Below are 144179 nucleotides of genomic sequence, written 5' to 3' on the forward strand. Positions count from 1 at the left end.
GGTGGTTTTCTTTCACTATTCTCTGGAGATTCATCCAGGTTATTGTATATATCAGTAGTTTCTTTTCATTGTTGAGTCAAATGTGTTCAAATCTTTTGGACATTTTCTAATTGGATTGCTTGGAGTTTTTTTTGTTTGTTTTTGTTTTTGTTTTTTTACTGCTGAATTTTGAGAATGTCTTATGTACCTAGATACTAGTCTTTATTGGATCTGTGGTTTGCAAATATTTTTCTCCCAGTCTGTAGCTTGTCTTTTCATTCTTATAACTGGGTCTTATGCAGAGCAGAAGTTTTAAATTTTGATGAACTACAATCTATCCATTTTCCTCTTATGCTGTTTGTATCAAGGCTGAGAACTCTTTGCCTAGCTCTGTATCCTAAGATTGTATCTTATTTTTTATTTTTACTTTTATTTTGAGAGAGAGAGAGCACAAGTGGGGTAGAGGGGCAGAGGGAGAGAGAGAATCCCAATTGGACTCCACGCTCAGCACAGAGCCTGATGTAGGGCTCGATCCCACAACCCTGGGATCATGAACTGATTCAAAATAAGAAGTTGGACACTCAACGAACTTAGCTACCCAGGTGCCCCATCTCTTATTTAAAAATACATACATGTATTTATTTTTATGTTTTATGTTTAAGTCCATGATCGTTTTGAGTTAATTTTTTTTTAAGGTGTGAGACTTAGGTCAAGGTTAACTTTTTTGCCTATGGATGTCCAAATGTTCCAGCACCATTTATTGAAAAGGCTCTATTCCCTCCATTGAATTACTTTTTTAAATTGTGAAAAATCAGGTGTGCATATTACTATGGGTTTATTGAAATTGTTATACAATTATTTTACATTTATTTTAAAAGCATTTAGCAAGTCAACTTACAGGAATGCAAAAAAAAATGTTAGATCAACATATCTGCCTTTCTTCAATTTATTCTTAGTTAAGATATTTATCAGTTCACACTCTGATTATTTCCATGACTAAAGAAGGCATGTAGGTTTTGGCTGACCAAATATTTTCTATAGTGATTAAATTCTATGCTTTGAAGCAAATATTCAGTATTTCATAACCTAATGGTTTTCTGGCTAGGAATGTGATAAGCAGTATATAATTGCATAGAGATATTTTTATATTTATCTGTAACTCTATCCTGGAATAACCATCTTCTTTGGCATGATTCGAAACAGTATAGTCTTACTATAAGGTATTCCCACTATAAGACAAAATTCATTATGCCATGCGGCCCTATGCTGGACCCCTTCCAGGTTGATTGATTTCCTTGGAAGGTCCAGATTGAATACATGTAATTATAATGATTCCAGATCATAGACTTCCCTTCCCCTAATATCATTAAAAAACTGTGCTAAAAGGAAATAGCTTTTCTCCCATATCCTTGCTTAGCTGACTACTAATGCCCATCAGGAAAGGAAGCTAAGCAGCACCAAGAAAGTCAATTCAATCTAAGAGCTAGAGCAGTGGTTCTAGACCTCAGATGCACATTAGCATCACCTAGGGAGCTTTTTACAACACCAATACCCAAGTTGCACCCTAGACCAATTAAATCAGAATCTCTGAGGTTGGGATGCAGGTATCAGTATTTGTTAAAATTCCTGGGTTATTCCAGTATGCAGCTAAGTTTGAGAACTACTGTTCAATGCTAAGCTCTCTTCTCTTGTCTACTTCTTTTTTGTTGTTTCTAAGTTTATTTATTTTTGAGAGAGCCATGCGAGTGGGGGAGGAGCAGATAGAGGGTGAGAGACAGAGAGAGAGAGGGAATCCCAAGCCAGCTCCACACTGCCAAAGCAGAGCCCTATGCAGGGCTCAAACTCAGGAACCATGAAATCATGACCTGAGCAGAGACCAAGAGTCGGACGCTTAGCTGACTGAGCCACCCAAGCACCTCTCTTGTTTACTTCTTTATGAAACCTATGATTTGTATAATTTATCACTCAATACTGTGAATATAGTATACTGGGTTATCATTGAAACTGATTTAAAAAATTATTTTAAAAATGAGATACATTTAAACAATATATATATACATGTATATGTATATATATGTATATATATACTTATATACATATATAAATTTTCAGCTTTTGTCCTATCAAAGTTGAGATGACATTATAAATATAATTTTCTAAGTTATTTTAGATATCTGATAAATAAATGCAAAAATTAGTATCAATAACAGAGTGAAGTCAATATTGTTTACACTTGTCATAATTTTTGCCAAATTTTTCAATGGTCAAAATTGCTAAAAATGTCATAATTTTTACAATTTTACACACCTTGATCTGGGTTAGGCATAACAGTAGTTAAGATATACTTTTTTAAAAGTCATTTTACACTGCTGTAAAACAACATATAAGGTATGTGACTATACTTTCCAGAATATTTCCCACCTAAATTGACAAATTACTATGGATACCTCTGCTATCATATATAGATTTAGAATTATGGTAAAAAATGCATCATTCCCAACCAAACTAATAACTATTATGTAAAGATAATTGTCTTTTTAAAAAAAATCTTTCCATATTCAGATTAAAATAATGATATGAAGCAGAAAAAGCACATAAAGTGAATACAGACTTATTAAATACAGAATGGAATTGCCTTCAGCTCTGATTCAAACTCAAATGCCAGTTGGTTTATTATTCTCTGGATTTCAATGGGATATGCATGCATATATCATGCACATATGCGTAAATGTTTTCATTACAGAGAAAAAACTTAATGCATATTCATTATGGAATATTTAGGAAAGCCATATAAGCAAAAAACATTTTTTTAATAAAAATCATCTATAACTATTGTTAAATGCAATATAATTATAGATGCATCTATACAATTATACAATACAATTATAGATGCATCTCAATATAATTATGCTGGGTAAGAAAAACCAGATGAAGAAACGTATATCTATATATAGCTATATAGTAGATGATTCCATTTCTATGAATTTCTATAAAATTCTAGAAAATGCAAACTAATTTATAGTGACAGAAAGCCAATCAGTGACTGCCTGAGAAGGCAGGGTGGGACTACAGCAGCTAAAAACAGAAGTTACAAGGGCACGGGGAAAGATTTTTGGGTCAATGATTGTGCCCATTATCTTCACTATGATGATGATTCCAAGGATGTATACATTAATCAAAACTCATCTAATTGTATACTTTATTTTTTTATTTTTACTTAAAAATTTTTTTTTGTAATCTTTATTTATTTTTGAGAGACAGAGTACGAGTGGGAGAGGAGCAGAGAGATAGGCAGACACAGAATCCGAAACTGGCTCTAGGCTCTGAGCCATCGGCACAAAGCCTGACACGGGCTCGAACCCATGAACAGTGAGATCATGACCTGAGCCGAAGTCAGATGCTTAACTAACTGAGCCACCCAGGCACACCTAATTGTACACTTTAAATGTGTGCAGTTCTTTCTACACCAGTTATACCTCTAAAAAACTGTCCAAAATTTCTTTCTTTTTTTTTTTTTTTTTAATGTTTATTCATTTTTGAGAGACAGAGAGTTAGCAGGGAAGGGGCAGAGAGAGAGGGAGACACAGAATACCAAGCAGGCTCCAGGCTGTCGGCACAGAGCCCGACATGCGACTTGAACTCACAAACCATGAGATCATGACCTGAGCCGTAGTTGGACGCCCAACCTACTCAGCCACCCAGGAACCCCTGTCAAAAAATTTTCTAAGTGACTGTTGGCAACTTTCAATCATGGAATCCGTTCTGTATAGTTTTGCTTGAAATACGAATTTGCAATCACTCTGGATATTCTTTTCACTAACTCATTGTTTTTACTTAGGAAAACATCCTGTAATTTTGCACTCTGAAACAATCAGTGTTACAAATTCTCTCATAGAAAGTAAAATTCAAATAGTTTACTCATAATTTCTTCCAAAGAATTCTGAAGAGCACAACATTCAAAACAACATATCCAAATGATTATTTCATTTTTCAAAGTTTTCATTGACTTAATAGCATAAGCAGCTGCATATTTTGGAATCTGTTTCATGTAATTAATTATGCTCCCAATCAAGTTGTAATGAAGTAACATGTTGGGGGGGGGAGGGAAGGAAGGGGAAGTGTATTTAGTTTCATTATTGATTTTCTATCCTTTATTCTGATTTATCACAGCTATCCCTCCTATAGATACTGCATTTATAGGAGTGACAAGAAGTCATTTAAAAAAAGAAAGAAAGAAAGAGGAAAGAAAGAAAGAAAGAAAGAAAGAAAGAAAGAAAGAAAGAAAGAAAGAAAGCAGCTGACAGAGTTAAGATGAATCCCCAGGAATACAGAATTTTACCAGGACATTAAATGAGATTTAGATGGAAACTTTGTAAGATGGGATAAAATAGTCAACCTCTTCTGTGTACCTGATTTTAATAATTCTTCAGGTCAACCATTGGTCTTGTCATTGTTAATCACATGCAAACGACAATTGAAGTATTTTTTGATGTCAAACACAGCAAACATATTGTAGACCTGAGATTAAAAATTCAGGAATTGGGGGGGAGGGGGCGCCTGGGTGACTCAGTCAGTTAAGCATCTGATCTCAGCTCAGGTCTTGATCTCAGGATTGCTAATTCAAGCCCCACGTTTGAGTTCTGCACTGGGCATGAATTAAAAAAAAAAAAAACAAAACTATATATATCTATATATCTATATATATATCACAAAGGGGCAGTCACCTGGCTGGCTCTGTTGGTCTTGATCTCAGGTCATAAATTCAGGCCCCCGGTTGGGTGTAGAGTATACTTAAAAAAACAATTCACAAAGGGATTCAAGTGAATAGAGGAACATAAAAATCTCTCAGTACTTTACAATGTATATTTCTAATGTCTTTTATCAGTAAGCAATGTTGACTTTTGAAACCCAAGTGTTCAGCTTTGAAAAGTCCCAAGCATTTTGCGTAGTACTTAACTCAATAAAAGTTTGTTGAATTTACTATGTTAAAATATATTTTTAAATATATTGGATACTTACAGGACCTGTGTAGACTTTGTGAAGGGATTTGATGTTATGAGGATTACAGTAACTTGGTCTGCTCTGGGGAGTAGGAACCTTCTGGATACCTTCAGATACCCTCTCCAATGTGTACCCGTGAAATCTTTCTCCATACTGAGCAAACTGTTCGCTATATCATAGTTCCAGTCATGAGTGGGTGGAGAGCAGCACAACTCTGGAAAATTAGGAGTCAAAGCTATCCTGGCTTATTGGTGACTGCATTTCAATTGCATTCATTTGCTTGTCTGGTTATATTTAGACACATTTTGAACAGAGCATGGCAACTATATCAAATTAGTTCTCTGTGAATAATTGCCTCTATTATATAAGCTTCCACGGTGGCTGGAAAATATAAATGAAAAATATATATATATACATAAAAGAAAGGATTAACTCCTCTCCATCCCAGTGCCCTTTTTGTTATTTTGGCATAATCTCAGATTTGGGTCAAGAGCCAATCTCAAATCTTGGTAAATGAAACTGATATACACAAATGTGGCTTTATAGTTAACCCAAAGCGATAGATTTCTTTAAATTTAGAAGAATAGGGGCACCTGGGTGGCTCAGTCGGTTGAGCATCTGACTTCGGCTCAGGTCATGATCTCGCGGTTCATGAGTTTGAGCTCCATGTCGGGCTCTGTGCTGACAGCTCAGAGCCTGGAGCCTGCTTTGAAGTGTGTATCTCCCTCCCTCTCTGGCTCCCTTGCACTCGCACTCTGTCTTTCTCTGTCTCAAAAAAAAGTAAACACTAAAAATTGTTTAATTTAGAAGAATGGCATTTGCCTGTATGTATAATGTATGTCTACATGTGGTTGGCCTTTGAACATCATCTGTATATTGAACTTTTTCCATAGCTTCTGTATGAATATTGGATTATTTGTCATGAATAAAATGAAATTGTTAATTCTTATAGTTTTCTAGTTTATAATTTGCAAATGCAAGAGAGGAGAGTAGGAGTTGGGTTCTTTGATGATTTAGATACCTTGATGTAAGCAATTAAGTCAGAAAAAAACTAGGCTTCTTATTTAGCGAATACAGTGAAGTGATAAGAGGTAGTTTCAAGAGTGAAGAATTTCCATGTTCTTTTTTTTTTAAATTTTTTTTAAAGTTTATTTATTTATTTTGAGAGAGACAGAGACAGTGTGGGTAGGGGAGGGGCAGAGAGAGAGGGAGAGAGAGCGACAGAGAGAATCCCAAGCAGGCTCCATGGTACCAGCACAGAGCCCAATATGGGGTTCGAACCCACCAACTGTGAGGTCACGACCAGAGCTGAAACCGAGTCAGACGCTTAACCAACTGAGCCACCCAAGTGCCCCAAGAGTTTCTATGTTCTTTTAAAAAAATTTTTTTTTAACGTTTCTTTATTTCTGAGAGACAGAGAGACAGAGAATGAGTGGGGGAGGGGCAGAGAGAGAGGGAGACAGAATCCGAAGCAGGCTCCAGACTCTGAGCTGTCAGCACAGACCCCTGCATGGGGCTCGAACCCATGAACCATGAGATCATGACCTGAGCCGAAGTCGGACGCTTAACCGATTGAGCCACCCAGGCGCCCCAGAGTTTCCATGTTCTAAGCGAAGTTGCCTGAAGGCTTTGTAGCTAGAGAATGAATCTTTGGGGTAGAGTTAAGTGTTGGTTTTAAATTGTTATAATATTTGTAATTATTATTGCTTTTTCAAGGAGTTGTATTAACTCAGGTATAAAATGTTTCACGTTTGTGAATTCATTTAAAACATACTTGAAAATGTTTTGGTGTGTGCACCAGACACCCAGCTATGGCTTTAAATTTTATGGGTAAATCTCGTGTGACCTGTCTTTCTGGAGAAGCGAGCGTGAAGCCTACGAGTTCAGCCTGCTGTACGGGCCACGTCTCTTTGTTTTGGAGAAATCTTGAGCTGTTTTTATGAGAGTATCAGCTCTCACAGGGAAATGACTCTACCGTCAGCTGCCCCATGGGGGAGGATGTGTGGGACACCTGCGTCCTGCTGTTTGGAGGAGAGAGGGCTGCTGGCGACAAATCGGGGTAACTGACAGCCTTGGCCCGAGAAGTGGAAAACTGAGAACAGCGGCCTTCCTCGCTGTCACTGACACGAATCCAAGCAATTCTAAGGGAGTCTCCGAAACCCTAGAAAAGAAAACCTTGGCGACTTGATTTAGAAGCTCCAGTGGGAAGCACAGTAATGGGAGAGCAGGAACTCTGTGCTTGGCACCTACTAGGCACTCGATAAATATGTTGAAAAATAAATGAGTGGTGTACCTGACTGGCTCCGTGGGTAGAGCATGTGGTTCTTGATCTCAGGGTTGTAAGTTCGAACCCCAGGTTGGGTGTAGAAATTACTTAAAAACATAAAATCTTAAAAAAAAAGAAAGAAAGAAAGAAAGAAAGAAAGAAAGAAAGAAAGAAGGAAAGGAATGTGTCAGCTTTGTAATATTTTTTTTTTATTATTAACGTTTTTTATTTATTTTTGAGACAGAGAGAGACAGAGCATGAACGGGGGAGGGGCAGAGAGAGAGGGAGACACAGAATCGGAAACAGGCTCCAGGCTCCGAGCCATCAGCCCAGAGCCTGACGCGGGGCTCGAACTCACGGACCGCGAGATCGTGACCTGGCTGAAGTTGGACGCTTAACCGACTGCGCCACCCAGGCGCCCCAACTTTGTAATGTTCTGAATGGCATATCTTCTGTTCTGTTGAATGTTGTTTTATTTTTAATTTTTGAATGTTTATTTTTGAGAGAGACAGAGACAGAGTGTGAGCAGGGGAGGGGCGGAGAGCGAGGGACACAGAGTCCAAAGCAGGCTCCAGGCTCTGAGCTGTCAGCACAGAGTCTGAGGTGGGGCTTGAACTCATGAGCCAGGAGATCACGACCCGAGCCGAAGTCCGATGCTTAACTGGCTGAGCCACCTAGGTGCCCCTAATTGTTGTTTTTTTTTGTTGTTTATTTATTTATTTTTAGGAGAGCGCGAGTGGGGCAGGAGTAGAGAGAGGAGGACAGAGGATCTGAAGAGGGTTCTGAGCTGACAGGCTGACATCAGCGAGCCCATGCGGGGCTTGAGCTCACAAACTGTGAGATCATGACCTGAGCTGAAGTTGGATGCTCAACCAACTGAGCCACCCAGGTACCCCTATTCTACTCAACATTCTAAATAACATATTCAGAAAGTTGGGACATGTCATTGCTAGGAATAATAAATAGCGTAACTACTCTTCTTAACAAAAGTCAATGGAGAGTAACTCCCCAGTTCACAAGCAGGGATGGAAAAGTTGGGAAACCAAAGGTGCTCATGTGAATTGACAAAAGAGCCTGTTATTCTTAATACCTCCTTATCAGGGAGCTGTTTCAGGCAGATTAGGGAATACTAGAATGTGCGTATTTCTTAAAATAAGATTTTACTTAAAAAAAAAAAATCAGACTATGAGCGTGTTCGTGGCCTGGAAAATAAACATAAAGCAAGCAGTTGCTAAACTGAGCAGACACTGGCCATGTCTTTCTCAGTATGTGGGTTTGTATACTGTTGGCTTGAAATCTTTGGCCTTGCAATCTTTATCTGAAAATTTAAAAGCTGGGAGATGTGAAAAGCTTTGTTAAGAAGTTCCCAAGAACGGAATAAGTATAATCTCACAGAATGGGACATTTTGATAGTGTTTGTACTACTTAGTGATACATTTTTTTACGCGCTGACGTTAGTCCTTCTCAGATAGGCTTTAACAGCATTTTTAGCCCTTAACATCTTAGGTGAGGCCTAAATGCCACTTTTCACAAGTAACCCTGAGAGGAGAGAACACTTTCTACAGAAGGAGAGTGAAGTGTTGTACATAGGTTTGGTGTGGGAAGAGGCCTCGCTCTTGTGTCTGCCTGAAATGCCGAGCACCTGATTTAATTTCTCTGGGGCCACTTTTCCCCCACTCCATTGGTAAGATGAGAAAAATAGCACCTACCTCCTAGAGTCGTTGCAAGCATTAAATATGATTAGATATGCAAAGTGCTTTGAATGGTGCCTGGCACATAGTGAGTACTGCAATGTTTTCTAAGTGGTAAACATTTAAGTTGAAATGGTTGAAATGCTTAAAAATTCTGAAAACCCCACCCTTTTGCAAATATATTGCTTCTTGCGGGATATATTCCAGAGAAAGTGGCCTTTAGGTACTTCTTCAACTAAAGATGAAAAATTGAGAAAAATTTTATGCCGGATAATCTTATGCCATCATACTGCATTCCACAGTTAATTAGGCCCAAAATATTCTACTGCTGAACTAACCGCTTACATCAATTCTCCACTAACTTGTACAAAATCTGGGTATAGGATACTCATCTGGTATCTCGTGTCGACAACCCGAGTGTCTTCATTCCTCCAACTATTTGTGAAAACTAAGGCACTTAGTTGCCAGGTAAAACTGGCCCCATCACCTTCATGCTTATGTGCCAAATAATCCAGCTAAAGATTCGATTTCGTTCAAATATGGCTTGGCTGCCTGCTACCTTCATATAACAAGCATTAGATCCAAGAGTATGACGGATAAGAATGCAAGCCACTTAGGCTGATCTTATTTAAAGCCTCTACCTATGGAGAGCTACCAACGGCAAAGGAACAGATCTACGTCGTCATGTCTCCGCATGGCGCGAGGGACAAGTGGCCTGTACCTCCAGCATCACGCCCTCAAAGAGAGGACAGGCTCATTTCCCGTCACCGTCTCCCTTTCCCGAATTCCCCAGGGAAGGAGGGCAGCCCGCGTTGCTGATGGCATCGCCTGACATCACTGGTTCCGGATGATAGGCGAGCGTGGGGCCGCCTGGCCCACCTCATCCGTGGCCTGACTGCATTAACCTCTCGGTTCCCAGCTCGGGCCACGTGAGGTGTCCTAATATGGTCAGACTCCGGAGAAGGCGAGGAGCGCTTGCCTTTCTCCTGCTCCCGGGGAGGAGGCAGAACTAACGCTGGGAGGATAACGCTGTCTGCAGGAAAGCTACTGGGGACCGGGGTTCGCTTCTGGGCGAATGGAAAGTGGGCTGCAGCAGCAGCAGCAGCAGCTCTGGTTCTCAATCACTTAATAAACCTCAGCAAACCCAATCGCCCCGGGGGGCTTTCTGCCCTCCCCTCCCCTCCTGCAACCGTGGGTCTTCCTCCCGTCCCCACTGAGCAATGGGAAGCGCCCGGGGGTCGGGGTGGGCTGCCCGCCTGGACCTGGGCTCGAGGCTCGGGCTGCGCCTCGGGTCCTACAGCCTGGGGGGAGATGCTGCTGCAAGGCGTGTCTGGGGCTGTGCTCATGTGATGAAGCGAGGGAAAAACAAGGGGGAGGAGGAGGAGGAGGCAAAGAGGTGGCTTTTTTTTTTTTTTTTTTTTTTTTTCTTTTAAGGAGTTTGCCGCGAGCGCGTCTCGTTCATTCGCAGTCTGGGCGCGTTCGGAGGAGGACGGCGGGAGAGGAAGGCGTTCTTGGGACCTCGCGGGCTCACGGCTTCTCGCTCTTCTCCGCGTCGCTGCGATCTGGGGAAGGTGTAACCGGGCAGCCAGGCGCGGGAGAACCGCAGGAGAGCCATGGGTGCCGGGAGCTCCACGGAGCAGCGGAGCCCGGAGCAGCCGGAGGCGGGGAGCGCGACGCCGGCCGAGCCCGAGCCCAGCGCCGGCGGCCTTGCGGCGGAGGAGGCTCCCGGCGCGCAGGGGGATCCGGCCATCGCCGTCGCCGACCCCGCCACCAAGGTACGGGCGCGCCGGACCACCTGCCCGGGGGTGGGGGGTGGAGGGTGGTCCCTCTGATTTCCGCCTGCGAGAACTTCCCGGCCCGTCCAGCCCATTTGCAAACTCGGGAGCACGCACCCCTCTTTCTAGCTTTCCGGGGTCTCTTGCGCCGGGGGGTGGGACCAGAGCAGCAGCGAGCGCGACGGGCTTGCATCTTTGTCGTGGGTCCCCGGAGGAGGCGACTGCGCCTTCCGCAGTGATAAAATCCGCCCCCCGCCCCTCGCTAACCGAGCCTTTCTCCGCACTCTTCCGGTGGGAGAGACCCAGCCCGAGACGCACGAGCTGCGTGGGGGAGTCCGGGGGGGAGGGGGAAGTGACCTATCGACCGAGGGTCCTGGGCCCCCCGCCCCTCTTTCTCCCGGATGCGGAAAGTCAACTGTTGTCGGGCCGGGACCCGTGTCGCAGCCGGGCGGACCAGCCACCCGTGGGTTCCCCCGCGCCGCGTATGGTCCTTGGCACCAGCTGTGCCTGGAGCGGCCCGGGTTTGGTACCCAGTCTTGTTGCCGCAGCGCTCGCGCAGACACCGCCTTCCTGATGCAGAGAAAGCCTGGGGTGTAGCTCGCTCCGAGCCAAAGAAAACCTGGGTAGACGCTGCACTTCCAGAACGAATGACAGGTTTCGCAGACAAGGCAGCGTCGTCCTTTTCGCCCAGTTCATTGCCCGTGGACTCAATTGGATAAACAAATACTGGGGGAGAAGTGAGAACTTCTCAAAGGATGCGGTCAGAGGCGTAAGCGAGCATTCATTCCTTGCACTCATGTCTGTGAAGGCAGTGCTGAACCTCCTGGAAATTTTGTATTTTATAGCCTTAAGTCACGAAGGCTGAAATATTTACTCTTGGCGGCTACAGCCGCCAGTACGTTGGCTTGTTGGGGTAGCTGTATTTTGTTTTTATTACATAATCTATTTTCCAGCAAATGCGTTCATTAGCAAGGCGGCACCTAACCTGTCCTGTGATATCTTATGGAAAGATGGTGAATAATCGTATTTAATACTAAAAAAAAAAAAAAAAGAAAGAAAAAGGACATACCATGTGTTGTATCTGAGGATATAGGATGTGAGGACCTTTAAGAGTTACCAGGAAGTGTAGATGTTTACAGTGTGAAAAACAACCTCCCGCCCTGAAATCTAGGTAAATTTCTCTCAACTGTGATGTCATCGTTGTGACCTCTTTAGCTGTGCTAGTCTAGTTTGGGCTGAGAGAGTGCTCTCAATTAGATTACCTCTAGCGTTTAACTTGTAACTACTTGTAAAACCCGTGGTCCCTAGAGCTGTAGGTGGTACCAAGTACCAATTGCCTGGAATATCGAATTTTCTAAGAGGTGCCTAAGCTTTAGGCTTAAGTAAGGTACTATCCTATTGAGATCTGACTCACATTTTAATACTCACCGTACATCACCTTTTGATGCCGACTACTGCCAAAATGGCCTCATGAGCAGTATTTAAGAGTCGCATGATGAAAGTAGTTTTAAGGTGTAGCAATTGGGGACGTTTTTCCCCTCGGTTTTTACTGCTTCAGGTTATCTTAACAGTTCATGCTGAAATAGGATACCTAATCTGTTAAATAAATCTGGTAAACTCGAATTTGTTCATTTAAGAACTATTCCTTTGGCTCTTTTTGTCCTTCCGTAATCCTATCCACCCTCTTTCCTAGTCACCACCATCTTGAAGCAGCCAAGCCACCTCCTTTAAAAAAAATTACTTAAATAACATCTAGGATATCATTGAACTCTTTGGCATCCTGCCCAGTTATCAATTTGGAGACAAATCAATACACTTACATGTCTCCTTGGAAATGGGTCGTTTTTCATTTCAGCTAGCAAAATTTATTACTCAGGTTTTGAAAACCTGTCTTTTCGAAAGGACTCCCTGATTAAGAATGACTCAGCACGTAGCTCTTGCCTCCCCTCTTTGCCCTGTTAAACCCTAGTTGCTGACCTTCGAGTAATCCTATCTGCCATGCCAGGCTTCTTGCAGCAGTGCCCACATTTGGAGGTCTAGTGACTTGACTAAGTGTTCTCCTGGTTGTAAATGCTCCATGGGACAGGGACCGTATGTGTGTTTTTGCTCAAGTGTCCCCCCCCCCCCCCCAACCTCCCATGTGTGACATGCTGCCTGGCGTGTAGGATGTACTGGCTCCCTGGTTTTGATTGGATGCTCCTTTTTCTACAATTTAACCTTGGACCATCTCATCGTGATCTGCCTCTTGTATCAGTGACTAAACCACACGTTGTTCATAGACCAAGTGACTGTTTTGGCAAAAACTCTTTGGGGTCTTTGGTTTCTATTTCTCTAGAAATAAAGTGACTTGTTCGCATTGCAATTTCAAATTGTCTTTAATTGCAAATGCACAAAATATTGTGAATGCAAGGGGCTCAAGGGAGACCACTTGAGGTTGAATTAGTTATGAATTACATCTTGAGCTTTCTTGATTGGGTGTGTGGACATTTGGGGGTTTAGACTAATACAACCCCCCCTTCCCTCTTAGGATGCTGATCACAAAAGCTATTTACAGATTTTTTTTTTTTTCCATCTCAGTGATGTTTATATGACATGCATGCTGCCTATTTAGCAGTCCAGTTTACTTTCTCTTTTTTTGTGGTTAATTTTATTTTTTTAATTTTTTTTAACATTTATTTATTTATTTATTTATTTATTATTTTTTTTTTTTAACGTTTATTTATTTTTGAGACAGAGAGAGACAGAGCATGAACAGGGGAGGGGCAGAGAGAGAGGGAGACACAGAATCTGAAACAGGCTCCAGGCTCCGAGCAGTCAGCACAGAGCCCGACGCGGGGCTCGAACTCACGGACCGCGAGATCATGACCTGAGCTGAAGTCGGCCGCTTAACCGACCGAGCCACCCAGGCGCCCCAACATTTATTTATTTTTGAGACAGAGAGAGACAGAGCATGAACGGGGGAGGGTCAGCGAGAGGGAGACACAGAATCTGAAACAGGCTCCAGGCTCTGAGCTGTCAGCACAGAGCCCGATGCGGGGCTTGAACTCACGGACCGCGCAATCATGACCTGAGCTGAAGTTAGACGTTTAACCGACTGAGCCACCCAGGCGCCCCCTTTTGTGGCTAATTTTAGTCATCAGCCATTTACTAAGTACTTCTTAGAAGACATTACACTAATTGAATATCACTCCTATCAGGTCAAATGGAGTGTTAAAACTTGATTACTCAACCCTAACATTTAGGTGCACTGAAGCACAAGTCCTGGGTTTATCTGGTATATTTCAATAAAATGGAATCTTTTCAATCTTTTACAATCTTATATATGTAAATTCTGAGGGGAAATGGCTTGATCAATTATTTATCAGTTTTAATTTTGAGACTTGCCCATTTTGGCCACTGCAGGGGCAGGACTTTCAGACTACCCCAATGCAGTTAGTAAATGAAGCCTCATATTCCTCAATCATCTATTTTTATTTTTTTTTTAAAGATTTTTTTTTTTTAATTTTTTTTTTTTAAACTTTTATTTATTTTTGAGACAGAGAGACAGAGCATGAACGGGGGAGGGTCAGAGAGAGGGAGACACAGAATCTGAAACAGGCTCCAGGCTCTGAGCTGTCAGCACAGAGCCCGATGCGGGGCTCGAACTCACGGACCGCGAGATCGTGACCTGAGCCAAAGTCGGCCGCTTAACCGACTGAGCCACGAAGGCGCCCCTTAAAGATTTTTTTAAAAGTTTGTTTATTTTGAGAGAGAGCAAGCAGGGGAGGAGTAGAGAGAGGGAGAGAGAAATAATTCTAAGCAGGCTCCGCACTGTCAGTGCAGAGCCTGATGCAGGGCTTGAACTCATGAACTGTGAGATCATGACCTGAGCCGGAGAGATCAAGAGTCGCTTAGCCGACGGAGCCACCCAGGAGCCCCAATCATCTGTTTTTATTTTTATTATTTTTTTTAATAGGGGAGGGCTTTAAGTGTAAAGATCTGTTCACAATTTTTTTTTTTTTAAGTTTATTTTAGAGAGAGAACGCTTGTGCTTGTGTGTGAATGTGGGAGGGGCAGAGAGAGGGAGAGAGAGAATCCCAGGAGGGCTCTGCACTGTCCATGCAAAGCCCAAGAGGGGTTCGGACTCAAAAAAGGTGAGATCATGACCTATGCTGAAGTCGGGCACTTAACTGACTGAGCCACCCAGGTGCCCCAATCATCTGCTTTGTAAAAGTTTGTCTTCGAAAGAGTATTTTTTTATTCAGGTGTTAATGTAGACATGACATTTACTTAAAGTTTCTGGGAAATCTTGAATTTTTTTTTTTTTTTTTTGAGCAGCGGGCAAAAATTTATTAGCGTATAAGATCAGAAAGGAAAAATAGTACGAAAGCTCTCTTTACAGAGAGGGGACGTTCGAAAGTGAATGCCTCTAAATCTTGATTTCTTGAGCCAAGCGAAGTTTGGACAATCATAATTCTCCGGATTATCCTTCTTGTATTTCCTGCTCAAGCAATGACTTCAGAGCTGGAAACGGAGCAGTGGTCAGTTGCAACGGTCAGTTGCAACGGTGAGGCCAGTGTCCCTGGCAGGTGGGGAGATGAGACTCTTCACTCCTTCTGGTTATGGTTCCATTTGGTTACAAGAGCTGTGAATCACCAGAACATGAAGATGTACTCAGGTAGAAGAATCCATTGTCTGATTGGTAGATTTAAGGATGTCTTTGCCCTCCGTGAGAGCACACAATTGAGTTGGCCAGCTGCATTTCTTAATTCTTCCCAGCCTGAGGTAGGATGCTTTCTCCCACTTGCCTTCTGTTTACAAAATGGGAACTGAGGACGAAAATGACCTTACTGTGATGATGTCACCCGTTTTAAAATAAAAGGGCCAGAATTTAGAATGACTAGGAGAGAATTATGTGTTAACAGAGTGGTGGTTTGTGAATACAGGCTACCTTTGTGCCTATGGATTTCTCCCAGATTCCAAGAGGTGCTACTTTTGAGTAGAGCACAGGAGATGTGGGTGTAAGGACGATCGCTTAGGATAGGTAGCCTGTGGGGACCGCCATGCCAACCCTTCAATCCCTACCAGCCTTGTAGGCTAGTGGATGTGTGAGATCAGTGGAGATTTCCACTTGAAATAGTTCCTTCCATGATGAACAGGCCTCAGACGGTGCATGCTTTTGAGTCCACTTTGGGTCAGCTAGCCTCTGCCTCAGATCCCTTTAAAGCGAATAAAGATTATTCTCGTTTGGTATTTTATAGGATAATTGATAAAACAAATACAATGTTATGCTTTATTTTTCAACTTTTTTTAATGCTTTATTTATTTTTGAGAGAGAGAGAGAGTATGAGCTGGGCAGGGGCAGAGAGAGAGGGAGACGGAATCCACAAAGCAGACTCCAGGCTCTGAGCTGTCAGCACAGAGCCTGACATGGGGCTCGAACCTGTGAACCACGAGATCATGACCTGAGCCGAAGTCAGATACTCCACGAACTGAGCCACCCAGGCACCCGTAAAATGTTTTGCTTTAAAAAGGTATTATGAAGTGCTCGCTTCGGTAGCACATATACTAAAAAGGTATTATGAAATTGTTTCTTTTTCTCCATCAGCTTTAACTCACTGTTCTAGAATACCACTGAAAGGAAAACCAAGCTCAGTGGTGCACATCCTTGGCCTCTGTGATTCTGTATGCGACAGTCTATTCGGGAAGTAAGAAATTCAGATTTATAGCACTGAGAAAAATTTATCAGTGCTTTTATCTCATGAAAAAAACAAAGCTAAAATATCCTTGAACCCAACACTCCATTGTCTTACACCTGAAAAAAATTATAATTTAGAATGTTTTATTTTAAAATAATAGGAAATATGAAAAAAGCTGAGTTTGGAAGGGAGAAGCACTATATATTATAAATGTGCAAGCTTATTTAAGAGAAATCTTAAAAATCTATAATATTTATTTGACTTGTCTATTTAGATTTTGGGTTATTTTCTTGCTAATTAGCACTTTTTTAGAGACCCTAAGGGTAGGGTTTTGTATGGTCAGTGTTTTGTTTCCAACTCTAAAAAGGATTAGGGGAAGATGTTAATAATCTGTAATAATTTCAATTATCCATACATTCATATTACTTATGAATAATTGAGTTATTTAAAACTGACTATAATCTGACATTCTTAAATCATAACATCTTCATAAGATCAAAAGTCCTTGTTTATTCTTATTGAAATGATTTTTATTTAAAATCATTGCATAATAGGATTTATGTTTAATTTTTTTAAGATTTTTTTTTTTTTTAAGTCATGTCTACACGCAACGTGGGGCCCGCACTCACAATCCCGAGATCAAGAGTCCCGCGTTCTCCCTGAGCTATCTGGGAGTCCCTAATGTTTATTTTTCTAAAAATGTTAGTGGTTAAGAACTTGGATTTGTAGAGTTTGGTGAAAAGTAAGTCTCTTGTCACCTCCCAGCCACCAAGCATTCACTGTGGATAGTTTGAAACCAAAGTTGATGGTTTCTTGCATGTTCTTTCAGAAACTTTATGCATGTAGAGTATATAAATAAGAACAGGTCCATTATTTTTTAAGTAATCTCTACACAATGTGGGGCTTGAGCGCAAGACCCTGAGATCAAGTCGTCCATTCTTTTTTTTTTTTTTTAACTTTTTAATGTCTTATTTTTCTTTTTTTTTTTAAATTTTTTTTTAACATTTATTTATTTTGAGACAGAGAGAGACAGAGCATGAAGGGGGGAGGGGCAGAGAGAGAAGGAGACACAGAACCGGAAGCAGGCTCCAGGATCTGAGCCATCAGCCCAGAGCCTGACGCGGGGCTCGAACTCACGGACCGCGAGATCGTGACCTGTCTGAAGTTGGACGCTTAACCGACTGAGCCACCCAGGCGCCCCTAATGTCTTATTTTTCATTAAAAATTTTTTAAATGTTTATTTTTGAGAGAGACAGTGTGAGCAGGGAGGGCCAGAGAGAGAGGGGGACATAGAATCCAAAGCAGTCTCCAGGCTCTGAGCTGTCAGCACAGGGGCTGACATGGGGCTCGAAATCATGGAGTGAGATCATGACCTGAGCCGAAGTTGGACACTTAACTGACTGAGCCATCCAGGCACCCCTCATGTTTATTTTTGAGAGAGAGAGAGAGAGAGAGAGACTGAGCACGAGTAAGGGAAGGATGGGGGTGGGGGGGGACACACAGAATCCGAAGCACGCTCCAGGCTCTGAGCTGTCGGCACAGACCCCGACACAGGGCCTGAACCCACAAACCATGAGATCATGACCTGAACCAAAATCAAGAGTCGGATGCTGAACTCATTGGACAGAGCCACCCAGGTGCCCCTTAACCCCCCACCCCCATTCTTATTTATGGCTACATAAATTTTCCCTTTATGGGTTGAAATGCAGTAAAAGTTTAACCAGTCCCCTGTGTTTACATTGACATTTTCCTAGTCTTTTGCTCTGTTAAATTGACACAGGGAATATCCTAGCTCTGATATCTTTGTATCTGTGCAAATGTGTGTCTAGGATAGATTTTTGGAGGTGGAATTGCTTGCTCAGAGCATTTATATGCATTTAAAATTTAGATAGCCCTTGCTAAATTTACCTTCCAGGGAGACACTCTGTATCCCCACTCTGAAGATCACGAGTTTTTGGATGATTTGCCTCAGTGCAGGGCAGATTTGCTAATATTTGCTACTCTGCACCCAAGTTGGCACTTGAGTTTCCTCGATGTGTTTTTAATTACGTATATCAGCCATATGCCTTTCCTCTCCATGCCACCCGATCACGAACCAGACTGGTTTCCAGAACATTAAAGGCTATGGTTTATTTTACTGTTAATTTTTTTTTTTTCAACGTTTTTTTTATTTATTTTTGGGACAGAGAGAGACAGAGCATGAACGGGGGAGGGGCAGAGAGAGAGGGAGACACAGAATCGGAAACAGGCTCCAGGCTCCGAGCCATCAGCCCAGAGCCTGACGCGGGGCTCGAACTCACGGACCGCGAGATCGTGACCTGGCTGAAGTCGGACACTTAACCGACTGCGCCACCCAGGCGCCCCTTTACTGTTAATTTTTAAAGACTCCCCCACCCCACCTCAAAGTTATTCAAAATAAGGAAAAGCAAGTTTAAGAGTAAAAAGTGGGGCGCCTGGGTGGCTCGGTCAGATGAGCGGCCGACTTCGGCTCCGGTCATGATCTCGAGGTCCGTGAGTTTGAGCCCCGCGTCGGGCTCTGTGCTGACAGCTCAGAGCCTGGAGCCTGCTTCGGATTCTGTGTCTCCCGCTCTCTCTCTCTGCCCCTCCCCCCTCAAAAAAACGAATAAACGTTAAAAAAAAAAAAAAAAAAAGTAAAAAAGTGGCCGAAGTACTACTTGTGTTTACTCGTTTTTTCCCAAATTCGTAAACAGTCTTAATTTTATTTACTTGGACAGTGATCTACTTTAGCAATCGTAAGATTTCTCCCCTGGGAACAATCTAAAGTCATCTAGTTGCCAGAAATTTCTTCATACTTCTGATCCATGAAATGTTGGAACCTGGGACTGGGGGGCAGCAGAATTCCACTCCTGGGAAAACAATAGACTGAAGACCCCCGCCCCGGGTTCTGTTCTCATTCCCATCACAAGCTATAGCCTTCCTCTGTTAACTGCAATAAATGTGATTTCCCAGAAAAAAGATAGGTGCTCAAAGCACAGAAACTACAAGGTCTTTCCCAGACCATGTTAGATTTTTCTTAATACACAGATTCATGAAAGTTTAAAGGTTTTTGTCTTCCAGGCAGCTTGTCTGTGATGTTTTTTAAAAAGCAGGGTGAGTGGGGCGCCTGGGTGGCTCAGTCAACCTTAAGCGCCCAACTTCAGCTCAGGTGATCTCGCCGCTCGGGAGCTCGAGCCCCGCATCAGGCTCCGAGCCTGGAGCCTGGTTAGTATTCTGTTTCCCTCTCTCTCCTCCCCTCCACTGCTCATGCTCTGTGTCTCTCTCAAACATAAATAAACATTAAAAAAAAAAATTTTTTTTTTTTAAAGTAGGGTGGGGGCGCCTGGGTGGCTGAGCGTCCGACTTCAGCTCAGGTCATGATCTCGCAGCTTGTGAGTTCGAGCCCCGCGTCGGGCTCTGTGCTGACAGCCCAGAGCCTGGAGCCTGTTTCAGATTCTGTGTCTCCCTCTTCTCTCTGTCCCAACCCACTTGCATTCTGTCTCTGTCTCTCTCAAAAATAAATAAACAGGGGCGCCTGGGTGGCGCAGTCGGTTAAGCGTCCGACTTCAGCCAGGTCACGATCTCGCGGTCCATGGGTTCGAGCCCCGCGTCAGGCTCTGGGCTGATGGCTCAGAGCCTGGAGCCTGTTTCCGATTCTGTGTCTCCCTCTCTCTCTGCCCCTCCCCCGTTCATGCTCTGTCTCTCTCTGTCCCAAAAATAAATAAAAAACGTTGAAAAAAAATTTTTTTAAATAAAAAAAAAATAATAAATAAATAAATAAACATTAAAAAAATTTAAATAAATAAATAAAAGTAGGGTGGAGTATGGACAGCCTTGTGGTTTCATTCTGCCTAACTTTAATTCCGGTTTTAGTAAATGCCAACTTACTAAATGTCAAAGTGTTTGATTTGTAAATGAGACAAGCTAGAATTTAAGAAGGGGAGGATTATTGCCGCTTACTGGCCGATCTTCTGTTTGTTATGTGCAGACATTGTGAACCGGGTTGCACAATTCAGTAACCTGGTAGCTTTCACATCCTAGACACATTGAATCAGAATCCTGGGCAACTGGAGGGTCAGGTAATCAGCACCTTAATGCTCACGAGGTATTCTGATTTGCCTGCTGTGGCTCGCATTGCCTTAAGGAAGGAGGTACAGGCTATAGGGGCCCACGGAGGGCCAGGGAGAAGTGGTCCAGGCCAAGATGACAGCAGAGACTGACCGAGGTTAGAGCCCGTGTGGGTGGGAGGGAGCGATTCAGATGATGTTGGAAGAGCCGGTATTCCGCCCCTCACATTTTCAGGAGAAAATAAAGGGAAATATTCCTCCTACATAATTCCGTCCTTGGTTCTACTGTGTTGAGAAGAAGTGTGCTGCCAGCAGAGGCTTTTCTAAATGGAATGTGCTATGCAGGATAAATACATGTTGAATTCCATGCCATTATCCTTTCTGAGCAAGGAGGAGCCTCTTGTCCATGTTCATTTTCATTTCCACCCGGAGCCTCTTAAACCTCTTCCCTCATTTGTCAATTTTAAAACCTCTGCCGTGCCGGGTAAGTGGAAAGGAGCTGAGGGCTGAGTTTATGGTATTCAGCTGGTGCAGAAATCCTTGAAGAAATCTTAAAACCTAACCAAGTCGTGGATGATCAGAATAGGGTTCTGGCCTTGCTCATCATGTGACTACTCAGTCTTGATTCCATAAACATGTCTTTACTCTCTGTTCTACTCCAGGCACGGTGCCAGGACTGGGGATGGAAAGAAAGAACCCCAAGAGCTCAGGACTAAGAAAGTCACAAGCTTTCCTTTCCACACACTTGCTAGAAATGAATTGTTTTATGTCTGGAGGGAGAGATCCAAATTTATTTGCCATACTGGTTACTTCTTGTTTCCAGGACTACTGATTAAATAGTCACTTCTGTTTAAAACTCGAGTTTCCCCACATATGCACAAATCTGTTGCTTCCTGATTTCTTTTTTCTTAAAAGGAATTTCCTGCTGTGTTTATTCGTATTATAGTAACTTAAAAGCATTAAGGGAGTGGCTAAAAATGTAATCAGTTACAATAGCTAGCCTGTGGTTTACATTTTACATCTCAAGTGTTACCTGTAGAGGCCGCTTTTAGACAACAAACTTGAGCAGTGGAACCGATCGAGGCACAAGGGCCCACAGGGACCACCAGGCTGAATACAGACAGGCCCACCAGGCGACCCACCTCAAAATATCCATGGGCTCTAACTGACCAGTGGGACTACTTACAAGCAGGCACAGTTACCAAAAAAGGGAAAATTCCACACATCCCCAAACCTCCTCACCTTCCTGCTTCAAATACAGCCATCACCCACTGCCTTGTTGCAGACCATCTCGCCTTTGCTCTCCTGCCCGCCGCTCCCCTGCAGTGTATTTAATAAACGTCTGACTTCGGCTCAGGCCACGGTCTCGAGGTTTGTGAGTTCCAGCCCCACGTCGGGCTCTGTGCTGACAGCTCAGAGCCTAGAGCCTGCTTCGGATTCTGTGTTTCCCTCTCTCTCTGCCCCTCCCCACTCACACTCCCTCTTTCTCACTCTCTCTCAAAAAGAAATAAACATTAAAAAAAATTTTTTTTTAAAAACAAACTCCTATCTCCTTTATTCTGCCTTGGTGAATCCTTTCACCTTCCCGTGCCACTGGCTTCCACCCATTGGTTGCCCCACATTTGGGGGTCCCCATCGACACACCAGGGACACCACATTACCCTGGTCTGCCATGGCAATGGTGAGTTTATATGTACGTAAATATAAAAAAGTCAGTGGGAAGCAGACGTTACCTTCTAAGCTTAATTTTTCTTGGTGTGTAATAACTTGCATTAAAAATCGTCAAGTGTAGGGGTGCCTCGGTGGCTCAGTCGGTTGAGCGTCCAACTTTGGCTCAGGTCACGATCTCCCAGTCTGTGAGTTTGAGCCCCATGTCAGGCTCTGTGCTGACAGCTCGGAGCCTGGAGCCTGCTTTGGGTTCTGTGTCTCCCTCTCTGCCCTCCCTCACTCGCACTCTGTCTCTCTTTCACAAAAACAAACATTAAAAAAAGTAGGTGTTCCATAACCATTTACCAGGTGAGAGGAATTGGTCTAGATGCTTTGAGAAACGGAGAGATGAGAACGCTCAGCTTTATCTGAGTACCTCGTAGTCTGAGTGAGGGCAGAGGGTCCCTCTAGGAAACACTCCATAAAAACGGTTCAACTAAATTGGGTAGAAAATAGGAGAATTGCCATTACTTGGTACATGTCTTCTCAGTGAGTTGTCCAGAGAGCTGCCGTAGAGAGAAGACGTTTTGGAAAGTGTTGCAGGTGCATGAGGCCATGAGTTGGGAGGCCAGAGGGACCAGCAGATAAAGGAGCTGCATGCTTGTAAGGGACAGATGGAAGGAGCAGGCTGCATAGAGCTTGTTGGGAATGCTGCACAGGCAGCGGAGAGCCAGGGAGGGCCGCTCGTGAAGAACGAACCGAAGATGCAGGTGTCACGTGAATGGGTGGATGGGAGGGTGGGGGGCGGGTGGGGAATGAGGCCAGAAAGGGTGTTGCGGGGAGGTGGTGCCAGATAACATTTGCACGATCCGGTGATGTAGCAGATACTCAGGACCCAGTGGGGATTGGGTGCAGGGCATGGGTTTGCATGGGGGCGGCCCACAGTACCTGAGCGGTCAAAACTTAGCCTGCAGAGTACCTGGGACAGGCAAGAACGTTCCCCTCACGGTGTAGGTTGCAGTTCATTGTCTATCGCTGTAAATGTCCCGTGCCAAGCCACGGTTTATGCTGCAGAGAGGATCTTCGGAAGGGAGAACATCACTTGGTAGTAACAACTTGGGACTTGTGAAAAAGAAGTTTGCAGCAGACTTTATAGGTAATGACAGAGGACTCCCATGAGGCCAGTACCATTTCTGTAACAGCCATCCCTGTCAGAGCAGAGACCATGGCATCACTGGGTGGTACAGGTGGGAGGCCTAGGGGAAGGCCAAGTATAAGCAACTTAGGGTCGTGGCTGTGGACAAAGTGGAAACAAGAGTGAATATTAATAGGAAACTAGGTAGAACAGATGCCAGTGGATTGAACAGCTATCGGACCCACTGCTGTATACAGCAGGGACTTTTACCCCAGCGCATCGGGTCCGCCTAAAATGACAGCCTCTGATGGTTGACTCACGTTCCTTCCACTTGTAGGCAAGGAATCTAGGTAACGTGGAATGTTTACCTTTACTTTCAAAGAAGACCCTTCTTTGTGATTTTTTCCGTCTCCACTGCCTGCCCTCGGTTTTGTTCAGGGGACGATTTATGGTTCGCCATTTTTCGTGTCTGAGCACATGATTTTATACTGAATTGAGCCATTACACACCGTGGGCTTGGTCTGCAGCAAGGATCAATTTTCTATCATCACTCCCTGATACTGACCGTTTTAATTTAAAACGTGTTTTTTAAAGACATTTTTTAAGACCTTGCACCCCTGATAGATTTCCTGACTCCATAAAATATATATTGTTGGGATGCATAAAATAGGATTATTGATGTCTCTAATGGCTTCTAATCTTTTTTTTTTTTTTTTTTTTTTTTTTTTTTTTACATTTTCAGTGCTGGGTGATAATTTTTCACTAAGTTAGCAAACTGTAGAATGCGTCTTAAGAAACTTTGGTTTGAGGGGTGCCTGGGTGGCTCAGTCAGTTGAGTGTCCGACTTCAGCTCAGATCATGATCTCGCGGTTTGGGAGTTCGCGCCCTGCGTCGGGCTCTGTGCTGACATCTCAGCCTGGAGCCTGCTTGGATTCTGTGCCTCCCTCCCTCTCTCTCTCTCTCTCTGCCCCTCCCCTGCTTGTGCTCTCTCTCTGTCTCTCAAAAAGAAAGAAAGAGAGAGAGAAAGAAACAAACTTCGGTTTGAAGTTATCCTTCATTTGGATAACAGTTTTACTCCATACCCATAACAAATTGCAGGCTGTGCAAAGTTCAGCCTTAGATGTGGTCTATCTGCTTTGCATTTAAAGTCGATATACACTGTAGTACATTGGAGGGCCGGGGTGGAGATAGGTTTGTTTGTCAACTATAGGAAATTGCTAAGAATCAGCCAGGCTCTCTATGATGAATTTTTCTTCATTATTTTAGAAATGACATGTTTAATATTCAGACATGAGCTTCCCTCTCTGTCTTTCTCTCTCTAGTTCTTAATTGAATTCCAGTTAACATAGTGTCGTTAGTTTCAGGTGTATAATTCAGTTACTCGGCACTTACACATGAATTTCGGACTCCTGTAGTGTTCATCTAAATATTTAAAGGGAAATTTTTGTTCTTGAGCTCTGTTTTCCATGAAGAAAGTTAGTGAAAACCAGTAGAAAATGTCACCACTAATGTTTACTAAATCAGTCTTGATTATTACCATCTTTTCTCCAATCCTGACAAAAGTGAGTGTGTAAAATTTAGAGAGAAAGTAGTTGACAGGACTGGGGGCAGATCCCCAGTTGATCTGGTTTTGTAGCTGATATTTTTTCTTTGTAAAACTTTCAAGAGTTTCAGTTAACTTTAAATGCAGTTCGATGGCAGTTTTAGGTCTCTCAGTTACGATATAGAAAGCTGGTTTGCTTTGATTTAAAACGAAGGTCGGTTATTCTTTTCACGCTAATTAAAGACATACTAGATCTTTTGAATGCTCAGAAGGTTTTTGTCCTATATGCAGAGTCTGTGGTGACCAAAGAGGACGTACAATGTTATCTAGAGAGCGAGATTTCAAGTCCCTTTTGGAACTGTGCCTGATAAACAGTCCTCCAGGAGAGGAAGGAATGCAAAGAATGCTTAAGTATTCAGGGAACTAGGTCATGGTTTAAAGTATTACATTTGTCAGAGAAAGTTTCTCAAGCCGTCCCTATGATCCTTGGCTCCTTGCTTCGTCGTTACCCAGTGTGCTTTAGTCTTCCGGCAAATTAAGTGGCTGGATTCACTTCTGAGCCTCTAGGAGGGCTGGTCTAGAAGTAGCAGACCACCTTGCAACACCAAAACAAAGGTAAGGCTCTAGGTTAGTGACTGGGAAGCCATAGATGTGATTAAGTGGGTTTTATTTATTTTTTTCCTTAATTGCATGAATCTCAGACTCAAACCTTTTATTTAAAGAGTATGTATGCAAGCGATAATGGGCTATGCATAGGTATATTTACAAAGAAAGGGAAGATCAGAGAGTTCCTTTTAAGTGAACAGGGGTTGGGGGGGGAGGGTCTTTCTTTGCAGTGGGTGTTAAGCACCTCAGGGGACCGGCCCGGTTTCGCGCAGCTACCTATGGCCACAGTGCCCACAGTTTATTGTGGACTTAAGCTCATGGAAACCGTACTGTAGCTGAGTGTTGGACAAGGGGCACGGCCGTGACAGGTCCGGAGGCAAGAGGGAGCACGGACTGAGGTACCAGGAAGGGGGGGGACACAGAGGATGCAATGCACGGAGTGTCCCCACAAAATTCATGTGCGGAAACCGTAACGCTCAGTGTGATGGTATTAAGAGACGGGGCCTTGGGCAGGTGATGGGTCATGAAGGTGGAACCATCGTGATGGGGTTAGTTACCTCACAAGAAGAGGCAGGTGGGTGGTTTTCTCGCTCCCTGCCACGTGAGAATAGGTTGAGGAGACCGCCCTCTCAGCGGGACCCAGATTGGCCCCCCACCTTCACCTTGGACTCTCTGCCTCCAAGGACTGTGTGAGAAATACACATTTGTTGTCTAAGCCCCGGTCGTCTGTCATAGCAGCCCGAGCCAAGATCGAGGAAATAGAATCTATGGTGAATTGTTGAAGAACGGAGACCCTTCAGAGGGGGCAAGAACGTTGAAAAATAGTACAATAATAATAAAAATTGAAAAGTGATGAAATGGGGCCGCCCGCTCTTCCTTAACTGCAGGACTCGGCCGCATCTTTAGTATGTTGGTAATTATTAATTACGCCTCTCCAAAAGGGGACACATAGTAGGCCTCTTTATGCAAACGCAGTTGAAAAAAGCTGGGCAAGAGAAGAGAGCGTAGCTGGAAGAGGGGTTGAGGAGAGCCCAGGGAGGCGCTTGAGGCCCTGCTGCGGAGAACATTGAATTCTGGGTGCGGCGTCTGCATTTATTGTGATGGGTAGTGTGCAGCCAATAATTAGTTGGGATCTACGCCTGCATCTGTTAGCATGTAGACGGGGACCGCAAATTTAATAGTTATTCCTAATCTGAGACTGAGACAATAATTCTAACGTATTAGGGAAATGTGTTCTTTTCTGGTGGGGGGCACAGGAAGGATGGGTTTTTGTTTCACGTAAAAATGATGGTATTTTTTTATATATTAAAAAAAATTCTTTTTAAACATTTATTTTTGAGAGACAGACAGAGCACGAGTGGGGGAGGGGCAGAGAGAGGAGGCGACACAAAATCCGAAAGAGGCTCCAGCGGCTCTGAGCGGTCAGCGCAGAGCCCGAGGCAGGGCTCGAACCCCTCAACCGTGAGATCATGACTTGAGCCAAAGTCGGACGCGCAACTGACTGAGCCACCCAGATGCCCCCTATATATCTGATTTTTAAATGAGCCACATGTGGAGAAATTCCTCCTCTCTGGTTAAACTGGGAAAATAGGGGCTATGTCCCAGCTTTTGAATGTATGTTATTTGGGAAATGCCTCAGATCATCCTGAGATGAAATATTTCATATTTTCCTATCCTTAGTGAGTGATGTCTGGACTTGCTAATGGTGGGGGGTGGGAGGGCCGAGAAAGAAGTAGAAAATTGAGGTAACAGTAAGGATCATTAAAATTTGGGGGGCTGACAAATGTCCATCGACGGATAAATGGATAAACAAGATGTGATATGTATACGTACATATATATATAATATAATATATTATATGATATATGATATGATATAATATATTAATATATATTTATATAATATATATTATATTATATATATCATCATATAATAGATTATATATTATATTATATAATAATATTAGATAATATATATTATATTATATACATATATACATATATATATGTATGTGTATAGTGGAGTATTACTCGGCAATCAAAAAATGAAATCTTGCCATTTGCAACTACATGGATGGAACTAGAGGGTATTATGCAAAGCGAAATAAGAGAAAGACAAACATCATATGACTTCACTCGTGAGGAATTTGGGAAACAAAACAGATGAACATGAAGGGAAGCAAAAATAATATAAGAACAGGGAGGGGGACAAAACATAAAAGACTCTTAAATATAGAGAGCAAACAGAGGGTTGCCGGAGGGGTTGTGGGAGGGGGCATGGGCCAAATGGGTAAGGAGCAGTAAGGAATCTACTCCTAAAATCATTGTTGCACTGTATGCTAACTAACTTGGATGTAAATTAAAAAATAAACAAATTTTCAAAAAATTTTTTAGAAATTGGGGCTGAGGACAGTTTGGATGAATTTCATTGTTGAGGTAATCCAGATAATTGCATCAGATTGAGATTATTTTCAGTCTGCAGTGAGTCTAATAATAACTGTTTATAGACTCCATTTCTATGGCACTTAATTGCACGTAGAGCTAAATATCCTAACGCAAGCCACGTTATGCCTTCAAACTTTGCCTTAACCATATTTTCTGGAGCCAAAGACAATTGGACTAGTGTGAAGTTAAATGCTGTAAATTGTGTTCCTCAAACCCTTTCCAGCTCCTGCAGGGAGTACTGGTTGTATTGTAGCTGTATGTGAACCTGAACGGAGATCAGGGGAAGGTCAAAATAGAGCCTTTTTGAATGGGATTGCAAATTCTTCTTCTGGCGAATAAGAGTAAAGAGAAATGTCATCTGCTTGTTGCTTTTTATGGTCATGAAGAAGGAAAAATCCTCGAAGTTTATGATTCCTTTACTATGAGCCAATCAACTGGCTTATATGGGCTTCGGATAAAAAGTTGAGAAAGACACTGATTTATTTTTTCTTGAGTCTGATGAAAGCAAATAAAGCAAATAACTGTATTTGGGATTGTAACTGAGCAAAATTTTTAACATAGCTGCTGCTTTTAAAATCTAAGAGTCAGGGTGCCTGGGTGGTTCAGTCGGTTGGGCATCAGACTCTTGATGGACTCAGACTCAGCTCTGATGGGTCAGACTCAGGTCGTGATCCCCTGGTTCACGAGATCGAGCCCTGCGTGGGGCTCTGTGCTGACAGCACGGAGCCTGCTTGGGATTCTCCTGTGCTCCGTGTGTGTCTCTCTCTCTCAGAAATAAACATTGACAAAAATTTAGGGGTGCCTGGGTGGCTCAGTCGCTTAAGCGTCTGACTTCCAGCTTGGGTAGTGATGTTGCGTTTTGTGGGTTTGAGCCCGTGTCAGGCGCTCTGCTGTCTACGTAGAGCCCACTTCAGATCCCGCCCCCCCCCCCCCCCACTCCTCCCATTGTCTCTCTCGAAAATAAGCATTAAAAAAAAAAATCAAAAAGTCACCATAGGGCTGTTCTTGGGAGATTGTTTCAGGCCACAATAAGCTGGAGCAGGTCAGTCTAGGCATAAGGTACTGATTCTTGCTTCTGAGTAAGTATTGGCTATTATTGGGTTTATTGTTTAAATCAGTGTATACAAAATCTGTATTAATCGAATATGCCCACTTACCCCTTTCTTGAGTGTAAGTTTTTTTTTCTTTAATGTTTATTTTTGAGAAACAGAGCTGGATAGGGCATGAGTGAGGGAGGGGCAGAGAGAGGGGGACACAGAATCCGAAGCAGGCTCCAGGCACCGAGCTGTCAGCACAGAGCCCGACGCGCGGTTTGAACCCACGAACTGCGAGATGGTGAGGTCCGGCGCTCAACCAGCTGAGCCACCCAGGCGCCCCCCTCTCTCTCTTTCTCTCAAATAAATAAACTTTAAAAAAAAAAAATGAGCCATCAAAGTGAAAATTGAACTAGGCAGTGGAGCTTCTGTTTCACTAGCTCTTGAGTTTAATACTAGGGTCTCCCTGTGGTTGGCTCAGCTCCCAGTTTTGGGGCTGGTGGGTCCAGGACCACTGCAGTGTGAAGGGATCCTGGCTGTGAGGCCAAGAGAACATGTCTTTTCTTCTTCTCTCTTCTCTCTTCTCCTTCTCCCTTCTCCTCTCCTTCCTCTTCTCCCCCCTCTCCCTCCTCTTCCTTCTCCTTCGATGTCTTTTATTAACTGAGGGGATACTAGACAGCTCCTAAGGTACCAAATGCACTATTTTTCTAAGTATTTTAGGATACGTTACTCTATCTGTAAGGGGCAAATGATTCATCTTCATTAGCCAACCTCTTATCTCCACTGTCCCGACTCTGCCCACTCCATCATGGCCTGGAAGTAGCTGATGCCGGGCTGTACGAGCAATCTGGGTTCGGAGGTAAGTCACACAGCCTAAATTAGAAGCAACACTACTTATTTTTCTCTTTAATTTGGCTGTAACTGACAGCCAGGCCCCTGCAATCACCCCCTTTTCCCTTCCTGTTTTGCTCTGCTTGCCTGACATCCCAGTTCCTCATCCTTCCTACTGGGCCCTGATGAATTCCATTCCATTTCAAACACATTTCCTCCCTTAGCACCATCTCCCAGCCGATTTGCCTTCCATGATCAAGGCATGGTCCTTAGGAGATTCTGTCCTCTCCCAGGGTTTTAAATTTTTTTTTTTTTTTTTTACGTTTTTTTTTTATTTTTGAGACAGAGAGAGACAGAGCATGAACGGGGGAGGGGCAGAGAGAGAGGGAGACACAGAATCGGAAGCAGGCTCCAGGCTCTGAGCCATCAGCCCAGAGCCTGACGCGGGGCTCGAACTCATGGTCTGTGAGATCATGACCTGAGCTGAAGTCAGACGCTTAACCGACCAAGCCACCCAGGCGCCCCTCTCCCAGGGTTTTAACACTAAATTATGTCCACCAAGTTTCAGTCCCATGTATAGGTCTGTGCATTAGACAAGTTTACCTCAGGAGGAGCCTTCCTTCTGTCCCTTTGGCCCCGCTGTGTTCCCATAAAGGGGCACTCTTGGAGAATGGTATCCTTGTCTCCGTCTTCTCTTCCTGTCATTTATCAACGTCCAAGCCGCCGTGAAGTGTTCGTTGGTTCCAGTTCTAGTCCCTTAGATCTTTTCCTTGTTCCCAAATTTTAAATATTCTATGTCATATGTGCAACATTCATCTAAAAACTAGTCTTGCGACTGGAAGCCCCCACTGCCCAGGCCACTGAATGGGTAGGAGCAACACTGAGTGTCCGTAGGCTGCTTTTCCGGAAAGGCAAACATGAGGAAATGAGGTTTTGGGAAGCAGTTACTAAAAGGTGGGGGTGGGGGGTGGGGAAACAGTCTTCCTGGTTCTACCCATTTTTCTATACATATAATTGCTTTATAGATGTAGATGCTTATAAAGTTAGAAGTACCCTGGACCCCTGTAATTGGAGAGGCCCTCTGCTTGCAGGTGTACATAGCCCTCTAGACTTTCTTTGCTTCAGTTACACACCTATCATTCCCGTATTCTTTATTCCCCAAGTTGCATCTTTTTTTCTTTTTAATGTTTATTTTTGAGAGACAGAGAAAGAGAGAGAGAGAGAGCACGAATGGGGGAGGGATAGAGAAGGGGACAGAGGATCTGAAGTGAGCTCCACACTAACAGCATCGGGGGTGGTGCAGGGCTCAAACTCATAAACCTTGAGATCCTGCTCTGGGTCAGAGTTGGTTGCTCAACTGACTGAACCACCCAGGCGCCCAGAAACCAGTGGTTTATTAAATGTTTTCCAAGGTAATCATGAATGTAAACATTGCATGTCTAATTATAAGTACTTTTCCATTGTGGTGCAGTAGTCACATGGCCTCAGAGAAATGGCGACATGACTGAAGTCAGTTTTCCGCCGCCTTGGCCATCATCGATGCGGACTGTGGTATCTTCATCATATTTGTGCGGAAACATCATTGCAGTTTGGGCTATGCATGTATTTCGTGATTGGGTCGGCTTTTATTTTGGGAATTCTATTTGAAGCAGAAACCTAGGCAGTTGACTTAAAGGTTCAAACATTTGATTTATTGTTATTTTCCTTTTCAACAAATAATGTCCGGTACGAATTAACTGACGTTTAGAAAGTCTGTGTTTTCCTTCTCCTCCCCACCTCTGAAAAGAAAATCCCTAAAGCCTTTCTAACTTTTCTTGCGAACAGCTAGGCTTAGTATGGGAGGGAATCTTCGTGAAGCCAGCGTGTATCAGGACTGTTTCACACATGAAGACTGCCTCAGCCCCCGACAGCTGGAGAGACATTCCACAGTGCCCACCAAGTCTAAGGTGTTGACAATGTTTCTGGGCATTACTTTCCTTATACTTCAGAGTTCAAGCACATTTTCTTTGCCTGCAAACCAGACCGTTTACTGCCCTAAAGTTCTGTGCCTTTAGATTGATTTCTTGTATGTGTAAAGAGGTGTTGATGTGACCTCCAGAATCCTGTCTTCTTTTAAAGTTCAATGTTCTGGGGGCGCCTGGGTGGCTCAGTTGGTTGGGCAGCCGACTTCGGCTCAGGTCATGATCTGGAAGTTCATGGGATCAAGCCCTGCAACAGGTTCTGTGCTGACAGCTCGGAGTCTGCTTGGGATTCTCTCTCTCCCTCTCTCTCTGTCCTTCTGAGGCTTGCTCATTCTCTCTCTTTTTCAAAATAAATAAACATTAAAAAAAACTGAACAGTACATACATAGGTATATAAAAGGCAATTCTTTTTCCTTACCCCATCCATCCCGTATCAATCTTCCCTCATCATAAAGAACTGCAGTTAACCGTGATTATAATATTCTTCTTGGCCTAGAATGGATTACTCAGTGGATATGTGAAAAAAAAATTGGTGATCACCAGAAGTCAGGTTGGGTTCACTAAAAATAAACCCAGTAATCAAACCTCTGCTTCTTTTTCTTTGTTGTTGTTTTCAGGTTTCTGTACTATAGCATTTTTGAGATAAGACTGATAGCGTTTCTGGATTCTAGCAGAGATGTGACAAAATTGAATAGTTCAGCAACTCTCCTTAAATGTGGTCAAGCATACGGTTGGATAAACATAGTTGACACATCATCCTAGTAAGCGTCGCCAGCTACAGAACTCCCTCGGCCTGGCCAGAGTTAATGTTTTACCAGCTTGCGTCAGAAGTGAGGGCAGATGTCTCAAATTGGCAAATGACTGAAAAATTAGAAAGTGAGGCTAGATTGTGTCTTTTTTTTCAAACTTTGGCATGGCGACAGTGTTGGGATAAAGAGGAAGGACTGTGTAGCTCTCCCCGCACCAAAGCAGACGGACGTGAACCATACAGTACAGGACAGAGAAAGATACTGGGGCTGTGTAAGGACAGGTGGAGAGAAGTGCATCGAATCGAACGGAAGAAAAACGCCCTGAAATGCACGAGTTCCTGTGCTTTTTGAAAAACCAAATTCTAAAGCAATTGGGCGACGCGCTGGACCATGTCGAGTGTTCACATTTTTTTTGTGCCAGCACGCCTAATTTTGGAAGTTTAGCAAAAAAGGAATACAAGAGCAGGAAAACTATATGCCATGCGATGATTATTACCACTGTTTATTGCTGCCTTGTTTAAGGTACGGAAAGATCGGCAAAGTGAATTACGTGTGGCGCATACACTAGATCCTTGTCATTAAAGGGTCGTGAGAGGAATTTGTGGCATCCTGGCCAAATGTGTGGTTTCAGAATGCGGGGGAGTATGCAGAACTGACTTCACAATAGCAATTCTTTCTCTTTAGTATATGTATGCGGCTGAGTGTGAAAAGGTGTGCCTGAAAATGAAGCGTTAGAATGACAAGTGTTTTAGATGATTTCTTTAGTATTTTTCTTTTTTTAAGATCGTTGAGGGGCGCCTGGGTGGCTCATTCGGTTAAACGGCCGACTTCGGCTCAGGTCATGATCTCTCAGTCTGTAGGTTCGAGCCCCATGTCGGGCTCTGTGCTGACAGCACAGAGCCTGGAGCCTGTTTCAGATTCTGTGTCTCCCTCTTTCTGACCCTCCCCTGTTCGTGCTCTGTCTCTCCCTGTCTCAAAAATAAACAAAACGTTAAAAAAAAAAAAAAAAAAAGATCATTGGAAAACCAGATCAGCATGGGAGGGAATTGTGGATGAAAGAGTATCTAACTTATAAGCTGGAGGGAGGTAAATCATTATTTTTTGTTATCTTTATTCTTTTAAGTTTATCTTGAGAGAGAGGACCAGTGGGGAAGGGGCAGAGAGCGGGGAACAGAAGATCCTACGCGGGCTCTGTGCTGACAGCGGGGCTTGAACCCAGGAACCGTGAGATCATGACCTGAGCCGAGTCACTTAACCGACTGAACCACCCAGAAGTGCCGATAACTGGGGGTTTTAATTGATTTTATGTTGACAATAGTATAAAATGAGGGAGGGTGGCTAATACACAGCATTTCAAGTATTCTTAATGCTTTTTTAATAAAAATACTATACTGTGGTTTGCACTGGTCTATGTGGAGTAGTGTCCTTAGTAATCAGAGCTACATTTTAAAAACATTTGATTTTAAATTTTTAATGTTTATTTTTGAGAGAGAGAGAGAGCGAGAGCGAGCGAGCACGAGTGGGGGAGGGGCAGAGAGAGAGGGACACACAGAATCTGAAGGAGCTCCAGGCTCTAAGCTGTCAGCACAGAGCCTGACATGGGCTCGAACCCACAAACCGTGAGATCATGACCTGATCTGAAGTTGGACGCTTAACCAGCTGAGCCAGCCAGGCACCCCTCTATGTGTAAGTTTTTGAGTGACTACCAGACTTTTCCAAAGCAGCTGTGCCATTTTACTTTCCCACCAGAAGTGGAAAAGGGTTCCATTTTCTCCACATGCTCCCTGGTACTTGGTTCATCTGCCCTTTTGAATATTATAGTCATCTTAGTCGGTGTGAAGTGCTTGTATCTTATTGTGGTTTTGCTTTGCGTTTCCTTGATGACGTCGATCCAGTTTGTTTTTAGTGAACTAAATTTCCAGTGTCTATCTTCATCCATGTAAAGCTAAAAATTAAAGACGCCTTCCGGAAGACTGTGCAGCAAGCACCCTGATGCATCCGTGTGAACGTTGTGGGCTGTGCGCCCCTGGTAATTAAAGCAGTGCTCTTCTGGCTTCTGAAAAACGGTTCTTAACAGCCATGACTATTAAGCTCTTATCTGTTAAGATAAATTCTGCTTGTGGATGGGGGAGTTGCTCAAATAATAAAATGTTCTGGGGCGCCTGGGTGACTCAGTCGGTGAAGCGTCGGGCTTCGGCTCAGGTCGTGATCTCCCAGCTCGTGGGTTTGAGCCCCACGTCGGGCTCTGTGCTGACAGCTCGGAGCCAGGAGCCTGCTTCCGATTCTGTGTCTCCCTCTCTCCCTGCCCCTCCCCTGCTCACACTTTCTCTCTCTCTCTCTCAAAAATAAATAAACATTAAAAAATTAAAAAAAAAAGTGTTTTGTAGTAGGAAGGCGTAATGGTGAGAATTTCTGTTGGTTAAACATAATTGTACAGAAGCAGTTCAAGACTGACCGGTCATGAACATTTTGCCAGACTTGTTTTTGGTCTCTTACATGTGTCCTTTTGTTTGAACTCTGAGACATCAGAATACTTGGCAAGGGGTTAGCACTGACTCGTAAGAATAAATTCCTCGTTCTTCTTCACCACAGTACCATTATCACACGTGAGAGGTGTAACATTAATTTTATCATCTAATAATAGAGTCCATATTCAAACTTACCCTATTCCTTAAATGGGTTTTATACCTGCGTTGAAAAAAAAAAAAATCCAGGATCTCCTCAAGGTTCCCAAATTTCATTCAGCTATGTTTCTTTTTAGTCTCTTAAACTAGAATATGTCTCCCATCTTCTTGTTTTTCATGGGATTTATTTTTATGGAGAGCCGGCCAGTTTCATGCATAGTGGGTCTATCCAGTTTGTTTTTCTACGATTGGGGAACATTCCTAGCCAGACTACATCTCCCTGATATTTAGTGCTTACTGTTACATCACATCAGGAGTCTAGAACATCGGGTGGCCCCACTCTAGGCGATGCTAAGTTTGATGATTTGGTTAAGGGCTCGTACCAGATCTCCTCATTAGAGAGATGCTTTTCCTGGGGCTCCTGGGTGGCTCATTCGGGTTGGCGTCCAACTTTCAGTTTCAGCTCAGGTCATGATCTCACGGTTCATGAGTTCAAGCCCTGTGTCAAGCCTGCGGTGCAGAGCCTGCTTGGGATTCTCTCCAGCTCCCTCTCTCTCTGGCCCTCCCCTGCTCTTTCTCTCAAAATAAATAAGCTTAAAAAAAAAAAGAAAAGAAAAGAAAAGAAGCTTTTCACTGTGGGGTAACATGGCACGTTGATATAGACCGTACGGTGGCCAAACGATGTCTTAGCATCCGCTGATGATTCTTGCCTGACTCCCGTTGGAGGTTTGCAAAATGGGGACACTCTTATCCACTATTTTTTCTACATTTCTTCACTTGGCATTCTTCGGTATAAAAGACTTCCCCCCCCCCCCCTTTTTTCCCCGGCTTTTCTCCCTTTGTTTTCCCCTTTACATTAAAGATAGTTTTCAACAACGTTACGAGCATGTTTCCAATTTTTATTTCAAACTTGCCTCAAGGAAGGAAATCCCTAGCAGGGCACTTCAAAGACTCCTCTTGGTGGGGACATGTCATAGAACAAGAGAAATGGTGAGATAATTGTTGTTGGATTGGTTAAAAGAATGGGACCAAGGTGGTTATTACCCTTAGTTCTTGAGGATCACCTGGCTGGGAGTGGTGATGGTGGAGGGGGGGTAGGGTAGCAGGGAAGGGGGGTCACTAGAGTAGCACATCTGACTTTAATTAAAACATGTCAGAAAATTTTGGCAGAAATGCTTATTTTTTTCCTGAAGGAAGTTGTGAATTACCTGGTGAGACATAAGGAGTTCTGTATCTGAACAGGTCAGGGTCTTTAAGCATTGTAAATATGGAAACTAGAAATTGTAGAAAGATTAAAAAATATCAGGAAGAAAAAAGTTCCAACCTAACATAGCCTTTATCTCTTTTGTATGATCTTAGAGAAAGACTCACAGTTTTAATCATTTTTAACTTCAAAGCATTGAAAAACAGACTCAGGTTCATAGCAACAATGGTATGAAAATGGAGGTAATAGTTCTTTTTTTCCTTTCAAAAATTTTTAATGTTTATTTTTGAAGGAGAGAGACAGAGCATGAGTGGGGGAGGAGCAGAGAGAGAGGGAGACACAGAATCCAAAGCAGGCTCCAGGCTCTGAGCTGTCAGCACAGAGCCCAAAGCGGGGCTCGAACCTGCGAATCGTGAGATCGTGACCTGAGCCGAAGTCACTTAACCAACTGAGCCACCCAGGTGCCCCCGTTTTCCTTTTTTAACTGTGTATTTTATTTATTTTGAGAGAGAGAGCGAGGGGAGGGGCAGAGAGAGAGAGACAGAGAAAGAAAATCCCAAGGAGGCTCCATGCTGTCAACAAAGAGCCCCACATGGGTCTCTATCTCAAACACCGTGAGATCGTGACCAGAGCGGAAATCAAGAGTTGGCCCTTTTTTACCGACTGAGCCACCCGTGCCCATGGAGGTCATATTTCTAAGTCAGTTCTCCCAGACCTGTTTGAACCCCTTGAAGTCAAGCGATGGTGCTGATTGTGTTACCCTGACTGCCATTTTTATTGCAACAAGCTGTCCTTTTAATAGCTCTTAACCTGCTGTTTCTGGAAGACATTTGGAAAGCCAGAGGTTTGGCAAATGAAAATTTAGAGCTGGACAGTGTCCCTCATGTTAATTTGAGGTTTCCATTGTTAGTTGCATTCAGGGTGTTGAGCCCTCCGAGCGTCCCTTTAAGAGTGCATGTCCATTTTACATTGAGAAAAGGGAATAAAACCATTGAATACATTTTTGAAAAATGAACCCACCCTCCAAGAAAGTGGTGTAAAAAACAGCTTGACTACAATCTTCCCTTAGAAAACACTATCGTAGGAGACATCACATTGCTAAAGTTCACATGTTGCTGTAAAAGACCTTTGAATGAATCATTAACAGGTTTTTTTTTTTTTTGTCAGAATACTTTACACATTTTATATTGATTTAGTAATTTGAATGTTTAAAAAAATCTCCTACTATCACTGGAAGAAGTAAGATTTTATAGGATTATTTTCCTGCCATCTGTCTCAACAGGACCACCTACATATCATTTTTTTATCCAACAAGTTGTACATTTATATTTTCCACTATAGTGTGGGATTACAGAAAGCCTGTTTTTATTATTTCTGTTGAATGACTTTATGCAGATTAAGCCATTAGAATACCTCACTGACTTGGAAAAATGTTCTAATTATCTAGACATCTAGACTGGTTTTGTTTAATTGGTTAACATTCATCTTTGCAAGAAGAAAATAGCTAGTAAATAATAAAAATTAGATTGAACGTAATTATTAATGGATGACATCACTAGCCATTTGTCTTGGTCCTACAATTGCTCATTAACACATTGATCAGACTGAAATTTTGTGTACAAACAGAACTCTGGTAGTGTTGAGCCTCCACGGACTGTGAAGTACAATTTGCAGAGAGTTAAACGATAAATTTTGTATTTTTTTTCCTTCTGTGTTCCAGGAGACCTTTTAAATCTTGAAACAAATTTACATGTAGCAAAGCTAAAACTGTGCAAGCTAATTTTCCTAGCAAGGTGTGTTCCGGTGGTTGGAATCACTGTGGCAAAGGCTCCTTAGGAGAAGCCAGCAAGGGGTTGAAAATGTAGATTTCTACCTGCAAGTGTCTGCTTCCCGTGTTTGAAAATGATGAAGACATTTGTATAGGTGCTAATGCGCTCCATTGCATGTTTCCGTTTTTGCTTAGGGCTTTAGTGGAACTGAGAGAGAGAAAGGCTAATGAAACGGAGTTAGCTTTAGCTTTGTCAGCAGACCCCCCTCCCCCCCCCGCAGTTGTTGAAGGGATACGATCAGGCTCACGCCCCAGCTCTGCAGTCACTGCTGCTTGTCTCCCTGGGGACAGAGCCTCACACAAAGGCAAGCCAAGCAGGACTGGGAGTGGCTAGAGGAGCACAAGACACCTGGAGATCCAAGATTTGGAGGAACTTATTATTTATTTACCATTTGTTTTACCTTCCCCACCCCCACCCCCAGGAAGTCGTTGATTGTGTTTTATCCCAGTCTTGTGCCTTTATGAAAGATTTAGATAGCCCGTTGATTTCCCTGTTCCTTTTTATTGTTGTATCTCTTTAAAAGAAGAATACAAGGGCACCTATCCTTTAAAAGACTTATCCTTTTGGGATTGATGTGGAAGGATTGACTTTGAGGTGGAGTTCTTTGTGAGCCTGAGCTCAGTTTAAGGGATGTAAGACAAATCTTGCTCACGGTCATTTAGTTATTTAACAAGATAACAAACCTAAAAACAAATACAGCAAGTTATACTGTCTTGAAGATTCGGAAGAAAATGAATCCGTCCTTTCCTAGGGGTAATTACTTCTGCAGCTGTTTCAAGGTGGGTTGTGTACTCTGGGGCTCCAGATCTCCATCAGACAGATGGAGATGTCGAGCAAATGTCTGAGCACGGTTATTAATCGATGGGGGTGCAATAAATGTTTGTCAGTTATAAATGTTATGTAGACTGGAATGCTTTACTAAGCCATATATATATATATATATGTATATATATATATATATACACACACACACGTATATATACACATATATACGTATATATATACACACACATATACATATATACGTATATATATGTGTGTGTATATGTGTGTGTGTGTATACACACACACACACACACACACACACACACACACGCTTTTACTTAAAAAAAAAAAGAGAGACCTGGATTTTATCTTTTTTTAGGGGTGGAAAGTGCCTATGATAACCACACCCATACAGAGAAGTAACTCATTTTCTGGATCTGCTCCTCTTTAAGAGAATTTTTAAAATGCAAAATGGATGGAATAAGAGATCCAGGCATATTGTTCCTAAAGGTCTAGACATTTATGAGGGGGAGAGCTTTATAGAACTGAAATAATACAGAACTGTTAAATTCCTTTAACTCAAAATTTGATGCTTAATAGAAGCTCAATAGATATTTATTGAATGAGTCTCACACTTAGATCTTAAAATGAGAAGGCATAAAACCGCAAATAGACCATTGCCTCTTATTTTCCCATTTTCTTTGGTATAGTATATTTTAACAGGGCTATAAATCCTACTTCTTTTTTAGCTTTTCCCTTCTGTTCTTTTTGAACAAATATAAGACATTTTAAATGCTAATAAGTGTATACATAGGAACAGATTTTAGGACTAATGTGTGGATTTTGTAAGAATTTATTCTCCCAAGTGTATTGGTTTGCCAGATGCTGGTGTATCTTCTAGTAAAAAAAGCATTCATCACTGAACTATATGAGACATGGTAAGCCTTCCCTTTTCAGACCCTTAGGGAGTAGCTCATAGATGTGTGTGTTTCTTGTACTACTGTGGAAAGAGGAATAGTAGATAGAATGTGTTCATCTTCTCATTTGTATTTTATTTAAAATCTACGATAATGAAAATGTATCGTGTCTGATAACTGAAAATTTCATGAATTAACTGCATATTAATTTCTGTGTGAATGTTGGGGTCTATAATGTATGAATGTGGATAGACTCACAGTGAGGGAGAATTCGTGTGCTGTTTATCGTTATCAAAGATGCACCATAAGTCCGGTTGGATTTTGATTTGGGAAAGGTCCATTCTTTAAACACAGATATGCTGGAGATCGCTTTCTCTCTGCAGTAGACAGTGGTGCTTCAGTTATGCGAAGAGAAGGCCTAGTTCATGACTGAGCTTCGGACAATGAGTTTAAAAGTGTTCTTCCAGGGGCGCCTGGGTGGCTCAGTCGGTTAAGCGTCCGACTTCAGCTCAGGCCACGATCTCACGGTCCGTGAGTTCGAGCCCCACGTCGGGCTCTGGGCCGATGGCTCAGAGCCTGGAGCCTGCTTCCGATTCTGTGTCTCCCTCTCTCTCTGCCCCTCCCCCGTTCATTTTCTGTCTCTCTCTGTCTCAAAAATAAATAAATGTTAAAAAAAAATTAAAAAAAGTGTTCTTCCAGCAAAACCTCCTGCTTATTTTCTAAAATCCTTCAATAAATCTTTAAATTCATACTGTACTCTTTTAGTGGCCTAGAATGCCCACACCCAGAACCTTATTCCAGAACTCTTGGGAAGACACTTGTTATTCTAGTGTTTCAAAAGATTGTATTGCCGGGGCGCCTGGGTGGCTCGGTCGGTTGAGCGCCCGACTTAGGCTCAAGTCAGGATCTCACAGCTTGTGAGTTCACTCCCCGCACCAGGCTCTGCGCTGATAGCTCAGGGCCTGGAGCCTGCTTCTTCGGATTCTGTGTCTCTCTCTGTCTCTCTCACTCTGCCCCTCCCCTGCTGACGCTCGGGGTCTCTCTCTCTCTCAAAAATAGACATTAAAAAAAACTTTTAAAAAAAGGTTGTATTGCCTAGTATTATCTTCTTAAATATTATCTTAAAAAAAAAAAAAAAGTAAAGATACAGGAGACAGGAACAGTGGCCAGGAAGCTGGGATTTTTGTAGGGTGGTTTCTATTCCAAACAAGGTCTGTGACTTTGGGGCAAGTTCTGTCCGAGTTTGGTTCTCAATGGTGTAGTTAGAGGAACTATTCTAAATGATCTTGAAGAGGAATCCTTCAAGCACGACTGTTTCATGATTTTGCTGTATGTAGTTTTTATTTATTTATTTATTTTTGAGAGTGGGGAGGGGCAGAGAGGGAGGGAGAAGGAGAGAGAGAGAGAGAGAGAGAGAGAGAGAGAGAGAGAGAGAGAGGGAGGGAGGGAGAGGGAATCCCAAACAGGCTCCCACACGATGAACATGGAGCCGGATGTGGGGCTGGAACTCACAAACTGAGACCGGGACCTGAGCCGTCATCAAGTGTTGGACGATTAACTGAGCAACCCAGGCGCCCCTATGTCTCTTTTTTAAAAAATGTGATATTGGGGTGCCTGGGTGGCTCAAGTCGGTTAAGCGTCCGACTTCGGCTCAGGTCACGATCTCGTGGTATGTGAGTTCGAGCCCCGCGTCGGGCTCTGTGCTGACTGCTCAGAGCCAGGAGCCTGTTTCGGATTCTGTGTCTCCCTCTCTCTCTGCCCCTCCCCCGTTCATGCTCTGTCTCTTCTCTGTCTCAAAAATAAATAAACGTTAAAAAAAATTTTTTTTTTTTAAATAAAAAATGTGATATTATTAGGTACTTTACAAAATACTCAGAACACTGCCCCTCCCAATTTTGGCATATGAATACTATCTTTCATTTACAGAATTCCCTATGTTTCCATGTCACTTAACAAATACATTACAGCTGACTGAACCATTCTTTTTATTTGCCAGTAAACACAATGACAGCTTATTTCCATTCCGCAGGGAGTGACTTTGTTTATGGGCCCTCCCCCTGTTATTTCCGCAAGGTAAGTGTCCAAGGCTTCGTGACAGAGTAGAAAGAACACGCGCTTTGTAGTCAAGACATGTGTTTGAATCCCTGTCTGCCACTTACACAAGATAAGTAGCTTAACGTGAAGTTTTCCTCTACAAATTGGGTAGAAGGCTGCAAAGGGCTTGTGTTTACAAGTTATGCTAATTTCGATGCCACTGGGGACAAGTAAGTGCTCTGACTTTGCTGCCGCATCCCTGATATTGGTAGTTTTCCCTTGACAGGCCAGGGATGGTATCTGAAGTTTGCCTTGGTGTTTGCGTTTCTTTTTTAAGAGAAAAATTTTTTAACATTTATTTTTGAGAGACAGAGACAGAGCAGGAGCAGGGGAGGGGCAGAGAGAGAGGGAGACACAGAATCCGAAACAGGCTCCAGGCGCTGAGCTGTCAGTGCAGAGCCCGGTGCGGGGCTCGAACTTGTGAACCATGAGATCGTGATCTGAGCCAAAGTCGGACGCTCAACCGACTGAGCCACCCAGGCGCCCCTGGTGTTTGCATTTCTTTAGTTTATTAGAGCAGATGATACATTCCCATGTGTTGATTCATGGATTTAATTTCATGCTATCAATGGTATTTATTGCCCACTTAACCTATTGGGGTCTTATTATATGCTTCAAAACTCATGGTTTATAGTTTCACATTTGCAGGCAGTCTGTCAGCTATATAATTTTTCCAAATTTTGAGTGTGTGTGTGTGTGTGTGTGTGTGAGAGAGAGAGAGAGAGAGAGAGAGAGAGAGAGAGAGAGAGAGTTGTTTACAGTGTCTTTTGGGTTACCAGGCAAAGCTCCCAGTCCTGACTTAACCCATTGTGTCCTGATGATCCCACAGAATTTTCAGTCTTGGGTTTTGGTGTGTAAAGCATTCTACGTGAGGTTGGGACCCAGTTTCTTGGGGCTTCTTTTCTCCACATACGTTTTTGTTTGTTTAACAAACACTTAAATAGTGTTTACTCTATATTAACCTGAGCAATCCTATCGATGTTATGAGTTATTAGCCCCATTTTACAGATTAGAAAACTGAGGCACGCTCTGAGTGGTGAAGTAGCTTGCCTAAGGTAACACAGCACCAGTAAGCAGAGCCTGGGTTGAAATCCTGGAGATCGGGCTCCAGAGATGGCTCTCTTTACCTCTTATTATGCTAATGGAGTTATTCTAATGGAGCATACCAAGTTTTTCCCTTTAGTGCGTGGACTGGTCACATAACTTGGTTTTGGCTCTCACGCAAGCTCACCCCTCACATTTGCAGGGCCCAAGGCAAGAATATAAATGAGGACCCACATACCACATGTCGAAATATTTTAAGTCTCTTAATCAAGCTAATAAACTGTTAAATGTTGTATCCTCGTTCCTGACCATTAAACCTTCATAATGACCAAGAAGGCCAAATCTGAGCATAGAATTCTTTTCATTTTTTTGAAAATTTTATTATTATTTTTAATATTTATTTTTGAGAGAGACAGAGTGCAAGTGGGGTAGGGGCAGAGTGAGAGGGAGACACAGAATCCGAAGCAGCCTCCAGGCTCCGGACTGTCAGCACAAAGTCTGTCCCATGAGCTGTGAGATCATGACCTGAGCCAAAGTTGGACGCTTAACTGACTGAGCCACCCAGGCTCCCCGCCTTTTTTTTTTTTTTTTTTTTTTCTCTAGTTTATTTACTGAGAGCAGGAGAGAGGGAGAGACAGAGAACGAGTGGGGGAAGGACTGAGAGAGGTGGGGGGACACGATCCGAAGCGGGCTCAGTGCTGACAGCAGTGAGCCCCAGGCAGGACTTAGACTCACAAGCCACAAGCTCGTGACCTGAGCCCAAGTCGGACGCTCAACCGACTGAGCCACCCAGGCGCCCCTGCGCTTAGAATTCTTAGACCTTCCATGTCAGAATGTGGTGATGCGGGGAGCAGCAGCATCCAGCCCGCCCTCTTCTCACTCCTGGCTCACCCTACACCTTGAGGGGCCTTCAGCTCACGCATGTGATTGTCTAGCTCATGGTCCGAGCTATGTCCCTACGCCCCAACCTTCACCGTAACAAATGCCCTTTGGCTGGCTTCTCGGCCCTGTGAGCACCATGATCTTGGGTCCCCCGGGGCAGGCGGGACATTGATTTCAGGTAGGTTTCTACTCTTGGTGCCTGTAGGGAGGGGAGAGCCAGAGAAGGGCCAGAATGGGAGTCTCTAAAGTGAGGTGCTCTTTGGCCTGAATCTAACAGTGTTATTGCTCATCTGGATGCTTTGAAGCCGTTGCTTCTCTCCTGACGCCTCTCGCGTGTGGACTTGACCGCATCCTTGCTGTCTTCCTCCACTTCTTGTTATTACTCTTGACGTTCAGGTCAGACACACGTGAATTATTTACTTAGAGCATATCGTGTGTAAGGTGCTGGGTGTGTAAGAGAGTTGCTGTCCCCACCCTCATGAGTCTCTATCTCAGCTTAGCCCTCGCCAGCTTCCCACAGCACAGCCCGCATTCACGTTGTGTCAAAGTACAGAGGTGATGGCGAAGGATATTGATTTCTTCCCGATTGGCCCAAGACTGATCCTTCTGGAAGGAGGGTAGGGGGAGCAGTGGAACAGGAGGCTGTTCTCCAAGGAGGCTCCGCTTGTGCTGTAGGATGGTGAGGAGTTAGGGTTTAGGAAGCAGGCGAGACTCACATAGCAGATGCGGAACTAAGGAAATTAACAGGGAGGCCAGCTGTCGGGACACTGCAGGCAGCAGGAACTCAGACGTGCAGTGTTGATGCCTGAGCTAGGGCAGAAATCAAAAAGTGGATGATGCAGACAGCACTGAAAACTCAAAAAATGATGGGACTTGAGGGTGTAATATGATAGGGAAAGGATAGGATAAAACCGGCAGAGAGGTTCAGGGTAGGACCTGAGGTCCCTGCGTGGGGAACGACACTTATTTTGGAACAATACTGGGAGTGTCTGACCACAGCAAACCCCCTCAGGTGGAAGGTTCCTGTTAAGAATGTAACAGATACCGCCTAAGACCTGACTAAGAATAAACAGTAGACCATAAAACCTGTGACCCACAAGGGACAGTATGGCCACAGACCACCCCTCCTACATTGGAAACGAGCCAATCAGGAATGGACAACCCAGCACCTAGAGCTATCAAGCCAATGAGGGTTGGACCTGAGAAGGAACCAGCGGGATGGGAGGGGGAGGGGACGACCAGAACCTTATGTAAAACAAGGACCCGCCTATAGTCCGCGGGCATTTACCTTTGAATGTCCCCTCTGTAAACGGAGCTTTCCTACTTTTCTTACTTTCTAATCTTAAACTCTAATAAACTCATGCCGGCCGTTCATCCTGTGTCCACTCTTCATTCTTCGAATTGGAGACACAACCAATCCCTGGTATTGCGGTAAAAAATCTTGCAACAGTATCAGTGTGGGGTTGAATGAGAAGCAGAAAAGCCCAAAACGATCCCCAAGTGTCTAGGTTCTTACACCTAGATGTTATTCCTTTCCTGGAAAGGAGTAGTATCGAGAAAAGATGGCCTAGGGGGTGCCTGAGTGGCCCAGTCAGTTAAGCGTGGGACTTCAGCTCAGGTTATAATCTCTCATGATCTCAAGGTTCATGAGTTCAAGCCTCTCTGCTGTCCGTGTGGAGCCCGCTTCTGATCCTCCGTCCCCGCCTTTCTCTGCCCCTCCCCCGCTCGCTCGCACTCTCTCAAAAATATAAATAAAAAAAAAAAATAAAAAACTTAAATAAATTTAAAAAGATGGCCGAACCATTGGGGCCAAATGCTAGGAGAGGGCAACAAAAGCAGGGATTTGTTCTTTGTAATGCTAATAGTTGACCTTGATTGCTTACTACCTGTCGGGTGCTTTCTTAAGCACTTAATACACACAAACTTGTAAATCCTCTTTCTACCCAGGGCAGAAACAGGTACCTAGAGAATCTGGGAGTCCTTTTTTCAGTGTCGGGTCCTGTTGGTTTCATCTCCAAAATACATTACGGGTTGAGCGTTCCTGTCCCCAAACTCTCCTCTCTGGTTCCAGTTCTGATACAGTTGCAGTCTCCCTGCCTCCGTTCTGGGCCTCTTTCATTCTGTTGTCTACTTTGCAGCCAGATTGATGGTTTGGGTGGTTTTTAGTGTGTTTATGGTCGACTGACATCCCATAAAGCATGCGTAAGGTGTGTGGCTTTGGTGGATTCTTACAAAATGAACACCTTTGTAAAGAGTTTCTGTGTCAGTTTGTAGAACATTGCCAGCGCCCAGAATCCTCCCTTGTGGCCCCTTGCGGTGCGGATTGTGTCCCCCTTCAAAATTCATATGTTGAAGCCATAACCCCCAATGAAACTGTTTGAGGATAAGATAAGGAGGTAATCAAGGCCAAATGAGGTCATAGAGTGGGTCCTGATTGAAAGGATTTATGTCCTTAGAAGAAGAGACACCAGAGTGTCCCCACGCATTATCTCTGTGTGCCTTTATCTCCTTCCTTTGCCCTGGGGGAGCGCACAGTGAGAGGGTGGCCATCTACAAGCTCAGAAGCAGGCTCTCATCAGAAATCAAATTGCCTGGCACCTTGATCTTGGACTTCCCAGTCTCCAGAACTGTGAGAAATAAATTTGTTGTTTAAACCACCCGGTCTGTGGTATTTTCTTACAGCAGCTTAAGCTGACTGATACAGAGGCTTTGGAAAGTGAACTTAGAAGGTCAGTAAAGAAAACAAAATGCAAGAAGTAGGAGTAGGTGGTGGTCTAGGATGCAGAGTCATTCCACGGACTTGTTTTAAGAATAGTGTGAAGAATGTAATACGAGGCAGCAGAGTGGGGAGTGTATTTGGGGTCAAGTAAGACTAATTCCATCATACAGACTTAACTATTAAAGTAGAATGTTTATTCCCCACTCCCCATAGGCAGTGACTGGACAGGTTTATAAGACATTTGCTAATTTATATTTCAGTCTCAAAGCTTTTTCCCCCATCATTATGTGAACGGATAGCAAATAATATTTTTTTGTCTGGGCAGTGATTCACTTTATTGAATTTGCCATTAAACTATTTTTTCTTTGCCTGGGAGGGGATCATACAAATTAGAGAAAACTGCATTTCATTTTCCGTGTGTCTTTTTCAAACTGCAGTCTTCAAGGGGAAGTTTATGGAAAGGAGGGAGAGGATGCTTTTTAGCAGAATAAAATGCACATTTGAGAAGAATGATAAAACAAAGTTTTTTTTTTTTTGTAGTAACGTCTCCAGTAATCTCTTGTTTAGGAAGAAAAAAAAAGTTTTTAAAAAATGTTTTAACGTTTATTCATTTTTGAAAGACAGAAAGAGTGTGAGCAGGGGAGGGGTGGAGAGAGAAGGAGCAGAATCGGAAGCAGGCTCCAGGCTCTGAACTGTCAGCACAGAGCCCAATGTGGGGCTCGAACTCACAAGCTGTGAGACCATGACCTGAGCCGAAGTCTGACGCTTAACCCACGGAACCACCCAGGCGCCCCCATCAGCTGTCTCTATTAGATGCCAGCTGTTTATGAAAGCACTTGTGGACAAGGCAAGCCAGTCTGCTCTGTCTATCCTAGAGTCAGATCATTTGCTGACTGAGATTCCTGAATGTGGTCTGTTGAGAGTGGTAGGGCTCAGAGCTCAGAGTTCTGAGCTTATATTTTCTAGAACAAAACAAATAAGAACCAGAGCTGCCAGTGTTGACCTGACCAAGATGCCACAGTCGTTGGTCTGGCGGAGCCAGCTGAGGCGGGTGCAAATTCATTAAAGAACCATGAGCACACTGTTTAAACTGACTTTTCAAACAGTAGCTGCTAACATTAATTACGTGCTGTTGTAAAGTTGGTAGTTACAACTGAGGATTGAAAATTTTAATTCATGTTTTTGTTGGATTTGGGATACATCTGTCTTGTGTCTCATTGTCCCTACCCCACCCTCCCCTCCCTACCCCGGAATTAAAAACTTCTGGGGGCCCCTGGGTGGCTCAGTCAGTGAAACGTTGGACTCTTGGTTTCGGCTCAGGTCATGATCTCGGGGTTCGTGAGTTCGAGCCCTTCGTCAAGCTCTGTGCTGAGAGTGGGGAGTCTGCTTGGGATTCTTTCTTCTTCCCTTTCTCTCTGCCCCTCCCCTGACCCTGCTTGCTTTCTCTCTCTCGAAATAAATAACGAAGTAAAAACTTCTATATTTGAAGACAGAGTTCCTCCCAAATTAATGCTTCTGTCTCGTAAATCGGGACAAGACTCCTTGAGTATTTATGTGGGGGCCTATTCTCTGTCCCACTGTCATGCTGATAAAGCTAAAAATTAAGGTATTAATAGCATTACTAGATGTTCTCTATTAGCAGCTCTAAAAGCTATTTTGACAGGTATAACTTATGATTTATAAATTAGGTTAATGGACTCCTTTTTTCCTGGAAAATGCACTTGTGTGAGATCACTTATATTTAAGTAATAATTAAGTACCAGTGGCAAGTGCAAATGCAGATTAAGAGATTCAAGCTAATATCTTCCACCCTGAATGCTTAGAGATGGTTATGCACATTTACGTTTCTCTGTAAATGCACCATGATGCTTAGCCAGACTGAACACTTCGTTTGTGTTTTTTTATGTCCAATACTTTCATTTTATTTTTAATTATTTATTAAAAGATTTACATCCAAATTCGCTAACATATAGTGTAAGAATGATTCCAGGAGTAGAATTTAGTGATATTTAGTGATTCGTTACTTACATATAACACCCAGTGCTCATCCCAGCAAGTGTCCTCCTTAATGCCCCTTGCCCAATCAACCCATCCCCCCACTCACAACCCCTCCAACAACCCTCATTTAAGAGTCTCTTCTATTTTGCCCCCCTCCCTGTTTTTATATTATTTTTGCTTCCCTTCCCTTATGTCCATCTGTTTTGTATCTTAAATTCCACATATGAGTGAAGTCACATGATATTTGTCTTTCTCTGACTAATTTCGCTTCATAGTTCCATCCATGTAGTTGCAAATGGCCAGATTTCCTTCTTCTTGATCACCGACTAATATTCCATTGTGTGTGTGTGTGTGTGTGTGTGTGTGTGTGTGTACCACATCTTTATCCATTCATCAGTCAATGGACATCTGGGCTCTTTCCATACTTTGGCTATTGTCGATAGTGCTACTGTAAACATTGGGGTGCCTGGGCCCCTTTGAAATAGCACTTCTAATTAAGGCTTTTTAGAGTGATTGCTTACATACTAGGTGAATTTTCTGAGCTCTATGTATCAGAAACAGAAGTCTGAGGGAATAAATTTGGTAGCAAAGCCAAGCAAACAGACCAAAAAAAAAAAAAAAAGAAAAGAAAAAAAGCCCCCAAACAGCTTGTAGTTGATGCCCGTTTTTACAAGGCTTCGTCAATGGCAAAGGTTTTTCACAATGTCTCCTTTTTAGAAACCCCTTCGGGTGGAGTCAGATCCCGAGAAGAAAGTTGGTCTATGTGTGGTGGAACTTATTAAAGAACTTTGTGAAGGGACGCCTGGGTGGTTCAGTGGCTTAAACATCCGACTTGGGCTCAGGTCTTGACCTCACAGCTTGTGAGTTCGAACCCCCTGGCGGGCTCTGTGCTGAGAGCTCAAAGCCTGGAGCCTGCTCTGGATTCTGTGTCTCCCTTTCCCTCTCTCAAAGTATAAGTAAACATTAAAAAATTAAAAAAAAAAAAAAGAACTTTGAGAATTTTCTCTAAAGTTTATTCAGTCAGAGAGAGAGAGAGAGAGAGAGATCACGAGAGCGCGAGCGAGCAGGGGAGGGGCCGAGAGAACTTTTTAAAAACCAGGAAAATAAGAATCCAGAGCTGCCATTTTTTACATCAAGGTGTTGTCTTTCTTAGAGTAAGTTTCTTCATGCAGTCCAAACCAGTCTAGATTTATCTAGAGAAAGGAAGCATGATGGCCTTTGAATACAGACACTGTAGGGGGAGGGGCGTCCCAGATGCCACTTCCCTTCTCCACGTTTTATTACTAGGCTGGTGTCCCGATTATTTGGAACAAAAGCCAAGGGATGCGTAACTTTCTGACACGTGTGTTGGGTAACCTGGGACTGTGATTCTTTATTCTTTGAGTAAGAGGATGACTAGTATGTTTGCAGCTTGTGTCAATTTTGTTTTTATTTTGTTTTGTTTTAATATCCTTTTCCTCGTCCAGAAGGCAGGGCCGGGGAAGAGGCATCTGAGCAATATTGTCTGGAAGCTTACTGTTGACAGAAGAAACGTACTGACCAATATAACTCTGCTCTTTTTTTTTCCATTTATTATTTGTTTTATTTTTAAAATTTGTATTTAATTTATTTTTTTTAACATATATCCAAGTTAGTTAGCATATAGTGCAACAGGGATTTCAGGAATAGATTCCTTAATGCCCCTCTCCCATTTAGCCCATCCCCCCTCGCTCAACCCCCTCCAGCAACCCTCTGTTTTTTCTCCATATTTAAGAGTTCTTATGTTTTTGTCCCCCTCCCTGTTTTTATAAATTTGTTTTTACATTTATTTATTTTTGAGAGACAGAGCACAAGTGGGGGAGGGGCAGAGAAAGAGGGAGACACAGAATCTGAAACAGGCTCCAGGCTCCGAGCTGTCCGCACAGAGCCTGACTCGGGGCTGGAACTCACAAACCGTGAGATCATGACCTGAGCCGAAGTGAGACGCTTAACCAACTGAGTCACACAGGCACCCCCCCACCCCCGCCCCGCCTTTTTATATTATTTTTGCTTTCCTTTCCTTATTATAACTGTTCTTAGAATAGTCACTATTTCAATATAGAAAAAAAAAATATTTTAGTGCCTCTGCATGCTTAGAGGACCTAGTATTATGGTGTTCCTTCTGTTCCTTCTCAGCGAGTTCAGGTTGCTTGATCAGGGCCATTCGGGCGACAGGAACACCGAGGAGGCCAAGGTGCCATCTTGACTGAGCGCCCCACGAAGGGGCTGGGTAAGAGATCCTTCAAGCATGACCCTGCTGCACCAGCTGGACGCCATGATGAGCCGAGTTTAGGCCGGCCGGCCGGACATGAAGCAAGGCCTGCTGCCATCTCTTTTCTTCCACCCCGGCCCTCCCCTAACCTCACCTCCCCCCTGCCCCCACTCTTCTCCATACTGGGGGGTGTGCCCGGTGGAAAACCTCCAGCCAAGCCGACTGATCCCTGGCACGAGGGCCTCCAGCGTTTAGTCAGGATGCCTCACTGCCTTTGTATCAAATGCTGCCTTCCGTTCCTCTTGCCTCTGGAGTGATTCCCAACCTCTCCCGCCACCCACCCCCCCGCCCCAACTTACCTGCACAGAAACTCCCTCCCTGTGCTTGTAAACTAACCTGCTACAAACTCACCTGCATTCTGATTTGTTTTCCTTTTGAGAGCTGTTTCCCCGTTGTGGCAAACGACCCAACCTGGGGTCCCCGTTCACCAGTGGTCAGTCTCCTGTGGTCAGCATCTGCCTCCGGGGACAGCGGCTGCCTGTGCAAACCCCCTGAGGACCTGTAGAAACTCCTCTAACAGCTGGGTACCATTCCCTGGGGTTCTGATTTCATTGGGCCGGGGTGGGGCCACGGCAGCTTTGCAAAGCGTTAGTCCCCTTTTCTAGGCTCTGGATGAGAAATGTGCTCAGAGGTCTCACGGCTAAGAAGGAGGCCCAGCTGGGATTCCCTCCCCAACTGTCTCACTGGAAAGCACGCCCTTTTGTTTCCCGTGCCCTCCTCTGCCACTGGGTCTGCAGAAGCTTTGTAGCATTTTTACCAGTTAAGGGCATGGTCCTGCCATCACCTGCCTTTTATGAATGTGTGGGCCTCGGCAGTCTTTGTTTGACTCTGACCTGACTTAACATAAACACTGGCTGTGCTCTGGCCGCAGGACCGCTCACGTCACTTTTATTTTGGTCTGCAGCAGGCCATCTGAATTCCGGGGAGCACAGAGCTGAGCACACACGTCCGAGAAATCCATGTCAGTTTATCATTTTGATTCTGCTCTTAACCAGCTACAAAACCCTAAATGGATTCTTCAAAATGGCGTCTTCAAGTCCATTATCAGAGCTAAATGTTTAATAACTTTATTAAATAATCCATGCCATGGTGTATAGGAAACTCTCTTTAGTTTTTTGTTTGTTTCGTTTTGTTTTAACATGGAAGGGGGCATTTCTGGAAGTCTGGAGGGCTTAGCATAGCTCTCCCGTCCCCCACTCCTCCTTCCTTGTGGAGTGCCTTTCCTAAAAGCCGCAGACTGGAGAGGTTCTGGCAGTGCCCCTGCGTGGCAGGTTTCAGAAAGAAGCAGATGTGAGGCAGACATTTAATCAATCGAAAAGCGGTTTAGAATTCAGCCTGGGAGGCTAGAGATTTGCTTTTCAGCAAACACAGCACGGCACTCTGGAAAACTCTGTGTTGCTTTTCTCGTCTGTAGCACGTTTTTCTCCGCGATTAGGCTAGAAATATTTGGAGTAGAACATTGTGGAATAGCAGTTGTTGGTTCTTTGCTAAATCACATTACCTTAGATGGGCCATCTTTACAAGTTAAGTTCATTCTCCTGAAAACAAGACCAGCAGTCCTGCTTGTTCGTTTCCTTTTTTCACATCACAGGGCCCACAGACTTAGAACTGAAGTAGCAACACAGCGATCAGTACATTCACTCGGTGATCAATAAATTCACTCTGCCTGGATTTTTTTTTTTTTTAATCAGCAGTTATTTTAAGCAATGTGGTTCAAAGGCAGTACAACCACTAAATATGCATACTGATTATGTTATTTAACTTTGATCTCAATTATCCTCCTGATTAAATACTTTTGTTGGGCAAAGCTTGTAGTAAACCTACGATCTCATTTCCCCTTACTGTAGTCATCCACATGGTGTAGGACCTGTAAGAGGTGGTCATTTGTGCTGCCGTGGGCTGCTTAGAACAAGCAATGAAACCAATTCATCAGGATGGGAGAAGAGCTTAGAAGACACCCTCTCCGACTTTTCCATTTCTGCCTTTCTTTCTTCATGTATACAGGTGATAGCCCTCTACCACTGGACTCTCACTCAATCCCAGATGTCTATTTTAGTTTGCATAGTGGAGTTAATTGTGCCAAGTTCGGGCGCTGCACATTTTTCATAACTTACTCCCTCTCTGAAGTTTCTGATGCTCATGGCTTAGGGATACACTTTTGGTTAGAAGAAATAATCCTAGCGCCTAAAGGTTTTTGAACCTTAAAATCTATAAACTTTACTTCAGGTGATGTTGGTTTCCTCCTTTGTCAAAACTGTTTATCTCTCAGGTTAAGAAACTAGCCTTTCTAAGACATACAGTGGATTTTAGAACTTTTTGTATTATTGAATTCCTAAGCAAGGATGCGATAATGGTATTTTGCTACCTAATGCAGATCCCTTTGAGAGAGTCTTTTTTTTTTTTTTTTTTTTTTTTATGTGTATTTTTGAGAGGGGAGGAGCAGGGAGAGAGGAGACAGAGAATTTGAAGCAGGCTCCAAGCTCCAAGCTGTCAGTGCAGAGCCCAACGCAGGGCTCGAACCCATGAAGTGTGAGATCCTGACCTGAACCAAAGTCAGACATTTAACTGAGCCGCCCAGGCGCCCTTCCCCACCTTTGAGAGGGTCTTAACAAGAGAGTAGTTACTCGAGTATGGTGTGTAAGAATTAGGTGGGAATTGGGCTCCTGGTTTCTGCAACTACATTGAACTTGATGGTACATGGATCAAAAGGAAAAGGCATTAGAACAGTCAGATGCTTCAGAGCACCAATCTTTTGCTTTTAAGGTACTCATCTTCACTGTTCTCTGCACATTAATATTTTGCTTAATTTGCACTTGGGATCTGTAGACAACAGTGAAGTCAATATGGCAGGCAGTTGATTTCCCCCGTATATCTTGCAGGTGCAACAACTCCGAGGGGGAAAAATAACCTGTCTTAGACATTCATCATATGTCCTAACACTAGCAAATGTGCTTTAAGGATCCGTATCCTGAGATGTACAATTTGACAAGATCTGGAGAGCCTCACCCCACTCTGAGGTCCACACTCAACCAACCAACAGATGTTAGCTGCCTACTAGGGTTTAAACATGGACCTTCAGCATTGCTTAGAAGCTTAAGATGAAGGTCATTAACCTGAAAGTGCGGCTTGTTTCCTGTCCTTCACACAACAAAGTTTTCAACTGTTGGGTTGTTTAGTCTGGTCTGTTCCCCCCAAGTGGACACACCGGTCCCGCCACTTTGAATTTCTGTATTAGATGGGTTTTATCAGTGACCCAAAGGTATATAAGTAGGACCGTGTTTCCTGGTTTAGGGAAGTTGGGGGGGGGGAACAGTTTAAGCTCCCCCCTTTTCTGATTCAATGAGGCTGAGTAGTGGTTCTCAGCCAGGAGTGTTAGGATCACTACCCAGAGGGGACACGTGTTCGGTAGAGGCCGCCAGCAATACCTCCTGTCCTGTGATTCCAGCACACAGGAGGATGCTGGGGCTATCAGCGTGCCAGAATCCTTGACCTAGGACTCACATGTTTCTGTGGTTTTATTGAGCATCTCTGTTCTAATTACGACACAGATCTAAATGCTGTGGGAGCTGCCAAGTAAGCCCTTCACGTACTGGAATCCTGGTGGACCATCTTCACACAGCGAATTGCTGTAATTAATTGGTAGGTGGTACTTTTCATTCCCTCACGTCCAGCAGAGATCTTATAAATTCCCTATGTCTGAAATCAGCACGGTTGATCTCCTACCTCTACCAGATTTAGAGCTCTGTTTTCTTTCACATACTTTCCCAGAGAACCGAAGATCTTTAGTACGTTTTAAAACAACTGTAACTCCTTTTTAAAGGAGGGGAATATCCGACTGAAATGTGTGTTAAAGCATATGGTATTTACTCTGGTGTCTTTACTTAACGCGGGTTGTTAATAATTGCGGGTCTACGAGGTGGGCAGGTCATTTTAGAAAACATTACAGTGGGGCGCCTGGCTGGCTCAGTTGGTAGGGCGAGCGACTCTTGATCTTGGGGTTGTAAGTTCGAGCCCCATGTTGGGTGCAGAGATTACTTAAAAATAAAATCTTAGAAAAACTTGCAATGATTTCCTCCCTAGTGGTTCAGAATGCACACTACAGAGAGTTTTCCCAACATCATTTGAGCCCAGCATACTTCTGAGATAATGCCTGGTACAATGACATTTGATAACGCCTGGTGTACTGAGTATTGATATTTCAAAAGCCTGATCAGTTGGACGGACGGTGTGTTTTCTTTCCGTGAGGCTGGCGGGTAGGGAGCCCCATTGACTCTAGCGGATGGTGCCGACATGCCCACCCCCTTTTCTGGGTACTTCAGATTAACTCAGTCATGTTCGGTGTCACCAACCAGTAAGGAGATACTTTTGTTTGTTGGTTTTGTTTTGCTGAATACAGGAGTGGGAAGAAATAGCGCGGAATTAAAAGCAAGCAGAGGTTTTATTTCGAGATCGGGTGTTTCAGGGCATCTTACAACTTTAAGGTATTAAAAAATGTTTTTTAATGTTTATTTATTTTTGAGAGAGAGAGAGAGACAGAGCCCGACGCGGAGGGGCAGAGAGAGAGGGAGACACAGACTCTGAAGCAGGCTCCAGGCTCTGAGCGGTCAACACAGAGCCTGACGCAGGGCTCGAACTCGTGAACCTGAGATCATGACCTGAGCGTAGTCGGTGGCTCACCTGACTGAGCCTCCCAGGTGCCCCCCAGGGCATTAGTCTTTTAAGACGTGGAATTGCCGCCTCACCTACAGCAGGGCATTTTTCAGGAGGAAAATCAGGATCAGGCAGAGATCTCCTAAGGTCATTTCTCAGATAAGGACATCTCGTTTTTAGCGGTCACTAGAATCACTCTTGCCCCCGACTATATACTGTTCTCGATTTCATGTGGTATGAAGAGCTTTTGGTGCGGCGTTTATACAATACTCTGAAACATGAGAAGCACTTCTTTTCTCTCTTTTAAAGGCTTGCTAGTTTAAGGGCCTCCTTTTTTTTTGTTTTTGTTTTTTGTATCGTTTTGTGAATCGCCATGCATCTTTTCTAGATTCATGGAATACAGAATAATACAACAAACACCTGTACCCATCCACCAGCGTCAGCTGTGACCAACATGTTACCAATCTTAATTTTGTCAGATTGTGATTTTTACGTTATATTTGCTTCTCTTAAAACAAATACAAGATCTGGTGTCTGCAGACCCGTCATTATAAACCTAATAGCTGAAGACTTTGTCAGACTTTACAGAATTGAACTTTTTGGGAATCTTAAAAAGAAAAACCTTTTTACCACTCTCGTTCTCGTACGTTTTATTTCTGCAACTCGGAGGTGGAGTGTCCTTGGGGTGGAGACAGCCTCTTAAGGCTAACTTGTTGGGAGCATGGCTGTAGGGGAAGGCCTAGAGGGATTCAAGAATCCAATCGAATTAGCTTTCAAAAACTAGGGCTGTAGCTCGTGAAAATTTTTTATAAACATGGATTACTGATGGAGTCATCAGTTTCTATATTTAGCCTTCAGCTTATTTCTAGAAATTTAAATTTTTGTTTAAAATTTTTTTCTAGTTTATTTAAAACTGAACTGTTGGCACAGAGCCCGACGCGGGGCTTGAACTCACGAACCACGAGATCATGGCCTGAGCCGAAGTCAGACGCTTAACTGACTGAATCACCCATGCCACCCCTAAGGTTTATTTTTGAGAGAGAGAGAGAGAGAGAGAGAGAGACACACACACACACACACACACACACACACACACACACAGGGTGAGCAGGGGAGGGGCAGAGAGAGAAGGGGACACAGAATTCGAAGCAGGCTCCAGGCTCTGAGTTGCCAGCACAGAGCCTGACGCAGGGCTTGAACCTGCCAAAAGTGAGATCATGACCTGAGCCAAATTCAGATGCTTAAGTGAGCCACCCAGCCCCTCCAATTTCTAGAAATTTTAAAATAATTTCTGAAATTCTCTTTGTGCTTGTGTTTCCTAAAAGGGAGGGATGAAATGGTTTCACCATATTCAGGTATGTGCTGTTTGGACATTTTGGTTCTAGAGTGAATATAATGTTTGGAGCTATGGCTGTTGACTTGTGTGAAATAAGTCTTCAGCCATAAAGATGGTCAATTTTTTTTTTTTTTTTTAACCTTTATGTAAGCTCTGCCTCCAAATTGAGGCTTGAACTCATGACCTTGAGATCAAGGGTTGCATGCTCTTAACAACTGAGCCAGCCAAACGCCCCAAGATGGTCAACTTTTTAAGCGGCGTTGACAGATGGGCTCATTAATCCCCATGCAGCCATGTATACATGTGGTGGTGGGGAGGGTCCTGTACGGTCTCCTGCTCACAGCAGGATAATTGTGTTTTGCTACCTGAGGGTCAGACCCACCAGGAACAACCCCGGGCAAAAGAGCTTACATGTCTTGAGTCAGCGTTTCCTCTTGACCAAGTTTATTCCAAAGCTCTGGCCTGCTTACTAGAGGGGTGCCCTGCGTCTTGAGCTGTAACCCTGTTTTGTGTGTAAGATCGGGTATTGTGAGATACATTTTCTGTAGACACATGGCTGTGTCTAATTTTGTTGGATCCCCTTGTTTCAAAAAAAAATTTTTTTTTTTTTAACGTTTATTTATTTTTGAGACAGAGACAGACAGAGCATGAACGGGGGAGGGGCAGAGAGAGAGGGAGACACAGAATCGGAAACAGGCTCCAGGCTCCGAGCCATCTGCCCAGAGCCTGACGCGGGGCTCGAACTCACGGACCGCGAGATTGTGACCTGGCTGAAGTCGGACGCTTAACCGACTGAGCCACCCAGGCGCCCCAGGATCCCCTTGTTTCAAATCGAATGCTGCTTCCTTCGACACCCTCCTCACTGCAAACATGAGGAAAATTTCTTAAAAGTTGGCTCTAGCGTGATAGAAAAATACTGGAGTAGATCACGGGTGGATTTGGGCAAATGGACTGAGACACAGCGGCTTCCGACAGCTTTTCAATTGAGGAGAGCTTTCCCAAATATTACTTCATTTGAAACTCAAGACGATCTGAAAACCAAGATGGTCTTAGTCCCCATGTATATAATTTGGAGAATGAGCTCAGAGGTCAAGTTCCATAGCTAACAGGAGCCATACTGTGCCGTTTGCTGTTTCCTCCATACTTCCTGTGGTTAAAAAAACAAAACAAAACAAAACAAAACAAAAAACAACTCGGGTGTCTCTCCTCTGCTTAGACCTTTATGTCAACTGCCTTGCCCCTCTTTTCCTACCCAGACCATTAGACAACTAGAAGGCTTACAAGCCTTTATGCTAAATGTTGTGTTGAGTGCAGAGTGTGGACCAATCCAGAAAGAACTCTTGAAACTTTCTTTTTTTAAAAAATGTTTTAATGTTTATTCATTTCTGAGAGAGAGAGAGAGAGAGAGAGAGAGAGAGAGACAGACAGGCAGACAGACAGCACAAGGGGCTGGGGTTGGCAGAGATAGAGGGAGACACAGAATTCGAAGCAGGCTCCAGGCTCTGAACTGTCGGCACAGAGCCCAAAGCAGGGATCGAACCCACAAGCCATGAGATGGTGAGATCATGACCTAAGCTGAAGTCCGACGCTTAACTGACTGAGTCACCCGGGTGCCACTTGAAGCGTTCATTTTGTAGGGGGGATGTGGGCCTGGGACAATAGTTCCCTTTATTTTATATATATATTTTAAGTTAAATTATTTATTTGGAGAGAGAGAGAGAGAGAGAGGGCACAAGTGGGGGAGGAGCAGAGAGAGGGCAAGAAGAGCGCGCAGAGCCGGATGTGGGGCTCGAACTCCCGAACCACGAGATCATGACCTGAGCCAAAATCAAGAGTCGGACGCTTGCCCGACTGAGAGACCCAGGAGCCCCATTAGATCACACTTATGACAGCAAATGGCATAATAAAAGCAGCTGCAGCTTAGGTTAGTAGTGGACTTATTAAGAACGTGTCGGGGATGCCCCAGATACTCTGTGAGGTAGATAAAAATGAATTCTTATCCCATTTTTACAGAGAAAGGGAGGTAGGAGAGGCTAAAACATGTGGCCCAAAGCCACAGATCAGACCCCGCTCTCCTAGCCACCTCCCATTTGCTGGCCTGGAAGGAACCCCACCACGTTTCAGCCTGAGACAATGAGGGGACAATTCTAAAATGCCAAAATGAGGTACTTAATCTTGCCCCAGAGAGTACCAGTACCCAGTTCTCCACTCTGCTTCTGAGCCTGCTTCTGAGCCCGCTGTGTTCTCTACACTTGAGGGAATATGGATTAGTTTGCATGACCAAATGCCTGAAATAGGACTTCACTGTTGCATTTCTGTCTTAAAGCAGTTCTGTTTTCTCATGAAATTCATGTGACTGGTAGAAATTAGAATTACAATGCTTCCCTGTAAAGCAAAATTTTCTTAGCGGCCTCTTGCCCATTCTAAAAATAAACAAACCGAAACAGAATATCCAGTGAAGGAAAAGCTCTCCCACCACCCAGTTGTAAAAATCATCATGTTACTTAGATAAAGAACATAACATAGAAACATAGAACACAGAAACATCAGAACATAGAAAAGTAGAAAAATAGGGGTGCCTGGGTGGCTCCGTTGGTTGAGCGTCCAGCTTCGGCTCAGGTCATCTCACGGCTCGTGGGTTCAAGCCCCGCACCGGGCTCTGTGCTGATGGCTCAGAGCCTGGAGCCTGCTTTGGCTTCTGTGTCTCCCTCTCTCTCTGCCCCTCCCCCACTCAGGCTCTGTCTCTCTGTCTCAAAAATAAATAAATATTTAAAAAAAGAAAGAAAAGTAGAAAAATAGAGGGTATCAAATATTCATGGTTCCTTCCTCAGTGATACTTTGATATATTGCAGTATGAACAGTATGGTAATGTTGCTGTTTTACAGTATGTTCTTGTATGTATTTGTAATCATTTTATATGTATAACTGTTATGTTTGCTCTTTAAATTGAATATTACAACATTAAGTACATCCCCATACTATTACATACACTTTGTAGGTAGTATTTTTAATGCCTGCAAGATGCACTATAACCATGCCCTAAATTTTGGATATTTAGAATTATTTCTTAAGTTAATTTTTGTAATCTTTTGCCTTCTGTCCTCATCGTGTTTTTTGCAGTGACCTTAACTGTAGGAATTAGATCCATTTAATTTAATTAAGTAAAGTGTCTCCTCTTCTGTGCCTTACTCTCTGGCCTAACGGTTTATATCATGTTTAGAGTTGGATTTGCATAGCTTTCTACTTAGATTAGTTTGAAATAAAAATGGTTACTTTTTAAAAGAAAAGCAAACCTTTCAAAACCCATAATTCTGTTGGTGTTCTGTAATTGACCTCTAAATTAGAAGGAAACTTTGAGCTTAAACATAACCCAGGCTGGCTGGTATTGTCACGATGCCTTTTTTTTTTTTTTTTTAAATAAATGTTTATTCAGTTTTGAGAGAGAGTGTGTGAGCAGGGGAGGGGCAGAGAGAGAGGGGGGCACAGAAGATCTGAAGCAGGTTCTGCACTGACAGCAGCCAGCCTGATGCAGGCCTGGAACCCACGAACTGTGAGATCGTGACCTGAGCCGAAGTCGGTCGCTCAGCCAACAGAGCCACCCAGGTGCCCCGACAATGATTTGTATTCTTACAGCCTGTGTCACTTTTGTGGAATGGATTGACTGGGGTTTTTTCCTTCAATCAGAAATTCTGCTCTTAAGAAACTCAGTGCCGAAGCAGAACATGCTCGCGTTAGGCCGTGTGTGCAGCTCAGGTCACCTGGGGTGAGTCCCGGCTTCCCCACACCTTGGCTCAGCCCCTTGGGTGCAGTACCTCTCCCCTTCTGCTGGCCATAAAGTGGGGGTGATGATAAGAGTTTCCTTAAGGTGGACGGTTAAATTAGCAAATGTATATAAACGACATTGGTGATATGGGTCCATAATACATGTACTAATATATCGGGAGCCTCGGGTAGCCTGGTGTAGAGCTGTGATAGTCTTGGCTGTGTCTTCGTCAATATTTTTGGTTAATGGTGTGGCCGAGGAGGTTATTTAAATGGTAATCACATTTGGAGATCATGTGAACAGATGGGTGAAAGGTCCATGGGATCAGTTTGGTCCATTGCTCAGAGGATCTGAAAAGATTTGTGAACCCTGGAAAGCCAGGTTATTAGCATGTGATAGCCTCAGAATCTGGATTTTAAGTTTCAAAGCATTTTCACCTTTGCAATGATAAAGTAAATAAAAAGGAAGCCATGCCTTCATATAATATATATTAGTTATGCCTCAAACAAAGCAAAACAAAACTGTGTCTCTTCCCCAACACCCTTGCAAAGGGCAGAATAACTAAAATTCCAGAGGCAGCATTTGTTAAAGATTTTGTGTAATGTTATTACAGTTTTTTTTTAATGCTTATACAAACATCCGAGGGAGCCCTCCCATCCCCATCCTTCTCTTTCTCCCTCCCTATAAGTGGGTTATTTTTGTCTTATTTTTTTTTCTATTAAAAAAGAAATTTTTTTTTTTAAATGTTTATTTGTGTTGGAGAGACAGAGCATGAGCCGAGGAGGGGCAGAGAGAGAGGGAGACACAGAATCCGAAGCAGGCTCCAGGCTCCGAGCTGTCAGCACAGAGCCTGACGCGGGGCTCGAACTCACAAACTGTGAGATCATGACCTGAGCGAAGTCGGACGCTTAACCAACTGAGCCACCTAGGCGCCCCTATTTTTGTCTTATTTTAAACACGTAAAGGAATCAAACATGCTCTATGACTTGCTTTTCCCACTTAAACTGGAGACATCTACCTATGTCGGGGTGTCTAGGTTGACGGCGTTCCCTTCGATGCTGTTATGTGGGTTGTGTGTTGTGTATCATTGTCCCTATACCTGCGTAAGGAGGGAAAGCCATGTCTGCTAGGATAATGTGGTGGGTGGGTATGCACATTCCGATTGTTTCTGGCTATTTCCAAATGGCTTCCCAAAGACATTGTTTACGGAATGATAGTCTCATCTCTGTTTTCTTCTATTTGACAATTTTATTTTTATTTATTTATTTATTTTTTTTTTTTTTTTTAAATGTTTATTTTTGAGGGAGACACAGAGCACGAGCGGGGGAGGGGCAGAGAGAGAGGGAGACACAGAATCCGAAGCAGGCTCCAGGCTCCGAGCTGTCAGCACTGAGCCCGACGCGGGGCTCGAACCCACGAACCGTGAGATCATGACGTGAGCCGAAGCCGGACGCTCAACCGACTGAGCCGCCCAGGCGCCCCATATTTGACAGTTTTAAAGGTTTCCTTCAAAATGCTCTATATTAGAATGGAGAAAAAGACATGGAAGAGTTTTCCTTACAAGTTTTGCCAGGGATTTAAAATCCCCCCAGATCATCTTTTTTTTTCCCAGATCGTTTGTGCGTGTGTCCCTGTCATACTGACTCGCTTCTGGTTGCTCCCGCTCACATCCACCTAACGTTCCGTTTCTGGGGCTTTGCCAGAATTGCACTGGTTGGAACCTCATTTACTGCAAGCAGGGCAGGACTGTGGGGGGCAGTGTCACCTGTGATGGTCAGCTGATCATCCAATGAGAACATAGACAACGAGGGTCACTTCTGTGGTGAAAGATCCCCTCTACCCCCAACATCCCGAGAGCTGTCGAGAGCCCAGCTGTTTGGTTCATTGTTTAACTCATTCATTAAAGAGCTTAATTCTCCTGGGGCCCCTGGCTGGCTCCATCAGCGGAGTGTGTGATCCTTGACCTCAGGGTTGTGGGTTTCAGCCCCATGTCGGGGGTAGAGACTGCTTAAAAATAAAACCTTAAAAAAGAGAGAAAAGAGCTTGAGACTCCCACTGCTTACTCTGCAAAGGGGCTCAGAGCAAGTCGCGGGCGGTCCTGTGGAGGAGGAGGAGGAGGAACGAAGTCTGGTAGTTTCTTTCTGCAGTGGCCCGGCTGCCATTTTGGAGATTCCGCAGTTGTTCTTACAGGAACGAGAGGAAAATACTGCTGCTGGAGGCACTGAGATGTTTTTTAAAGCTTGTTCAGTCGTAATGTGGGAATGCTTCACGGGAATAAACTCTGGCTGACCCACTCAAAGGATATAAGCTTGAAAACATTTAGGGTTTTGATTTGCTCAAAAGAGGCGTTTACACTTTTTGAAGCACAGATCCAGTGGGAATAGAGGTTTTCTGGTGCTCACGATGTTCAAATGCAGAGAGCATGTCTTTTTTTTTTTTTTTTTTTAATTTTTTTTAACGTTTTTTTTTACTTATTTTTGAGACAGAGACAGACAGAGCATGAACAGGGGAGGGGCAGAGAGAGAGGGAGACACAGAATCGGAAGCAGGCTCCAGGCTCTGAGCCATCAGCCCAGAGCCCGACGCGGGGCTCGAACTCACGGACCGCGAGATCGTGACCTGAGCTGAAGTCGGCCGCTTAACCGACTGAGCCACCCAAGCGCCCCGAGAGCATGTCTTTTAAGTCTAGTGTCTATCTCTGTGTTTGTACAAGTGTAGAAGTAAGTACAGAAGGGTTGGAGAAAGCTGAGTGAGGAAGCTTCAGAATGAAAGAATGGAATAGAACTTTCTGCTTTTTCTTTTCTGGAAACTTGAGTCCCGACACTGCTTTCCTCCCTGAAGCAGATGACCCGTGACGCTACATCTGGCTTCGACATTCACCTCCCGTGTCACTAAGTTGTGCGACTGCCTCCTTCAGTGTAACTGATAAATCAATGCTTGTCTTCTGTGGGCATTTGAATTACAGACAAAAGAGAATGGCTGAGGACAACTCAGATAGGTGCTAATTGACAACGAAATGCATCCACTATGTATGAAATAATCAGGCATAAAAAAGCATGTATTCTCCCTTTTTAAAAAATGCTTATGAATACATATACACATAAAAAAAGGCAGAAAGGACTTAAATGTTAAGGAACAGTGGGTTAGGTTTCTTACAATTTGAGGTGACCTTAATTTATTGGTAACTCTCAGAAGCACCTGAACCTTTAACAATAGTATCAACTATGTAAATGGTTGGGGTTGGGAAAAAAAGGAAAACAAAAACACTTTTTGTCACAGACAAAAGTGAGTTTTTCCTTCTACAAGATTATGTAAACAGCATCTCTAAGCAAAACACAGAATGGTGGAAATATCCGAATATGGCTAGGAATGAGGTCCCATTTTTGTGTGGAGTGTTGGTGTCTCCTGGGCTGTGAATGTTCACTTGGGGGGTATCACCCGTGGGGGTCAAAGCTTGGGTGGTCCATTTGCTTTGAGACTCAAGCTATGCATGTAACAAAATTGGCTCAAAACTCAGTTTCAATAATATCCCTGTCATATATTGTCTGGTACCAACGTTAATCCATCAACTGCTTTTTGGAAATAGGGACAGGGTCCTGTGGTCACTGGATGTAACTAATCCATAATCATCACACTTTGGGTATAAGGAGGGCTAGCAAGTAATGTCAGATTTTAAGACTCATCTGATGTTATTTAATGTACTTCATTATATGTATGTAACATGTACGAGGAGAGGAAAGTTTGTGCCTGTGTCCTGTAGATGTTTTGCATTTAAAAACACTCAGTTTGGCTCTGGGTAAAGATAGCTTGGGTTTGACAATTTGTAAAGAATTATGAGAACGCTTCCAGGAATTATAGAAATTCTGTAGGACTCTAAACGGTAAAACTTCAAACTGTTGGTTCCTAAACAAGGGGCACAGTTGCCCAACGTGTATTGCATTGAAAAATTGAGGCATTAAAACTGCTTTCTTGGGGCGCCTGGGTGGCTCAGTCCGTTGAGCGGCCGACTCTTGGTTTTGGCTCAGGTCATGCACAGTCTTGTGGTTTCGTGAGCTCAAGCCCTGCCTGGGGCCCTGTGCTGGCAGCACTGAGCCTGCTTGGGATTCTCTCTCTCTATTCCTCTCTCTCTCTCTCTCTCTCTCTGCCCCTCCCCTACTCATGCTGTCTCTGTCTCTCAAAATAAATAAATAAACTGAAGACAACACACTGCTTTCTCACGTTCCCCATTTAGTTTGCTCATCATGGTGCACATCAAGCATTTTTTAAATTGAAGATCCACTGGATTTCTGCGGGGCTCGCAATAATATACGTTCCCTGCTTTCCTCCTGCCTCTCCTTCACGTCGCTAATCAAATCTGACTTGGACGTGTTCACATAACCAGTGATATTTAGTCCAAATACTCTTACACGCTGACCTTTTTGCTAATGGGCATTGTGGAGACCTCCCTCCCCACCCCCCACCCCCACTTTTGTCTTTAGGTTTCATTTCAGACTCCTATCTTTCATAGTTTGGTAAGAGCAGACTTTAAGTGGAAATGCGATCTGAGCATTCTCATAAGTAGACTCAGCGTGGGCATTTTGAAGCCGACTCTTCCATTTGTGGAGTAAGTATTCAAGTGCAGTGATATGATTTCGGGAGGCAGCCCGTGCCGCCGAAGGGCAGCTTTGCTGGGAGCCAGGTGAAATCAATTTAGCTCAGTTCAAGACTTCCCGATTGACGTGTCTTGAACCTGCTGAACCTGCTGTCCCTTCAAGGCTCCGATCAAAGTCAGTGGTTTGCCCAATGTGCTCTGCTAGCCTGTAAGCAGCACGGACTGATGCCAAGGGGAGTGCTGGGCCCGGAGATTTCTTTGGGGTGGGTGGGTCTGGAGCCTGCGGAATACTCTTAGTGCCATTTTTTTTTTTTTTTTAATTTTTTTCTTAATGTTTTTATTTATTTTTGAGACCGGGAGAGAGAGAGCATGAGCAGGGGAGGGGCAGAGAGAGAGGGAGACACAGAATCCGAAGCAGGCTCCAGGCTCCGAGCCGTCAGCACAGAGCCCGACGCGGGGCTCGAACTCACGAGCCGTGAGATCATGACCTGAGCCGAAGTCGGACGCTCAACCGACTGAGCCACCCAGGCACCCCTCTTAGTGCCATTTTATCGTTACGCACCGCAACAGGTCCTTCAGCAATCTGTAGTGCTGTGGAAAAAACCCTGGAAGTTCTTGGTGGGGAGTGCTGGCCTTCGGGCTGTGGTGCTTCCGTCTGAGCTGTGGGATCTGTGGCCCACCAACCCCCACCCTCTGTGATCCCACTGGGTTCCAGTGTTCCCTGCTGTGAAATGGAAATAACACCACCTGCCTACATTGGTTTTCATATACTGGGAAATGTGTGCAGATTGTAAAGCATTGTTGACATCCTGAGGTTCCTAAATGGTTATTGAGCTATTTTTGTAATAGCCTTAACACTTTTTACCTATATTCTCAGGTTTAAAAAATAATAATAATAATAATAACATAGGGGCGCCTGGGTAGCTCAGTCGGTTGAGCATCCGACTTCAGCTCAGGTCATGATCTCCCGGTCCGTGACTTCGAGCCCCGTGTTGGGCTCTGTGCTGACAGATCAGTCTGGAGCCTGCTTCGGATTCTTCGTCTCCCTCTCTCCCTCTCTCTCTGCTCATGCTCTGTTCATGCTCTGTCTGTCTCTGTCTCAGAAATAAATAAACATTAAAACAAAATAACGGTATATCATATGTCTACTATTTTTGCAACTGAAAACATCAATTGCCTAGGGTATTCTCTGGGTTAGAGGACCGATGTCCATTTTAGTAACATTTTAAAGAAAAAACTGACTCGGAAAAGCATGTGTGACGCATCTCTTCTTTGTTCTCTTGTCTCTGAGTATACTGGTCTTCAAACCATGGGGTTCCTAATTTGCCTCCCTTCTCTGCCTCCCCTGCACCTTTCTTTTCTCATACGCCCATCACGTGGGAACTTCAGTCTCAGCTTTATCCGTACTCCCTTTTCTCCCAACACCCCATAGGTTGGGGCTCCTCTGTTTATTGTGACTTGTGTTTCTCCACCATGACAGTTTCCATAATTGTTTATTTACATGTCTGCCCTTTCTCCTGAGAAGGTCATATTGTCACTTAGGTATATTCTGGTCAAATGTATAACCTGCATCTAAACACAAGGAAAAACGTTGCTTTAGAGAAAACAACATTTTTTTCTTGGAAGTCTGCTTTTGATAGAAGTTTGTAAGCTCAAGGGGGCTGGGACCACACCTGACTTACTTGTTGTATATTCAATAGGACTGGGATGTATGTCAGGGATGGCATTTAGGTGAGTGAATGGATGGAGTGGTGCACACATTTACCCTGATGCAAAGCCGTATCTGCGCCCGGGACCTTTTGTAAGGTAGCGGGATCATGCAGCGTATTAAAAGACTTAAATCTTCATCGTCACTGAAGTTTACATGGTTTTGTTTTCCGTGTAGCTCCTCCAGAAGAATGGTCAGCTGTCTCCTGCCAATGGCTTAGCTGAGGAAGAAGATTTCAGCCCCCAGGAGGGAGCCCTGAATGGCCAGGAAGAAGAAGTCCCTGTCACAGATGGTAAGCTGCCTCTTCGGGCTCTGGGCAGAAGCAGGGACTGGAGGGTGGACGACACCTGCAGCGAATCCGCGGAAAACAAGGAAAACAGGCCTGGGAAGAATATAGAACATCCCGCCTGGGGTTGCCTGATTTCGACAACAAAAGCGATCAATGGGTTCCAAAGGGAAATATTTCTCTATACTTAGGTGTAGGAGTGAAGTCACGTTTCATGTTTCTTAGATATTTTTATCTGGAACTTTTTTTTTTGCCTTCTCTCAACTACTCGTCTGGTGTTCACTGGCTTTCCTGTGAATTCTTGTTGGAAACCCCAGGGTCGTGGTTGCTTTAAGAGTCAGTTTCTCTCACTCTGGAGAGTAGCCTCCTCTCGCACAGATTTTTCTAGTTGTGTATGTTTCAGGATGCACGCTTCTCTTTGCTCAGGCTACGATATGTTGCGTGTTTTCTAGCTCTTGAGACTACCAGGTCCCACGGGGGTGGTTACTAGAAAGCGAATCTTTCACCACATTGTCACCTAGTTCGAGTCAGCCCCCGTGAGGTAGCAAGGACCATGGTTTAGGGTCATTAGGGTCAGAATCAAGTACCTTGACCGAGCACCCTTCTCTGTGGAAGGGCTACAGGTTGAAGAAGAAACTTCCTCTGTCTTCTCCTTCCATTCAATCGTAAACAAAGGGATAATTTCACAACCACTCTAGAAGATATATGAAATGATGATTTGGCATGCAGTGAATTGTGTCTTCTATGCAACATAAATAAGACAAATGTAGGGGAAAGCCCCGTGAGAGGAGACTGGCTATGGCCTTGGTTAAATGAGACTCTCCTAACATGTGGAACCTGTTTCTCTTCTTGCTCAATACCCCCATGTAGCTACTTCAAGCAGCGAGCTGCTTTTGAAGTTGGTGGGAATACTGATCTTTATATAACACCACAGGCACAATATAACGTTAGAAATATATACAGTCTCACAGAAGGGAGGATTTGCATGACCCGGTGTGAAAGTTTCAAATCATCTCTACCAAAATAATTGGAATGGCCCCAACTCAAATTCCAAAGGCCCGGGCTTTGTCCTTCCCATGGCAACTTTTGAATCGAGTCAAGCCACAGCAGGTTGGGAGCCTTCTATGGCCAAGCCAACTGTGCTCGGTGCTTCAGGGAAGATGAACAAACTGAGAAACGACCCACCACTGGTGGCGGGGTTGGGGGGACGACAAGAAGCGGGTCTGTAGAAGGATCAAAGGAAGGTTAAGACAAAGCAGCGTGGTGGTTATCATGTGAGTTTTGCAAGGAGTGAGAGCTGCCCTTAGTTCTGGTGGTGCAATCATTTGAGATCCAAGGGTGGATAAGATCTGGGGACGGAGGCAGGGTAGGGGTTAGGTTTGTTGACAAGGGATGAGAGCCAAAGTGAGTAGAATAATAACAGCCAACACTTCGCAAGCTTTTCCTCTGGGTCCTGGATCTGTGCCTTTTGTGCAGTGTGGTCTTTAATGAGGCGGGTACTATTGTTCTCAAGGTTCAAACCCAGATCAGCAGATTCTCAAGCGTGAACTCTTAACTGCTGTGCCTTCACTGTGCTGAGCATGTCCAAAGCCTTGTCTGTTAGGACAGTGTCTTCTGAGCAAAGAATAGAATGAAAAACCAGCAAGGAAAGTGTACTAGATAACCGGGCTGTGAAAGCAGAGTGCACTTGAGGAATATTTAGTAGCAATGTGGGATCACTGAAATACACCACCAAGGGAGAGCCTGGGTCAGGCAGGCTTCCTATCTGACGCTGGCCGATGGATGTGATCAGCAGAAGGCAGAGAAGGATCAAGGACATGCCTTAGCAGAAGATCATTCCATTGTCTCCCTGAGCTGACCTAGGCTTCTGATCATGGCCTTGGGGCTCTAGCAAATATCCAATACCTCCCTGCAAGAAAAGCGGCAATTAATATACCTTGCCCTTCAAAAGGCCTGAAAAGGCCTTGTCACCTACGAAAAGACAGGCAGGGGGCCTAGGGCTGCAAAGGCCACCACCTGAGGCCCTGCTTTTACGATGAACTGTCATTCATTGACTTATTAGGGTCTCCAAAGGAGCTTGGTACCCCTGGTTTTTTTTCTTCTCCCTTTTACTTGCCTGGCACTGTAAATACGGACAGTCTTTAGGGCAAATTATTAAAAAATATTTTTTCATGCTTTTCTTTTGGGCAGTGATAGCCTAAGGCTATATTTGATGGTTATTTCCAGAAAATCTCTTCCCCAGCGATGCTTATGATAATGTAAACAAAGGCATGATTTGGTGTGTAACACTTATTTGTAGGATTTGAGGGACCTGGGTTTCCACTCCTGTCCACAACAGTAAGAATAGATCTGACCCGTCTTGTTCCCTTGGAGAATTGACCAACAGTGTTGGTTCTGCCATAAATGGATCAATTAACGGGAGAAAACTGTGAACAAGGGCCATTCCTGCTAGAGGTTTCTTAATGTTTGTTTATTTTTGAGACAGGGAGACAGAAGAGACAGAGTGTGAGTGGGGGAGGGACAGAGAGAGACACAGAATCAGAAGCAGGCTCCAGGCTCTGACCTGTCCACACAGAGCTCACCGTGGGGCTCGAACTCAGAAACCGGGAGATCATGACCTGAGCCGAAGTTGGGTGCTTAACAGACTGAGCCACCCAGGTGCCCCCTGCTAGAGGGTTTTTAACTTAAAGTGGCCAAGGGGCATCTGGGTGGTTCAGCCTGTCAGGCATCTGATTTCGGCTTACATCATGATGTCGAGGTTGTGGGTTCAAGCCCCGCATTGGGTTCTGTGCTGACAGCTCAGAGCCTGGAGCCTGCTTTAGATTCTGTGTCTCCCCTCTCTCTCTCTCTCTCTCTGCCCCTTCCCTGCTTGCTCTCTCTCTCTTTCTTTCTCTCTCAGAAATAAAAAAAAAAAAAAAATTAAAGTGGCTGACTATATTTAGACAGAGCCAGAATATTTTCTGACCTTAACTTGCTTGTTTTCTTGCTGAAACCAGGAATAGTGGTAATTCAGAACCAATCTTCTTCCTCGAATGAAAACGGAATCCTGTTTCCTTGTAAACTTTCCATAAATGACACAAAAAAGGAACTTCTTCCTAAATGCTAATCTGTGCAGCAGGGTTAAATATGTATATAGGTATTTTGTAGAGGACTTGAAGATTATGTAATTTCACGGGCCATCTTTTAGAAAGCAGACAATCTGAGTTGAAAACAAAAATAATTATTAAAAAAAAAAAAAAAACAATTCACAACAAACTACTTTAGCCTTGGAGATTTACCCCTTCTGAATTCTTTTTGGATGGTTTACCATTTATCAAAACTGCTTCTGTAGAACCGCAACCTTTTCCCAATTAGAAAATTCTGTTGGGGTGCCTGGGTGGCCCAGTCGGTTAAGCATCTGACTCTTGATTTTGGCTCAGGTCGTGTTCTTGTGGTCATGAGATCGAGCCCTGCGTCAGGCTGTGTGCTGACAGCACGGGGTATGTTTGGGATTCTCTCTTCCTCTCTGTTTGCCCCTCCCTGGTTCACATGCTCGCTCTCTCTCTCTCTCTCTCTCTCTCGCTCTCGCTCTCTCTCTCTCTCAAAATAAACTTAAAAAAAAAAAAGAAAAAAAAATTTTATCATGTCATGCTATCCCCAGCATTCACAGTGGTTGCACGAGTGCCATTAGTTCTATGGAAAATCTGCTTCTGTTGAAAAGATTTTTAAAGAGCCCTCTCGGGATGCCTGGGTGGCTCAGTTGGTTAAGCGTCCGACTTCGGCTCAGGTCATGATCTCGCGGTCAGTGAGTTCAAGCCCCGCGTTGGGCTCTGTGCTGACAGCTCAGAGCCTGGAGCCTGTTTCAGATTCTGTGTCTCCCTGTCTCCGACCCTCCCCCGTTCATGCTCTGTCTCTCTCTGTCTCAAAAATAAATAAACGTTAAAAAAAAATTTAAAATAAAATAAAGAGCCCTCTCTGTCCCAAACTGTCATTTTTTTATAGTCTGTGGCTTACGGATTTTCTATGAATTAAATGCCTCAGCAAGAATGATTTTTAAAACATTACAAATTGGTCCAGGTCCAATTTTAGATTTAAAACTTTTGCAAATTAAAACTTTCCGACTCAAAAAAAAAAAAAAAAAAAAATTGTAGCCTTGGTATCTGTTGCACAGATTATTTTTTTTTTCCAGACGGGAAAATTCAATATTACAAAATCAAAAAACTTAAGACCTTCCTTATTTAGATGATATATTTTTATGAAATAAAGTACCTACTCCACTCATTGCCGTGTGCATATTATCGATTGATTGTTTCAGATCTTCATGCATTTGGACTTATCATTTATAAGGCAGTCATTTCTGTTTCCTCTTTGAGATTTGCCTTTCTGCAAAGCAGACACAGCAAACATTATAAAGCACGTGAATGCCATGATTTTTCCGTCTCCACAGGTCACATTTGTTTTTGTGAATAAACAAATCTTTTTTTGCTTTTAAATTTTTGTTCACGTGTGCGTTTATACTGGTCGCGTGCCCCGAATGAGGATGTTTACACCAGCGGCAATGGAGCGGTAGTCGGGGCTCTGCTCCTGACATTTGCCACTCTGGAGCCAGCAGCATCCCGAGCAGCAGCCAGCTTTGTTAAGCTGATCAGAACGGTAAGGAGGGTCATTGCTGTGATCCAGAGGCGATCCTGGGAAACGCCAAGAAAAATGTTAAAACAGGAAAACCCCAAATGTCACTTAAAACAGAAGTCTTTTAGAGAATGTGTTTCTTACATTCTGCAGGATTCCACTTTGCTACAGCATCTGGATATCGTCTCCCCGATACCATAACAAAAATGGGGTATCCATCGCTCAAGTTATCTAGAAGCTTAATTTGCAACCTTACGGACAATTTCGTTTTCCTAATGGTGCTTAATGTCACTGTCTTAGCTTTTATTAAGTTTGCTGTTTGAAACCTGCCAGATTCTGGTGTTTAGTGCCTTTGGGATTCGGAAAAGCCAAAATGTTACTGACTGCCAAGTGATCACAACCTTCCCCGAGGACCTTGTTACCTTACAGAAAGTCCATTCTGGAATTACCGGTAGTTCTTTGCTTTTTGATCACTTAAGAACTTTATCTGGACAGTGAGTACCTAAGATCCTTTCCAAGTCTTTGTTAGAGGATGACCCCCCCCCCCCACCATTCTTAACTGTGAAGAAACAGGATTCCATCCCTTTTCTATTTCAATTTATGACATAATTGGGACCTTGTTAGTATTCTCACGAAGTCATGCCTGTTGCCCAAATTACTACCCTCCATTCCTCTTTATTTTTTCCCACATTGGGTTGTCAACATGTCACATTGACTATGCCTGTCTCTTGCCTCCACTTCTGCTAAAATACAGGAACCACAGGCAGAGATTTCTTTTGGCGGGGGGGGAGGTCTAGTCCATATGGTTCAGTGCTGAATCCCCCAAGTCTGAACTGTCTGGGAGCACCTGGGTGGCTCAGATCGTTGAGCATCCGACTTCGGCTCAGGTCATGATCTCACGGTCCCACATCTGCTGCCAGCCTGTCAGTGCAGAGCCCGCTTCAGATCCTCTGTCCACCCCCCCCCCCCGCCCTTCCCCAGCTTGCGCTCTTCCAAAAATAAATAAATACTTAAACAGTGTCTGATACATAGTAAGTGCTCAACAAATACTTGAACACATGAAGGCATGTTTAAGTTGACATTAACTAATGAGTTAACATTTACTCGAGAGAGAGGAGGACCTATTAGTTTTTCACCTTTGTGCAACTTAATGGATTTACCCCAGACCTCCTTTCCTTTGGTGCATCGGCACTAACAGAGCTGGATCCTTCCCAGCACACCATGCCGTGTTCTTACAGGTGCTTACTCTAGATTATCCAGGGGTTGATCGTGATGAAATGAGGACTCAGGAATGCTATCCCTCGTGAGTGCTCAGTAGACAAAGAGGAGCATCCCTCCCACCCCTGCTTTGGTTCGAATACAGTGTTATTGCCTGACATTTTCTCAAGCTGTATCCTGTTTTGTAATGTTTTGAAAACTAGAGGGAACACTCATAAAATAAGACTTGAACGTCAGCAAGAGAGTACTGTAGTTTGCAGTTTCTGGGAACCGGTTTTTATTCATGTTTTTTACAGGGATGTTTTTAGAGTGCCTCTCTGAAATTATGCCATTGACAGATAACTACTGCTTTCATCTTTAAAGAAACACAGGGTTTTTTTGCTTTATGTTTATTTATTTATTTTGAGAGAGAGACGTGTGAGAGAGAGCTCACGTGTGCACGTGTGAGCTAGGGAGGGGAAGAGAGAGGGGGCAAGACAGAATCCCAAGCAGTCCCCAAGGTGCTGGCGGAGAGCCCAACGTGGGGCTTGATCTCACAAACCATGAGATCATGACCTGAGCCTAAATCAAGAGTCGGAAGCTTAACTGACTGAGCCCCCAGGCACCCCAGGTTTTTTTTTTTTCCTAGTAATTAACAGCTAACCCTTATAGGGAAGAATTTCTTCCTATATTCAAGTCTGACAGTGCAATGAACCTTTATTATTCCTTCTAACGTGAAAAATGGTGGTCAGGGTATGGAGTATGAGGAAAGGAGTAGGAAAGGACTTCTGGTCCTTTTTATGCTCAGTATATTCTAGGCAACAGAAACATGGGGACAGACACTGTTTTAGTCACTGTTTTTTTTGTGTGTGTCACCTTGAGTTGAACGTATCCCCTTATCTCACTGATCATCAGTTTCCCTATGTAAAATCATCCTCAGCCAATTCTGAAATTCTAGGGCCGAGTAACATCAGAATTAACCAGTAATATAAACACTGAAAACCAAATGATGGGTTAGCTGCTGAAGACACCCAAGTGACCTTGGACAGGTGGGGATCTACCTGGTAATTCCATTATGCCCTTTTGTGAAAACACTTTCTTTTTCCTCTGATCTTCTTTTAAAATTTTTTATAATGTTTGTTTACTTTTGAGAGAGAGTGAGAGAGAGCGGGTGCGTGTGCGCGCATAAGCAGGGGAGGGGCAGAGGGAAAGGGAGACACAGAATCCAAAGCAGGCACCAGGCTCTGAGCTGTCAGCACAGAGTCCGACGCGGGGCTCAAACCCAAGGACCCAGAGCTCATGACCAGAGCCGAAGTCAGGCGCTTAACTGACTCAGCCACCCTGGCGCCCCCTTTTTGTCCAAACTTAAAAGGCATCTTCTAGATTTGGGGCACATGGCTGGGTCAGTCGGTGGAGTATATCACTCTTGATCTCGGGGTTTTAGGTTTGAGCCCCACATCGCCTGTAGGGATTACTTAAAAGTAAAAAAAAAAAAATCTTAAAAAAAAAGTCTACTTCTATATTTGAAATTTTAATTTAATGAACAAGTTCAAGAGGGGAAAATCAAGATGTCTCAACAGATAATCATTTAGGTACAAAACAAAGATACGTAGCTTCACAAACGTGGCCACACGGTGATGTCTTTCCCCCTGTATGGAAGATTGAAATTATATAATAGGATTGGTTATGGCCCCACTGGGTGACAGTGATAAATTCCATATCTACTTGTCCTGAAGACGGGCATTCAACCTTAAGTTGCAGTAACCTTAAGACTTACCTATAAATAGCTGTAGGTTTGAGGCTGGTTGAGTCCACTAAGCAGGGTCAACGTTGTGGTCCACTTGAGGAAACACACAGGGGAGACGGTCTATAGGCTGGTCTGCGTTAGTTGCCAAGATTCAGATCCTTTCCCTTGGAGGGACTGAAGTGGCCTAAGGTTAATGGTTCTTTAATTGTGACTAAGCCCATTTGGAAACAATACATTATTTTAGCCATTTCATTTATTGAACGACAATCTTTTAGATGCTTTCTCAAAGACTGACTCATTTTTAAAACGGTTCCAATTTAGGGAGGAGCGTGGAGGAAGAAGGACTCTTGATTTGGGGGCCGTGAGTTCAAGCTGCATGTTGGATAGAGAGATGATAAATAAACTTCAAAAAACTAAAGCGATCCCATTTTCACCTAACATAGCAACCCCCAGATGGATGGTTCCAGCAATGGTATATTCTCGAGCACAAGGTCCCTATGTTATATAAAGAAGGATGCTTTGGTAACTTCCAGAAGATACAGTCTCTGAGTTTAAATTCTGTCCAGTGGGTCTTATTCCTGAATATCATACTTTGTATTTTTACCAACTGCTTCTACCCTTGAAGTGTCAGTATAGTGTGGTAGTAACAATGTATGCCGTTCTTTTTGGTGAAGAGCAACATATAGGAGGTTTAGTTAATCGAATGAACTGCTTTCACCTGTCTTAACATGGACACCAGAGTTTAGAGACAGACAAATCCAAGGCGGTTATCCTTGTATCGGGCTGTATCAGTTTCCAAGGGCTGCCCCAACAAAATAGTACAGAACAGGTGGCTTAAACAGAAATTTATTTTCTCACAACTCTCGAGGCTGTGAAGTCCCAAGTTCAAGGTGTCAGCAGGTTCAGTTTCCCCGAGGCCTCTCCTTGGCTCTCCTTGTGGCTGTGTTCAGTCTTTCCCCTATGTATGCACAGCCCTGGCTTCGGTGTGTCTCATGCTTTTTATAAGGATGCCGTCAGGTTGGATTTGGCCCATGACCGGGATCTCTCTCTAAATTAATCACCTCCCTAAATACAGGCGCATTCTGCTATGCTGGGGGTTTCAGGCTTTAACTGTGCAGAGGGCACAGTTCAGCCCCAAACACCTGCCTGCATGATCTGCAAAATCTGGTTTAGTGGCCTTGGTGAAAGGGAACTTGGAGGTGGTCTAGACCAGGCTTCTGCCCCCCCCCATACAGGCGGCTCTTCTGCTTAAACCTGCTCTTCTCTGTTCCCAGGACTGCCTTCTGGAACTACATAGAACGGACTCACCTCCTTTTTCCACATGGTAGCCCTCTAAGTATTTGAAAACATTTATCCTGTCTTTCCTTTAATCTTTTCTTCTCTAGGCAAAACATTTCCAGAGAAAATAAGCCGTCTCACGTTTAAAGAAAAATGCCAGTGCTTATATGTTTCGAGTATGCATGTGCTTGATGGAAACTTGCCAAGCACAACTGGGTTTCAATTTAAATATTCCTGCTTTTTGGGGCGCCTGGGTGGCTCAGTTAAGCGTCCGACTTCGACTTAGGTCACGATCTCGCGGTCCGTGAGTTCGAGCCCCGAGTCGGGCTCTGGGCTGACGGCTCGGAGCCTGGAGCCTGCTTCGGATTCTGTGTCTCCCTGTCTCTCTGCCCCTCCCCCGTTCATGCTCGGTCTCTCTCTGTCTCAAAAATAAATAAAACGTTAAAAAAATTAAAAATAAATAAAAATAAATATTCCTGCTTTTGAAGAAGAGTTTATTTCTCAGCTTCTTTCTTTCTTTATTTTTTTAATGTTTTTGTTTATTTTTGAGACAGAGAGACAGAGCATGAGCAGGGGAGGGGCAGAGAGAGAGGGAGACACAGAATCCGAAGCAGGCTCCAGGCTCCGGGCAGCACAGAGCCCGAAGCGGGGCTCGAACTCACAGACCGTGAGATCATGACGTGAGCCGAAGTCGGACACTCCATCGACTGAGCCACCCAGGTGCCCCTCAGCCTCTTGAAAACGTGAGAACTTGGTTTGCTTTATACCAAGAATGATGTACTGAAAGAATTGCTTGGAGTGGAGACAAGTACATTGATGGAGAAGCAAATGAAGGAGGCTCCTTACCAAGGATGTTGCTAAATGAACTAAAGCCAAATAGAGGGAAGAAAATGTCAATATACTTTGATGTATTTCTAATGTTGGAATTAAAGTCACTCTTTGGCCTTCACTCATCGTGATCATAAGCACACAGCCTTGCATGACTTGATGCAGTAGCTGAAGATGACAGTAAGATGACCTCCACTTAGTTCCAAATCATTGCCTGTCACAAATGAATGAAAGATGCTTTAAGTTTGTACATTGGTGGCTTCCTGCAGAGCCACCAGCTAGTGGCCTCACTGTCTAAGCTCAGGGAATGAACTTTTTACAGAAGAGAAGCATTTTTCTCATGTGTGTCCAGTGTGAGCCTTAAACATCCACCCAGTCGTGTTAATTTCCATTCATGCACTCGAACATGCTAGGACTCTGTCAGTGTTGTCTTGATACGTGTATCACTATTGGAATCTGCTTCTTAATCCCTCGGATGGCTCATGGTTTCTTAAAGTCTTCTGGAAATCTTGCAACAGTGGATCTCCATGTGAATCCATTTATCCAACAAGCTGGGTTCTTAGGAGTTCTTTCAGTCGAGAAACCCATGCCCTTCGCTTCTGGGAAATTATTTCATCCATTCCTCTCTTTTTCTTTGTTGTCTTTTTGGAATTACTCTTATTCAGATTTTAGACCTTCGAGAATGGTCCTAATCAAAACCTTTTTTTCCTATTATTTATCTCTTTGTATTTGGCTCTGTTTTCTGGGAAAATGTCTTAAGACTAGATTTAACTTTGTTATTTTTGTTTTTAATTTCTAAGAACTGATTTTTTTCCTAAACAATTCATTTTTGAAGTATCCTGTTTTTTCTTGGCTGCAATATCTCTCTGAGGATTTCTTTGAAAGTTTATTTCTCTGCATAGCCTCAGTCTCTTCCAAATTGCTTTTTTTTTTTTTTTTTTTGGTCTTTTATAATAGGTGTTTTTGTTACATGTCTGATTCAGGGGCTGTTTTGTCATATTTAAAAATTGTTTAGGACTTGTGTTACTGGGACAACGTGGCCATCCCCGAAAGGTGATCTGGTTGATCTTAACATCTCTTTTCTTGGGCTGGTCAAATTGCCCCAAGAAGACTCTTGTTTTCTGGAGTGTTCAGTCTCCTCTTTGGAGCCTAGTAGGGGAGAGTCTGGGAGCGGTGTGCATAAACTCCACTTGCTTTTCAGGACAGTGGGCTTTGGTGTGCCTTTGAGCGTCTGTTCCCCCACCTCCCAGACTCAGGTGCACTCCAGTCACCTCTGGGGTAGATAAGTGAAGAGCGTCTGGCTATGCAGAATGTGGGAGGGGAGACCTAGGGTCTTTCTGTTTTAAATAAAAAATGACACACACTAACCACTTTTAAGCACCCAGATCGGTGGCATTCAGTACATTCCCGTGTACGGCCATCACCACTATCCATCTCCAAAACCGTTTTCATCTTGCAAAACTGAACTTCTGTACATTGAAAACAACTTCCGGGGTGCCTGAGTGGCTCAGTCGGTTGATCCACAGACTTCGGCTGAGGTCAGGATCGGGCTCTCAGCACAGAGCCTGCTTTGAATTCTCTGTCTCCCTCGCTCTCTGCCCCTCCTACCCTCTCAAAACTAAATAAATGTTAAAAAAATGTTTTTTTAACCCCCCACAACTTCCCATTTGCCTCGCCCCCTGGCTCCTGAGCCGAAGCCAGACGCTCAACCAACTGAGCCACTCAGGCGCCCCAGTCTGAGGCTTTTAAAGGCGACTTTTATAGCATAAATTGAATTACTTTTTCCACTGATAGCTTAGGACGCGGGTATATTGAGGGGGTCAAACCAGTTACCACGTCAAATTTCTTACGTTTTCTGTCTTTTCCTGAACTTGAAGTTTATGCATTAAATCTTGGTGATCCAGGAGTATGTTTCTTAGAGGGAGTAGAAGTTAAACCTGCTGTCATCCAGAATTTACTCTTTATCTGAGCGGTAAATTTTACATTGACTTAAAAAAAAAAAAGCACATGCTTTTTACTATCACACTCTAGATTTGTAAAAAAAGTCATCTTTGCAACTAAATTGTAATTCATGTGACTACATGATTAAATATATTTCTCCTGCAAATGTCAATTTTTGCTTTGTATTTATTTTTGAAGCCGGTCTAAATATACTAGTAAGTTGACCTTTTAGATGAAAACAAATCATTGAAAGCACTTTTTCATAATGTGCTTCATAAAGCACAACTTTCATAATGAAAGTTGGTGGGAAAAGTAATAGATTGAAACATTAACTCAAATATATTAACAAATTAAGAGACGATGGAAAAGACAGGTGTACCAACTAAATCCATCAATGGGAATTTAATTCCTTGCCACATTGAGGCCACCAGGAACTCATCTGTAGTCCAACCAAGTTAGATTTATTTAAGTGCTAAACCAAGGGAGGATTCCTGCATGGAAGTCTTTGTAATGGGGAAGTGGAAGGGCCTTGTTATAGGATCAGGGCTAATGCTAGATAATTCTAGGAGAGTGGAAAGGGTCAACTCTAAACTGGACCCTGAAGTAGTGAGGGAAATTCTGTGATTGGGTGTCTTGTAATTTCTGTCCAGAAGGCTAGGAGATTAAAGCAGGATAGGATTGTCATTGGAAAAGTCGCAGAAAGAGGGGAACATTCAGTATTTTGTAGTTTCAGAGCTGTGCTGCAGCCACATAGCACTTGAACATTTTGCTAATCCTATTTGAGTTGTGCTTTGTGAGTGAAATACATACTGGGTTTCAAAGACTTAGTACAAAAAAAAAAAAAGGAACGTAAACTATCTCATTAGTAATTTTTCATATTGAGTACAGGTTGCCGTAATATTACGTTGATACTAGGTTAACCTCATTTTTTCAGATTCATTTTGATGCGGCTATTAGAAGATTGGAAGTTGTATATGTTGCTTGCTTGGGGATTCACACCGTGGTTCAGGAGGACAGATGCGGAATGCTAGTGGGCTCTGGGGGTGGGGAGGGGTAAATAACTATTATTGTTCCAAGTCTGCCTTCAGCTTGTCCCCCCTGGCCACCCCGCCCCCCCCCCCCCAACCCCTTGATTCCTTTGGTTAAGACTCCAGGCAAATTAAGATCCTCTCTGGAAAAGCGAGAGGAAAAGGTGCTCAGAATGATTACTTCTAGCACAAGATAATACTTCTCTTATTACCATGCATTTCTGAAAAACTGATGAAAAAGTAGCACTCTTGCCTTTCCAGAAATATTTTTCAAAGAATTCTTTAAAATGCGGCTTATCTGTATTAAAGACTATTTCTCAACCTTCTTTTCATTATCACCCCAGAAAGGAATGTTTTTAGATATTTTCCTAGTGCACCCCCTAAAATTTGAATAGCATAGATGAATTGTGTATCGGTTTAGGTTATCTATCTATCTATCTATCTATCTATCTATCTATGCCTCATATACACGTAGCCTCCTCCTCATGAACCAGTTTTCTTTCCATTGAAAGCAATATCACCCCTGTTGAGATGCATGGTTTAAAGTGATAAATATTAATAAATGTTAATAGCTAACATTTATTCTGCTTCTAAAATATACTCAATAGTGCTGGTGTTAACCTCAGAATAACATTACTTTGGGTGACATATTTATTCCCCCAATCAGTTGAAGCCCAGAGACTTAAATACTTTGCCGAAGACAGAGATATTCAGGCTTCAGATGAATCGAAGATTTGAACACAAGGCATTCAGGAAATAATTGATTCCTGTTCATGTATCCGACCAGATCTGGTAGTAAGGCACGTTTTTCTTACTTCATAATTTTTAAAAGAGCACACTGAAAATTTAATGTGCTTTTAGCTCGCTAATTTATATGTTCCAGTGGTTGGAGAGTTGAAGATCAGGATCATTTGGACCACTGTGCTTTTTTTTATAGAATATCAGAAGTACTCCTAGATTCAAGGTCTGGGAGTGCTGGACCACCCTACCCTGTCCAACCCAGAGCCAGGCATCTAATATGCTCGCATTCTGACCATAAAAGCAACAAAGCTGTGGAAGATTTATAAAATGTAGGAAAATACTGAGATAGAGATTGCCCATAATTCCACTGTGGTTGGCTTTTATTGTTTTTCTTTCTGGGTTTTCTTCCTCAGCCTCAGGTACATATGCATTTTATTTTATCTTATTTCTTCTCTTTCTTTTCTTTTAATTCTTTTTGGTACATACGAATTTTAAAAAGCAAAATTGCAGGGCATCTGGATGGCTCTCTCTGTTAAGCATCTGACTCTCAATGTCTGCTCAGGTCATGATCTCCGGGTCAGGAGATTGAGCCCCAAGTGGGCTTAGGAGTCTCTCTCCCCCTCCCCCTCTGCCTTGCTCCCGCTCACGTCCGTGCTCTTTCTCTCAAAAATACATACGTAATAAAAAGCAACATTGAGATTATATTCAATATATAGTTTATACCCTGCTTTTATCCTGAATAAAGGTGTGAACTTATATATTGATGTAGCCATTTTCCTTGTCATCAACTACTTCAAATATGTTGTTTTTGCCAAATATTCCACCGAAGGGATGAGATACACCATTTTCCTACTGGTAGGACACATCGGCTCTTTAAATATTGTACATCCCAAGCAGTCAACATTCTCAAACATAAATCTGTATCTCTCATTTGGTGTCTACAACATTCCCCTTGAGGAACTCCTCAGATTATTTGTTGAGGACTTTGAGTCAGAATAGCCATGTCTATATAAACATGTCCAATTCAGCTGGACCATAAGACTCAATTAGCTGGTATTTGTCTGGGTATATAGCATGGGGACAGAGCCCAGGAGAACCTACCCATCCTGCATGTGACTTGCTAATGTCATTGAGACCGTGTCTGTGTTCCTCTCTTTCTGCAATTTTGAGCTCATCCTTAGATGACCTTGAAGCCTTTTTGAGTCACAGTGGTGAACAACGCTCCCTTTGATTTCACCTGCTCTCTTCCAGCCATAGGAAAAAAGAAGCGACTTCTGGGTTGTTGGTTGATTCTCCTCCAAGTTACGGCCATCTTGGAAAGGCAGTAAAAGGGGGTGGGGAGACCTGGGTTTGGTGTCTATCTCCCCATTTCCCCGCTTTTCATATTTGGGTTTAATACTCAAGCCCTCTTGGAGGCAGTGAAGGAACGTGGTATCGGTGCTTGTTCTGGTGTATGCGCCCCTGTCCCCTCCCTCTCAGGAAAGAGAGGTGTCCTTATGGTGTCCTTCTACTGGCTGTTTGTCTGCTGGGCCTGCCCTCCCTCCCCCACTGCCCCCCAGACCGAGGCCTCTCGAGTTCCTGACCTGTGTCCCGGCTCTGTGTGATGTGCTCCTGTGCCGACCACTATTTCCACCTTTAATCCTCTCCGGCTTTGGCTTCTGATGCCGCTGTCTCCTTGATTGCCCCTAATCTCTGTCCCTACTCCATCCTTTTTCAGATTCCTCTTCCTCAGGGTTCCAGACCTTTCTTATTTTTCATTCCATTGTTTCATCCAGACGATCTCATAGTTTTCCTCGTCATCAGTAGCCTTCCCATCGCCTCATGGGCGTCTTTCAGTTAGTGCATGATGTGACTAATGATGCCTTGCTCCTTAAGGGCACCACTGTTTCCAGACTGTCTTCCTCCTTGGCATTGCTGCCCTGTTACCTATTTAAAATCACAGTTCAAATTGTGTCACCAGCTCTGCTCCAAAGCCTCCTCCTTGGAGCCTTCCAAACTAATAAAAAATTCTTAAAAAAAACAAACCAAAAACTTTAATCAGATATAATTCATATACCATGCAATTGGCCCATTTAGATTTCAGTGGGTTTTAGTAATATCCACAGATTGTACCACCAGCACCACCATGCATTTCAGAACATTTCCATCCTCTCCTAAAGAACTCCCAAACCTGTTAGCAGTCAGTCCCTCTCTCCCCACCTCCCTGGTTCTAGGCACCCATTAGTCCACTTTCTGTCAATTTGCCTATTCTGGATATTTCACATAAATGGAATTAGAGGCACCAGGTTGGCTCAGTCGGTTGTTGAGCGTCTGACTCTTGATCTTGCCTCAAGTCGTGATCCCAGGATTGTGGGATCGAGCCCCACGTCGGGCTCTGCACCGAGCACGGAGCCTGCTTGGGATTCTCCCTCTGCCTCTCTCCCCAGCTTGCATGCAACCCCCCCCCCCGCCGCCAAGTAAAATAAATTAAGTAAATAAAAGTGAATTTATGTCAGTATGTGCTCTTTGGTGACTAGTTTCTTTCACTTAGCAATTTTTTCATTCTTTATCCATGTAATAGCATGTATACTTAATTCCTTTCTTACTGCTGAATAACATGCTATTGTATGATATACCTAATTTAGTTTTCCATGCATCAGTTGATGGATATTTAGGTTGCTTCTCGTTTGGGCTACTGTGAATAATGCTGTCATCAGTGTTCCTGTGCAAGTTTTTGTGTGGATGTAGTTTCTCTTGGGTATGTACCTAGGAGTAGAGTTGCTGGGTCACAATGGTAAATCTATGTTTAACATTGTGAACAATTGCTAGACTGTTTTCCAAAGCAGCTACACCATGTTACATTTCCGCTAGCAATGTAGGAAGGTTCTGATTTCTCCACACCTTGTTATTGTCCGTCTTTTTGATTACAGCCCACCTAGTGGGTGCAAATTGGATCTCGTGGTTTTGTTTGGCATTTTCCTAATGGCTGATGATGTTGAGTGTCTTTTCAGGCGCTCCCTGTGTATACATTTGTGTATGTACTTTAGAGAAATGTCTACGTAGATCCTTTTGCCCGTTTTTTTTTTTTTAAATTGGGTTATTTGTTACAAAGCTATTAAGTTGTCATTCAAATTCAAAAGCCTCAGATATGTACTTCTCCTTCTCATTTCAGTTACCATCTCTGTCCCTTCCCTTGCATCGTTCTCGCCATGTACTCTGAACTTGAAGCTATAAGGAACTCATCATTTACCAACTGTTATGTCCTTCTTGCCTTTGCTCACGGCACTCCCTCTGTGTGGACTGTCTTCCTTTGTGCCCCCCTGGGAGGACTGGGAGGGCTGACCCCTTCACACATCCTGTGCTGGCAGAGGCTAGCTCAGATAGTTTCTGAAGTGAGCTACATTAGAGTGTGCCCACTTTGGCCTCCGGATGTGTCTGCCACCAGATGACCTCCCCAGGGCCAAGGATAATCTCTAATTGTATCCCTGGGTGCACAGCATAATTAACACAGAGCCAGAATGTGGCAAAGATTTGTTGAACAAACCATGCAGATTTGGGAAAACAGCTTTTCTGTCCTCTACCTATTTGTGATATGGTAAGTATCTTCCAGAACATAATTTGTGCTTTGGGTGATGGTCTCTTCCCCTATAATTTTGCTTTAATAAAAACAGGGAATGGAAGTGATGACAAAAGAAAAAGTTTGCTGCATTGTATACTGACCCTAGTTCTGATCTTTACTTCTGCTTTCATCCTGATTGATGACTTTTCTTTGTAAATGCAGACGCAGAGAGGCTTAGCCAGCAGCTGCCACACACGCCCTGTCCTTGGTTCCTCTTAGAGGTGGAGATCAAAAGAGAACTATCTGCTGAGAGTCAACAACTTGCCACCTTTCTTGCTCTGCTCTCTGCCTTGTGGTTTTTTTTTTTTTTTTAACGTTTATTTATTTTTGAGACAGAGAGAAACAGAGCATGAACGGGGGAGGGGCAGAGAGAGAGGGAGACACAGAATCCGAAGCAGGCTCCAGGCTCCGAGCCATCAGCCCAGAGCCCGACGCGGGGCTCGAACTCATGGACCGCGAGATTGTGACCTGAGTCGAAGTCTGACGCTTAACCGACTGAGCCACCCAGGCACCCCTGCCTTGTGGTTTTAACTACTTCTATAAGAATAGCAGATCAGATGTGTTAGTATCTTTACCAGTGTCTTAAAAAGAAAAAGCTTAACAAAATTACACAGCAGTACATTTATCTTTTTTTTTTAATTTTTATTTATTTTTGAGAGGGGGAAGGGCAGAGCTGGGGGTGGGTGGTAAACAGAGGATCTGAAGCGGGCTTTGCACTGACAGCAGCAAGCCTGATGTGGGGCTTGAACTCATGAACTGTGAGATACTTCTTGAACTGAAGTCAGACACACTCAACGGACTGAGCCCTGCCCCCCCCCCCAGTCGCCCCTCCATTTATCTTTGCAAGTGTTGTTTGGGGCCTTAAATTTGTAACTAGTGAAGTTTCCTCCAGTCCAGCTCGTGGAGCTTCTGGTGCCGGTCCTTCTGTTAGAAGTTAGACTTCCAGGAAGGAAAGGAGCTGGTAGCACAGTTAAGCAAGGTCAGAATCAACACGACATACCCATAAGTGGGACATGTGTATTTCAGAGGTGGCAGATGATGGCCATGTGCTGTCCCCAACTGTTAGTGCTGAGTAGTGAGGTATTACTGAGACCATAGGTCCCCGAGGTAGTTGGGGCTCCTGGGACAGTTGAAGAAGTGGTGTGGGCTCCATGGGGGCGGGAGGGACGGGGGACACACTGTTGGGACTGATACACATGCTTTGGAAGGCTGTAGACCAGTCATTTAATGTAACAGACCACCAGTGCAGCCTCCAGAGTCTCTCTTGTCCATGATCTGTTACAGCCAGGACTCCCCAGGGCTGGGGCTGCAGGTGTAGGTGGGGAGAGGGGAGAAATACAGAGCTGCTGTGACCCGACCCCTTAACTGTACACTCCAGAGGGACCGGACCGTTCTACCGGCAGTATTTCACGCACACCAGACTCTCAATATAATTGAAGCTATTTGTGAACCCGAGTTGAGTCCTCTAGAGAAGATGAAAGGTTAGAAAGTGGCTTGCTTTGGGAATCAGATCCCAGCCGTTAGGACGAGGAGCTCATCACTCCCTGTTCCCACGGGCCCTTAACGGCCAGGCTGGGTGTTTGCTGGGATAGAAGAGAGAAGCCCGGTCAGTGGAGAGGCTGAAACTGATTTTGGTTAACAGGGCTTGATTGCTGGGAACGTTGCCGCCTTAACGCTGCTCAGTTTAGGCCTGACCCTGGTGTGTTGCGCCTCCTGGTGGCCAGAAGAAGCAACTAAGTTCCAGCCAGCGTCTCTGTGCTCAGCTTTTTCTCGACCCTTCTCCCCCACCCTTCTCTTTACTCTGCCCACTCTGGTCCACCCCAGGCCTCTCTCTGCCCCCCCACCCAGTAATGAACAAGATCTGAGCTTCTCCGTCTGAAGAGAAGAGCAATAGTAAACTGTTCTTATGTTTGCCCAGGGGAAGAGCCTGTGGTAAAGGGGGCCAGGCAGGCAAGGCATGTGGTGATAAATAGTACAAGGGGGAAAAGGAGGCGGCACAGCCAGGGAGCCTACACGGACCTACCCTAAACAGAAAATTGGCATAGAAAAGAGGGTCAGAATTGTAAGACTTGTTTATCACTTATCTTGTGTTTTTATGTAGCACATTCTAAAGTTTCAGGGGAAAAAAATGTTAAGAATTCAGGGCTGCCTGAAATTTTCAGAATTTTTAATGTAGGTTCTGACCGATTTCCATGCAGCGTTGCTTGTATATTAGAGATAGGACAGTATCTATATTTTGGAAGATGGCATAGTTTGATCTAAAAATTTAGTTAACTTATATCATAAAAATAAAATACAGACCTATTGCTCAAGTATTTGGGCTTTTTAAAAGTTTCCTCGAGGGGCATGCCTGGGCGGCTCAGTTGGTTGAGCGTCCAACTTCAGCTCAGGTCACCATCTCACAGTTGGTGGGTTCAAGTCCCCCGCCCCCACCCCCACCCCGTCGGGCTCTGTGCTGTCAGCTCGGAGCCTGGAGCCTGCTTCCGATTCTGTGTCTCCCTCTTTCTCTGCCCCTCCCCTGCTCACACTCTGTCTCTGTCTCTCAAAAGTAAATAAAAATGTTTTCTTAAAAAAAAAGTTTCCTCGATCCAGTGTTGGGGACACAGAGTTTGCCTTGTAACCGCCCATCTCAAAGACCAAGAAATGGAACAACCGAGATCAGTGGCCATCCCCAGATCAGCGCACCTTGTGTGTGTCAAACATGGTGAAAATATGAAATATTCTAGGTGCTAAAAAGCAAACAGTGCTTTGCACCTCATCAGCCTTCACACAAACGAGGATACAGGACGTGCTGTAAAAACTGGCCGTAGGACGTAGTATCTGTGCGGTTATTTGCTCTAAGTAAGGCTAAAAGCTGAGACACAGAAGTCGTAAATCAGCGCCAGGAATGAAATAACGGTTCTGATAAAATGTTGCTGACTCTGGGTTATGCATCCCAGCAACTTTTAAACCCTCCCCGGGTCGCTTTGCAGAGCCTCGCTGACCATTAACGGAGACCAGCGCGGGGGAGGGCTCCTCGCCTTTAAAATGAAGCACGTGACGCTCGCGCTGTGCCAAGTCCCAGCGCGCGGGGGGGGGGGGGGGGGGGGGGGCGGGGCCGGGTCCCAACCCCCCGCTGGGTGGGCGGCCGGGGGTGGGGCCTCCTATAATTAGCGGGCGCAATGCGCCCTCGGCCCCTTTCTGCCCCTTTCTGCCGCAGCTCCGAAGGCACCTTTCGCTGTCCCGGATCCTCTGAGGGTGGCTTGGCGGTTACTCCTTTCTGATCGCAGCGAGGCCGCACGGGGTTGGCAAGACCGCGTGGCGCGTCAGCGCACCGCCAGAGGCCGGCCAGGACCCGCTGTTCTCACCTGCGGGTGTGCTAGTAACTATGCTGGGCATCATCACCATCACAGGTAAGGCGGGAGCCCGGCCGTTGCGTTCTGCCCCCGTAGCAGGTGGAATAAGTGCGCCCTTCGCCTCTCACCTGCGTTTGGGTGGAGAGTTTCGAGGTCAGTGGCTGAACACACCGATGGGAAGGTCGGCAGACAGACACGAATGCCAATCAGAAGAGCATTCGCTCTCTGGCTCAGCAAGAACCCGACACACCCGGCGTTTTCCTTTCGCCTCGGCGGGAGTCTTCCTGTAGGTACTTAGGGGAGACTCTCAGTGTAGTTTTTCAGGGGCGGGAGAACAGCACCAGCTGAAGAGAGAGACGTGGTAGATGGGGGCGAATTGGAAAAATCGGTGTGAAAGCCTCTTGTAGCCATAAAATCTCTTGTAGCCATAAAAAAGTAAATTCCTGGTTTTGAGATAATCACGATGTTTGGCCTTTTGACCTGATTATTACAAACTTTCAGTGAAGGTGCACTTGGCGATTGATGGGGTGGGGGCGGGTCTAAGATGTTAGCTGTGGTTTAAATGATGGTTTTAACGAACACATAGTACAAGATTGATGGGCTAGCAGGTAGCAGCATTTAGGCACTAATAGTAAGAATGTATGTTTTTAAAGCGTCCTTTCTAGAAATCTAGTTGTGGGCATGAATTCTAATATTTAATTCCTACCCCTAGCAAATGAGTTTTATATAGTTTTATATATATATATATATATATATATATATATATATATATATATATATATGTGTGTGTGTGTGTGTGTGTGTGTGTGTGTGTGTGTGTGTATCAGACTTGGAGAAGGTACTGACAGCTTTTCTAAATTGTATTTATTTGATCATTAATCCAATTGTACTGTAGCCTGACTCCTTTGGAACCTGCCTGTTTTCTCCTTCTCTCTCCCTTTACCACTCATCAGGAAGAAAAAAACTCCCATTTGCTAATTTAGATTTCTAAGATCAGCTCGTTGCTATTTGAGACCACTCACCAAATCTACGTATTTTCTTAAAAGGGCAGTATAGAATTTCTAGACTTACATTTTTCTCAATATAATTGCTTCTGCAAAGCCTGGTTCTTCTGTGGAATTTTAAATGAATGTGAAAGTGTAGCAAAACTAAAAATAGCTCTCACTTCCTAGAGATTAGCTTGTTTACTTGGAGATTTCCTCAGAATTCCTTCCTCAAGTTAATACTGTAAGCCTTTCTACCATTTCTATAGCATGAAGGTTTACGAGATACCTAAGATCTATCATCGAATAGACTATACAAAATAAAATAAATTGAAAACAAAATTTTTAATTTTTTCTAGCTCGTGACTTTACTGTGAATGAAACCTAGAAATTCCAAACCCTGAGAGAGGCTGCCTGGGAGGGTGGTTTGTAGGGTCTCACAGCTGGGGGGTCGGGTTCTGTGATTAGAACTTTCTTTTGGGTGCTTTTTGCGTGTAGCACAATCTTTAGTATATTCCCTATCTGGTTTATCACATGGCGAGTTTCTTACGGGAAAGGAAGGTGTTTCTTTTTCGAAGTAATTCATAGGTAACAAACTTGGGGTACATGTAGGGCTTCTAAAAACTGGTTCAGATAATCCCCATAGATAGACAAATGAACAGAAATAGTTGGAAGCACCGTCACCTTTTTAAAGGCAGCTTCAAGCAATTGGATCGATTACTTTCTGAGCTTAAATTCTATTATCATGTTGGTATGGAGGATGTGGCAAAATTTCGTGCCAGGAGGTGTACAGAAATTCTTACCTCCAAAAATCAAACAGCAAATAAACATTTTGTGGTGGATGAAGTAGAAATAACAGGGAGTTTGAGCTGTCATTTTTTTTTCCTTTAAAAGTTAACCTGATAAGGAAGATTTATAGTGACTAGTCTTTAGTTGGTCAGAATCTTGAAAAGCAATGAAGGCTTTTAAAACTGGCCTTAAGTGTTAATTAAATATCAGATTACTCATCTAAATAATGTGAAAGAGAGTTCTAGTCCTCTGCAGTACTATGTTATGCACGGAGCATTTAAATTTCACAATGACCAGGAAGGGATTGGACTGATAATATTTTTGTGCTTAGGAATGAGTTTCCTTTTCTGGAAGCAGGGAAAAGCTGTCCCTTAAGGGCTGTTATTCTCCCCCACTGCCCATACACAGACGAGTGAGATGAAGGCAGCAGAACTTGAATTGTAAAATGATTGCATATTCACATTACATACTTTGTCTTTCTTGATATCTTACCCTCATCACCACATGAGCAACCCCTCGCTTAAAAACTAGAAAATAGGGGGTGTCTAGCCAGCTCAGAGGGGCGCTCAACTCTTGATCTCAGGGTTGTGAGTTCGAGCCCCATGTTGTGTGTAGAGATTACTTAAATAATTTTTTTTAACTTAAAAAAAAAATTAGCAAACATGTGATCAGATACAATGATGATGGCAGTGTCTTCTCCCCACCAACCTATTAATGGTGTGCCAGGAAAAGAAGCGTTTTTTGAAGTTCAAAAGGTACTTGGAAAATATCTTCCCTATTTGTTCTAACTCATGCACATTACTGAGACTAACCGTAGATTATCATGAGGAATTAGGACAGCATTGCTCTTTATCTCTAAAGTAAACTGGGAAAGGAAGAATCCCAACATTCATGCAAGTTCTAGATGATTTAAAATGCCTTTCTCGGGGCGCCTGGATGGCTTGGTCGGTTAAGCATCCGGCTTCGGTTCAGGTCATGATCTCACGGTCCGTGAGTTCGAGCCCCGCGTCGGGCTCTGTGCTGACAGCTCAGAGCCTGGAGCCTGTTTCAGATTCTGTGTCTCCCTCTCTCACTGCTCCTCCCCTGTTCATGCTCTGTCTCTCTCTGTCTCAAAAATAAATAAACGTTAAAAAAAAAAAAAAAGTAAAATAAAATAAAATGCCTTTCTCTATGCAAATCATACTACAAGAATAACAAGAGAAGCCTCCACGTGGCTGCTTGTGTCTCCCATGGAGGCTTTTTGGTATACACCAGAAGCACCTGCGACTTGCCAACTGCCCGATCTGTGTGGCAGTTATCCTTATGCCCCGCAAGAATCCTGCACAAAGTGGTTGTTTAACCCTCTTTTTAAGATGAAAACTAAGCTTTTCTTGGTGTTCCGTAGCTACGAAAAAGCACAGCTGTAGAGTACCTTGTAAAGAGCCTCTTTCTCACTGTGTAAGGGATGTTAATACTGGTTCAGTGTTACCCCTATTTTCACCTGCCCAGATGTATAAGGAACCATTGAACATCACTACTGGGGCCAAGGCCAATGGTGACTCACCTGTACACCTCCGATATGGGGTTTTGCCTCTCTGAGTTTTAATCCCAGTTAAACATCTCCCCTTTGAGGGTTTGTGGTTAATGAGCATTAGAACAAGGGGAGTGGGTGTGTAGGATATAAGGGAAGGATTTAGAATGTAGAGAATTTCTGGAAAAACTCCAGGACAATGTTGCAGATCGTAGGAGAGAGTTAACCAGATCCAGATGTCAGCAGCCAGCAGGCCCGATGTGCCTGGGGAACAGAGCCCACTGGTTCAGTTAATGTTGTAGCTTTTGCAATATTGCACTTTTTCTCTGAGCAAAAAATCACAATAGTTGTGCCATGGAAATTTGAGAGCTACATTTGGATAAAAGCATTGAAAATTTGCAGTAGGTGAGACTTTTGTTTCCTTTAAAATTCTAAACTAAAAGGAACAAGTTATACTTTTATGTCCTAATCTCTTAAGTATTTGGAAGAGTGAGAAAAGACTCTGCAGGTTTTGGGTCCTGGAACTGTTGATTGCATATGTGGACATTGGAGTGGGGTGTCTGTGAGGAACACAGCATCCACGATAGCACTGCGACTTTTTGGGGATCATGTCCCTTTTGAAACTCGGGAAGTTGGGGGATTATTACTTTCACAAGGAAAATGTATATTGGCCCATGCACAATATAGATCTCTTGTGACTGATTTCGTAAAATTGGGATCGACTAACTGGACATTTATCTGGAGATTAAACATTGTTTAGTAGAAAGTGACACCTAAAAAGCTATAATCATTGTCTACCAAAGTGGGTTTCTATACGCGAAATGCTTTCAAGTTTTCGCTTCTTTCTTTCTTTTTCTTTCTTTCTTTTCTTTTCTTTTCTTTTCTCTTTCTCTCTCTCTCTCTCTCTCTTTCTTTCTTTCTTTCTTAACTTTTTAAAGTTTATTTTGAGAGAGAGCAAGTGTGAGTGGAGGAGGTTCAAAGAGAGAGTGAGGGAGAGAGAGAATCAGAATCAGCCTCCATGCACTGTCAGTGTGGAGCTTGGTGTGGGGCCTGATCTCACGACCTGCAAATCATGACTTGAGCGTAAATCCAGAGTCCACCACATAACTGACTGTGCCACCCAGGCACCCCCAAGTTTTCGTTCCTTGAGACCTCATTAAAGATACTTTTCATATATTCTCAATTTGTTTGACTTCATTAATATTCCCCGGTCCATAGACTTTTTGTTTTTGTTTAACTTTGAGAGGGCTTACTATGACAAAGTTTTACAAAATATTAAGAAATACATAGGAGATTATTATTGAAGCTCTGTTACAAGTTTTCTTAGGTTGTAGTAAAGAGAATAGCTTATGCTTTTAAAAATGAAACTATAGTTATGGGTGTTCGCTCCAGAAAATAAGTACTACTGGGTGTCACATTTCTTCTCCATTTCACTGTCTGCGCTTTTTAAGGATATCATTTCATTTATCTTAGAGAAACATAAGACAAACAAGCTTGCCCAAAGTCTCTGCTGGTAGGACAGCTTCCAGAAACTGTACTGGCAGTTTCTTTTGTGTCCAGCATTTACATACTGTGTCGGTTCACCCTAAGGGTTTTCCTTCCAGGGCATATTCAGAAAATTAAGTGCATGAAAACACCTTGTACATCTTTTTTTTTTTTTTTTTTAAGTTTATTTATTTTGAGAAAGAGGGGAGGGGCAGAGAGAGAGAGAGAGAGAGAGAGAGAGAGAGAGAGAGAATCCCAAGCAGTCTCCACACCATCAGTGCAGAGCCTGACTTGTGTCTCAGACCCATGAAACTGAGTTTGTGACCTGAGCCGAAATCAAGAGTCAGACGTGTGACCACCTGAACCACCCAGGCGCCCGATGTACATCATTTTTATTTTTTAAATTTTTTTAGAATTGATTTATTTTGAGAGAGAAAGAGCACACAGGGGAGAGGCAGAGAGAGAGGGATGGAGAGAGAGAATCCCAAGCAGCTTCCACGCTGTCAGCACAGAGCCCGGGGCAGGGCTGGATCTCACAAATCGTGAGATCGTGATCTGAGCCAAAATTAGTATCAAGAGTCAGACATTTATTTAACTGATTGAGCCACCCAGGCGCACCCCCATCATTTTTCAACATCATCTTCTCTGGGGTACCTGGGCTGGCTCTGTCAGAGGATCGTGTAGTCTTGATTCTGTGTTCCTAAGTTCGAGCCCCACGTTGGTTGTAGGGATCACTAAAATAAATTTAAAAAACAAGTCATCTTGGGGCGCCTGAGCGGCTCAGTCAGGTGAGTGATCTCACGGCTTGTGAGTTCGAGCCCGGCACCAGGCTCTGTGCTAACAGCTCGGAGCCTGGAGCCTGCTTTGGATTCTGTTTCCCTCCCTCTCTGCCCCTCCCCTGCTCACACTCTGTGCCTCTCCCCTTCAAAAATAAACATTGAAAAAAGTTTTTAAAAGCATCCTTTGCATTTCCAACGTAATGTTTTCAACAGATGCACCCTCTCACACAGGCACATGATTAGGGCCTCCTTCCAGACAAAGGGAAAAGAAATGCATGGTTTCTGCGGTAATGTCTGTTTGAGAAACAAGACTTCTGTGACGCTGTTCCCACTGATGGTCGACGTGGGAAAACACGTCAACACAAGCCGTGTACCCGGCAGAGTGGTGTGAAACGTGGTTCTCATGAGCGTGTGGACCATGGCGAGCCCTGTAGTCGGTCCTCGTCCTTGTGAGTGGCTGTGGGGCGAGGGGGGAACCCGCATGTGCCAGCTCTCCCTCCTGGAGGCTTTTCCAGTGGACACATTAACCGGCCTCCTGTCCAAGCCTGTGTGCGGTCTTTGATGCCAGGTAAGAATGCGGGGGTTCTAGCCCAGTCCCCGCGGCAGTGGATAAGCGAACACGGTGTTTGGGCTTTTGGGGGGCATTTGAGAAACTAGCTGGATTAACAGCAGTGTGTTCAAAGTGGGTAATTGGGGCAGTTCAAAATCCCCCATGAGTGATACGATACCGACATGTGACATCAGAAAGGCCTACTCTAAAACTAGTTTCTGGGGAAGGACTTTTTTGGGCACCAGGAACGTGTATCCCCCCAATCAGTGATGCTTCGATGAGCGGGGCTTTTTGATTTTCCTCTTCCTATCCAATCCGACAAATCTAGAGCAGATGATCCTATACGGAGCTGATGTGTTGAAAGTTACAGTAGAGGAGGTTTTGAGGTCATTTAAAAGTACATTTATTAATGGAACGTTTCTGAGTGTGGTTTTGAATGGATTCTACTGTGCCGAGCCTGGGTTCGGCGCACACACTGGCCTGCCTTTCCTAAGTTATTATCCCTGGCCTTCTGTCTCTCACCAGCTGCCTTCACTCCCAGCAGCCAAACCTGCTGGTCTGTGGTCCTCTCCTCCAGGCCAGCAGCCTTGCTCCCCATGCTGTGATCTTTAACTCTTTCAGAACCGGCATGCAGACAGCACCTAAAAATAACCTGTGAAAAGGTTTCTGCTAACCCCATGCTAGAACAAGGATGGGAATGAGGATGGTCGTGTGTGGAGAGCTCCCCCTTCAGGCGGCACCTGGGAAACGCGCGGTGATTTCATTTTACTGCGTACAGCCTGGCTGGGAAAGCGGGGGAAGGAGTTCAACACAGAAAGAAAGGCTGTGGCCGCGTTCGACTTGCCCTAGGTCCAAAATGGGGTTAAAGGATCTGGATCCTCACATGGTGCAAATAAAGAAAAGGAGAGGGAGGGAGCCAGCCCAAGGTGTTTGTGCCCCGTCTTCCCCCTCGGTATCTGTGATGGGAGTCAAAGAGGTAATGTAGGTATAACATGGCATTCAACTATACAGAATTTGAAAAGGCACCTAAGCCTTATGTATGGTAGGTTTTTGAATCTTCTGGTCTAGGAAATTTGCAAGCTTTCCAATTTGGGAGAGCCGAAAGCTGTTCAATGCTGCCCTCTTCTGTTCAAACCTGGTCAGGGGTTTGGACAGTGATTTATACGGTGAATATTTGTTGCAGAGTGTGGTGGTGAAAAATTGGGACCGACGAATTGTCTAGCAATAGGGGGAGGCAAAAAGAAATTATGCAGCCATTATATCATAGTTTTGAAGACTATTAAATAACTTACCCAGAAAAAGCTATCACAGTTACTTAATAGTGATCATCTCTGGACATTGTCTTTATGAAGGTCATTTTCCAATTTTTCAAATTTCAAAATCTCCTGAAATTTATAGATCATTTTTGGAATTGGTAAAAAAAAAAAAAAAAAAAAAAAAAAAAAAAAAAAAAAGATTATGCTTAAGTAGTTCTGTTTGACGACAATGAGGGAAAAAACCCATTAGAATTTTTGTTTTATTATATTATAGATAGCTGACTGATACTTCCTCCTAAGAAGCCTTAGCAGGAAGTCCTGAAGGTGACCTATGTTTCAGGTGAGGACATTCAGAACAAAAACTTCAGGAAATTTGCCCAAGGGCCCAGGACTAGATGTGGTGCACCTGATATTTAAACACAGTCTGTCTCCAGAACTTCTGTTCTTTTCTCTTCCCCTCTCCCTGAATTGTGTCTCTTTTAGGGGGGTTTGGGAGAGAGTAGTTTTCCTATTAATAATCTCCTTGATTCTTTTATAACTGTAAATTTTGTACCTTTTACTCACCTTTTTCTATTTAGCCCATCCTTGAGTGATTTTTTTTTTGAACAATGACTTCAAACTTAACAGAAAGTTGCAAAAATAAAAAAACAAGTACAGGAAACACCTAATTACCCTTAATCTAGATTCATATATTGTTAGCATTTTACCTCATTTGCCTCTTTATTTAGTTTTTTGCTCTCTGTGTTAAGAAAACAAAACCAAAAACCAGCATGCAAGTTCCTGTTATATCTTACATAGGCAGGAGATGAAAAATTTTCTGAGCCTCTTGCAGATAAGTTATAGTCATTTCCTCTTAAATACTTATGTTATTTCCTAAGGATAGAGATATTTCCTTTTTTTAAAAAATATTCTTTACATTTATTTATTTATTTATTTTTGAGAGACAGAGAGAGACAGAGCATAAGCACGGGATGGGCAGAGAGAGAGGGAGACACAGAATCCGAAGCAGGCTCCAGGCTTTGAGCTGTCAGCACAGAGCCCGACGCGGGGCTTGAACTCACGGACCGCGAGATCATGACCTGCGCTGAAGTTGGACGCTCAACCGACTGAGCCACCCAGGGGCCCTGAGATACTCCCTTTTATATCCAGAGAATGGTTATTAGTATCATATATTTACATTATTACAGTAGTATATAATGTACCATACTTATTCAAATTCTGTCAGTTAATTTAACAGTGTCCTTTTTAGCGTTTCTCACCTTGCATTGTAAGATCATCTTCGGTCTTAAGCATCATATTCTTTAGCTTCTTTTAATCTGGAACATTTCTACAGCTTTTCTCCTTTAAGACATTGACGTGTTTGAATGTATAGCTCTCCTCCCCATTTCCACCACCCTCCTTAGCGTGTTTTTTTCCTCCTATTTTACCTGTAGGTTACTTATTTATTTTTAATTTTTTCAAGCTTATTTATTTGAGAGAGAAGGAGCTAGCAGGGGGCGGATAGAGAATCCCAAGCAGACTCCACACTGTCAGCACAGAGCCCGATGTGAGGCTCGAACCACGAACGGTAAGATCGTGACCTGAGCGGAAACCAAGAGTTGGACACTCAACCGACTGAGCCACCCAGGTGCCCCTCTGTGTTTTTTTTGAAAGAGAGAGGGAGAGTGTGTACCTGTGAGAGTGGGGGAGGAGCAGAGAGGGAGAGAATCCCAAACCAGCTCCTCACTGTTGGTGCAAAGCCAGATGCGGGGCTCGAACTCAGGCACCATGAGATCATGACCTGAGCTGAAATCAGGGGAGTCCGATGCTTAACTAAGTCACCTAGGTGCCCCGGTTAATGTTAAGTTCTTGCCCAGTTTCTCCACTGTGTAGGGCTTCCCCACCCTTTTAATTATTAAACATGTAAATATCCCGCATACTCTGACACCCATTGATTCTTGCCTTATCCAGTTTTTATCATAATGGTTGCAAAATAAGGGTCAAGTGATCTTTAGAATCACTATCCGTGAGTGGGTGGGTAGGATATATGTGTGTTTTTTTTTTAATTTTAATTTTTAATTAATTTTTTGTGCAATAATGATTTCAGTGGTAGAATCCAGTGATGCATCACATGCATGTAACACGCAGTGCTCATCCCAACAAGTGTCCCCCTTAATGCTTCTTGCCCAGTCAGTCCATCCGCCGACCCAAAACCCCTCCAGCAACACTCAGTTTGTTCTCTGTATTTATGAGTCTCTTACGGTTTGTCCCCCTCTCTATTTTTGCTCCCTTCCCTTACGTTCATCTGTTTTGTATCTTAAATTCCACATACGAGTGAAGTCATAGGGTATTTGTCTTTCTCTGACTTCTTTCGCTTAGCATCATACCCTCTAGTTCCATCCACGTAGTTGCAAATGGCAAGATTTCATTCTCTTTGATTGCTGAGTAATGTTCCATTGTACATATATATCACATCTTCTTTATCCATTCATCAGTTGATGGACATTTGGGCTCTTTCCATACTTTGGCTGTTGTCGATAGCACTGCTGTTTGTTTCTTTTTTAAAATTTTTTTATTTTTTAAAAATGTTTATTTAAAAAAAAATTTTTTTTTTTAATGTTTATTTATTTTTGAGACAGAGAGAGACAGAGCATGAATGGGGGAGGGTCAGAGAGAGGGAGACACAGAATGTGAAACAGGCTCCAGGCTCTGAGCAGTCAGCACAGAGCCCGACGCGGGGCTCGAACTCACAGACTACGAGATCGTACCTGAGCTGAAGTCGGACGCTTAACCGACTGAGCCACCCAGGCGCCCCTAAAAATGTTTATTTTTGAGAGAGTGACAGAGTGTGAGTGGGGAGGAGCAGAGAGAGAGGGAGACACAGACTCTGAAGCAGGCTCCAGGCTCTGAGCTGTCAGCACAGAGCCCGACGTGGGGCTCAAACTCACAAGCCATGAGATCATGACCTGAGTCCAAGTCGGACGCTTAACTGACTGAGCCACTCAAGCGCCCCTCTTTCTTTTTTTTAATAGCATGACTATAACCATGAAAAACTGCTTTTTACATTGCAATAGATAGAATTTAAATTGCTGTCTACATCAGACATAATAGCAGTTTTCCCATCCAAGTGTGGGAGTTGAGATGTCTAAATACTTTTTCTTGTCGTAAGTTACATTGACAAATTATAAAATCTTATCATGATTTATGGAAAGTAAGAATTTTAGCACTTTGAAAGTGTATGAAATTAATTTTTCCTTTAAAAAGACAAACTTTTTTTTGTTCCTTTTTAAAAAAAATTTTTTTTAATGTTTATTTATTTTTGAGACAGACAGAGAGAGACAGAGTATGAACGGGGGAGGGTCAGAGAGAGGGAGACAGAATCTGAAACAGGCTCCAGGCTCTGAGCTGTCAGCACAGAGCCTGACACGGGGCTCGAACTCACAGACCACGAGATCATGACCTGAGCCGAAGTCGAACGTTTAACCAACTGAGCCACCCAGGCGCCCCTTGTTCCTTTTTAATGCATTGACTCTCTAAGTGTTTCTCTCCAGCCTTTGGTCCCCCAGAGATGCCACACCCCCATTATATGACACTGGCCAAGTCCTATGACCATTAAAAAAAAAAATAGACTGTGTTTTTTTAGAGCAGTTTTAGGTTCATAGCAAAAACGAGTAGAAAGTAGAGAGTTCCTATATGCTCCCTGCCCCCCTCACATGTGCTATCCAATCCCTCTTCCACTAACAAATCCCGCACCAGAGTGGTGCATTTGTTACAGCTGATGAAACTGCATTGACATGTCATTATCCCCCAAAGTCTCTAGTTTATATTAGGGCTCACTCTGGGGTTTTGAACAGATGATGTGATGATCCTATGTATCCACCCGTATTGCCTCATGGTATATAGTTGACCCGTGAACAACACGGGTTAGGGCTCCCCAGTTGAAAACCCATATACAAGTTTTCACTCCCTCCTCAAAACCTAATTACTATGAGCCTGCTGTTCACTGGAAGTGTTACTGATAATGTAAACAGTCGATTAACATATATTTTGCATGTTACATGTATGATATAGTCTATTCTTATAATACAGTAAGCTAGAAAAAGAAAGTGCTATTAAGAAAATCATAAGCAAGGACGGTGCCTGGGTGACTCTTGATTTCGGCTCAGGTCATGATCTCGGTGTGTGGGTTCCAGCCCTGCCTCGGGCTCTGCGCTGACAGCATGGAGCCTGCTTGAGATTCTTTCTCTCCCTCTCTCTCTGCCCCTCCCCCCCTCAAAAATAAATATGTTTAAAAAAAAAAGAACGATAAGAGAAAATACATTTGCAGTATTGTGCTGTACGTATTGAAAAAAATCCACGTATAAGTGGGACTGCACGATTCAAACCATGTTGTCGAGGGATAGCTCGTTTCACTGCTGTAAAAATCTTCTGTGCCCTGTCGATTCATCCTTACTTCGCTTCCAACCTTTGGCAACACTGACCTCTTTACTGTCCCTGTAGTTTTGCCTTTCCCAGAGTGTCATATGGTTGGAATCATACAATACATACCCTTTAAAGATTGGCTTCTTTCATTCAGTGATACACATTTAAGGTTCCTCCATATTTTTCCGTGGCTCTGCTGGCTCATTTCTTTTTAGCACTGAATAATATTACATTGTCTGGATGCACCATAGTTTATTCATCCATTCACATAATGAACATCTTGGTTGCTTCCAAGTGTATGCAATTACGAATAAAGCTATAAACATAACTATAAACATCCATATGCAGGTTTTTGTGTGGACGTGTTTTCAGCTCATTTGGGTGAAGTACCAGGGGACACGGGACATAGTAAGAATATGTGCAGTTTTGTGGGAAACTGCCAAACTGCCCTCCAGAGTGTTTGTACCATTTTGCATTTCCCACAGAACCATTTTTGAAGTCCATTTACTCCCCAGTTGGAGGGACAAGGTGAACTCTTCCTTCAAACCCTAAGCCTTTGTGACTCTAAATGAGAGCTTTGCGATGGGAACCTGCGTGACGTCCCCGGTTCTTGTTCTAACACTCAAGACATTGAAAGTTTTTGAAACTGAACAAACCCATGCACAAGATCCCGCTATCCTTTGAGCCATCGCCCTGTATTGCGATTTTGGAGGCCACCTGCCTTCTGGCTCAGATAAGGAGGCGGGTCAGGGATCCAGCAGTATTTAGGTTTAGCGGTTTGGCAGTCATTTAGCCACGAGAGTTTTGGTACTCGAATGTGTGTGAGTTTGAAGAGATCACATCGAGGTGAAGCACAGGGCCCCCAGGGACCCTTCTTTGAAGGCCCGTGAAACCAAAGCCCTCGGCCACTGGGCCACGAGGAGACTGTGCCCTCTGTGACGCACGCGGTGGCCCCCAGGGGGCGCCCTCGGCACCGGCACCGGTGTTCGTCCCGCGATGGGGCAGCCGGGGGAAGAAGCCTGGGCCTTCTCGGGCCCTGTGGCGCTGCCCCTGCCGGCCGGTGCACACGATGCCCTGGTGGAGTAACCTTTGCTGTGAGTAGCGCGCCCCCTGGTGGCTGTCGGCCCGGGGACGCGGCGGGTGGGTCGGCTTTGAGAGCCACCCGCTGGACCTTTCGTGAGTGCCGGCCACCCCCCGGCGTGGGGGCTTCCAGCCTGCCTCCTTTCCCTTGCTCTGACCAAGCCCTCGGCATGGAGGCACGCGGGGAGGTGTTAGGAAGGGACCCGGCGGCCCCGGTACAGCCGACGCCCCGGGGTTCGGATGACCCAGAGGCCCGGCTCGAATACGAAGCCCGCCCTGCCGCTCCTGGGTCGTGTCGCGTTCGCTGCGGGCCGGAGCGGCGGTGGAGCATGTGCCCAAAGCCTGTGCTCCCAGAGCAGTGATCCCACCCGGACCCAGGCCGCACGCCGCTTCCTGCCAGGAAAGGACACAGCCCGAGGACTCAGGCTTGAGAGGGGCGTCGGGCTTGGCCCGAGGTGGTGGCCGGCCGGGGTCACCTGGGAAGGTCTTTGCACAGGAGGATAAAGAGAACATGATACAGGTCTCAAAAAATCACTAGCATTTACCAACGGCCAGAAACAGCTTGGAGGAGAGCGAATGGGGGATGTGGCACAGGACAGACGGGCCTTGCTTGTTCGGCCGCACCGTGGGGAATGTGTAGCCGACTGCGTAACAGGAAAGGAGGCTGAAAGATGGAATCCAGGTTCCAGTGCGTTTCCCAGCCATCGCCCGTGGTTTGGGGCAGAACAGGCACCTGTAACGTGGAAGGTGTGGTCGGAGTTGGCTTTTTTGTTGGTCGTGGCTGCAACTAATTGACCCTTGGTTGCCAGGCTGGGTGGCGTAGAAGATTGTGTCGGAAGTCCTGCAGCCATTAGGGGTGGGTTGCAGCGTCACTTTGTGATCAAAGAGGTATTTTAGGAAGCAGAGCCTCCCTGGAAGGTCTGCCCCGGTTCGGGAGGGCGCGGAAGGGAAGTAGAAGCTGGAATGGGGGCTGAGTTCTGCCGTGTGGCTCTTAACCCAGAGCACAAAGGCCCCTCCTGGGCCAGCAGTGGCCCAGTCTGGAAGGCTGTTGCGACAGCCATTAGCTCCTGGGATTCCTTAGGTCAAAAGACAGGGCAGACCAGTTAGGATTTAAACATCTCTTGTGATCCTTAAAAAAATGTGTTCAGCCCCGTCTATCACTCTGTCTAAAGAGAACAACTCCGTATTGCCAGGCTGCGCCGGGACGGTCAATAGCTGTTTTGTTCTGCCGGTTGACAGCTGTTGATCTTTGTCTCTCTGGCTTTGACCGTACACATTCCAGTCATCCCAGAATTTAAGAAAAAGTGTTTCAAATCGAAACAGATTTGGGAGCATGGAGGGGAATTAGGAAGATGGTAGAGACACCACCTGTTTTCTCCCACCACGTTAGCAACACGTCTCCGCGTTTTCTAATAAATTTTGGAAAGGTTGGGTGAGGAGTGTTCTGTTTCTCTCCTACGTTGCGGGCAGGAAACTTTTAATGTGTATTCGTGGACATTATTAGTAAAATTGTACGAGAACGGACTTTATTGTTGGGGTTTAACTTTTTTTCTCTAGCGTATTTTCAGCGGTAGTAGACACCTTTTTTTTTTTTTTTAAAAAAAAAGGTCCCATCTCTTGAGTGGCGTTAAAAGGGTGTGTGGAAGGTTTTTCTCGTGCGTGTCCTTGCATCATTGGGGAAATTTGTAGAAAGTAGCTCGTGTCATGGAAGTGGACTTAATTCAAAGAAACCTTTAACCTTTACCGCGAGCAGGTTTATCATAGGAGCACGTGGAAATTTACAGCATTTTTGTGTTTGAACAGATTATATACGTGGTGCCAAAAAATAATGGGAAGAGCATTCCCGGAGGACCTTCTAGAGGAGGTCTGTCTCCTGACTCGAAACAAGTGTCCGGGGATACTCTAGGAAGTCCAGTGACATACATCTAGCCAGTCTCAATTTTTCTTCCTGTTGGAATGTTTGCCACAGTGTGGGTGCTGATTATTTCTTTATTCTTTATAAAGCTTCAAGTTGCTCAGAAATGTGTATTTCGTAGTGATTTTTTTTTTTTAAAGGGAAATCAGGAAGTGTACTTCAGATGAAAATAATGAGACCCTTGGTTTTTCTTCAGACCTCCTTCTCTGTCTAAAATATTGAGTTCTCTGTTGTTGTTTTTTTTGAATTTGTTATTTATTTAATGCTACCTCAGACGCTGATGTCAGGTAGAATCAATGCGAATTGGCTTTTGCTTACAGAAAAAGGTAGAGACGACGATGTCACGGTCAAAGGCCCTGTCCACACGGTGCCATGTGCTTAGTATGAGAATGCTTCCTTAGTTTCTCTTCCTTATGGTCTGCAGAATAAAATAAAACCCACCCAGTACTGCGATAGAGACTTGTAGACACAGATTGTAATAGTTCACATCAAGGACAAAACTATTCTCGTGGGAAAGAAAGATCCTATAAGCTGGGTGAAGTTACGGATTTGGGGAAGCATGTTGTTTTTGTCTTTCCAAATATATCTGTATTTCACATATTTATGGATATGTTCTATGTGTTGGTATGCATACTGTTTATAATTACTGAGCTTCATCTTCTGCTGTGGGCATTAAGTGTATTATTACAATTAAGACCTTTTCTGTGTTCACTTTAATTGACTTCTTTGTTAGAGAAAGCAGTACATATTCTAGAGGGAAAATTGATACAGGCAAAACTAAAATATATCACATTTCCATCCCCCAGAGATCATATGTGAGGTAGGTGTGTATGTGTGGGGGGTGGGGGTTAAATGTGATCATATTGTATATGCTATGTGGTGACCTTCAACTCTTTCGTTTTGGTGAAAATCCCATCTCCTCTAATCCCAAATCATACTCACATTTTCCCAAGAAAAGCCAAAATGTCCTTTTGTTAGTTTGCCCTAACTAATATCCAATCTAGGACCATGCCCAGCTTGACTTACTGTTATGCTTTTTAAATTTATTAATTTAGCTCAGTACCCCTCCCTTTTATTACATCACACTGACTTGTTTTTTAAACATGAGTTTTTAAATTTAAAAACTGCAGACAAATACACACACCCATATACCCTTGACCTAATCCACCAGTTACTGATATTTTAGCACCTTCTCTCCCCTGCCCCCCACCCCAGCCCTCAGTATCTCTCCTTAAACTGTTTGAAAGTTACTTGCGGACAATCTACGTGCGTTTTTGTTTCATTTTTGTCCCTTGTGACATTGATGTATCAGACCAAGCTAGTTGTCTTATAGAATATCCTTCATTGATTTATCTGATTGTTGCCTTACAGATTCCATTCAACATTTTTAATAGGAATACTGTAGGTGATTTATTGGCCTTCTCAGTGCCTCACATCAGAAAGCATGCTGACAGTTTTGTTCTGTTATTAGGGATGTTAAGTTTAAGGCAGTACCTGCCAGATCCCTCCACCGTAAAGGAAGTTTTTCCCTTTTGATCTGTGTGTTAATACTCTAAAACTGTAGGTTTCCTGACAGCCTTTCGCCCAAAGGTTTCTAGCGTTTCTGGATCTTTGAATGAGTTATTACAAAGGTATGGGTAAAGAGCGGTTTCCTTCATCTAATGACAAACAGCCAACTAGGCTTTTCCAGATAAAATAACCATTTCAGCTATAGTGAATCTGACAGTTTCCTTGCTTTGTTTTCTTTTCTATGAAAACTTTTCCCCTGCCCCTGTCTTTTTGTTTGTTTCTTTTTGAATGGCCGATTTTCATGGTGATATGCCAAGCTCCAAATTTATCAGTCACACCCACCTTCAAAAGAGGAAAAAATTTCCCGTAACCACACTTGCCATGAAACGGGGCTGCATTTTACTTTCTATTTCACATAACGAGAAATGATTTTTACTTTTCGAAGCAACTGGAAACGTCCAGTGCAACTGGCCCTACAGGTGAACCGAACTACAACATGGCTTTCTTCTCCCCAAATAACTACAGAAGAAAATCCACTTACGTGTATCGTACTTGATGAATGACAGAAGTCCATCTTTAAATACCACATCGCTCCACATCTTGAAGGCTGAAGAGCTGTTTGTCCTGGTCTAGGAAGAGCCTATGTAACTGGCTATAAAAGAAACATCTTTGTTAACTCTTGTCCTTAATAAATAATATGTGAATCCCGATGCAGTAGAATTTTGAATTCTAAAGAGAATGACTATAGATCAAAGTGGAAGGTATATCTAGATTTAGTGATTGGTCTTTCTCATAAGGAAATACTGCCTGTTCCCTAGTTACTTTTTTAGTATCACTCTTGATTCGTGGACTCTTGTTTTGTGACCCATCATTGTCATTGTTGTTTGTCATGCTTCAGCTTTTGGGTACCGCCTTTTAAAAAAAACTTTTTTGAGTATAGTTGATACACAGTGTTACATTAGTTTCAAGTGTAGACATAACGATTCTACACGCTTCTGGGTAGTGCTATGGAGCACCTCCTTTCTGTTCCTCACTTTGCCTGACCCGGCCTGGAATTTCCCTGTGGAGCCCTGGTCTGTTTTTTGGGACTTGTTACAGAGACCAGCTAGTTATCACATAGAATGTCCCTCCTTAGATTTGTCTGGATTCTTACTTTTTGTTATTCTTTAGCTTATTTCTCCTAAACGGGGTGGATTCTAGATCACGGGCGTGATGATTGATTCTGTTTTGCATTGCAACAGAGCCTGTGCCGTCTGCCTGACCCACTCTTAGTGATGCTGCAGCTACTTCTGCTTAATATGCTGGTACTTGAGTGTGTTCACTTTTCCTTCATGGGGACCAGAAGGAGCAGAGTAGGATCTTTAAACCTGAATTCTTTTTTTTTTTTTTTTTAATTTTTTTTAACGTCTATTTTTTGTTGAGAGACAGCATGAGCACAGGAGGGACCGAGAGAAGGGGAGGCACAGAATCTGAAGCAGGCTCCGGGCTCTAAGCTGTCAGCACAGAGCCCGATGCGGGGCTCGAACCCACGAACTGTGAGATCATGACCTGAGCGGAAGTCGGACGCTTCACCGACTGAGCCACCCAGGCGCCCCTCTTTAAACCTGAATTCTTAAAGGTCCTTTGAAAGAAGTAGCGTTTGCCTAATGTACTGAGATTCGCAAATACTGAGAAGACTTTAACTCTGTCCTGGAACTGCCTGACATTAAAGAACGTATTAATGGGTTAGGTTTTTTAAAATATGTAGGGTTTTGTTGAGCTGTAATAATTTTCTCCCTTCTCCCCCACTGCTCTCCTTTTTTCTGTTAATAGTTGGACAGAGAGAGTCGGAAGATGTGAGCGAAAGAGACTCAGATAAAGAGATGGCTGCTGGTTCAACGGTTGTGGGCGACATCACAAAGGATGGGCAGGAGGAAGTGCCTGAAATAATCGAACAGATTCCTTCTTCAGAAAGCAATTTGGAAGAGCTAATACAACCTACTGAGTCCCAGTCAAATGACGTTGGATTTAAGAAGGTGTTTAAGTTTGTCGGCTTTAAATTCACTGTAAAAAAGGATAAGACCGAGAAGGCTGACACGGTCCAACTGCTCACTGTCAAAAAAGACGAAGGGGAAGGAGCAGGGGCGCCGGACGGGGCCGGCGACCACCAGGAGCCCAGCCAGGAGACCGGGGAAGCAACAGCCAAAGAAAGGGAGCTAAAACAATCCACAGAGAAACCCGAAGAAGCCCTCAAACACGAGCAGAGCACCACGGAAATTTCGCTTCAAGCTGAGTCTGGCCAAGCAGCAGAGGAAGGCAGAGATGGAGAAGAAAAACAAAAGGAGCCCACCAAATCTCTAGACTCCCCGACGAGTCCCCTGGCCAGCGAGACAGCGTCACCCTTCAAAAAATTCTTCACTCAAGGTTGGGCCGGCTGGAGAAAGAAGACCAGTTTCAGGAAGCCTAAGGAGGATGAGCTGGAAGCTTCAGAGAAGAAAAAGGACCAAGAGCCAGAAAAAGGAGACACACAAGAACAGGCAGAGACCTCTGAGAAAGCGGCTCCTCCTGAACAGCCACAGCCACAGGAGGCCACCGAGAGCGCCGGCGAGGCCCGACTGTCGGCGGAATATGAAAAAGTGGAGCTGCCCTCCGACGACCAAGGGCAGGAGGCTCCTGGAGAGAAACCCGCCCCTCTAGCGACGGAAATATTCGACGACAAGGTGGAGATCGTCGCAGAAGTCCACGTCAGCACGGCCGAGAAGAAAACCGAGGCGCAGGAAGCCGAGGCGGAGGAAGCCGAGGCGGAGGAAGCGGAAGCCGCGGAGCCCCCGCCCCCTGAGACAGCTGTGGAAACCCCGGCTGAACTTGAGAAAGGCAGGCCCGCGGCGGAGCCGGCGAAGGCCACGGAAGCGTGCGCCCCCGGCGGTGACCACAGCCGCCCCGCCGACCTGAGCCCCGAGGAGAAAGCGCCCCCCGCCCACCCCGAGGGCCTCGCGAGCGAGGCGGATGTGCTGTCCTCGCAGGACAGAACGAGGGCGCAGGGAAGCCCTTTAAAGAAACTCTTCACCAGCACCGGCTTGAAAAAGCTTTCCGGGAAGAAGCAGAAAGGGAAGCGAGGGGGAGGAGACGAGGAGTCCGGGGAGCATCAGGCCGCCCCGGAGTCCCCGGACAGTACCGACGAACAGAAGGGCGAGAGCTCCGCTTCGTCGCCCGAGGAACCGGAGGAGATCACGTGTCTGGAGAGAGGCGTCGCGGACGCACAGCAAGAGGGGGACGCCGAGGAAGGTGCTGTCTCGGACGGGGAGAAGAAGCGAGAAGGGGTCACTCCCTGGGCGTCTTTCAAAAAGATGGTGACGCCCAAGAAGCGTGTCCGAAGGCTTTCGGAGAGCGATAAGGAGGACGAATTGGAGAAAGTAAAGAGCGCCACCCTGTCTTCCACGGAGAGCGCAGCCTCCGAGACGCAAGAGGAAGCAAAAGGCAACGGAGAGGAGCCTAAGCCCGAAGAACCAAAGCGCAGAGTGGATACTTCAGTCTCCTGGGAAGCTTTAATTTGTGTGGGATCGTCCAAGAAAAGGGCAAGGAAGGCATCATCTTCTGACGACGAAGCGGGACCAAAACCAGCGGGAGGAGAGGGCCAGAAGCCAGATGATGCAGGAAAAGACAAAGAAACGGGACCAGATGCTGCCCTCGCTAGTTCCCAGGAACACGATCAAGGGCCAGGAAGCTCCTCACCGGAGCAAGCTGGGAGCCCCTCTGAGGGGGAGGGAGTTTCCACCTGGGAGTCATTTAAAAGATTAGTTACTCCAAGGAAAAAATCCAAGTCAAAACCGGAAGAGAAGAGCGAAGACTCCGTAACTGGGTCTGGCTTAGAACATTCAGCTTCAGATGTCGAACCCGGGAAAGAAGAGTCTTGGGTTTCGATTAAGAAATTTATTCCCGGGCGGAGGAAGAAAAGGTCAGATGGGAAACCGGAACAAGCCACCGTTGAAGACACGGGGCCAACAGAGGTCAACGAAGATGATTCTGATGTCCCAGCTGTGGTACCTCTGTCCGAGTACGATGCAGTAGAAAGGGAGAAAACCGAAGCACAGCAAGCCCAGAAGGGCGAGGAGAAGCCTGAGCCAAAGGTAGCTGTTTCTGTGTCAGAGGAGCTCGGTACGACTCTGGTTCATGCTGTGGCTGTGACTGTTGTTGACGGGGCAAGGGCTCTTAGCAGTGTTGAAGAAAGGTCACCCTCTTGGATATCTGCCTCAGTGACAGAACCTCTTGAACAAACAGAAGATGAAGCCAGACCCCTAACTGAGGAGGCATTTGAAGGGGAGGTCCTTGCAGACGAAACCCCCGTCGTTGCCAAAACTCTGCCAGAGGGTCAAGACGCCATTGACGACACAGTCGTCAGCGAGGTGGAGTTGACTTCCCAAGCCGTGACCGCTGCAGAAACTACAGAGGCATTTTGTGCTGAAGAAGCAGCAGAAGCATCTGGTGCTGAAGAGACCACCGACATGGTCTCGGCTGTTTCTCAGTTAACTGACTCTCCAGTCACCACAGAGGAAGCAACGCCAGTTCAGGAGGTGGAAGGCGGTGTGGCAGACATAGAAGACCAAGAGAGGCGAACTCAAGAGGTCCTGCAGGCAGTCGCAGAAAAAGTTAGGGAGGAATCACAGTTGCCCGACACCAGAGGGCCAGAAGACACGATGCAGACAGTGCAGGAAGTAGGGGCCGAAATTCCAGAGAAGGTAGACGCGGAAGAGGAAGGTTCTCAAGAGCCGGATCTGAAGAAAGAGACGGACGTCGTGACGGAAGTACACGTAGAAGAAACTGAGACTGAGACCTTGACACAGGAGGAGGTGATTGTACAGGCCGCCCCCGAAAGCTTGGAACAAGTTCCTCAAGTCGCAGACCGTGTAGAGCCTAGTGAGCTTAGAACCACTTGTCCAGCTGAAACCTTGGTTGGGGTAAAATCAGAATTTATTCTAGAACAGGCTGTTGCTCCCGACTCAGCTGAAACCCTTACCGACAGCGAGACCAACGGAAGCACCCCAGTAGCAGATGCTGAGGCTCTAAATGTAACACAGCAAGAGAAGGTGACAGACAGCCACGAAGATCCCGAGGTCGCCTCTGGGGCACAGTCACAGATCACGGAAGCAGAGGCCGTTCCTGCACCAGAACAGATGCCTCCAGCACCTTCTAGTTTTCAACCCCAGGAAGAAGATACAGGACATTCAAAAATGGAAGAGGTTCTGGAACATACGGATGAAGAGGTATCAGTGGAAACTGTACCCGTGCTTTCAAAGACTGAAGTGATGGAAGACGAAGGCCAGTCTACTGACCGGGAAACCAAAGACACACCGCTTGTTGAAGGCCCCGAGGTGTCTACAGACACTGAAACAACAGTCCGTGAGAAAGAGACCATGGAAGTTGCCCTTGAAGATGAAGTCACCGAAGAACCCGAATTTCAGAAGAATGATGATACTGAACTCCAGAGCCACACGCCATCTCCTCCAACCCACGCGGAGGAAGAGACGGTAGTTGAAGTAGAAAGGGAGAAAACGGAAGCAAAGCCAACCCGAGCGAGTGAAGAGGAACTTGAGCAAAAACCAGCCGTGACAGTATCTGAAGAGCTTAGTAAGCAGCTGGTGCAGACGATTAGTGTGGCCGTCATCGACGGGGAAAAGGAGGTTACCAGTTTGGAAGAAAGTTCTCCTGGGCTGGCTCAAGAGGACGCGGTATACACAGAAACTCCAGCTCAAAGCTCTGAGCCGTCATTACCTCTAACGGCTGTAGCAGTGGAGGAGAAGGTCTTGGGAGAAACCGTCAAGATTTTAGAAACACCTGAAACCCTGGAAACTGCAGATGCACATTTAATACCAGAAGAAAAATCCTCTGCAAGAGATGAGGACTTCACTGCTCAGCCAGGGGAAGACGAGGTGCCCACAGGGACGGAGTCTCAGCCGGAATCAGAACCGGAGGCCGTATCGGCCACGCCTGAAGGAGGCATCAGTGGTGACCTGGAAGCAGACAAGACCACACCGCAGAAACGGGCCTCAGATGAAGAGGACGAGCCGGCTGGTTGCCAGGAAGCCCAAGTAAGTGAAACTAGCAAGGAAGATTTAAAGGCTGAAAACGAGATTTTGAAACTTGAGACCGAGAGCAGTAAACTGGTACAAAATGTGATCCAGACCGTTGTTGACCGGTTAGTAAGTACTGAAGAAACAGCCACTGATTTGCAGACACAGGCTCAACCTATACAAGCTGACACCCAGGAAGCTAGACCGCAAATTGAGGAGAAAGAAAGGGAACTTCAGGCCTCTGCACAGGATGAAACACACACCGTTGCAGCCGAAGAAGGATCCACGCTAACCACCGTGGAACAAACCCACTCTGACGTTTCCAAAGCTGTGAGCGAAGCTTCCGAAGAGATTCCAGCCGTGGAGGTCGAAAGTTCCGGTGTAACCGACCAGCAGCTCGAAGAGGCAGTTCTCCCATCGGAGGAAAAGAAAGAAACAACTGGAACAAAGTCTATTCCAGAAGATGGCGATCGTGCCGAGTTAGGCGAAAGGATAGAGAAGTCACTGTCTAAATCCCAGGAAGATGAAAAGGCTGATGCTGTTGATGACCCTGAGAGCCACCACTCAGCCCTGGAAGATTCTGAGGCCTCGAGAGGCTTAACCAAAGAGTCCCTGGACACAGATGGACCAGCGCTGAAAGAGGAGGAAGGTGGCCAGGAAGTAGAATTTCAGGAAGGAAAAGCCCACGGTGAGTCAGAAGAAGAGATCGAAACCCAGACACCGGGAGAGACGCAGAAACAAGAGGAAGGACCAGCAAAATCAGAACCCACGGGATCCTAAAACATCATGTAAGCGAGCTTCCTTTCCTTCCAAAACACTTTTTCCTCTTTCATGCCACTCGATGGCAAATCTGCTATAAAGGAAGCAGGAGTTTAAATAATTACGACTTTATGCAGAACCTTCAGTTGGGGAAAAAGCAGTCAAGTAGATCAGGAGACCTAGCTTCCCTTCCTTTTCCCCCCCTCACTGACAACCCGTTCAGTCTTACTGGTGTCATGAAAACAGTGACTTCGTTTTACCCCCATGTGACTGCTTTCCGAGAAAATAAACGGGGCACGTGTGCGCGCACAACTGTGCGTTTGCGTGTTTGGCTCAAAGGCCTAAGAAATACGTTGCGCTCACAGCACCATAACTTACCAGTTCATTGAATTTTTCTTCAAAACGAGAAGCCCAAAGTAAGTTTTTATCCTACGGCTTGAAACTGTAGTTTGTAGCTCTCTGGAAGAAAACAAAACAAAACATTTTTGGCCACCGGTAGTAGTAGCCAAGCATTTAAAAAATCCCCGGTGCGTGTGATGCGCCTGAATGCTGGAGCCACAGCCGCCAGTTCTTTGGTGACCCAGCCCGCCCTGCCGTGGGCCCTCAACCCACTCGCTCTCTCAGGGGCTGGACTCCGGCGAGTGGGGCTTCCACGGCTCGGGGAATGAACGGGGGAGGAAGGGAGACTTGACTCACTTTTGATTCTTCCTTCCTCCCACAGTTCTGCCCCGTGTGTTTGCAAGACCAGAATGTGAAGACAGGCAGTAGGAGGAGATGAACGCTGCTGACAAAGACTCACGACCGGTATTTCAGACTCCGAACCGAAGAACAGGCCCATCGACTGACCTCCTCTCTGGAGCGCCCTGACAACCCTGAGGCAGCAATCGGGGGCTACAGCCATTTACCGTGTCCTCTGCAGGGCCACCCCTCTCCCCCCGCCGCCGATACCATGTAATGTTTCTGATTTAAGGTCCCAAACTCTCCACCCGGAACTGGAGTTGGCCGCACCTAGTTCTGCTTCTCAAACTGGAGTATCATCCCTTATGTATTTATATGTATGTTTTAAGTAACCCTCCTGTATCTATTGTATATTTTTTTCCTTAACGATTAAGGAAATGTACAATACGGTGCATTCCTTTTGTATCACGCAGGATGTGGTGGAAGCTCTAAGCCTCAGCTGTAACCTGTGACAACAGCTTCCTAGAAACAACATTCCTGATCGGAAGCTACGGTTCGTACTTCAAAACCCACTGAGGGTCGGGTCCGTGTTTCAGGCCGCTCTGAAATCGCTCACTTTCCTGTTCTGCACAGTGTGCTAAAAATAAAAAGCTTTTTTGGGGGGAAACACAGAAGGTTCCATTGTTACTGTGAAATTTTTCTTTCTAGCCCAGTGGGGGTTGGAAGAGAGTTTTTTTCAGTAGCGGGTTAACTTTAAGCCTTTTCTCTGAATTGCTGTGGCCGTTTGGACAGATGAGTGTGCTTGAATCCCGAGGCAAAGTAGTGAAATGTTTTTCATCTTATCAAAAAATAATCGACTATTTTAAGTTTTTTATTCTACTCTTATACGCTGGACCACATGCACACACAGCATGAAGTAAGTCAGGTTCTTTACAGATGGTATTTTGCTAGGTACTGGATTGTGTCTGTGCCATATCTGTGCCCACTCTTTTAAGGACAACGTTGCATTAAGTTCCTTTGGATAAACTGTGATTTGACAACTGATTTAAATAAAATATTTGCTTCACTTAGATTTGCTGGTTTTATTAGCTACCAGGGAGCCTGGGGCATGTTTGCAGAGTTCTAAAAGCAGATGAGGTAGAAGTTTCCAGTGTGGTTACTACGTCTTCCTGGTTTGTCACCACATTATACTGGTTTGAGGTAACGTTCAGAGGAACTCATAGCAAAGAGGCATCTGCTAAAACACACCGGGAGTTTCTTCTGATGGACAGTATTGATCCAATGCTACCATCTGGTGGTGTCTTTCTGAAAAGGTCAATTTTCCGTTGCTATTTTTGGTTTTAAACGAGAAATGTCTAGAAAGAAACTTCTCTTTTAAGATTTTTTACAATGTTAAAAAAAAAGAAAAAAGATTTTTTACAATGTTTATATTTCGGAGACCGAGCGCAAGGAGGGGAGGGGCAGAGAGAGACAGAGACAGAATCTGAAGCGGGTTCCAGAGCCCGACGTGGGGCTCAAGCCTGTGAGCGCGAGATCATGACCTGGGCCAGAGTGGGATGCCTGACTGAGCCACCCAGGTGCTCCTAGAGAGAAATTTTAACAAGGCTTCATAGTAAAAATGCCTTGCCCGACAGGTGATAGTGGACTTTTTTTTAATGTCCATGATTTAGGATTCGTGCTAATACGTAAGAGACTGTCAGACAATTACCACACCACAGTCACCCGTGTCCCGTAAAGTCCCACTTTCTCACGTGTGGAACTGGCCTGGCATACATGCTTCTTAAATTTCACTCAAACCCAGAACCCGCGTTTGCAAACTTAAATCGTGACTGCCAGTTAATGATTTTAAAGCATTCTAGACATTCTAGAGAGACCCCTTTTAGCAGAAGGAAAATAGGCTGTTAAAATGAGAAAGTAGTTGATCTTATCAACGGACCTGATTCCCAACAAAACAAAACAAAACAAAACACATTAGACGTCGATAACACGATACGGCATTCTGATAACAATGTATGGCGTTGTAGTTGGGAAATGTTTCATATCCTTTTAGGAGTTATTCTCACATCCAATAGTCAACCTTGCTTAATTATTAAACTTTAAAATGCCCAAATTAAAAAAAAAAAAAACCTCTGATCTAAGTATCTTTTGCTGACTCGAGACTTAAACAATCCAAGTGCTGCTGTCAGTGTTTGAAGGTCAACCAAGAGGTGCCGGTGATGAGAGTGCTTGGTAAATAGCTCCTGATAGGTCCAAACATGAGCTTCCTCTCTGTGGCATGCGGTGGTTTTGTGCTGCTTTGAACAGATAAAAGATTCCTGTAGTAAAGTCGTAAACAATTTTTTTTCGGGGGGGGGGGTTGTAAACCCCATCCTGGCACTCCGTTCTCTGTTTGCTGTTCTCTGACCACCTGTGGCCAAGTCTCTCTGGTCGCGGCAAGTGGTTTTCCAGTAACAGCTTCACCACCGCTTTTCATACTCCTATCTGAATGTGCCCCGGATCCCTTCTGTGCGAGCCCTAGACCCATGTCTGTCAACCAGCACTGTGTTATTAACCAGAGGGATGCCGTTAGCAGCATGAAATACAACTCTGTACGATAATTCTAGAGCTGCTGTTACTCTGTGAAGTACACGATAACCAAATGTAAACTGTGTGCCTATATTTTGCTGCTTTGGGCATCACTGTGGAGCCATGTACAATAGGCAGCAAGGCAAGACTTGTAAACTCCCACCGCTGGATACTGAGGAATATAAAATGTTCCCCCCCGCCCCCCCCTCAGGTTATTTTGCTAATGGTACACACGAGTTGCCTCTCACTGTTCACACATACTTTGTTCCAATATGTTCCTTTGGCCGTTTGGGGCTACAAATAGTCAAGGGCTGGAGAGTTTAGCTTTCAGCGTAAGCTTCAAGCATAGCAGTTTCCTTTTAACCTGAGACAATATTTGCTTCCTAGTTCTGTTCGGAGGCAAGTTTTCATTGATCGAAATAAAATGCAACCTAATTAAATGCCATGGATTTTCTTTCTGTAATTACACCTGAATTCAGGTTTGATTGCTTTTATCTAATGTTGTGATATTCATCACACGTTTCTTTTAATTACTTACCCATCTTTTACAACATTTTCCACAGAGTCTCATGGGAGTTTGGGACGTATCTGGGGCATGTGTCCATGCATGAAAAACTAACAGTGATTCTTAACCTTTTGGGGTCAAAGGCCCCTTTAATTAGAATCTCATTAAGCCTCTGGCTTAAACTACCCCCCCCCCCTACAGTTTTTGGATACTCCCACAGATCTCCTTTGAAATCTTGGCCAGAAACTAGAACCAGAGTTAGAAACCCCTTATCCAACGCTACAAGAAAAGAAATGAACACAAACTAAGGAATCCCAGGTGGTAAAGAGGGTGGAAGCTGAATGCACAGTGTCCTGTAACTTCGTCGACATGATTGTGCATTTCTAACGTGGTTCTGGAAATGGATCTGTTAGACATCCTGGCACAATTCTCGTGTGAATGCAGGTTTCTCTGCCCCACCAATTCCTTCCCATCTCCCGCCTGGGTCGCTGGGAATGATCTGGTCCTAATTTTACATATGAGAAAGCTGAGATTTAGACTACAAGATTTTAAGTGACTTAAGGTTTTCTCGTTTCTCACTTTTAAGGTTTTGGCTAAGGGGACCAGAACTTGGGGATGGCATGATGGTGAAGATAGTCGTGACTTTTTAAAAATGCGATATCACAGCTTAGAATCCGTTCTTTTTTGATGTCTGACTGTAAAAGACGTTGTTACTGTGCCCTACCTCCAGTTATGAGTAAGGTAATCTAACTGCATGCTCTTCCATTGGGAAGTATTACATTAGCCTTTTTTTTTTTTTTAAATGTTTATTTTTGAAAGAGCACGAGCGGGGGTGGGGGGAGGGCAGAGAGAGGGTGACAGAGGATCTGAAGTGGGCTCCATGCTGACAGCAGAGAGCTCGATGCGGGCTTGAACCCATGAACCGAGCTGTGAGATCATGACCTGAGTCAGACGCTCAGAACTGACTGGGCCACCCAGGTGCCCCTAAACCTCTTTTTTTTTTTTTTTTTTTTTTTAATGTTTATTCATTTTGAGGGAGAGAGAGAGAGTGTGAGCTGGGGTCGGGGCAGAGAGGGGAGAGACAGATTCCCAAGGAGGCTCTGTGCTGTTAGTGCCGAGCCTGACATGGGGCTCAGTCTCAGGATCCGTGAGATCATGACCTGAGCTGAAATCAAGAGTCGGGCACTTAACCAACCGAGCCACCCAGGCAACCCTACGTTGGTTAACCCAACCTTAATGTCTTAAGAGCAACTTTACTGTAACACTCATATTTTGGAGACCAGAGACAGAATAACATTTCCCACGTGAAGAAATTGGGACCCAATGTGGTGTTTTCCCATGGCAGGATATTGAGTAGTAAAGTCTAGCTCTAACTCAGTTCTCTGTTTTACCTTCTATTCTTTTTTTTTTTTTTTTTAATTTTTAAAAATATTTTTGAGATCGAGGAAGACAGTGTGAGCAGGGGAGGGGCAGAGAGAGAGGGAGGCACAGAATCCGAAGCAGGCTCCAGGCTCTGAGCCATCAGCCTAGAGCCCGATGCGGGGCTCGAACTCACGGACCGTGAGATCGTGACCTGAGCCGAAGTCGGACGCTTAACCGACTGAGCCACCCAGGTGCCCCTACCTTCTATTTGTTCTAATTCGAAATACCTTGGTATAATTAATAAGCACAGAGGCAATACTATAAAGTAAGCCAATTTCAAGACCACACTGCTTGATTCTATTCAACCCTGTTAGCCTCAGGAGCTCACCTGATACCTGGAAAAGCAGGTAAGTTTTCTCTAGAACTTGAAACCTGGACACGGTTTGTGTTCTTTTGAAAGATTTTCCAGAAATGATACTGCAGAGTTGGCCAGTGGGCCATTTTAGGGAGTGAGATTTATCCTAAGAAATCGTTAAACTAATTTAGCAGGGAAGTGAAGTGATCCTTGCGTTAGTGGTTCCCAAGGAAGTGTTTGGGCTTGTGCTCCTGCCCTATCTATTCCCCTGTAGAGTTTTTGGTTTCAGTGGTACGGGTGTTACTGGAATTCAATGTGTTGGGGTTGTAGAGGCTTATCATCTTGTAAGGTCCAGGACAGCCCTTAATAAGAAAGGAGTTTCTACCTAAAATGCAATGCATCTGGAGAATTGCTTCCAGCTTCTAGAGAATTAAAGACTGGAGGTTGGAAGGAGACTAGCAACCACGTGGGTGTAATTATCCAGGCAAGGGTTGATAATGGCTGATTCCAACATGGCAGTTTGGAGAGCCTCGAATGAGATCAAGAGAGATTAGGAGATAGAATCCGTAGGCGTGACACCTCATTCCCTGTCAGGGGAACTATGGAGGATGAAGAATGAAGTTTCTGGGTTACCCGCCTGGATAGGAAGCCAAGTCCTGAGATGGGTGGGGCCAGGAGATAATAATCAGTTTGGGAAATGTTTCATTAGAGAGGCCCAGGAGCTATCCAAGGGTAAATACAGGATCGGCAGCTGCATGTGTGGGTCTCAAGAAAGAGTTGAGGACAGTGAGACGTCAATGGCTCCTCTATACCCTTGGGGACACAGAGGGGGGAAGTAACCTACATAAACCTGCAACGTTTCTTCAAATCTCACGCATAAACTTTGGTTGGGAGATTGCGAAAGACGAGGCTTTCCTCACCTTGTCCCAGCAGTCTCATTTCAGAATGTAGGACCTCGCACTTCACGAGAGTTTCCTGCTGTGAATGTGCTGTAGGAACTAGAAAGCAAAATGCACCGCGTTAATATTAGTAATTAGAAGCGAAAGACATTCTATAAAACTGTCAGCCAGAGGCAACGTTGTGACTTCTGATGACTGCTGTCTCCTTGAACATTTTGGTAGATTCAGAATAATGACACTGATCTTCCTAAAATGTTATGAATATACATCGTATTCAGACCTGCTCTTTTTTACTTTTTTATTTTAGTTTGTAAGTTTGTTTATTTTGAGAGAGAGAGAGTGCAAGCAGGGGAGAGGTAGAGAGCGATGGAGAGAGAGAATCCCAAGCAGACTCCAGAGCTTGAACTCACAAACCATGAGATCGTGACCTGAGCTGAAACCAAGAGTTGGTCGCTTAGCTGACTGAGCCCCCAGGTACCCCCAGACATGCTCTTTTTTGGAGATGAAACATCCACTTGTCTGTCATCGACATTTCTTTTCTTTCCTCCCTGCTGCCTTTTCAGCATTTGTGGCCTGCTGCACACCTCCCCCAGGGAGACTTGATGGCAGGGACCAGACCTCCAGCATCCTCAGACATCCCCAGGTTCTCCAGACCCTTCTATCATGCAGGCTCCCTGTTCTCTTTCCCCCGCCTGTGTCCCCATCTTTGTCTGCTTATGGGTGTCACTTATTAACTGCAAAGATAAGATTCTTTACTCCCTTTTGCTGACAAGAAATTATAGAAACACATTGAAACGACTAAGAACCAGGAAGGGTTTCCCAGGCAGTGTGGGGGTGGTGGGAGGGCCCCGGCTTAGACCTGGGCTGCGTGCTTCCCTCTACGTGGTTGTGTGGCCTTAGCCAACGACCTAACGCCATTTTGTTTCCTCATCCGGATCCCTGCCTCTGTTGCTAAGGAGGATGGCTAGGTGGCCTCTTCAAAAACTACTTAAGGTATTTGATGACTTTGGCTTCATTCTTCTCTGTGCTCACAAGTTACAGGGGCATTTAGAATGAGAACAAGAAGGTTTAGAATAAAGCCCAGGGCCTCTCAAGCACACATTTCTTCTAAGCCCCTGTACCAATCTGTGGAGTGTACATGTTTCATTAAGGAGCGCTTTGCTTCAAGGAAAGAAGAATGTTAGAAATGTCCCAGATCCCTGTCTGGCCCTTTCTTAGCTCCCCTGGGTTATTATAATTCTGAGAAGCAAGTAGAACTAAGGACAGTAATCTAGCAGAAATGACACAAGATGCTGTGGTTCTCAAAGTGGCTTCTGGTACCATCATCATCAACATCATCTCATCTGGGAACCTGTTACAGATGCAGATTCTTGGGCCTGACTCTGGACTGAAGCAGATACTGTCTGTAAGCAGTCTGTTTTTACCAAGCCCTCCAGGAGATTCTGATGTGTGGCTCTGAAGTTCTGGTTTTCGGACCAGTGCAGTAAAATAAGGCTATCGGATGGATTTAAGTTAATTGCCCCGATAGCAGAACAAATAGGTTAACAGGTGAAAAAGCTTTCCCCTCCCTGTTCTTGGCACTTCTCCCCCACCAATTGCTTCCAGCCCATAGAAATGTTTGCACATTTGGGAAAATATCTCCCCCCCCCCCCCCGCCCCCGCCTCATAATATAATTTGGACAAACTTAGGTCTGAAACCAAATGCAACAAAGTAGGTCAGGTGAGCAAGATAAACCATGCTTTGTATTTCTTGCTTTTTGCTGAATCAAAGGCTTGTCAATTACAATACAGGACTTGTCAATTGCTAAAGGCTGGCTGGTCAAAGGTGCATGTTAGGTGTAGAACATCTCTAGGGTAGAAGAAAGAGAATTTTGCTTTTTGAGTGAGCCACATGGGGTTTGGAATCCTGGTTGTCTCTGTTGGACTGGATAACCTCAGAGAGGTTAATTTCTTTGGAACTCAATTTCCTCATCTATAAAAACAGGACACATGCCTGCCAGGAAGGTTGGGAGTAAATGAAAGCATCTAGTACACACCCAGCTCAGGATCTCACTCTCCCTGGCTCCGTCCTTTCATGGATATTGTGTTCTTCACAAGGAGTGATCTTCATAACCATTAGGGAATTTAGGCAGGACAGGTCATTATGTATTTTCCAGAGGACAGCAAAAGCTTGAGTCAAGAGTAACCGTGTTTTAGGGGCACCTGGGTAGCTCAGTCGGTTAAGCATCTGACTTTGGCTCAGATCATGATATCACAGTCCGTGGGTTCGAGTCCCACGTCGGGCTCTATGCTGACAGCTCAGAGCCTGGAGCCTGCTTCGGATTCTGTGTCTCCCGCTCTCTCTCTGCCCCTCCCTTGCTCGTGCTCTGTCTCAAAAAAAAAAAAAAAAAGAATAACCATGTTTTATGTTTGGAAGTATTTCGACCTGAGACTTGAAACACAGAATTATCATTTCACTCTGGTCCATTTTTTTTCCACATTAAATATTCTGAGTCTACTTTTTATTTTGTTTTGAGGGCTATTAACAGTTTAGTTGATATTCTTCCAGCTGTGTTTAAGGAGCTAGTTCTGGAAAAGGCAGATTAATTGATGTGCAATAATTTGTTCCAGACCAAAATGAAGAGCTAAAGCAAAGCAAAATGCAAAGTATTTTGAGGATTCTGAAAATTGTCCTAAAAATGCTGTCAACCTCAAGAACAATTTCCATTCCAATAACCTACACTCCCCATATGAATAAGTTTGTCTCGACATTCATCACTAATGAATGAGTGAAGAAGGCTCCCCTGCTCCCACTGTAATTCCCAGCCAAGCCTTAGGAAGTACCCTGCATGCACCATTCTCCCCAACTATCCTCTAAGTGCCTTGATCTTTTTAATAGCAGTTCAGTGGTTTACCTTTTGAAATGAAGGGCTCATTTTGCATGCCTCAACTCTTGCCCTTTCTTGTGAGAGATTATAAATGGCAATAGTGGCTGGTTCCTATGACTTTTTTTAATGTTTATTCATTTTTGAGAGAGAGAGAGAGAGTAAGTGGGGGAGGAGCAGAGAGAGAGGGAGACACGGACTCTGAGGCAGGTCCCAGGCTCTGAGCTGTCACCACAGAGTCTGATGTGGGGCCTGAACCCATGAACGTTGAGATCATGACCTGAACCGAAGTCAGATGCCCAAATGACTGAGCCACTCAGGAGCCCCTAACATTTTTTAAAAAATATTTTATTTTTAAGTAACTTCTACACCCAACACAGGGCTCGAACTTACAACCCCAAGATGAAGAGTCATATGCTCCTACTAGGAATTCACCCAGGGGATACAGGAGTGCTGATGCATAGGGGCACATGTACCCCAATGTTTATAGCAGCACTTTCAACAATAGCCAAATTATGGAAAGAGCCCAAATGTCCATCAACTGATGAATGGATGAAGAAGATGTGGTTTATAAATAGAACGGAATACTACTTGGCAGTGGAAAAGAATGAAATCTTGCCATTTGCAACAATGTGGATCGAACTGGAAGCTATTATGCTAAGTGAAATAAGTCAGAGAAAGATATATGATTTCACTCGTGTGGAATTTGAGAAACTTAGACTATGAGGAAGGGAAGGGAAAAATAGTTACAAACAGAGAGGGAAGGAAACCATAAAAGACTCTTAAATACAGAGAACAAACTGAGGGTTGATGGGGGGGGGGGGTAGGGGGAGGGGAAAATGGGTGATGGGCATTGAGGAGGGCACTTGGGATGAGCACTGGGTGTTGCATGTAAGTGATGAATCATGGGAATCTACTCCTGAAGCCAAGAGCACACTGTATGTACTGTATGTTAGCTAACTTGACATTATAAAAAAATTTAAGAAGTCATATGCTCTGCTGACTGAGCCAGCCAGGTGTCCCCCTATGACTTTAAAAAGGTTTGGAGTCCACTCCACTCTCCATTCTTAGGTCATTATCCAAAGTCGCTTTATATATGTATGTATATATTTCCAGTTTTATTGGAGAATAATATATTTTTTTTTGAGAGAGAGCACACGTGCGCAGGGAAAGGGCAGAGGGAGAGGGTGACAGACAATCTTAAGCAGCCTTCACACCCAGCATGGAACTCAGTGTGGGACTCCATCTCATGACCTCAAGATCATGACCTGAGCCAAAATCAAAAGTCGCTTAACCAACTGAGGCACCCAGGTGCCCCAATAAATACCTTTGGCAACGTTTTCTTCCCATTACAGCCATATTTCTCATGGTAAAGTGAAATCCTACAATACTTTACAAATTTATGATTTAGCTCGATTTGTTGAATGAGTTTTCATTTGAATGAATTTGAATGAATTTGTTTTCCCCATGAAAAGAAAATAGAACCAGTAGTGTTCATAGGGGCTAGAACGTGGAGAGTGACAGCTTAAGTTACTTCTGAAGCTTAAGGGGCTCGGACTGATTACATCATCGACTGAAATTTGCAAAGCTCGTTTAAATTAGTACCATCAAAAATTAAGAATAAATTGTTAAATTTATAACCTCCTGGGATTAAACAGCCATGGAACATTCTAGGGTATGGAGGGAACTGACAGGTCTGTCCCAGGGGAGGTGGCCACAGATGCTTAAGAGCCCTGCACCCCACCCATAATGAATAGCTGAACACAGGTCCTGCCCTTCCCCCCTCCACCAACTTGCGGGAAGTGAGCTGGGGCTGGCTGGCGCCTTACCCTCTCTCATCACCCACCAGATCCCTCGTGATTCCCATGACTTTCTGCTGTTTAAGAGCCTCCGGCCACATCCCATGTCTCTTTGAGGCTGCCTGGAGTGCTGTGGAGGGCTGTGAGGCATGCCTGGATTTCCCCTTCCACAGAATTTCAGAGAAGTTAACTTGGCTCAAGACTTTCATTTAAATTGGGAGATGTGAATATAGTTTCAACAGAGGAAATCAGTGGAAACCTCTCAATACTTAAGGACCGAGGTTTACACAGCACGAACGTGTGTCACTTTTAGGTAAACACCTCTTGGTGTCTCTTTCTTCCTTGGGAAAGTTGGACTTTCAGATCCATTCCTGGCCAAGGTTGGACTGTCCATAGCATTTTCGGATACAGTTGACTTATTTGATTCCCACAATATGACGATCCAGCAATTGCCACTGTCTTCGTTTTACAGATGTCGAAAATGCTGCTCAAGTTAGGGGACCCGCCCACGGTTCTGCAGATGGACAGAGAGAAGCAGCAAAGAGAGGCCTTGGTCTCTACTTCTGCTTTTTGGGCAGACGAACTGATACACAGATAAAATACAATACTCACTTAATTAAATGTTTATTCCATGAAAGTATGTATAAAAACTTACAAATCTGCGAACTCAACTATACATGAAACAGGATGACGGGATATTCAGTTTTTAACATACGTACAGCACAGCTATGAACTGTTTTTCCCTTTCCCCTTCGGTCCTTATTTCTGGCTCCTGTTTAGTCCTGTGAGACCATTCTGTCATTGGCGTAAGGAAAGATTCGTGGGCACAGTTTACTGCTTTCAGGCCAATGGAGGAAATTTCAGGTGTTTAAAAAAAAAAAAAAAAAAGTGGAGACTAACATCAAAATCAAGTTGTTTTTTGTTTTTTGTTTTTTTTTTTCCAATCAGCAATTAGGCGTTTTTTGTCCTGATTTTTCTTTGCCATTTTTGATGCTTCAACAAATGTTGCCAGTAAACTATTAGCATTAACTTTTAAAGTCATTAAAGTTACCACATGCTTTGCTCACAACTTCCCCTCTAGGATCCACATTCCTACGTGCACACACTGATCTGAAGCAGCTGGTTGGTGCTAAAACAGATTTAACACTGGCAACTGCTGGAATAGCGTGTCATTTTCTATTCAGAAAGACAATGTACTGCACAGGACTTTCAAATCTGATTTTTAAAACAACCGACAGATTTGTCAGAAACCGAAACAGAGAGTTTTGTTACTGTTCAACTTTGAAAGAAGCCAGCAATTAGCTAAGGCGTGTGCATTAATTCACCTGTTTATAGCAAATACCCACACATTTTCTCTTACAAACACACACAACTCACAGCTTCGTCATGTTCTATCCAAAAATTAAGATTGCCATCACATTATTACTTTTTCTCTTTTGTGTTCTGTTCAAGTAGATTTCTTAACTAATGATTTTTCTCGACTGGACATAATCTCAAAGGATGCATTCTGAAATAAGACACCTGGAGAATAAATACTGAGAGTGTTTTCTTGGGTTAAAAGTTTCCCCCACACCTAGATTTTGCATAGTACACAGCCCAGCTGTATCTCTAAGAAGCATGCCGTATTTTCCAACACTTTCTGAGAAGGAAGACTTCTTACCCAGGGAGAGTCATAATTCTAGCTTACCAAATTGCATTCTAGTTGTTGTGTTTTGTTAATAGACCCTTCATTAGTTCCAAGTTTGCTTTTAAATCATCTAAAACGTCTCAAAATCTATTTGAGTTTGTAAGTACTACTGACCATTATCTTTCCAATATCCCCTGAATTAACGTAAACATGTTCCAGGTTTATAATGCACAAAGCCTTTACGGAGGAAGGGCTGGGGTTGGGGAGGAGGGGGTGAGGTGGACAAAGGGACCAGGGACCTGTTTGTATCATGCCATGGAGAACTACAGTTCTGAATTGGGGCAAGGGAAAGGAGACAGTCTCTGTAAAAACGACAGTTTTTAAAAAGATAGGTAACATTCAGTCTAACAACACTGTTTCCTGTTCCTTTTTGATGGAAGCTAACACTGGGTGGTCAGGTTCCGTTACTTCTGCGTCCCCACTGCCCAGCAGAATGGACCGCCCCTCGTCCAGGGCGAAAACGTCCGAGTTCTGGTTTTGGCACGAATGTTTAACAACCTCATTGGGAGTGGAGAACGTTTTGTCACACAAGTTGCATTTGTAGGGTTTGTTGGTCTGTACCAACATGTTGTCCATCTGGCTCCCTTCCTCAAACGTGCAGAGTTCCAGAGTCTGTTTGTCCACCATGGTGTACGTGTCGATGCTCTGATTGAGGCAGACGTGCCGGGCAGCCTGGTTGGCCCTGCAAAAACTCTTGTCACAAGTGCTGCATTTGAAAGGCTTCCCGGTGTGTATGTACATGTGCTCCCTCCAGTGGCTCTTCTGGATAAACTTTCGGCCGCATATCGTGCACTCATACTTGCGTCTCTTTACCTCCCTCTCTTGGTCCGCCTGCTCCAAGTTGTCAATGTCCGCGATGTCCGAGGGCGGGGGCGTCTCCGAGTGCTGCTGCCCGTCGATGATGGGGGAGTCGGAGATGTGCTGCAGCTCACTGTCGCTTATCATCCCAGCCTCAGGCACTTCCATGGTGTCTTTGCCCAGGTCGGCTGCGTTGCTACAAAGAGACAGGGGCACGCGGCTTTCTCCCGGCTGGCTGGACGTGAAAGGTACGCCGGTGTGAATCTGGAGGTGTTCCCGCAAACTGCTGCGGAGGGTGAAGCGCCGGCCGCACAGGTGGCAGGCGTAGTACTTGGGAAAGCTTCCGTTCCTCTTCATGATGCTCGGCTTGACGTGGGCTATGGTGAGGGATGCGGGCTGTTCGTCGGACGAAGAGGCTTCCAGATTGGTCTCCTCCCCAGGGGGAGGGGGAGGCACGGGAGTGGAAACGAGTTCTGGAGACAGCGAGGTCTGCAGGGGGTCCGAGGGAGTCAGATGTGTCCGATTCACCTGGGCCAGATTGGACGTCAGCTGAGACAGCGGTGGGGCCTCGGGCACCTGCTCCTGGCTCATCCTGGAGGTCTGCGGCCGTGGGTCTCGGCCGAGTTTCTCGGGTGCCGAAGCAATCTTGGTGGCTTGTCTCAGCTGATGGTCTGCGATCTGAATGCCGTACAAGGAAGAGGCCAGCGGGAAAACTTGGTCGGGATGAGAAAAGGCTCCTTGGCTGGCCAGGCTAGCTTCTTGGATCAGTGGGTAAGCGTGCAGAAACTTGATCCCCTGTTCTAACCGAACGGGATCAATCAGCTGAGGCGCCATCTTTCCCGTGTACATCAGATGTAAGAGATAGCTGAAAATATCTGGCTGTATGTCAGTTGGTTTCAAACGGACACACTCACTGAAAGAAACAAGTGAACAATTTGTAAGGAAATGTCAACTCGAGTCTCCAATGATAACATGAACTCTGGAGAAAAAAAAAAAAAGGCAAATGAAACCAGAACATTCCCCATTTCTTACTGTTAGTGTTTCGTGAAATGGAATACTCAAGGGAGATAACTGGTACCTGTGTAATTTAATTATATTAAGAACAGAGAGAAATACGATAAATAGATTTTCGAGGACTGAGAACCAAAAAGTTCACATTAAAGAAATATGACATCTTAGCCCCTAGACTCTTGAAGAAGTTTTTCTCCTCCTAATCTATGTACATTTCTATCATATCACACTATATTTTTATGTAGGACTCTAGGAGATCTTTGGCTAAAAGTCTTGGCATCTCCTATTGACCCAGTGCCATCCAGAGCTCAGCAGGTGATCTTTCAAAGTAAATCAAGCAATCTACCCGATAAAAAAGTTTCTTCATTTGTAAAATGACATGGGGGGTGGGGGGGGTGTGTGCGGACCTGGGCTAGAATGAACCAGTGCCTGAGAGCAACACAACAAAAGTGAAAGAAAAAGAAAACCTGACTCTGTGCTCTGCAGCTCCCTGATCTCCCTCCAGCATGAAGGAGGAAGCACCGTTAAGAGATGGAGGTACATTCTAGCTCTAACGGGGCCGGATCACCTTCCCAGTATTGCTAGATTGCATCACAAAACAGTTCCGGGACAACTTACCAAAACATCACCATCACCAGAATTACAACTGGGCTTCACAGGCATTATCTCATTAAGTTGCCATTAATTCTCATTTTACAGATGAGGAATTGAGGCTCAAAGAGATTCCTACTTTGCTCAAAACCACAGAGTTAGTAAGAGGGTCTAACTAAATCTTGGTCTAATTCCAAACCCGTGACACCAAAATTGTTTAGAGCATGAAAACAATCCTATGTGGCATTGAAGGCAGATCTGATTATTCCCATTTGACAGATCTGGAACCTGAGATCACCAAAAGTTAGGTGATTTATCTGAGACACCTAAAGCAGATGGTGGCATTGCTGATTTTCTAACTTCTAGACGTTCGTGTTTGCCTCATTCCAGAAACATCATTCTGATCAAGCAGCTATACTCAAGTCCCAAAGAACTCTTCCTAAACCATCAGTAATGACAGAAACTCTAATGCATCATTAGAAAGCAATGATATCTATCTATATATTATTATGAGGTATGTGCTATCATCCATTCAGTGAATTATATTCTACAGACAATATAGACAATGCATTTTCAACTTCAAAGGCAGCTTCCCTGAATGCCTTTAGAATTTATAATTTGTTTTTTTTTTAAGTAACCTTCAAGTCCAGCGCAGAGCCCATCACGGGGCTTGAACTCATGACCCTGAGCTCAAGACCTGAGTGAGGTCAAGAGTCAGACGCTTAACCAACTAAGCCACCTGGGCACCCCTAATCATTTTTTTTTTATTATACCACTTACTATTATAACTTTTTGTCTCCTTTAGCTGTTTATCTTAATAATAAATATTTTCCAGCATGCTAAAATAGTAACAGTATACCTTGCTCTTCCAAATTTAACATTTTATTCTATTTTTTTTAAAGGTGACTGTCATAGCAATTTATGACAACAGATTTGAATAATTGCTGTTTTGCTATCGACGTGTGTATATTTCAAGATGAATGCATACAATAGTCATGTGAAAAACCTCTGACTACCAAGTATGAAAAGTCAAAGAATAGGAAGTGGCAGCACTTTAGCAGCAGAAAGAACAGAGCTTATGTGATTCTATTTTTTAAAAAGACACACAGATCACTCACTCATCTTCCTTTGGAGTCTTTTATAATGCTTTATTTATCTTCCTTTAAATAGGAATGCAAACACAGGCGGTCTTCCCTTTAAGCACAGGGCGACTGCCAACAATACTGGGTTGTATACTGGGATGCCTTTAGGTGCTCTGGGGAAGTTCAATATTCAAAACAAAGCTTCAGGGATCATGTGTGGGGAAGAATACTTTAATCATGCAAACAATCCCCTCCGAAATTGAGAACGGGGAAACCACAGGCCTCTAGAGTACAAAGTACTCCCAGGAGACTATAGGGCACCCTTGTTCTGCCAGGATGGAATGTTCCTCCAGGCAGAAGGAAGGGACCGGTGGCTTCCCAAAAAGAAAAGGGAAGGGCAGAAATCCAAACGGGGGCAGCATCTGTGAGCGGGAACTACCAAGCAGGGCCTCTTTCCATCAAAATTTTGTTATAAGTTTTGTCATTTCCCCTCATTTGTTATTGTACAGGTTGTCCTCTGTCTAGTGCCACAAAGGGTGGTGACTCAGCAGAGCTCAGATTTTAAAGAATTGTGTGCCGTCTCTGAAGGCAAGGGAGAAATGGGGCTGGGAGACCCAGCCAGGCCGAAGGGAGAAGGGCCCCAAAGTGGCCCACTGAGCTGGTGAGGACGCACCAGGGAGAGGGAGGCGGGGAATCTCTGGGAGTTCATGCGGCGCCCAGGGAGGTTCCCAGAAACCAGCTCTCTTCATTTCCTGACTTTAATTTTTTTTTCTTGAAGCAAAAGTACACATGCACACATATACACATGGAGACCCTTAAAAAAAAGTTATTTAAAAAAGCTCCTTAGGTCTCATTGCAGCCATCTCTCTGACTGCTTTCCCTTCCAGGCAGCTAGACCTCTCAGCTTGCTATGGGCCAGACTTCAGTCATTTCCAAGTCCTTCTGGAAGCACATAGCTCTCCACGAGATAATTACACCTATGTGGTTTGATTTGCAGATGTCTGCTTGAGACAACACTTTTATGGGGAAAACATAGTTTTAGCACAGCTACGAGCCCTTCATGCAAACTTTCACCGTAATTCAGTTTTAATTTTTCCTTTACTAGAATATCAAAGTAAAAGATGGGCTTAATGAACTTTGGAAATAAGGAATTTTAAATAACGTCCGACCTCATGGGGAGGTTGTGCTTAGCAAAACTTGCCCCTCTGCGGTTTTACTTTTGGGAGCTCTATGTTTGTAGTTCTACAAGACTGAAAACTTCCCAGAGTGCTGCACACGAGACAGAGATACGGCTAGTGGTTCTGCAGACATTAAAACACGCTTAAACCAAGTGTGCAAAAAACCGTATTCTCAGTCCACCTTTTGGGTAGTCAGGTGGCTGTTCAGAGCCACCTTGCAAAAAATGCCTTGGTTTAAAAGCGTGCCTCTGGCCTTCGACCAGGATTTGCTTGGTGTCCATGAGAAATGTCGCGTGCCTCCAACAACAACACTTGACTGCTTACATTTGGGACTCCTATCCACACAGATCCCACATTTCCTTGTTACAAAGGCATTTAATTGCCCTACATTTAAGTTTCTTGCATCTATTTAAAACTCATTATGTTGTATTCTTTTACTCCCCCAAATGAAAATCTTCCTCCTTTCAAGACAGTTTCATTCATTGTGTGGAGACTTCTAAGTACCCATTAGTTATGAAGTCTCCATGTCCTTAAAAGGGAACATCCTTAGTGCCTGAGATAAAGCAACCTCTGCTTGCCATTATTCCTATTGTTTCCCCATTCTGCTCCTCCAGACATTTAACAAGTGGCTATTATGTACAAATACCGGACCTATACACTGGGGCTTTCAAAAAGATTTGTAAAACCCAGTCTCTGCCCTCAAGAAACTTACAAAAGAGGAGGGGAGAGAAATACACAAAGAACAACACAGGGAAAATGCGTGGATCTTGTAACGGGCAAAAATAAAGTGCTAGGAGATGTGGGAGAGGAAAGAAGTGGCTTTTGATCACTTTGGAGGGGGGGGGGGCTGGGCTGATGGAGTGGAGTGGCCTGGTGGGAGGGGCGGTCCCAAGGGGGCTTGGAGGTCAGGCTGCCAGCCTGAGGGGCCTTGAAAGAGAACAAGGAACGTGTGTGCTGTTTTGATGTGCGGAGGCGATCCTGCAGGTTTGTGATCAAAGGAGTAACACCACGGAGGGGATTTCTGATCCAAGGCGTCCTACAGCCAAAGCACTGTTCAGAAATATTAATCTCACAGTCGTGGAAAATGATTAGGAAATGGAAGGAAGTGAGAAGGGGAAGGAAAGGACTAATGCAAAAGGGGCGTGAGGGAAACATGGCTCAGGGGACCAGAGGATAGGGTTTTAGAGCGATTTGAAGAACAGGTCACCTGGAGATCAACAGGGAGGTCAGGGAACGACCCAGGAAGGCCTAACTCCACTTCAGACTGGCACATAACTCCATTCAAGCCCACGAGCGGCCAGCCTCACGGCCTTGGGAAGCAGAGTTCTGGAGGCCACAGAGAAAGGTCAAGGCCAGAGCTGTAAACTGGTGGTTTCCAGCAGAGGCAAAATCCAGGAGCACTAGCAGCTCCCCTTGGGGTAGAGTGCATATGGAAAGAAGCATGGAGGGCCCAAGACCAAAACTCAGCACAGCTCCCAGAGGGCAGGAGAACGGGACATTCTGCATCGTCAAAGCACAGAGAACAACCCCGAGAGAGGAAGAAAACAGCAGGCAGCAAATGCTGCCTAGGACTGAGGCTGAGATGCCAGAGGCTGAGAAAAGAGCCGTGGTTTTGATCAAGAGGTGACGTTTGAGAAATGATTTCGGTAGAGATGGGGCAGACACGGCAGTGGCAGCGGGGACGAGGGGTGGGGGGCGCACGAGCTAGGCTGCGGTTCGCCCTCTGAACACTTCCACAGTGAAATAAAGGACAAACTGCCCTGTAAGTCAAGTAGATGGCACCACTGGGTGTTGGGGGCGTGGATCCTTCGGGGACTCGAACGTGGGGAGACAGCGCGCGGTGAAAAGTACAGAACAAAAAAGTAAGAGGCGGGATCTGGTAGCACGACGCTTGGAGGAAGATCCCTTTTCCTTGGACATCCAGGGTCCTCTTCTCCGAGGCAGGAGAGATGGGAAGGAAAAACCAAGCAGAGATACGGAGGGAGATTAAGATGTTTTAAGAAAAAAAAGAAGGAAGCTGGGGAATTCATGCCCTCAAGCTTCCCATTAGACTGGCAGACCAGGATAAAGATTGGGAAAGGCATGGGGGGGCGGGGGAGACTCAGGGGTGTGTGTTTGGGGAGACTCGGGGGTGGGGGTGGGGCCAGAGGAGTGGGAGAAAGGGATCCAGGAGGCCGCTGTCGATCCTGCCGTGCAGGGGACACCCAGCCAGGGTCCGGGGAGCCGGGGTGGGGGTAGGGGTGGGGTGGGAGGGGTGGGGGGCGCACTGCTGAGGGCTTGCAGGTCAGGGTTCTCAATGGCTACTTGAAAGCATGAGTAACCAAGATGAGCAAGGTTGGCAAGTGAGGTCACGAGGGAAAACTGGGAGCCTGGGAGCCTAGGATTCCAGGGAGAGGAGGTGAGACCCATGGTCTGGATGGGCAAAGAGCAGGTTCAGAGGGAAAGAGGGCCATGGAAGTTCAGCGTCTACAGTCATTAGATTATTATCAACCACGTTAGTTACCTGGTCTGATGGACAAACAACATCTTAAAGTAATTGGAGAATGAAGCAAGAACTGATTTGTGTGCCTTGAAGTACACATCGCCGATGGCAACCGTGCAGTCACACAGGAAACCAAACTCTCGCTGAGCGTTTAACTGTTGCAGGAGAATAAGTCCATGGTTGGCCAAATCCATTTTTTTAAAAATCTGCAAAGCAAACAATTTTTTTTTTAAGAAAGGTGATTCACAAGTAAGTATGTGTCCTTTTTTACAGTCACCGACAGTAACGATCACAGCTAACGTGTCATGCTAACAATGTTAGGTAAACTCACTCAGTCTTCGCAGCAGCCCGCTGAAGTAACTCTGTCTTCACTTCCATTTTACAGATGACGACACTGACTGTGAATCGGGGGATTACGTGATCTGCCCAAGAAACGGACTCAGTTGTCTGCTCTTGGGACAGCCAACACCCCCAGATCTGCTAGTCTTATAGTTTAAGATTCCAAATGCAAATTTTAACGACCTATCAGAAATTGTCAAAACTTCCACAGAGGCCAATTAAGGTGCTGGGGTGGGGCCACAGCAGGGTACAGTGAAGATCTCACTAAACTGGGGCAGTTTTCCAGCTCCTACAGTGTGGGCAGGGCCGCCCCTGGCAGTGATACAATTACTCTTGGATGCCTGCACTCCCGGAGGCAGGACGGAGGAGGGTGCTCTTCTCCCTTTTTTGTGGAGGAGGAATTGGGCTTTGAGAGGTGTAAATGATTTGCCCAGGCCATCTAGCTCCAACGCAGGGGAGCCAAAATTTAAATCTGCGTGTTCTGAGTCCGGATTCTAAGGTCTTCATTCCTTACACTTTACCGTAGCAAACCACTTGGCCTGAATCTATCTCCAGCAGGGGAAGTGCCTCTAAAGGGGACGGTTCATCAAATCAGGAGACTGCTCCTTTCCCGCAAAGAGTATTTATAACAGCTCACTACACACAGATCAGCTTTATACCTAACAGTAGACTCAATGTTATAAGCAGCGAATGCTTTCTCTCTAAGACTGTGAATGAGCAAAGTTGCCCACTCTCAGTACTGAACATAGTACTGGAAGTTCTAGCCACTGCAATAAAGGAAGAACGGAAATAAAAGACACACACACACACACGAACTAAAACTGTCCTTATTTCCAGATGACAGTGTTGTTATGCAGAAAAAAATCCCACGGAATCTACAAAAAAACGCCTGGAACTAATAAATGAGTTTGGCAACACCACAGACAGGCTATAAGATAAACATGTAAAAAGTCAATTGTAATTCTATACACTAACTTTGAACTTGTGGCCACTGAAATTAGAAATATAATACCATTTACAATCACTCAAAAACTGAAATACATATGTGTCAATCTAACAAAACATGTATAGGACTAACAAAACATGTATGTTGAAAACTATAACACTGAAGGGGAAAAAAAAATCAAAGAATATCTAACAAAATGGAAAGGTGTACCATATTTACAGTTAGGAAGGCTCAGTAAGAACATAAATTTTTCTCAAGTCTGTACATAGGTTTGACACAATTCTTATTAAAATTCTAGCAAGATTTTTTGTTGCTATAGATAGGGATATTGTAAAATGTGTAATGTTAAGCCAAAGAAACCAGAAGAGCTAAAATAATTTTTTAAAAAGAATAACGAATTGGGATGAGTCAGCCGGAATTCAGGATGCATCAGATAGCTAGTGTCCAAGACTGTGTGGTATTGTCGAAGGACAAACATGCAGACCAGTGAGACAGAATGAGCACCCAGTGCTGATGAGCATCCACATGAATACACGCAACTGATTGTTGACGAACTCACAAAAGCAACTCAGTGCAGGAACAATCTTTTTGACAAATGGCGTAGATAAACTGGACATAGACCAAAAAAAAAAAAAAAAAAAGAGCTCTGACCTAAGTTTCATACCTTCTATAAAAATTAACTCAAAATGAATTACAGACTCCAAGGTAAAACACCCAACTATAACTTTCGGGGGAAAAAAATGGGAGAAAAATCTTAGGGATCTAGCATTAGATACAGAGTTTTTATACCTAACATCAAAAGTATAATCCATCAAAGGAGAAAGTGGTAAGTCGGATTTCATTAAAATTAAAAATTTTTGTTCTGTGAAAGGTCCTGTTAAAAGAGGCTGAAAAGGCAAGCTAAAGACCAGGAGAAAAATATTTGAAAACCTTTGCAAACCTTTTGACCAAGGACAGGTATATAGAGAATATGCAAAGAATTCTCAAAACCCAACAGGAAAAAAAAAATCTATTCAGAAAATAGGCAGTAGGCTTGAAGAGACAGACATTTCACCAAAGAGGATATGCAAATGGTCCATAAACACATGAAAAGATTGCCAACATCATTAGCGATTAAGGAAAAGCAAACGAAAACCACGATGAGATTCATTATAAACCTATCACAATGGCCAAAATAAAGTAATGGCAACACCAAATGCTGACAAGGATGTCAAGGAAGCAGACTCTTCAAACACTGCTGGGGAGAACGTAAAATGGTGTAGCCACTGCGGAGAAGAGCAGTTTCTTAGAAAAACTCAATATGGAACTACCGTCCTACCCAACAATTATGCTCCCGGACATCTATCCCAGAGAATGAAAACTTATGTTCACACCAAAACCTACCCGTGGATATCCACAACAGCTTTATTCCTAATAGTCAAAAACTAGCAACAACCCAGGTGTCCCCCAGCGGATGAACAGTTAAGCAGTGTGCTATGCCCACACCACAGGAAACAACACAGCCAGCAAGGAGAAATGAACTACTGATACGTACATACAGCAAGGTGGGTGAATTACGCAGAGGGAAAAGATCCAATCCCCAAAGGTCACATACTGCACGATTCTATGTATTTAACATTCTTCAAGATCATAGGAACAGAGAACAGATTAGTAACAGAGGGTGAGGGGAGCAGGAGGGAAATGCGTTTGGCTTCAGAAGGGCGACATGAAGGATCCGGGTGATAGGAATGTTCTGCAGCTCAACTGTGTCAACGTCAGCACCCTGGCCGGGATGTGGGAGCACAGTTTAGCAAGTAGGAAACTCAGTTTACCGAGTTTCCACTAGAGGAAACTCGGTAAAGGGCTTGCGGGATCTCTATTATTTGTTGCAACTGCACGTGTATTTATAGTTGTCTAAAAATAAAAAGTAAAAAAAAAAGAAAAACCCATCACACATCAATTAATTAGCCAGATTAATTAAAAAAAAAAAAAGGATAACTATGATGTTTAACTACAGAATTGGGAAAGCTAGTTTGGAGAATACATGATCATGATCAATAAGCTTTAAAAAAAACAGACCACGGCAATTCTTACTAAGCTGGTACTGATCTCCCCACTCTCCTTCCTGTTCTAGGGATGATCTGGCAGATTGAGAAATTAATAAGTGTTACCTGAAAGGAATGAACGAGACGGATTAATATCATAAGAGACCGATCAGGTCACAAGGCAAGACTGGAGGATGTCAAGTCTCGTGTTTTCTACCCAGAGTTACATCCAAACATGAAAGGCAGGAGGGTCACTTAAGGCTGCAGCAATTTGGGTACCCAGACCTACACCGTAGGCTCAGTTATATGTTCAAATCTGTGGAAAGCATCAGGACCTTCATCCCCAATATTTCCTGTGCAGGGGAAAGCGCTAAGATTAGGTAGGGGACACAGAAAACGAGGCCTGGGGTTCGTGATGAAAACAAGAGATGGTGCCAGGTTGCAGGGTGGCAGGGACTACAAAGAAACATCACTCGAACCTGACCTCCACCAGGATATAACTTTTAGAAGCTCGCCTTCAAGGCTGTTCTCTGAAAAGTGCCAGACGACTTCCTTTTCCATCCTACTAACCTGCCTTTCTCTACAAGAAAGTATAATACACCTCGAAGAGCAACCTGCGAACACTACTTCACGTGTTCTGTCTCTGATCATGGTTCCCTACATGTTTAGGTGGTTTCAGGTGTCATTCACGGACAGACAGCAGCTTCAAGTGCGAGAACATATTACTATTTATTTCTTGATGATGATGACAAGAGTGGCTGTTATTTACGGAGTGTTTCCTTGACCATTCATTTCCATATGCTCTTCGTTTAATTTCACGCTAAGGTATTTGAGGTATTACTGCTATTCGTATTCTATATATGAGGAAACAGGCTGAGAGGTTAGCTGATTTGCCCTTGATTATAGAATCAGAAAGCGCAAGAAGTGAGATTTCAACAGGGTCATTTGACTTGCTGGGACGTGCTATGTGCAAGTATGTTTACAATTAATCGGAAATATTATTATATTCTCTTATAACACGATTAAACAACATTTTAAAAAAATGTTTATTTATTTTTTGAGTGAGAGAGCAGGCCGGGAAGGGGCAGAGAGAGAGGCAGACAGAGAGAATCCCAAGCAGGCTCTGTGATTTCAGCGCAGAGCCCGACATGGGGCTCGAACTGCGAACCGCGAGATCGTGACTTGAGCTAAAATCAAGAGTCGGACACTTAACCGACTGAACCACCCAGGCTCCCCTCGGAAATATTGTTTTTATCGCTGCTTTTAAGTATATGTACTTGTTACGAGAAATTCAAATATCACGGACACACAATAGTGAGTTGTCCATCCACCAACCCCCTCCGCCACTTTCTCCACACTCTGGCCACACTGGGTATTATGGCCACGTCTTTGAGAATCTTTGCCAAATCCACACTCATTTTCCTACCTTCTATGGATTTAATGATGAGAGGAAGTATATTTTTGTGTTTATCGATCATTTACATTTCCTCCTGCATTCCCCTCATGAGCTCTGCCTGGTTTTCAATCAGGTTGTTTGTCTTTTTATTGATCTGTAAAAACCCTTTGTAACGTAATAAAAACGAGCCCTTTACCACATGTCGCTGATGTTTTTCTCACTTTCTTTTAATTTCGTTTTACAGAGATTTCTGACATAGAATTTTATGTTTTAATGCCATCAAACTGATCAGTGTTTGACAGGACTTTGAAGTTTTTGTTCTTACATTAATGGATATGCAGCCTCTCCTTCCGTAGAGCAAAAGGAAGGGCTTCTCATTCCACAAACAAACGTATGTTTTTTTTCTTTAAGACCATAAGAATTAAGCTATGAGAGAACTATGAGATGTTTCTTTTTTTAAGGGAGTCTACCAGTTATTTTAGGATCTCAATTTAGAGATCTCCTATTCAATCTAGAATAGGAAACAAACTGAACATGTCTTTTACAGATAGAGGGAAGAACACATGTACAGGGGTCTCAGGGATGGGGAAAAAAACCAAACAAGAGAAGGGAAAATGGGAAGAATGTTCCAGATTCACAGAGGAAACACAAAACCGTGTACATTTTTAAGAATCGTACTTCAGAGACCAAAGAAACCTTTCTCGGGGAGAAAAATAAGACTCCGCCCTAGAGTCTCACACATGTGAATGAGTCCGAGAAGACAGAGTGGGGGGGGGGGTCCCCAAGCCTGGGGGCATCTCAGGCAGTGCCCCCCAGCCAACAGCACTGCCTTCTGAAGTCTTCTTTCCTCCTCAAGGCCCCTTCAGAGCCATTTCCGTGCAGCCTATGCTGCACTGGCTGAGACGGCAGATCTTTTATGGGGGGGGGGGGTGGTTCTGGTGGAGGTCACCCCCCCTTTGTGGAAATGGATGTCTGCTCTTCCCTTCCCACCAACTGCTGACCAGCAGCATCACTCCTGTGCCCCCACCCCCCACCATTCCCCACGCTGGAATGGCTCAGCAAGGTCACAGAGGACCTCTGCTCCCCAGCCCCACTGAGTATGCTTACTCGATCTCTCTGCGGCATTTAATACCCTTCCTCCTGCTCCATAAATACTGTCTTGGGCTCTGAGGCCACTGTGCTTTGGTTTTCTATCACCTCTGCCTGTTCTATTTTAATCTCCACCAAGGATTCCTCTTTTGCTGATGCCCCTCTGCCTTTTGTCCACAGCCTGCTTCTCATTCCGTGGACTCCCTGTGGGGATCCAATCCACTTCCGCTGGGCCTTACCGCAGCACCCCCTCAATTCAGGATAGGCAAGACAACTCAAGTCCCCCTTCCCCTCACCCTCATCTCCCCCAAAGACAACAAAAGCCACGGACACAAACCTGCTCCTTCTGTATCCCTAGCTTACTGCACGGCACAGCCATCCACTCTTTGACCAAGGCAGGGATCTCCACTCCACTTAGGGTCTCACTTCCCTCACTCCTCAGTCAGTCACCCGGGGCTCACCAACTTCAACTCCTTACCCCCACCACCTTAGCTCTGCCTCCCTACTCATCTCTTCATTTCTAGCGCTTGCCCCTGAATCCATCTACAGGGAAGAGCCAGGATGATCTTTCCAAAGGTCAAATTGATGTTACTAACCGGCTTAAAGTCCTTCTGCGATTCCCTACTGCCTTTAGGATGAAACCCAAATTCCTCAGCACCTCCTACCCGGCCCTGCATGACCCAACCCCTGCTTAACTCTGCACAACATACTCTCGTGCTGATCCAAACTAATGGTTTCCAGACTTTACGATTTCACAGACCTACTAAAAACCAATCAACCAACCTCAAAACTAGGGGTCCAACAGTATCAGTCCCTCTTTATTCTGCAAGAAAAGTCATAAAATATTCACATACCCTGTAGGATGGGGGACTTTTTTTTTTAAATATATATATATTTTAGAGAGAGAGTGAGCATGCAAGCAAGGGAAAGGAGCAGAGAGAGAGACAGAGAGAGAGAGAGAGAGAGAGAGAATCCCAAGCAGACTCCACACCTAGTGCAGAGCCTGGAGTGGGGCTCCTCAATCCAATGACTGTGAGATCATGACTAGAGCCGAAATCAAGAGTCAGATGCTCAACTGACTGAGCTACTCAGGTACCTTGTAGGACGGGGGACTTCTAAATATAAATGGGTAGAAAAGACATAAGGTCAGAATACTTTTCTGAAGGAAGGGTTGTTGGCACTATATTCATTATAGGGAATAAATTTTCTCATGCACAAAAAATTACTACATGAAATTTTATTTTATGACATTAAATTGTGCCTGGTTCTTTTCTTGATATAAGATTATCTACTTGATGATCTTTATGAAGTGATCAAGTATCCAACTTGTTCAGAAATTCAAGCATCACCAAAAGCCCAGTTTCATCTGAATATGTTTATGATCATGGAGACAAAGTGATGTTATTTCGCTCACTTTGGAAAAGCTGGATGAAATGAGATAAAGCTGAAGAGGGGCATTTTTCTTTACAACCAGAAGGTCCAGAAGCCCAGGCCACTCTTGGGCTCCCAGCAGTTTGCAACACTCCCTGCTCAGAGGCCTCGCTCTCAAAGCTGAGTTCAGCCCCTGATTTTATTCCCACTGTCGGGAAAGGAGGCCCGTTTGAAGGGGGCCTTAGAACCTCTGTGCCAGACCTTCGAACGTGCCACCTCCAGAGGGACTCACCACTTACCGCCCCCCAGCCCCAGCACTATTTGTCCTCTGCAGAATTTCCAGGTCCTTAAGATCAGGAAGCTCTCCTTCCCTCTGGAGCACCTGTGAACATGCCAGTCTACTTATGTCTGCCTGGTGCTTCCAGAAAGCCAGCATGGAGTCCTATTTATCATTTATTACTTTATTCCAAGTACCTAGAATATTGTCTGATGTTTAAAAAAACTATATGTTTGTTAATAACTATATGTTCAGAGAGAAGAATGTTGAGTGCCAGACATGGCTTGGCCTCTGACTAGCTGGGTGCTGTGCGGGAAGTTAAATTTCTGATGATCCTAGACTAACCTAAAAAGTCACATCAATGGAAAGGGAGCTATATTTTAGCAAAAGTTTTTGAAATTTTTTTTTTTTTTTAAGTAGGCTTCATACCCAGCATGGAAGCCAACGTGAGTCTAGAACTCATGACTCTTGAGATCAAGACCTGAACTGAGATCAAAAATCCAATGCCTAACTAAGTTACCCAGATGCCCCAAGTTTTTTATTTTTAAAGTTTATTTATTTATTCTGAGAGAGAATGAGAGCATGCACGCACGAGAAGGGGAGGGTCAGACAGGGAGACAGAGAATCCCAAGCAGCCTCCTCGCTGTCAGTGTCAGCACAGAGCCCAGCGCGGGGCTCGATCCCACAAACCACGAGATCGTGACCTGAGCTGAAACCAAGAGTCGGGTGTTCAACAGAATGAGCCACCCAGGCCCCCAACCAAGTCTTTTATTTGTAAATGTCACTTCATCCTTCTTCATGAACTTCAGAACTTCAATTCAGTTCTGAATAGTGCTTTATACTTTACAGTATACTCTTTACACTCCTCATTTAATCCTCAACAATACCATGGTATATCATTTCCTCGCTATTCAGTATTAATTATAATATTAATAACCACAGCACTAATAATTAATGACCACTTATTATGTACCAAGGACCAATTACCCTATCTATCTCCAGAAAGAATCTACCAGAGTTAGAAAAGTTAAGTAACTTGCCCACATGTAGGCCAGCTCCTAAGACGCAGATCTGGGAAGTCGTCATGCTTTTGGTGAAAGCCTTCTGAGGTGCCAGGCACAGTGGATGCAAGGGTATGCAGAATACAGACAGAGTTCAAGGGGGAGAATCGAACAAGTACACAAATGTACAATGTGAAGAAAAATATAAGGAACTGGGGTCCAATTTGGGAGTTGGAGGTCAGGGAAGTCTTCTGTGCGGAGACCTTGGTTAAGCAGATATTTGAAGAAGAGTTAACTGGGCAAGAATGGAGTATTCCGGGCAGAGGTCAGCATCTGCAAAGGCCCCAGGATACGCGGGAGCAAGATGCAACTGGGGAACTGAACGAAGGTCCGTGTGGCTGAAGGGCAAAGAGCCAGAAAGGAATAGGCTAGGTGAAGTTGGAGACTCGGGTCTTCTTAAAGATTTCGGTTCCTATCTTAAGAGCAACAGGAGGCACCAGAGGGGATTCTGCAGCGGAAGTGACAGGATGGCCACACTGCAGGCGGGAGTGGTGAAGAGCCAGGTGAGGAGAGACCTTCCCATGGTCTAGAAGAGACAAGACAGACTGGGTGGTGGCCATCAGGATGGGGTGAGAGGGACAGGATTTGAAACGTAGTTAGAAGATAAAAACTCAACGGAGTCGGTTGGTGAGTTAGAGGGAGAAGGGTGGGGGAAATTGAGGTGTCCAAGATAACTCCTAGATTTCTCGCTCGTGTGACTGGAGAGATCGTGGGGATTCCCACCAGGAGAGGGAAGACAGGCAAAAAGGCAGCTTTATGGGGAAGATCGCGAGGGTTATGTTCAGATGTGCTGGGACCAAGATACTTTTGAGATGACCAAGGAGAGGTGTGCAGTATACTTTGGTTATATTGGTCTGGAGCTCTGAAGTCCTGCTGTGATTTATGTCTTGAGAGTCTTTGGAGAAGCCGGGTGTATCTGACTCCAAAAATCACAACATTAAATTACTACATGATAGTTCAGAGAGGTTATAACGGCAAACAGAAGTCATCTGAGCCCTGGTCTTCCGGGTGTAAATTTCACACGTTTTCCTCTGTACTACTTGGCTCCACAGATCTGTCACTAATTAATCCTAGTCACCCAGGACAGACATGAAATCTGACATGAAACTGAAGACCTATATAAAGCCCTCAACCAATTAACACTACAAATGGAACTTAAAAAAAAAGAAAAAAAACTAAATAAAAAAAAATCATTTGTCTTTCTTAAATCAGAATAGTGAGCAGAAAGGCACTGAACAAAAGTGGAGATGGAGAGGGGAGACCATTCTTAAAAGTGGGTTTTCGTAGAATGCCTTCTTTATGCATGTACATGTGTACAAAATTTTCTTTTCCTTAAGCAAACTCAGAGGTTGTAAGACACATGTGGAAATAAGTAAAAAACACTTTCCAGAGCTAAGTATAAATGACCGTTTATATTATTTAATGCCTCACCACTGTTTCCCACGCTGATAATGCAACACTCCCTAGATGTCAAGTGCTTTCAGCTTCCAGCACACAGCAAAGGTGGAGGTTACTCATGGTTTGGAGGTGCGGCTGAATGGGACAAATACCATCACATTATGTTCTGACAACCCAAGCTCCTCCTACGTTTTCAGTATAAGGAGAGAAGACCAAAACAGCGCTTGGGAACTGATGACTCACTTTTTGAGGATAATAGCTCTCCTAAGATACTAAACACCACTTAGACTACCCATTTCAAGGGCACTAAAAGGGTCCTCTCAAGACCTTAATTTTATTTAAGTGAAGCATAAATGAATACTGTAATGCACAGGACCCATCAGTAACAGAAAAAGCACTACCCACAAGTAAGATTGATTCTTTCAAGTAGTTCAGACCACTTACCATGATGAAAAAACTGCTTTTTCAATTAGTATTATTAATAATTAATATTTAGGGCCCATAAAGTAAACCTGAATGGGACTAGTCATTTGAATTTCAATGTTTTTAAATTGTGTCTCAAAGCTAGGAAATGTGTCTTAATTAGTTGTGGTGACAGGTTGATGTATTTTTCTTAACATTTCTTTAGTCACGCCTCCTTGAAGGTAAATAGAAAAAGGTGGGACATAAACTAATCAATAGCTCTTATTTTGAATTTGAAAAACATTGACTTTGTAAGAGTTTGCCTTTTCAATTACGTGCTGCTGACGTTACCATTGGCATTAGTTTTTGATTTGTAAGTGAAGGTCACAAGGAGGTAGTTCCGGGATAGGCTGTGTCAAGGAGCCACAAATCCGAGATTTACGGCTAATAAGGACTTGATATTGAAGTGATAATTCTAAAGGCATTATGCTATAATCAACTTTAAGGAAACCTACATATGATCACACAGAATTGAAAACTTAATTTGCCGTTTTTACAAATCTCTGTAATAGAAGACAACTGGATTCTGCATTTACTCTGCCTCTCCACTTACTTTGTTGTGGTATCTTTTTTGGTTGAATATCAAAGAAAATCCAACCTCACCCACATATGCAGTTGGAAAAAGAAATATTTTAATAGCTTTTCTAGGTGATTGTGGACATTTTTCTTTGATACTACACCAAAACTTGGTAAGTTGTGGTTTCTTACAGTTTAGCTGTGCGATCTAAAAATACATAATGAATGAAAATTTCCTACTCTAATGGGAGGAAAATTCATTGCTCTATCTTGCTCTTTTAACAGATCTTTTACCTATGCACAGTTTTTAACATCACCCATTGGTCACTGGAAAATGTCAGCTCATCGAGTTATGCAGATCTTTCCAACGTTGACTCATTTTGTCAACAGCTAAAAAGGCTAATCACATCTTATTATTAAACAAGTTGTTTTGACCTCATGGAACCCTGAGGGGGGTCCTGGAGATTCACAACGGGCTGTAGAACACACTTAGACAACGCCTTTCAGAAATTACTTTGGGGCTCAGAGAATCTAAGCATCTAGGTAGGCATGGTGTGGAACACAAATATGCTTTGAAACTATTCTCAGATGATTCTTATAGTTCATCCTTGCTTGGTGCAGAGCTTAGGCGTGTACAAAATTTAATGGAACTATACCTCTTGTAAAGTAAAACCTCTTACAAAGTAAAAAGAACCATTTTGTGAGCAGTCAGATACATAAAAATGCTTTATAAATTCCTGTCTTTGCACACTGGGCTTTCTTGAAGTCAGAAAGTTATATGATGTGTACCTCATCCACATGAACTGGGAATTATGTGCTTGAGTGTAAATACTAGCCCCTAACTTGGCCTTCATCACAGAAAAAAAAAGTCCTAAAATATCCTGGACTGCCAACTCCTGGTTCTGCGGCTACTGGCTCCATCTCTCAATGGCATATTGGCATTGTGAAACACTAGCTCTTATTTGCTATTGATTCAAAGTAATATTTTAATTATTTAAGTTTCATTTGCTAATAAAAATATAACTTGAGCATAAAAAAGGCTTAGAAAATGTTCTCAAGCTAATGCTTAGAATGTTTATAATTTTTTTTCTTCGGGAAAATAAAAACTCTCAATTCCCTTTTAGGTTTTCAGAGTCATACTTAGCGACCATAAGGAATCAGGAAAAGGGATAAATTCCCTTTTCTGCCGCGTGCACTCTGAAATTTATGGTAAAGTCTCCAGCAGACCAGCAGTCTTTCCTTTACAGTGACAGGCTGGAACCACACAGGTTCCAAGGCTGGAACTTGCTCAGTGTTCCAAGTTGACTTCAGGGAAAGGCCAGCGGGCCTCGGGATGCAGCACCAGACAGGTAAGAGATGGCAGGTCTCCAACTGCAAAGCTGATCCCCAGCCAATGCCACATACCTGCCTTAGGGGCCTCCTTCACTTTCTACCTCCAGGTCTGGAATTCTCAAGCTGGGGAAAGCGCATCCCCCTATTCCGGGACATCTAGCGTTTACAAGGCACATCTTAAAAGGTCAAGGTGGATGAAACTTTATATTTTACATAATTTTTACATTAAAAAGGTATAGATCTTTGAGGACAGTGCAAAGTTCATATTAACCTTTAAAAACTTAAAAAAAAATGTTTATTCACTTTTGAGAGACAGAGACAGAGTGTTAGCAGGGGAGGGGCAGAGAGAGAGGGAGACACAATCTGAAGGAGGCTCCAGGCTCTGAGCTGTCAGCACAGAGCCTGACCCTGGGCTCACGCTCACCAACAGTGAGATCACGACCTGAGCCGAAATCAAGACGCTCAACCAGACGCTCAACCGACTGAGCCACCCAGGCGCCCCCATATTAATCTTTAAGAGAAAAAAGAAATTGTCATCGTGGACCTAAAACATGCACAGTGTTTACTCTGCGGCTGGAGTATTTCAGCAGAAGTTTGCAGAGCACCATTTATTTACACCCTCTTTGAGAGAAGCTTTAAAACTGGCAAGTGGTGGGACTATACACTACAGCAAAGTTTTAGGGGCGGTTTATCTGTCCCCCTTTCATGGTCTTCTCCACTACTATTTTGTGGCACTTAATACCACCGGTATAAAGTTGTGCTTTGAGATCTTACCATGGTGTCATTAACGGGTCAATTCTTTGGCTAGAAAATAACCTACAAACCACAAGTTTATTGAGAAATGCCCAGTTTGAAGAATGCAGTATTAGAGCTTTTTTCTCAAAAATTACCTTTTAACAGTTTGAAAACAGCCTGCATGTACATCCTATTATTTAATAACGGCCTGTTATTTAAAATGCAAAATAAAATCTATCTGAACAACGAATGTTGCTTTGTAATAAATCGGAGGACTTAAAATGTCTTAATTCTGATTTCCTATTGAAGCTTCAGGCCTCTCAGACTAAAATGCTAGTGATATGTACATCCTGCTCCCGTGCTCCGTCAGGGTCGACATAGATGATCTGTCCTAAAAAGGACAGTGCAGCCCATTTAGGGAAACCCAGAGCACCCCGGAGCTCCGTGTGAGCCCGTGAACTCGTAATTCTGACCTTTTTTATGCTTTACTGCAACAAAAACTTATAAAAATGAATAGAATGGAAACACACACTAAGTGGGACCATTGTATTTGATGAAGAGCAAATGAACACTGCAGCGGTGGGGCGGGGGTGGGGGGTATTTCCCTAAGGCATAATTAGGAGTTCAGCAGTTCCAAGTTCTCGCAGTCAATTGGCCTAGCAAAAAGTATCTGCATTTTCATCCGGCCCAATCACTTTCTTGCCTGCCCTGCTACCCTTGCTTTCCTCTTGCCTCCTTTCACTACCAGCTAAACGCGACAAAAACCTTGCTTCCTAAGCACCGATGCATTATCAGTTCTCTTTTTAGCCTGTTTAAAAAATCAATGGTTTGGGGGTTCCGCTACACAGGAAAAACGCCTCGGGCCGGGGAAGCAGCCTCCGCGCCCCCAAACTCCCCTTCTCAGAGCCCT

At 44.2% G+C, this 144179-nt stretch overlaps 2 protein-coding genes across 7 annotated transcripts in view; one reads left to right on the forward strand and one right to left on the reverse strand.

The window, feature by feature from the left end:
- The first annotated feature begins 10417 nt into the window (after positions 1–10417).
- Positions 10418–112215, forward strand: AKAP12 (A-kinase anchoring protein 12). 5 transcript variants are annotated; one of them, XR_006217949.1, is made up of 5 exons: positions 10418–10712; positions 66995–67109; positions 105474–110496; positions 111189–111522; positions 111619–112215. XR_006217949.1 is itself a non-coding variant. In XM_042987321.1 (4 exons), exons 1-3 carry the CDS (start codon positions 10551–10553, stop codon positions 110486–110488), a joined length of 5292 nt encoding a protein of 1763 aa, XP_042843255.1. In that variant the 5' UTR covers positions 10418–10550; the 3' UTR covers positions 110489–110496; positions 111189–112215. The 5 variants fall into 5 exon arrangements, 4 of the variants coding, with proteins under 4 accessions (XP_042843255.1, XP_007097267.2, XP_042843257.1 ...); XM_042987321.1 differs by having other exon boundaries at positions 111189–112215; XM_007097205.2 differs by lacking the exons at positions 10418–10712; positions 66995–67109 and adding an exon at positions 87200–87461 and having other exon boundaries at positions 111189–112215.
- A 9887-nt stretch (positions 112216–122102) lies between these two features.
- ZBTB2 (zinc finger and BTB domain containing 2) overlaps positions 122103–144179 on the reverse strand; it is a 23594-nt gene continuing 1517 nt past the window's right edge. For both annotated transcript variants that reach the window (XM_042987324.1, XM_042987325.1), the window contains exons 2-3: positions 130345–130529; positions 122103–124892 (exon numbers count right to left, since the gene is read on the reverse strand). In XM_042987324.1, coding sequence (XP_042843258.1) covers positions 123521–124892; positions 130345–130517 — 1545 coding nt within the window. In that variant the 5' untranslated portion in view covers positions 130518–130529 and the 3' untranslated portion in view covers positions 122103–123520. The remainder of the gene's footprint in view (positions 124893–130344; positions 130530–144179) is intronic.

The sequence above is a fragment of the Panthera tigris genome, chromosome B2, assembly GCF_018350195.1.
Source record: "Panthera tigris isolate Pti1 chromosome B2, P.tigris_Pti1_mat1.1, whole genome shotgun sequence".
Lineage (NCBI taxonomy): Eukaryota > Metazoa > Chordata > Mammalia > Carnivora > Felidae > Panthera > Panthera tigris.

Bases quoted from the DNA above. Each gene is read 5' to 3' on its own strand.
- AKAP12 (XM_042987321.1), top strand. From the start codon at position 10,551: ATGGGTGCCGGGAGCTCCACGGAGCAGCGGAGCCCGGAGCAGCCGGAG. The intron at 10,713-66,994 runs GTACGGGCGCGC...TTTTCCGTGTAG, and splicing joins TCGCCGACCCCGCCACCAAG to CTCCTCCAGAAGAATGGTCA. The intron at 67,110-105,473 runs GTAAGCTGCCTC...TTCTGTTAATAG, and splicing joins AGAAGTCCCTGTCACAGATG to TTGGACAGAGAGAGTCGGAA.